The 144,179-nt window shown below is 39.5% G+C and overlaps 1 long non-coding RNA gene and 2 pseudogenes across 1 annotated transcript; 1 reads left to right on the forward strand and 2 right to left on the reverse strand.

Moving 5' to 3' along the window:
* Positions 1–45,007: 45,007 nt before the first annotated feature.
* Positions 45,008–56,492, reverse strand: Mapk3-ps3 (mitogen activated protein kinase 3, pseudogene 3; annotated as a pseudogene).
* Positions 56,493–66,665: 10,173 nt separating this feature from the next.
* On the reverse strand, positions 66,666–67,028 carry Ptma-ps7 (prothymosin alpha, pseudogene 7; annotated as a pseudogene).
* Positions 67,029–74,545: 7,517 nt separating this feature from the next.
* On the forward strand, positions 74,546–86,454 carry LOC134480986 (uncharacterized). The gene is made up of 2 exons (XR_010056111.1): positions 74,546–74,821; positions 81,736–86,454. It is a non-coding gene; the product is annotated as an uncharacterized LOC134480986 (long non-coding RNA).
* Positions 86,455–144,179: the final 57,725 nt, after the last annotated feature.

Below are 144,179 nucleotides of genomic sequence, written 5' to 3' on the forward strand. Positions count from 1 at the left end.
CCAGTGTCTTAAATATTGTTAACGTCCATGGGCATAAATTCATTGCTTCCGAAACTAAATTACAGATTCCTTGAAAGCTGGGATGACTAATGCCAGTCCTCTGTTGAAGACACCTTCTGTACTCTTGCTACATTTCTAAAGATAGGACTTGGCAACATAGTAAGCGATGTGTTTGATGCATTGGTAAGATACATGTCAGGTTCTGAGAAGCAATGCAGAAGAGTGGCTGAGTCATATTCCGTGGTGTGTAGACTTGAGGTGTAAATCCACCGCTGCACTCATTATTTTCATTAATCTCATTCAGATGGTCCATTTGATGTCAACAACCTACTCAGGAGACGTTTCTCTAATGCTGCAGATTTTGAAGAAAAATGATCATGACTTCCTGAAGTTATTCTTGTCACTGATTGGTTAGCCATCTTGCAAACCATCGCATATTATGTAATGGGCAAACTAGAGGGGTAGTTGTTCACGGGCCTCTTGCTGATGGCCCAACTCACAACAGTGACACCCGTCACCCAATCATTGCAAAAGGCAAGAGTCAAGCAAAGTTTAATGAGGAGTTGGACGAACAACCTGGCCCCAGTGCCTGGCTTCAAGGTCAGTTGACCCTATTGCATGTAGATTCCATTAATAATTCCTAGACCACAAATATTCACAGTCCCAAACTTCCATTAAGTCAATTAAGTCATAAGAAACCTGGAGGAGTGCCTCTAATGAACATGAAGTTCACCATGCTATATAGTTCACTTCTAAAGTTCTTTGTAACTAGATTAGAGAGCTTTGAGGGAGGAATATCTTTAACTTAGTGGATATATTTGTATGTACTTATATTTCCATACCAGAGGGCCATCATAACTGCTTCAGCATTTTAGACCAGGAGAATGAAACAAGTATACGCTTTGGGGCAAAAGTAATTTTTTTCCCCACCAGAAAGCATGTTTTTCATTTTAATTTTAGAAATAGAAGTGGTAACAGAAGATAGAGATACTTAACTGGTCCATAAGGGCTAGAGGGAGCACTTTGCAGGTATAGGTACCTGCTTCCATGTCTAGAAATCTGAGTTCGACTCATAGGACCCTCATGGCAGAAGGAGAAAACTGACTCCTATATACTGTCTTTTGTCTTAACAGGAATAAAGTTGTGTGAATAGAATTCTGAGCGCTTGTGAGAACACTGCAAGAAAATAAAATAAGAACCTTGTGTCCTCAGTTCCCTCAAAACGTGCAGTTGTTCTTGGAATGTGTTTTCATGCTCCTTTCAGGTGTAGTAGATAGGAGTACATTTACTTCTGATTACCCAGTGCTGCTTGCAATTGTTATGAGCCACCATGTGATTGCTGGGAATTGAACTCAGGACCTCTGGAAGAGCAGTCAGTGCTCTTAACCACTGAACCATCTCTCCAGTGCTGCCCGATTGTTATCCAGAATGTTTATAGCCTGAACTCATGTGACTTGTAGTCATGTGACCTTTTTTCTTAATCATCAAAGTGTAAATTGTCTGATGTTCTGAATAAAGTTGGCTATTGCATGAAACTTCAGTCCACCTCATTTATCAGCTCTTCTCCCGGATCCCACTGCCTCCAGTGCAATGATAGTGTTCTGACACCCACATATTCATCATGGCACATACACAAGATTAATAAATTTGATTAAAAATTAAATTTTATTTAGTCAATGATACAAACCAGTTCATCCCTAAGGTCGAATGATCATCTTTAAGACTGTATCCTGTTCTTAAGTTATTCATCATGATGGTCCCTCGAGGTAATCTTCCTTCTCACTATCTTCCTTTGTGTCTGTTGTATGCTAGGGCTTGCGTGCTAGGGCCTTCTTTATTACTGAAGAAAAAGGGTGGGGCGCATTAGTGTCTAGTCTCCGTTCCCATGATAAAACCATATAACCTTAAAGATTATTTTGTTCTAGCCCAGGGATTCAAATTAATGCTGACTATATGCACATGACTGTGGGAACTTGCCCAGGGGCACAACTCAGTAGTCACCCTCCTAAATAAAAATGTCTCTTTGTTCCTAAGCATTTGCCAATAGCTGTTCAGCTAGAAAGTGGAGCCTTTAGCTCCTTAGTCCCTTGCATTCATACTGGATTTTAACTGGCTTGGTTTTGTTAGTCTTGTGTAGGTAACCACAGCTGCCATGACATTCATGTATGCAACAGCCATGTCATAACCATGGTGAGGACAGTATGTCACCCTACTCCTCCCCGTCATCCAACTCGTGCATACTTTGTTCTCCCCATTCCATGATGTTCCTGAGTCTCAGGACCGGAGTATAGTGGTTGATGTATCCATGACCAACCGTTTCCAGTTGCTTATTCTCAGCACTTTGAATAGTAAGTAACATGTCTCTCGATTAACCACTACCCACAGCAATAAGAAGTTTCTCTGACCCAGATTAGAAGCTGTACAAAGCAATAAATGTAAATATATAGAAGGCAGTTTGACAAGATGACCGTTTAGTAAAACAATGTCAATCCATCCTCCTTGGGGCCTGTGACATCCCTAGCAGTGAGTTTTAATCATAAAACCTTGTTACACTCCATTTATTTTTTGAAGTTCATAAGGGTTTATTCTCATCAAATCTAGCAGCAGCTAAAGTATAATATCATAGCTACTCTCTAAGCCCATGTCTATTGTCTCCACACGATTGGTTTGGTTAATAGTGTTTACAATCAGAACTTCTATGTGTTTGCTGGTGGTACCACAGCACCAGCTCTGAGAGGGCAGGCCAAGGGTCTATTGAGAAGCAGAGATGTTTCCCTCCTGCTACCACATTTCCCAGGGCGCAGACTTTCAGTGTCTTCTATGGCTAGCTTGGCTGTGTGGCTTCATCACTGTAACCAGAAAGCTTCATAGCCAGTTCAAGAAGCCAGAAGGTAACAAGTACCACAACAACTGTGACTTCACCACACCTTCCCCAACCTCACCCTTCCCATTCCCTATTAACATCCAGATTTACAACAGACGAACCTCTCTGTCTCTGTCTCTCTCTGACTCTGCCTCTCTCTGTTTCTGTCTCTGTCTCTCTCTGTCTCTCTCCCTCTGTCTCTCTTTGTCTCACTCTGTCTCTCTCTTTCACACACACACACACACACACACACACACACACACACACACCACCACCACCACCACCACCACCACTATCCCACCACCAATCAAGGTTCCACCCCCCCCCCACACACACACACACAGGGAGTCCTTACCTTTCCATAGGGTCTCCTGGGAAAAATCTCAGAGTGAAGGAATATTTGCTTCTAATGTCATTTTGAGCGCCCAGCTTTTATGTCAGGAATACAGTTCATGGCTATGAAATTAGTTTTCTTTCTATTCTATCCATCCCATTTTCAGAGGTCTTGAAGTCAATTTAAAGCTTGAGGCCAAAACTTTCTCTTTCTTGATGGCAGACTTCTGTTACATCATGCATCTTCAAAGCTGCCCAGAAGATTTCAGTGGTCAGCTAGCACTAAGAGGTCCTGTTAGAAGCACTTACATGGGAAAATGCTGATTTATTACTGATGTAGGCAATTTTGCTTTTCCTTCTATGTCAGAATTTAGGAATCTCAATCCTAACCTCATCTGGCAGGTATCAGAGCTATTCACTGCAAACTGCTATTGCCTGTGATCTGTGCCAATTCTTCAAAGTTTGGGGCCTACAGAGACAACAAGCTGGAGGTTTTGTTTTGTCAGGCGCAGGGGTTGCTATTCAAGGTCAAGGTTCCCAGGTGGGATTCAAATGAAAAAACTGGGGATTCCTACAGGTGCGGTTAACCAAGGAATTTTTTTCTAATCCTAAAACTAATATAGCTTTTAACTTCAATTAACTTGTCAATTGAATATATGAACATATTCAAAATAAAGCACATTGTCTTAGTCAGGTTTTTACTGCTGTGAATAGACACCATGACCAAGGCAACTCTTATAAGGACCATATTTAATTGGGGCTGGCTTACAGGTTTAGAGGTTCAGTCCATTATCTAATCAAGGCAGGGACATGGCAGCATCCAGGCAGGCATGGTGCAGGAGGAGCTGAGAGTTCTACATGTTCATCTGAAGGCTGCTAGCAGAATAGTGACTTCCAGGCAGCTAGGATAAGAGTCTTATAACCCACACCCTCAGTGACACACCTCCAAATAGTGCCACTCACTGGGCCAACCATATACAAACCATCACATACACACAATATCAGAACAAGAGTGAACTTTTAACAAGTTTAAAAGAAAAAGAAAACAAGGTACAGTTTCATTCTGTGTTCATTAATCATGTTATTATTATAGGTTGCTTAATATAGCAAAGATATTTTTTCTGCTTATGCAAAACTAGCTAACTTGTCTTACTCAAAGTAGGTTATGTGCCAATATCAGATTTCCTTTTTGTAGTTCAAATTTGAAGACTTAGTACAGGTCAAAATTCCTGAAGTCTTTTATCCAGGTTTTAATTCTCCTAACAACCATGTAATACTTTCATAGAAAAGGCAATTGTTCAGTGTTTCAGTTTCTAAGCACTTTGTCCCTATCTGATTTCAGTTGGAGAAAGCAGAAGACCACAGAGAAAAGTTATATAGCTTTTGACCTTAGCATGACTACTCATTGTTTCCCCTCTCATGGAAAACGCTCTTAATTTGAGACCATTTGCTCCTCCTCATCTGGTATTTGCTGTGCACTTGTATGTGTTAGCACTCTTGTCAATCAGAGCTAACCTAGCTACAGGTATACCTGCTGCCTATAACTACAAAAGTTTTGGTTTACCAAGTTGTGTAATGAAACACATGCTCCAAGTCTTGCACAATGTAATACAACTACACAGACTTTTCACAAAGCCCCACAGAAATGGCTACATTTTATTTTATTTTAACAAAGGCACATTATAATAAAATAAATGAAATAAAAATGAAAAAAAAACCAGGATAAAAATGAAATAAACAGCTTATTGTAATGAAAGTTTCCTGATATTCTCACAGGTGGAAAGGTATTTTTCAGGAATCATGATTTGTTTTTATCCCATTCTTTGAATCTCCTTGAAATGTCTAATCATGAATTCGTTGATATAATCTAGAAATTAATTAGATGTGTATAAAAGTTTATTGACAAAAAATACATCAAGAATTTTCTGTGTCAGTATATCATTAAGAATTGGTAAGTGCTCGTATGAGAAATGGAATATTGTTCGGCACCTACATAAGACAAGTGTATCTTTAAAGAATAATAATGTGTCAAGGATTTCATTGTGATTATACATGCCATGAAGTAAAGTATAAAAGTCTTAAAGGGAGAACTTAGTGTTAACTTCATTACTTTTAAACAATAAGCTAAACAGTACTCTTTTATAATTTGTTGTCTTGAGTCATTGATGGTTTTCTTGCATGAGTGATTGTGTAGTACACACAAAACAGTTGTATTATCAAAGTCTCCTTCCTTTTATAGAGAATAATGTTACGGGAAGTGTTGGAAACAATGGGACAGCACACACTCTTCACTGCTAAGCCTCACAGTGGCAGGTGGCTCACAGAGAGTGTGATCTACATTGGCCTGCTCTGATTCTTTGAAATGTTTGTTCTAAGCCCCTATTCTTTCTATCTTATTAATGAGGGAACGGAGATACACAGAAACCAGGGTCACAGAACTAGCTTGAAGCAAAGTTGGGATTTGAGTTCTAGCTCTGCTCCACTGTGACCCCTGTGTACTGCTACCTTCCTGTATGTCAGAAGCTGACACAAGTGAACACTTGGAAGGGACTCATCCAAGGACACCACAGCAGGGCATGTCTGGTCACTTATCCCTGTCCTCCTTCTCTGAGTTGGAGGTAGGACCCTGTCCCTCATCTCCAGTTCTTTGGTGGCACCATTATTGACTTCAAAAAGAGTGCTGGTCAGATGCCAGCAATGTGTGACTGTAGGTAGCCAGTGAGCCCTGAGAATCAGTATGGATTATTTTTTTTTCCTTTTCAAATGTCAGTCTCTTCTTGATGGGAACATTCTGGCTTTGCTCATGTCTTGCCCAGTAATTATTCCTGTGAAGAAGCCTCTACTAAACCAATTCTGTTTCTGTACCCTCTTGGCTCTGCTCTATGTTCATACGTGTTTATGATATACTCCTTTCTCAACTCCAACATTCTAGAGTGTGGCAGCTGTTTTCCTCGAGTTTTCATTATTACCAAGACCCTTGTTCCTCACTGTCCCTCCCACACTTACTCCTTGGAATGTCAGAGAATCCAAAGCTACACATAGATCAAACGTGTTCCATGCGGTCTTGAAAATGTTCACAGTGAATCCTGTTCAAAGTTCTCAAATTTAGCCACCCTCGGTCACCACTCAGAGGGAATGTCTGGGAATTCATGACTTCCAGGGAAGTTGCACTTTGTAAACAACATCTATCAGCAAAGTGTCATTCAGTAGCAATGAAGAGTGGGTTCACAGCTGACTGTATTAGTCGCAAGGCCACACTAACACGCTGTATTCTAGAATCACAGTCAACACAACTATGCATTTTGTGACACAATTCTGGAGGAGATATAAACAAACCGTCACCCACCACAGATGGGTAACCCGTGCCACATCCAAATAAGGGCACCACTAAAATGTAGCTTGGTGAACCAATGTTTTGGAGTTAGTTACAAGAATATGGGTGATGAGTTATTTACCATAGCAGAAATATCTCAACAAGAACTTGAATGATGGCTCATGAAAGTTGGCGCTTACTGTACAAGTTTTAGAATTCTTAATGGGCTGGAGAATCTCTTTTCCTTACAGCTTGGTTTTTCTTGGTCTGTGGGCTGCTTTTATGAGTGTGCCTGTCAGCAGTCCTTACACTTGGAGTGGCCTATTGAATCTGGTATATTTTAGGGACTTCCTGATACTTTTGAATTGTTTTTTACCCCCCTGAACTTAATGAGCCTCTTCACAGAATGGGATTTTTCATTGTGTCTTTAGGAGCAGTTTCAATATAGAATGCTTATCTTAGAGGAGGTTTTTATGTAACAGTGTCCCAGACTAACCTAAAATTGACTGGATTAATTCAAACCAAGGCCATATAAAGACACTGCCAAAGATTCTACTCCAAGAAGAGCACAAATCCTGCTATGGCTTTTCAGTGTTGACAAATGGTAGCTTTTGAACATGATGAGATCATAATGCTTCCCTCAGATACTAAAGATACCTTGGCAAAACTACCAGTGTGTTATTTTATGCATCATCTCTGAAAAATGGAGTGTCACTTTTTGGAACAGCAACTTGCTGGTATAAAGACTATTACTCCTTGAAAGTCGAAGTCCAGGGTTGACAAGCACTTAATTGGCATCAAACAAACACATCAAGTTTCCCTCAGGTTAAAAGTGGTTAATAATGCCTTTAATTCTTACCCACAAAATAGTTGTGCTGTAAAACAGAGTGATTTCATGTAAGAGGTAGGGCAGTGACCCCAGAACTGTTTAATATGTTTTTTTTTTAAATTTATTTAATACTTAATAATAATTCTTTGGTTTCCGGGCAAACATCCCCCTCCCCCTCCCCTTCCTTATGGGTGTCTCCCTCCCAACCCTCCCCCCATTGCCACCCTCCCCCCATAGACTAGTTCACTGGGGGTTCAGTCTTAGCAGGACCCAGGGCTTCCCCTTCCACTGGTGCTCTTACTAGGATATTCATTGCTACCTATGGGGTCAGAGTCCAGGGTCAGTCCATGTATAGTCTTTAGGTAGTGGCTTAGTCCCTGGAAGCTCTGGTTGCTTGGCATTGTTGTACTTTTGGGGTCTCGAGCCCCTTCAAGCTCTTCCAGTTCTTTCTCTGATTCCTTCAATAGGGGACCTATTCTCAGTTCAGTGGTTTGCTGCTGGCATTCGCCTCTGTATTTGCTGTATTCTGGCTGTGTCTCTCAGGAGCGATCTACATCCGGCTCCTGTCGGTCTGCACTTCTTTGCTTCATACATCTTGTCTAATTGGGTGGCTGTATATGTATGGGCCACATGTGGGGCAGGCTCTGAATGGGTGTTCCTTCAGTCTCTGTTTTAATCTTTGCCTCTCCCTTCCCTGCCAAGGGTATTCTTTTTCCTCATTTAAAGAAGGAGTGAAGCATTCACATTTTGATCATCCGTCTTGAGTTTCGTTTGTTCTAGGGATCTAGGGTAATTCAAGCATTTGGGCTAATAGCCACTTATCAATGAGTGCATACCATGTATGTCTTTCTGTGATTGGGTTAGCTCACTCAGGATGATGTTTTCCAGTTCCAACCATTTGCCTACGAATTTCATAAACTCGTTGTTTTTGATAGCTGAGTAATATTCCATTGTGTAGATGTACCACATTTTCTGTATCCATTCCTCTGTTGAAGGGCATCTGGGTTCTTTCCATTTTCTAGCTATTATAAATAAGGCTGCGATGAACATAGTTGAGCACGTGTCTCTTTTATATGTTGAGGCATCTTTTGGGTATATGCCCAAGAGAGGTATAGCTGGATCCTCAGGCAGTTCAATGTCCAATTTTCTGAGGAACCTCCAGACTGATTTCCAGAATGGTTTTACCAGTCTGCAACCCCACCAACAATGGAGGAGTGTTCCTCTTTCTCCACATCCTCGCCAGCATCTGCTGTCACCTGAGTTTTTGATCTTAGCCAATCGCACTGGTGTGAGGTGAAATCTCAGGGTTGTTTTGATTTGCATTTCCCTTATGACTAAAGATATTGAACATTTCTTTAGGTGTTTCTCAGCCATTAGGCATTCCTCAGCTGTGAATTCTTTGTTTAGCTCTGAACCCCATTTTTTAATAGGGTTATTTGTTTCCCTGCGGTCTAACTTCTTGAGTTCTTTGTATATTTTGGATATAAGGCCTCTATCTGTTGTAGGATTGGTAAAGATCTTTTCCCAATCTGTTGGTTGCCGTTTTGCCCTAACCACAGTGTCCTTTGCCTTACAGAAGCTTTGCAGTTTTATGAGATCCCATTTGTCGATTCTTGATCTTAGAGCATAAGCCATTGGTGTTTTGTTCAGGAAATTTTTTCCAGTGCCCATGTGTTCCAGATGCTTCCCTAGTTTTTCTTCTATTAGTTTGAGTGTGTCTGGTTTGATGTGGAGGTCCTTGATCCACTTGGACTTAAGCTTTGTACAGGGTGATAAGCATGGATCGATCTGCATTCTACTACATGTTGCCCTCCAGTTGAACCAGCACCATTTGCTGAAAATGCTATCTTTTTTCCATTGGATGGTTTTGGCTCCTTTGTCAAAAATCAAGTGACCATAGGTGTGTGGGTTCATTTCTGGGTCTTCAATTCTATTCCATTGGTCTATCTGTCTGTCTCTGTACCAATACCATGCAGTTTTTATCACTATTGCTCTGTAATACTGCTTGAGTTCAGGGATAGTGATTCCCCTTGAAGTCCTTTTATTGTTGAGGATAGCTTTAGCTATCCTGGGTTTTTTGTTATTCCAGATGAATTTGCAAATTGTTCTGTCTAACTCTTTGAAGAATTGGATTGGTATTTTGATGGGGATTGCATTGAATCTGTAGATTGCTTTTGGTAAAATGGCCATTTTTACTATATTAATCCTGCCAATCCATGAGCATGGGAGATCTTTCCATCTTCTGAGGTCTTCTTCAATTTCTTTCCTCAGTGTCTTGAAGTTCTTATTGTACAGATCTTTTACTTGCTTGGTTAAAGTCACACCGAGGTACTTTATATTATTTGGGTCTATTATGAAGGGTGTCGTTTCCCTAATTTCTTTCTCGGCTTGTTTCTCTTTTGTATAGAGGAAGGCAACTGATTTATTTGAGTTAATTTTATACCCAGCCACTTTGCTGAAGTTGTTTATCAGCTTTAGTAGTTCTCTGGTGGAACTTTTGGGATCACTTAAATATACTATCATGTCATCTGCAAATAGTGATATTTTGACCTCTTCTTTTCTGATCTGTATCCCTTTGATCTCCTTTTGTTGTCTGATTGCTCTGGCTAGAACTTCAAGAACTATATTGAATAAGTAGGGAGAGAGTGGGCAGCCTTGTCTAGTCCCTGATTTTAGTGGGATTGCTTCAAGTTTCTCTCCATTTAGTTTAATGTTAGCAACTGGTTTGCTGTATATGGCTTTTACTATGTTTAGGTATGGGCCTTGAATTCCCATTCTTTCCAGGACTTTTATCATGAAGGGGTGTTGAATTTTGTCAAATGCTTTCTCAGCATCTAATGAAATGATCATGTGGTTCTGTTCTTTCAATTTGTTTATATAATGGATCACGTTGATGGTTTTCCGTATATTAAACCATCCCTGCATGCCTGGGATGAAGCCTACTTGATCATGGTGGATGATTGTTTTGATGTGCTCTTGAATTCGGTTTGCCAGAATTTTATTGAGTATTTTTGCGTCGATATTCATAAGGGAAATTGGTCTGAAGTTCTCTTTCTTTGTTGTGTCTTTGTGTGGTTTAGGTATAAGAGTAATTGTGGCTTCGTAGAAGGAATTCGGTAGGGCTCCATCTGTTTTAATTTTGTGGAATAGTTTGGATAATATTGGTATGAGGTCTTCTATGAAGGTTTGATAGAATTCTGCACTAAACCCGTCTGGACCTGGGCTCTTTTTGGTTGGGAGACCTTTAATGACTGCTTCTATTTCCTTAGGAGTTATGGGGTTGTTTAACTGGTTTATCTGTTGCTGATTTAACTTCGATACCTGGTATCTGTCTAGGAAATTGTCCATTTCCTGAAGATTTTCAAATTTTGTTGAATATAGGTTTTTATAGTAAGATCTGATGATTTTTTGAATTTCCTCTGAATCTGTAGTTATGTCTCCCTTTTCATTTCTGATTTTGTTAATTTGGACGCACTCTCTGTGTCCTCTCGTTAGTCTGGCTAAGGGTTTGTCTATCTTGTTGATTTTCTCAAAGAACCAACTTTTGGTTCTGTTGATTCTTTCTATGGTCCTTTTTGTTTCTACTTGGTTGATTTCAGCTCTGAGTTTGATTATTTCCTGCCTTCTGCTCCTCCTGGGTGTATTTGCTTCTTTTTGTTCTAGAGCTTTTAGGTGTGCTGTCAAGCTGCTGACATATGCTCTTTCCTGTTTCTTTCTGCAGGTACTCAGCGCTATGAGTTTTCCTCTTAGCACAGCTTTCATTGTGTCCCATAAGTTTGAGTATGTTGTATCTTCATTTTCATTAAATTCTAAAAAGTTTTTAATTTCTTTCTTTATTTCTTCCTTGACCAGGTTATCATTGAGTAGAGCATTGTTCAATTTCCACGTATATGTGGGCATTCTTCCCTTATTGTTATTGAAGACCAGTTTTAGGCCGTGGTGGTCCGATAGCACGCATGGGATTATTTCTATCTTTCTGTACCTGTTGAGGCCCGTTTTTTGACCAATTATATGGTCAATTTTGGAGAAAGTACCATGAGGAGCTGAGAAGAAGGTATATCCTTTTGCTTTAGGATAGAATGTTCTATAAATATCCGTTAAGTCCATTTGGCTCATGACTTCTCTTAGTCTGTCTACATCACTGTTTAATTTCTGTTTCCATGATCTGTCCATTGATGAGAGTGGGGTGTTGAAATCTCCCACTATTATTGTGTGAGGTGTAATGTGTGTTTTGAGCTTTAGTAAGGTTTCTTTTACATATGTAGGTGCCCTTGTATTTGGGGCATAGATATTTAGGATTGAGAGTTCATCTTGGTGGATTTTTCCTTTGATGAATATGAAGTGTCCTTCCTTATCTTTTTTGATGACTTTTAGTTGGAAATTGATTTTATTTGATATTAGAATGGCTACTCCAGCTTGCTTCTTCTGACCATTTGCTTGGAAAGTTGTTTTCCAGCCTTTCACTCTGAGGTAGTGTCTGTCTTTGTCTCTGAGGTGTGTTTCCTGTAGGCAGCAGAATGCAGGGTCCTCGTTGCGTATCCAGTTTGTTAATCTATGTCTTTTTATTGGGGAGTTGAGGCCATTGATATTGAGAGATATTAAGGAATAGTGATTATTGCTTCCCTTTATATTCATATTTGGATGTGAGGTTATGTTTGTGTGCTTTCATTCTCTTTGTTTTGTTGCCAAGACGATTAGTTTCTTGCTTCTTCTAGGGTATAGCTTGCCTCCTTATGTTGGGCTTTACCATTTATTATCCTTTGTTGTGCTGGATTTGTAGAAACATATTGTGTAAATTTGGTTTTGTCATGGAATATCTTGGTTTCTCCATCAATGTTAATTGAGAGTTTTGCTGAATACAGTAACCTGGGCTGGCATTTGTGTTCTCTTAGGGTCTGTATGACATCAGTCCAGGATCTTCTGGCCTTCATAGTTTCTGGCGAGAAGTCTGGTGTGATTCTGATAGGTCTGCCTTTATATGTTACTTGACCTTTTTCCCTTACTGCTTTTAATATTCTTTCTTTATTTTGTGCGTTTGGTGTTTTGACAATTATGTGACGGGAGGTGTTTCTTTTCTGGTCCAATCTATTTGGAGTTCTGTAGGCTTCTTGTATGTCTATGGGTATCTCTTTTTTTAGGTTAGGGAAGTTTTCTTCTATGATTTTGTTGAAGATATTTACTGGTCCTTTGAGCTGGGAGTCTTCATTCTCTTCTATACCTATTATCCTTAGGTTTGATCTTCTCATTGAGTCCTGGATTTCCTGTATGTTTTGGACCAGTAGCTTTTTCCGCTTTACATTATCTTTGACAGTTGAGGCAATGATTTCTATGGAATCTTCTGCTCCTGAGATTCTCTCTTCCATCTCTTGTATTCTGTTGGTGAAGCTTGTATCTACAGCTCCTTGTCTCTTCTTTTGGTTTTCTATATCCAGGGTTGTTTCCATGTGTTCTTTCTTGATTGCTTCTATTTCCATTTTTAATTCCTTCAACTGTTTGATTGTGTTTTCCTGGAATTCTTTCAGGGATTTTTGCGATTCCTCTCTGTAGGGTTCTACTTGTTTATTAATGTTTTCCTGTGTTTCCCTAAGTGTGTTCATGTCTTTCTTGAAGTCCTCCAGCATCATGATCAAATATGATTTTGAAACTAGATCTTGCTTTTCTGGTGTGTTTGGATATTCCATGTTTGTTTTGGTGGGAGAATTGGGCTCCGATGATGGCATGTAGTCTTGGTTTCTGTTGCTTGGGTTCCTGCGCTTGCCTCTCGCCATCAGATTATCTCTAGTGTTACTTTGTTCTGCTATTTCTGACAGTGGCTAGACTGTCCTATAAGCCTGTGTGTCAGGAGTGCTGTAGACCTGTTTTCCTCTCTTTCAGTCAGTTATGGGGACAGAGTGTTCTGCTTTCGGGCGTGTAGTTTTTCCTCTCTACAGGTCTTCAGCTGTTCCTGTGGGCCTGTGTCTTGAGTTCACCAGGCAGCTTTCTTGGAGTAGAAAATTTCGTCTTACCTGTGGTCCTGAGGCTCAAGTTCGCTCGTGGGGTGCTGCCCAGGGGCTCTCTGCAGCGGCCGCAACCAGGAAGACCTGTGCCGCCCCTTCCGGGAGCTTCAGTGCACCAGGGTTCCAGATGGTCTTTGGCTTTTTCCTCTGGCGTCCGAGATGTGTGTGCAGGGAGCAGTCTCTTCTGGTTTCCCAGGCTTGTCTGCCTCTCTGAAGGTTTAGCTCTCCCTCCCCCTATTTCCATTTTTAATTCCTTCAACTGTTTGATTTGAATTCTTTCAGGCATTTTTGTGATTCCTCTCTGTAGGCTTCTACTTGTTCTCTAAGGGAGTTCTTCACGTCTTTCTTGAAGTCCTCCAGCATCATGATCAAATATGATTTTGAAACTAGATCTTGCTTTTCTGGTGTGTTTGGATATTACATGTTTATTTTGGTGGGAGAATTGGGCTCTGATGATGCCATGTAGTCTTGGTTTCTGTTGCTTGGGTTCCTGCGCTTGCCTCCCGCCATCAGATTATCTCTAGTGTTACTTTGTTCTGCTATTTCTGACAGTGGCTAGACTGTCCTATAAGCCTGTGTGTCAGGAGTGCTGTAGACCTGTTTTCTGGTTTTCTTTCAGCCAGTTATGGGGACAGAGTGTTCTGCTTTCGGGCGTGTAGTTTTTCCTCTCTACAGGTCTTCAGCTGTTCCTGTGGGCCTGTGTCTTGAGTTCACCAGGCAGGTCACTTGCAGGGGAAAAGTTGGTCCTACTTGAGGTTCCGAGGCTCAAGTGTGCTCGTGGGGTATTGCCTAAGTCCTCTCCTCGGCGGCAACAACCGAGGAGATCTGCACAGCTCTTTCCGGGAGCCTCCGTGCACCAGGGTTCCAGATGGCGTTTGGTGTTTTCCTCTGGCGTCTGGATGTGTGCAGAGTGCAGTCTCTTCTGGTTTCCCAGGCGTGTCTGCCTTTCTGTAGGTTTAGCTCTCCCTCCCACAGGATTTGGGTGCAGAGAACTGTTTATCCGGTCTGTTTCTTTCAGGTTCCGGCGGTGTCTCAGGCGCAGGGGTCCTGCCGCTCCTGGGCCCTCCCCTACGGGAACCCAGAGGCCTTATACAGTTGCCTCTTGGGCCAGGGATGTGGGCAGGGGTGGGCAGTGTTGGTGGTCTCCTCTGCTCTGCATCCTCAGGAGTGCCCACCTGACCAGGCAGTGAGGTCTCTCCTGTTTAATATGTTTAATGACTATTCTTGAAAATGTGAGTGATACACAAGGGTGGTGGTTTTTTTTTTTTTTAATTAACTTGAGTATTTCTTATTTACATTTTGAGTGTTATTCCCTTTCCCGGTTTCCGGGCAAACATCCCCCTCCCCTTCTTTATGGGTGTTCTCCTCCTCACCCTCCCCCCATTGCCTCCCTCCCCCCAACAATCACGTTCACTGGGGGTTCAGTCTTAGCAGGACCGAGGGCTTCCCCTTCCACTGGTGCTCTTACTAGGATATTCATTGCTTCCTATGAGGTCAGAGTATGTGACCTATGAAGACATTTTATTTCTTCACCTGACTTTCACCGGTAAACAGTCTCTTCTCTTTTCATCATTCTTCAGCTTCTCACAGTCTCTCCCTTTACTCTGCAATAACTTTAGTTGCCCTGATTTTTATCTACTCTCACCTGGGAATTCCAGGACCACAGGGAATCCCTAGGCCGCGATCATCTTGTCCTCACACTCAGTCACAGCTCAATGAGCAGCATACTTGGGAATACCAATTCCTCCTCCATGTTATCAGACTATGTTGGAAGACAAGCAGTGACTATTGGGAATGCAACTAGTTTACAAATGTCTACTGATAAAATTTATAGATGTTTGATTTTCAAACTCTTTTCAGAAATGAATTATATATAAAAGTGGGGTTTTCCTATAAAAGAAAATACAATCTCCACACAATTGAGTGAACATGCCTTGTTTAGCAGAACAAGAAAAAAAGATCTTTTTCTTAAGCAGGATTCTGTATATGGATTTGCCTTATTAATAACGAACTCTGAGAATGTCTTAGTATTTTCTATGAAAAGTTAAGGGTGATAGAAGGAACGGGAGTTGGTCAGTCCCTGATATTTTCTTGATTGTCCTAGGGAATCTTATGTGAGGTGGTCCTAACAGTGCAAAATCTTCTGTACTTACTCAGGTAGTCCACAGTGAAGTGAGTTCAGCTTTGAGGTACAGTGCATCTTCTCTACTTTCCAGACCTCTTCAGATATTTGTATGAAATAACACAATACAAAGGTATTCTTATTTGAGAGAAATTTCAATTTTACTAAAAAAAAAAAATCCCTTCCCAAAATCTTGTGGTCTGTGTTTTTGCCTGTGGTACATGCTGGTCTTAAAAGTGGCTCAGTTTTATTATATGTAAAAAACAATCTTCCAAAGAAAATAATAAATATATTTCTAATTTTGTACTTGTGGAATCATACCACTGGAAAAATTATACAAAACCCAGGGACAGGTATCCAAAACCAGATGCAAGTTCAAAACAGTGGGGGTGGCACTTGGCCTGCATGTTTGTCTGTAGAATCTGAACTCTGTTAAATTTATTCCTTCTAAATTTTGCTAGAGACATCCTTGTTTTTGCCAACCTTTCTCTTGGAGAGATTCGTTTAATTTCTTTCTTTCTCTCTTTTTCTTTCCTTCTTTTTTTTGTTCAGGATTGTTTTTGTAGGCCTGCTCTAGAGAATCTGAAGTAATTGATACATAAAAGTGCTTTTTATTCATTTATCTATATATCTTATCTAATTGTCTATTCAGATTTCTCTTAGTCTTATGCCTGAAAATATGAAGAAAGTTGTGAACTACAAGTCTAAGATTTAATACACACACACACACACACACACACACACACACACACACAGAGAGAGAGAGAGAGAGACAGAGACAGAGACAGAGACAGGGAGAGACAGAGACAGAGAGACAGAGCGAGACAGAGACAGAGAGACAGAGACAGAGACAGGGAGAGACAGAGAGACAGAGAGAGACAGAGACAGGGAGAGACAGAGAGAGAAACACAGAGGAGAAGGGAGGGGGAGAGAGATGTGGGCTATTTAAGGATGTTGCTGTCTTTTATTTCTTCATGGAGGTCAGAGCAGACAAATGAGCTGGGAAAACCACACCTTTGGGGCCTCTCAGCTTTATTGTCATTCCTATGTATGCTGACATATCCTGTGTTTCTTAGCTCAAATCTAGTCTTTTCTCTTTGTTCTTTGATAGCTATACTCTACAGAATTTTCCTTCTTTGGCTTGTATTGTATTAAGATTTATAGATAGGGAAGCTGGGGAGGGGAGCTGGAAAGGAAAGCTGAGGGGAGCAGGAGAGGGGAGCAGAGAGGGTGGCTGGAAGGAGAAGCTATGGGGGATCTGGAGAGGGAACCTGGAAGGATGAGTTAGAGGGGAGCTTGAGGGAGGTGTCTGGAGGTGAAACTGGATGGGGAGTTAGAGAGGAGACTTGGAGGGGGAGAGCTGGAAGTGGGAGCTGGAGAAAGAACTACAAGAGGGAGCTGGAAGGGTGCTTTAATGTATAGCAGGACTTCCTGTTCTGTTTCTGGTGTGATGGGTATTTTTCTTCCATGGTGTGGCTATTTTTCAGAGGAGCAGTAACATTTATTTTGTAAGGAATTTTATGTCCCCCTCTAGATACCCTCAGGAGGAATAGCTGATGTCTGCTGGTACCCCAGCAGACATCTTCAGGCCACACTATAACATCTTCAACAAATCCCTCTGCAGACTTGTTGGGGGTGTCTTCCCTTGGGTTACTGTTTTGTTGTTTAGATCTTGTCTCTATGAAGTAGTAGCTGTGATGTGGTCTTCCCACATTCCTTAAAGTCCATGTTTTTTTCCCACTAATCAGCTTTTATTCATTAATTCATTGCATTAAGTTTTCTCTACTCAAGTTACTGGTGCAGTTTCCATCTTCTGACTAACACTGACATTTAACTTTAATTTCAATAACATTTCCATTTTAAAATAACATCATTTAGGCAATTAGTATTTAAAAATCTTCCTCTTTTAAAAATAAATGTTGGCCGTAGTTTTTGACAGATGCTGATATCTAATCTGCTTCCACATCAGGGTATCTGCAGGCAGGCCTTTGAAGTTAAGCACGGCCAGAGGTAGCTCATGCCATTTCTCCTGGACACATCCAATGGCTGAAGCTCAAAAATTTTGCCTTTTCTCCAAACACCTATATTTTTTCTGATTATCTGTTAACTGATCTTTGCTAAGTTAATAACCATTTTCAAAAGCATTGGCAATGATTCCCAAGGACAGTAGGAGTAAGAAGTGTTAGACAAAGAAGACTGAGCTTGTTAACTGATTCACATCTTGTTGAATGGACTTTCTTACCCTTTAAATTTCCCTCTTCAGAGTTTCAGAATATGTGTAAGAGTCAGACATGTAAGGCTTTCTCTATGAAGAGGACATTTTAAAGTTTTCATAGACATAATTGCTGGGGCAAGGAAGAAAGAGGCGGAAGCTGAGTCCTGTCAATTGAATGCTTCTATTGGAAAATGCCATTGGTCAAGTCCATTCACACTGAGGGAATTCTTATGAATACTTTGAGAGAGGAACTAATTATCTGTGAAAACTTTCCCAGGGAACAGTCTGCCACAAGTTACTATCAAATGTTCTAAAACAATGACAATAACTCACCCATTCCCTCTCCACTGGGGTCAGCTCTACAGTGGTGCCCAAGCTAGGTGCTGGTCATTCTTCAAAGTGCTGGAGATGGTGAGAAGTCGAGCCAGCAATCCCATCAGCTGCAGGAGTGAGGAGATGAAAAGCAAAGAGGCCTCTTTTTCAAACCTATGTCACTGCTTGGCAGTGAAAGGTGGGGTATCTTTCCTGAGGTCATGCCTTGGGTCTTGTTTCTTAAACTTATAAAAATATCAAAGTTGAAGAAAGTTGGTCCTTATTATCATAACATTTCAATAAGTCTAATTTGGAATTTCGATTCTATGTTATTTATGAGAATAACCTGGTAATTGTGATAATTCACATTTTATGTGACTTATTTATTACTCAAACACTTAGTAAGCAATTATGTTGTTTTGCCAACTACGGAGGTGTAGAGACACAATGGCTAGGTCAAACTAGGTCTATGCATTAACAAACATAGAGAGCCAGCACTAAACTTCAAGACACTCATCGAATTAAATGCGTTATAGTGAGACTCCCAATGAACTAAAGAAGTTTCTTTGCTGTTAAGATTTGATAGGGTTGACTACAATGGAATACCTTCAAAAATATCTGGGGAGACTCTGTATAGGATGACTGGTTGAAGAAGTTGCATGAAAGGCTTCTGTTAATAGTTAAACAGAGGGAAGTCTGTGTCTTTAACTGGAAGCAATTTACCAGAAGAAACAATCAATTTTTCCAGCCAAAAAAAAAAAAATGAAAGCAATAGGTCAAAATCCACAATTGAAAAGTATGTCTAAGGATACAATTCTAACACTTATGATGGAAAGATAGTTGTTTGCATCAATCATTTCGAATATATAATTATGTATCTCCTCATTTGAATGTTTGGAGTTGGGAGCTGAAGCAGGTGATCCCCAGGGAAGCCATTGTCAAATGCTTGGCTTTGTTCCTAGTCAGGATGTGCTTTTATTTCAGGGGGGAGCACCAGCATGCGCAGAAGATGGATTGATGACATTGTTTACTTCAGGTCCTATCTGTTTCAATTATCCTAGGTAAGAGTGCTAGTAATTGGCGTTTACAAAGCATTATCTGGGAAAAGAGTCTCATCTACTTCACAGCTATCTTGGATCACGTAAGAAGAGTCTCCAGAGAAGCCTTGGAAGTGCCTTTTTAATTTTATGGTTTTTGACACAAGGGTGAGGAATAAGGCACATCTACAAGCATTAAACTTGGTAGGGAATGGTAGAGACAGATCAGTGAACCAAATTCCCAAAACGAAATAGAGTTGTTTCTACTTCTGCATGAAGAACAACTCTCCTTAGTGATCCGAGCATTATCCTTCCTCCTCTACTTCTATGAACTCGTTATAGGTCATCTAGCTGTGTATGTAAAGGATTCTTTGCAAACGATGGGCTTCACAGCTGCTGCATACAGCAAAACAGAATTAGTCCCATCTCTCTTCCCAATTTACTAATTGAACAGCTACTTATTGGTCACCTAGTATTACTAGCAAGTGGGATACACTTTGAAGGTGATGACAGATGAATAGGACACTCAGACAAGGAGATGGCAACAAATCAATAGTTGAAATAAGATCGATTACAGAAACACATGAGATGCTGAGAAGCAATGGGGAAGTAGAACTGTCAGGAAGTGACACTTGAGTTGAGACAGTGTGTTAGTTAAACCAGCAGGAATAAGATAGAGATAACCATGTGAACACTGAGTGTAATACTGGGTCAGGAAGAGGTTCAGATACATACAAAACTCAAAACAACAACAACAACAACAACAACAACAACAACAGCAACAACAGCAACAACAGCAACAACAATCCTTCTTTCAAGCTAGTGAAGTCTTTGGACCTGAGTCAGGCCAGTGTCATGGAGCGTTTATCATGAACATGGGAAGAGTGGCAGAAACAGTTGAGTCTGTTGCTCACATTGCTGACAAATTCTTGAAGGGTTTTCCTGTCTCCTTTATTTGAATGTAAAGAAAGCCTTCTGGGCTTTTTAAGACAGAGTACATTTGTATTTAAAAATAATATTTATTTCCATGTGAGATATGAATTGAAAGGACAGCAGAAAAGGGGGGATGAAGTGTCAGAGAGGTGTTGGTCATTTAGGTCAGAGATGATATTGGTGCCATGGGAGAGAAGAAAGTTGAAAGGAAAAGACATGGATATACAATGTTTAGATGTAAAGGCTATCTTGTACATCTTGCCCATACATATGAAGAAAGATATCAGGAAAACAATCCCATTAGCAGCATTCTCAAAAATCTAAACAAACATAGCTAAGGAGTAAAGAGCTTTACAATGCAAACAGCGAAACACTGAACAAACAATTTGAAGTGAGCCAGAGTACGGAAAGACATGTAATGTTCATGGATTGACAGAATTAATACTTTGAAAATGGCAATCCTACTGTAAGTGTCCTAAAAAGTCTGATTCATTCCCCAACAATATTACTCACAGAAGTCAAGAAAGCAATCCTGTGTGTAGTATTGAAGCACCAAAGATTCTGAAGTACAAAAGCCATCCTGAGCAAAAGAATGATACTAAGATGTTACATGTGTGATTTCAGGTGACGATACAGAGGCATTTTAGTAGAAACTGGCACAGAAATGAGCAGTAGTAAATACAACAGAAGACACAGCGATGAGCTGGGTTAAAAACACACATTGGCCGCAAAAAGAAGTCTGTTCAACAAATGCTACTGGCCAAACTGGATATCCATAGGCAAAAGAATGAAACCAGTTCTTATCCTGTACAAAATGCCCAATTCTAACTGAGTCCAAAGGCCTCAACTTAAGATTCTAAACTCAGAAATTGGAGAAAACATAGGGAAAACACTGCAGGCTATAGGCATGAGGATAGTTCAAGAACTAGTTCCAAGAACTGACAAGTGGGATTGCCTGGAATTTCAAAGCTTCTGCAGAGTGAAGGAAAGAACACAACGAAGAGACAGTCTATGGAATAGTAGGAAATCGTGCCAGCTGCACATCTGGTAGGGGATTAATAGAAAAAGTAAAAATAAAAAAGCTCTCTAAACACAAAAATTCTAGTCAATAATTGGGCAATTGAAATGTATAGATTCAGGTACAAAAGATTGGTACAGATGAAACCCAGATGACCAAGAGGTTCCTCAAGAATTAATCTGTCTTCCATATTGGATAGCTATGGCTTTCCTGCCAATATGCAACCCCCCAAAATTAATAGTACTCCATAGAGACACTTGCAGTTTAATGTCTATTGTGAGATTATCCCCAGTAGTCATTATGACATCCGCCAAGGTGTCAATCACTAGATAACTAGATAAAGAAAATAAAGAATGTATACTATATGTGTGTTCTATGTGTGTGCTTGTTCATGTGTGCACATTTGTATGGAGCACATCATGTGTCTTTCTTGACTATTTCCACCTCATTTATTACTATTGACTTTGTTGTTATTGTTATTATGTGTATATAATGTGTATATGTGGGCATGCTGTGCCAAAGCATGTGCATGTATCAATTTGTGCAGTTGGTTCTTTCTTTCCACCTACATATGAACTCTGATGGTTGAGCTCATGTCCAAAACAGCTTGCTGACCCCACCATTTTTTATTTGTCTTTTTTTTTCTTCCAGCAAATTGAACATGCTCTGTAATTTGATTGCACTGATTGGCCAGTGAATCTCAGAGTACTTTTGTCTCTATCTTTCCAGAACTGGGTTTACAACTATGCACTACAACATGTAGTTTTTAACATGTCTGCTGGGGATGGAGAGCAAGAAGTTTACTGAGTGAGGCACCTATCCAGCCCCTACAATGTAGTTTTGCTTGGACCTATAGAAGATGATCTCACTTGCAGAAAATGGGGGAAGGAGATCTTTAATATCAAACAAAATAACCTACACTCAGAAAGACAAATAAATGTTTTCTTTCATGTATGATACCTATATTATATACATATATGTATATACTTCTCTCTCTCATACATCTCTCTCTCTCTCTCTCTCACACACACACACACACACACACACACACACACACGAGAGACAGAGACAGAGAGACAGAGACAGAGAGACAGAGAGGGGGAACTATCTATTTGGGAAGGAGAAGAGAAGGAGCAAAAGGCACAAGAGATAATGGTGATTTTAATATAATATGGTCAAGTTGAGTTATAGACAAGCAAAATTATGGTAATAAAATCTACCATTTTGTACAATAAATGCAAACTAATAAAGTTAAAAAAATATATTATACGTCTGAAAAGAGACACAAAATTGTATAAGCACACAACTGTTTTATGTCAAATAATAATAAAAATACATAAATCTTGTGGTCTAGTATTTTCATTTAAAGATAAAACTGGAAAAAAAATAGCCTAGCCTGTGGAATAACCAGTATCATCACTGACTTTCTTTTGGTGTTTCTCCTTATAGAATGTGACAAAATAGAAGAACAAAATCTTGGGATGTTTGTTGATTTTCATTAGCCAAGCTTGAAATTCTAAAATTAGATGTGGTTGTAAAACCAGGTAAAAATCTAATGAGATCTATCTGTCCTGGATACTTTCTTCATCGCTAATGCATGGAAATAGAAAAAGAGTAATTTTAGAGGTAACACCAAATGCAGAAGTATTTGGATAGTTTGGAACAGCATGGTGTGATGTAGAAAGCACACCTTTTGCAGTTTTTGCACCATAGTAGGCAGAGAGAAGCTGAGGTAGTTAGAAAAGACTACCTTCTCTCTGGGGACTCTAAATGTCTTTGACTTCTCCCTCCTGATAAGTAAATTTAGATGGGAATAATTGGCCATTAGTTAATTATAATAGCAAATTAAGTAGGGGAGGTGGGCAGAAAGAGTGCAGTGGATTCCTAGAGGCAACGCTAGTGTTTTTCTTGAGACAACTAATTTAAAAAGTGTGATTTGTAGCCTGTTCTCATTCTCCAAATATACTCATTTACCTCACCGACTGGAAACCTTGGCTTAAACGTTCAAAGCCACACATCTCTATAATTATTCTTTCTAATTACTTCTTCCTTCTCCTTGCCAACATAATACAGCTTTCCATAGCTTTTGAGTCAAATAAGCCTACCTCTTCTTTTAATTCACAGTGTGAATGTACTCTGTAAGTCACAAATTACTTTTATCATTAAAGCATTAAGTTTTATGAGCCAATAGGACACCACCACAGTGAAAAAAATAGCAGACAAATGAAACTTCGACCCCAAATCTCCTAAAATCCTGCCACTGTGACTCTGTTGTCACCCGATACTATATTTTCACTAACCATCTGTTAATGAATGTTACACGTTCAGGAACTGGAGATCTACGCTTAGCTGCTTTGTACCCTTGGAGAAAACTAATGTAAATATCTTGTCATGATTACAGAGGAAAATGGATATTAAATTTGAAAAAATGCAAATTCCCAGGCACTTAGCCTCTTAACTTCTCTCAGTTTCCTTTTATTATTCTTGTCATGGATTAAAAATACAAGTAGGGCTATGCTCAGTACAGGAAAATACCAAACAAACAAACAAACAAACAAACAACCCAAATCCTATCCCATTACAACCTTCAAGTGTCCTTTCATAAGTCAGTCTCCATGGGTCATGTAAGTTCACTAGGTTTGGGTAACATCTCTTTGCCTATCAGTTAGATGCACTGGTAAAGTAAGCACAGTCACATCACATCTAGACGCTCCTGGTTTTATTATTTCAGTGTATGTGTTGATGAAGCAAGCAGCAAAGTTTACTTTTGTTAAAATATTTTGTTATTGAAAACTTTAAGGGTGTGATTGTTGCTACTGTCTTTTCTTTGTGCTTTACAGGTGCTTGCTAAAACACGATGAAAGAAACTGTATGATAGCCGGGCACCCTTTAAAGTGTTGCAGCATTAATTAGAAAACAAACAATTTTGCACATATTATAGTAGTTAATTTTCTGCCATATATATAGCTAGAAACTTTTAGTCTCTCTTTGCATGGACCGTCTTTCGCTTTGATTTCTCAGCGGTACAGGAATTGTTAAATTTGATGTTGACTCATGTTAATTTTTACTATTAAATCCTCTTTAGGAAGTATTTACCTATATTTGTATCTTGAAATATCTTCCTTACATTTTTTCTACAGCAATTTCAAAGCTTTACATCCTAGATTTAGGTCTTTGGTATATTTTAAATAGAGAGGAGGTTACGGACAGTGAATATGGTCCGGGTACAGGATATATCCGTGAGAATGCCATAACAGAACTTATTATTTTATACAGTGAATATATACCAAAGTTTAAGAAACTAAAACTTAAAAAGAAAATAAAACCATTAAAATGGTTAAGTGAAGAGTTTACATATGTTGAATCCACATGATAAATTAATAATCATGTAAATGTTTTCAAGTCAGAGAGAAAATATTCTGTTAAAGCTGTTGGGTCAAATTCTTAGGTAAAAACAAAGTGGAATTAATCATAGACTAATTAAGGAGATTAATCAACATACTAGTTCATATTTCTTTGGCTTTCTAAGAACTGCAATTTATCTTGATTATATCAAAAGCTTAGAAAGTTTAGTTGGTCTGTTTTTCTCTTTTTACTTTCCTTAACAAAAAAATTATTGGAGAATTTTATATAGTATATGTTGATCATATTTATCCCTTTCAGATCTACCCTATTCCTACTTCCTGGCCATCTAATTTTGTGTCCTTATTTTTTTCAAATCAAACCTGTGTCACATATGCTTGCATGGTTGGCCATCCACTGAGTGGGTTGACCTACCGGGAGCCACACTTTTAATAAAAATGGATTCTCCCCTTGCCAGCAGCAATTACGTGCCAATAGTCCATTCCTTTTTTCTTTTTATTGAAAATGGATTTTTCATATTCTATATTTTGATTATGTTTTTTCCTCCTCTCAGATCCTTCCCACATCATCACTCACCCAAATCTATACCTTTGATTTTTTTTTGTTGCCTCTGATTTGAAAACAAATAGGCCTCTGAAAAAACAAAACAAAACAAAACAAAACAAAAAACCCACCTGCTTTCTCCCTTTTAAATGAAAGTAGGGAGAAGTGACATTCGTGCAAAATTTCAGCTTTTTCCTTGAACAATCTCGAGTGGCTTGCTCTGCAATCCTCAATAATGACTTCTGCCATGAGGATCACCTTAAATCTACTTTATAAGGCCACAAGTGAAAGGGACAGTAAAGGGGTTAAATAAACAGTATTCTGAGACACACATCTGAAATCCTAGGAGCTGTGATTAGCAGGTAGCTCAAATATATTCATCAGAGCTCTCCAAATATCCATTTATTTTTCATTTATGTGCTATTTCCTCTTGTAAACAGGTATCATGTAGAAATCACCATAATAAGTTGCTAGTTTAGTTCTTGGAGATTTTGTTAAGAAAATATTTGCACAGAAAATGAATGACCCTGTTATTTAGAAATTAGCACACATCTTTTATCCTGCCTCAAAGGCAGAATAAAACCTTTATTGTGTTTCCTTAAGTTTCCCTATGTCCTGTATGTTTTGGACCTGACATGCAATTCACATGTCCTGGGATGGTGTTTCTGTTTTGGTTGAAGAGGCTATGCTTAGGAGTCAGGGTTTTGAATTTATCACAATGCATGTTAAACCAGATATGGAACTAACTTAATTCCGTAGTACATGGGGTAGAAGCAAAAGCGTTTCTACTAAAGGCTTCACTAAAGCTGTTGCATTCAATTAAATACTTCTGTTTTCAGGACTAGAGGTTTAGATTCCAAATCAAAGCTCAGTTTTCCTTTGCTCTTCTGTTTTACCCACACATATACCCTACCACTGAGGCTATGTGTCCTCACCATGTTGACTCTCCCTTAAAGGCACGGTGCTTTGCAGTGCTCCTTCTGACAACATTACTGCATTCGCTAGTTGCATTTGGAAGAGTTTTGATGACTTGGTGGTGGTGGGGTTCTGTTGGTTGCTACAGGAGGGATTTGAGTTTTAGGTTTTATTTTCATACCAGGGTTGGGTTGCCGAGCCGGAAATCAAATTAAAACTGGCACGTCTCTGTGGTTTCATGTGCTTTCCTTTCCGCCATGGGACAAGCTGGCACAAAAGTCTTGTTTGGAAACCCTGAAATCCAAGCCTGAGAAAGTCAGTGCCAATAGTGAGTTGAAAATGCTTGCTTTGAATTTCCATAGGATTGTGTGCACCCAAGAAAGCAAGGTTGAGTTAGAGTTTGGTTCAGGCACCAGTGCTGTCCTCGTGCAGGTTAGAGGGACATAGACGTTGTCTCATAAACTCTTTAAGGTTTATCTAGCACTCCTGCTTCCTGTGTCATGTGATCTGTCCTGCTTATAAGGGAGGTACACTTGTAAAGAAAGCATGCATGCCTCTGTTTTGAAGAAGGAAGGGTGAGAATTTGTGAGGTCGAATTTGTTCAGTGTGGGCATTAAGGAGAAAAATGAATTTTTGGATGCATTTCCTCTGTGTTGTGAATAGAATTCTCATAACTAGATCTGTAAAAGTCAAATATTTTGTTTACCTTTAAATCTCTACTTAAGGAAAGGACATATTGCATTACAGAAGACATGCTGTTGTCTATTGTGGGTGAAACTGACATCAGTTGGGACTTATCCTTCTTCTAAGCTGTACGGTATCCAGGTTTCATTCACAGAACGTTTTAAATATTCATTCGTTTTTCTTTAATATTAGATTTTGAATGGGAAACAGCTCCAATTCCTGTTGATGTGACAGGAGATTTAATTATCTCTTTATTGCTTTTCATCTAATATTAAATTTTGTAATTATAAGTATTTTCAACTTCAGGCAGTATGGTATATTTATAAATATAGAATACTGAGTATTTCATATGCACTGTATTGACAACCCAGTAGATTAGTTATGTACAAATGTAGAAAGGGACTCGATAACTTGCAGACTTTACTTTTGTCATACCTGGCTCCACTTTTTTTCTTAGAAGAAACATTTAAATCGTGTCATAGACTGTGAAAAGCAAAGTCAAGAAGTAAAATGCAAGGAATAATAATGTATCTGTGGTGTAGAAAATGATAATTGCCATTTGTCCTATGGGTTGCAAACCCCTTCAGTTTCTTCAGTCATTGCCCTAACTTCTCCACTGGGGACCCTGTTCTCAGTTCGACGGTTGACTGTGAGCATCCGCCTCTGTATTTGTCAGGCTCTGGCAGAGTTTCTCAGGAGACAGCTATTTCAGGCTCCTGTCAGCAAGCACTTCTCGGCATCAGCAATAGTATCTGGGTTTGGTGGCTGCATATGGGATGGATCCCTAGGTGGGGCATTCTCTGGATGGCCTTTCCTTCAGTCTCTGCTCCATTCTTTGATCCTATATTTCCTTTTGACAGGTGCAATGCTGGGTTAAAATTTTGGAGATTGTTGGGTGGCCCCGTCTCTCAACTGGGGGCTGTGCCTGTCCACTGGATGTGGTCTCTACAGGTTCTCTCTCCCCTTTGTTGGGTATTTTGGCTAATGTCCCTCCTGTTGGGTCCTGGAAGAACAATATCAACCAAACAGATCCCCCACACCCACCCCGAGCTCCCAAAGACTAAGTAACCAATCAAAGAGTACACATGAAGGGATCCATGGCTCCAGCTGCATATGTCGCAGAGGATGGCCTTATCTGACATCATTGGAAGGGGAGGTCCCTGGTCCTGTGAAGGTTTGATACCCCTTTGAAGGGGAATGTTAGGGGAGTGAGGCCCGAGTGGGGAGGTGGGGGAGCACCCTCATAGAAGCAGGGCGGGAAGAGAATGGGATGTGGAGTTTGTGGAGGGGAAACTGGGAAGGGGGATAACATTTGAAATGCAAATAAATAAAATTAAACCAAATAAAAAATGAAGGAAAATGAAAATTGTCTATATTCTCTGAAATGCTTTTGTCAAGATCAACTGGAAGAATAAATAAGGAAGCAGTTAATGTACCTTTAAAGATGACTTTCACCGTAAATCACCTCTGGCTGTATCAGTTTGGTTTGAATTTGAGAGGTAGTAGACTTATTTTGATGTGGATCACTGGGGTCCTGTATAGACTTAGTCTCCACAGAATCACAGATGTTACAACTTAGAGGCGTGGTAAAGGCCCATTTCTTTTTCTTTAAAGAATAAACATCTCAATTTACTTATTATACATTAAAACCAAATAAAAGCTTTTCATGAAAGGTGGTCTGGTATGAAATGTGTGGAGTCTATTGCTCTTCAACCCATAAACAATTTATTGTTATCTCTTACGATGTATTAAAGAAAGACCAGTCAACAGGGACAAGTATAGAAGTGTAAGAGTTGGATGAATGATATCTAACATGATTTAACAATGGCGGACACCAGCAAAATCTCTCAATTTAGGGAAAATGAAGGAAACACACCATAGCACCTCAGGTTTGATGAGTAGGCTGTTTGTAATCACACATCTGAACCTAATTTCATTAAATCTCTCTGATTATTCAAGTCTGACTCAGTGTACGTTCTAATTCTACCTCCTGCAAAACAGAGCTGTTCACTCCAGGCTGGCTGTTTGGTTAGTAGGTTTTGGATGAAAAAAGCTTAACCAAGAATTGGAGAATGTTATTGTTTTATTTGGGAAAAAGTTAAAGACATCACTTTAAGTATGATTAAAATATGCTTTTAATCAATACGTTATAAAAACTACAATGTTTAAAAGTGGAACAAAAGACGAAAGTTTCTGTTTTCTTAGGCTTCGGTGTAAGCTTGCTCTCCACATCAGTCCTCCGAGAGGAAGTGGGAAAGGAGTGGAAGTCACATTAATCAGGCCTGAGCGAGAGGCCCTGGCTAGGCCTAATTTAAATTTTGTGCTTCATAGATAATATTGTGGCCAAACTAGGTACTTTTAGGTGAATTTGGACTTTAGTGAATTTCAGAATCAAAGGATTTCTGAGAAGTATTAATGGCTGAAAATAAAACCATGTTATTAATCTGAATGAACTCAAACCAAAGAATCCTAATTTCCAAGGATAAACAAAGCAAAACAAAACCCAGCCACCCTTCAGAGTAAGATGGCCCTGCAGCTCTAATTCCAGAAAGGTTTTTGCTTTGACTCTCACCTGCAGATAAGAGTGTGTGTGTGTGTGTGTGTGTGTGTGTGTGTGTGTGTGTGTGTGTTCAAATATAAAAAATATCATGAGGGGATAATTCTGTTTTGCTTTTCAGTGAAAATAATGCTACCATAGAGTTTTCCCCTTTTAGACCTGTGTCCTTCTGACTTCAGCAGAGTTCACAGACATCTGTCAATCGATTCAATGTCTCACTGAGTCAAAATACAAGAACCTAGGCCTTCTGGACATGCTCTCAGAGGACTGATGGGTAGAACTGAGAAATAACATTGCTCATGTTTTGCACTCTATCTCTTCAGCAGCATATTTTCCTTGAAGAAGTGTGAGAAATGCAAGCAATTACCCATTGATTAATTTCTGCCACCATGCCTTTAGAGTTGAAGACTGAAGAAATGACTATGTAGGGGGATACGGCTTAATGACCCAAGAGTTTTATTTGAACAGCAGATGATTTCAGTGGCTCTGCCCCTAAGCAGCCTCATCTCAGGACTTTTTTCAGAAAACAAGGAGGTTGGATTCAAGGGCATCTCCCCCACTACCCTTTGGCCACATATAGCCAAAGGTAACCATGAATAGATGTTATCAACAACAGCAGCCCATAAAAGTACTTAAGACACCATGAAGAAAGTTGGTTGGTTGCTGACTAAACTGCATGATTCTCAAGCATGAAGGCTGTTGGTGACAGCCTCTGGTTGCAATGACAAAAGGTTGGGCATACTTGGGAAATTGATCCTTATTCTAACTTTGTACATTTTCAAGATGTTTCCATTGTAGTTGATTCAAATCTCTTCTTAAAAACAAATAGACAAAACCCCCAAATAATCATCCTGGAGTCAGAAAGCTGACTCAGCAGTTGAGTCATGTGATTTTTCTTCCACAGGATCAGAGTTTGGTTCCTAGTGTCTTCATTAAAAGGCCCAACTCTCTATAGCTCCAGTTCCAGGGCATCTGGTATCTCTAGCCTTGTGGGTACCTACACGCATATGAATATGCATGCATGCATGCAGGAATGTGTGCACGTACGCTTGCACATGCACGCAATTAAATCTAAAATAATTGTAAAAAGTCATCTCAAGTTTCATCTTGAAGTCATGGGTTTTAGATATTCATTTGTTGTTGTTGTTAGCAGGTCTTTCTTTAGAAAAATTATTCATCTTTTCCTCTTACATGAGTGCTTTAGGGTAAATTTTAGGAGCATTGAATCCCTTCCTGTATGTAAAGAAGAACAAACATTTTAGAAGAACCAAGGTTTAGTTATACACCAAATAGAATCAGAAGGATATGGCAGAATATGGTGCCCACTGTAGTCATGAGTTTCACGTTCCTATGGATTTGGGAGATAAATGTTTTCTAAGTATGTTCCAACATCTTATTCCTTTTAATGGAATCCTGAAGGCTTCTTTTGGTGCTTCATTTCTTCCCTCACTAAATCTGGAAAGCATGAAGGAAGGCCCTTGAGTTAGCAGGAACAGTGGACTGTTAGGATCCTTTATTTTAAGTTACCTCAGATTTTTCCCTAATAGTTTTGCTTAGGCAAAGAGAGACCATCTCCTGCTGTGGGACAGATGCACAGGCAAGATTTTCCAAGATAGATACTGCTGGTGAGTGTGATTTAAAATAAACCTCTCAACGGCTGCCAGGGGATGCGGTTTTGGGAACAGGTTCGTACATTCACATCTAGCCTTTCCTATTTGAATCATTTCCCTCTAGAGTGTGAAAGGGGTTGGCGAATGTAATGAATGAATGCAGTGGGGGAATGTAATGAAATAATGACCAAGAGTATAGTATTGGCCTCTTGAAAATAAATTCATGAATGTTACAAGTAAATGGTTGAAAGTCCCTCAAAAGTAAAGTGATACCACAGTTTTAGGTCACTGTCTCATGAGGACGGATGTGGCTTTTTAAAACAGTCACCAGTTTGCAGGATGATGAGCAAGGTCGGTTTGCATATTGATAATAGTCATGGGTAGAACATGGAGGAGGTCAAGTTGAATTACTGGCTAATATTAAGCATATCCTAGGATATCATGAAGAATAAAGGAACCTATGACTTTCTGTTGGCATGCACAGTCTATGATATCTGTTTGCATGCATTAAAAACTCCAGACAGACAGAACCACTTATTGGTCCTGTGATGAGAGAAGCTGAGAAGCCTTATTCAACATAGACTTGAAAAGACAGCGGTAGAGTTGGAAGGCCAGAGAGCAAGAGGTCCGGTAGTATAGATTCCAGTCTGAGTCTACAGACTTAAGAATCATAACTGCCAACAAGAGCAGAGGATTGAGATTCTAGCTCACGTAGTCAGGAGGGAAAGTCAGTGAATCCCCCCTTTTCCACCTTTGTGTTCCATTCACATTGCATGGTGTCCCTGAGTGGGGTTTATTTGATGTAGTCAATCTACTGATTTGGATGCTTATCTCTTCCAGAAATGCTCTGGTAGACACACTCTGAAGTAATGTTTAATCAGATATCACCATCTATGATCCAGTTACAATGCTGTATAAAATGATACATCACACTGCCTAAATGTCATTAAGAATATTACCCCTGGGCTTGAGACATGGCTTAGAGGTAAAGAGCACTGGCTGAGGTCCTAAGTTCAATTACCAGCAACCCATGGTGGCTCACAACCATCTATAATGAACACTTGTGCCTTCTTTTGACCTGCAGGTATGTATGCAGGCAAAATGCTATATTACATAATAAATAAATAAATAAATAAATAAATAAATCCTTTTAAAAAAGAATATTACCCCTAACAAATGATAAAATGTCAATAAAGTATAAGACAGAATCAGGACTTTCTGGGTTTTCTAGTGCAATTAAGTTAGTCTGCATTTTCTTGATGACATTACTATGGCCATATGTGGCATCCACTTATGTGGCAAAAATGTTGGTATGTACAGCCTTTGGGCATATACTTGCAGATTCTACTCTTTGGGTCTTGGATTTATGAGACTCAGCACCTACATGTAATCACTTGGAAACATCCCTTTCCCTGCTAGAGCTCTCAGGGCTAGTTTTTCTAGCTGACAGCCCCATAAGGAGGTGACCATAGTCTCCCACTGTGCCCCACCCCAAAGGTTTTCTATCACATGGAACTCTTACTGAAATTAGCAAGGACGTGCTTAATTTGCTCTGCAGCTCCGGTCATGAAAGGTTTTACTCTTTCTAGTTTCTGTTCTTCAAGTTTGCCTTTTGAGTGATTTCATGTAGTCTTTGATGTACTTTTTGTAGGCCTCTTTTGTGAAGCTAGTTTACTGTAATTGATGGTTCATGACAATGTCAACACTGGTGACTACTGTGCTATTGGTATCTTTGCCCTCTGGACCTTCAGCGGAAACATTTCCACCAATGAGCAAGTCATCGATGGCACCCTCTTTTCTACTGACCATCATGCCCTCCACCTCTAGGCTGTCCTGGCCAGCACTTGCTTAATCAGTGTACAGCGCTTGCTGTGAGCTCCCTGAGGGAGAATGATGTAGGGACTTCTTTATTAGAAAAGCTAGGGGAAACACACTCAAAAGGTTTCCAATGCTCAAAAGAAGAGAAAGCCTTTTCTATGGAGACTTTACTTTGCCCACCTGGTGTATGTGGGCTTCTACCCAGCACTAGGTTTCTAGTCACATTTGTTCACGCTAATCAAATGAAAATCATGTATGCAAGGAGATGCCTTTCGAGGGCTGGTCCATGGCAACTTTGTTGACCTAAGTGTTTGGAAACGGTGAACAGCACTGGCAGGCAAGAGCGGTTAACAGGCTCTAGCTTGCAGTGTTATGTTAATGTTACAGTTCTAGTTTGGGCTTTCTGTATTAGGACCCTTAGCCCTACACATTTCATTGCTGTTGCGTAGGCCTAGATGTTAGGATTTCTCAACACTTATGACAGTTCTTGGTAGAACCGGAGACCCTTGCTCCTAAAGACTTGTCAGCCCTTTGGAAATGTTTTGACAGCCATGGCTTACAGATGGTCTTCTCTAGATCCCTACTTAAAAAAAAATGTCATGTTTTTCTTGGCTCTCTGCTCTCACTGCTTCTCCACTTTTGCCACATTCTTCTTCCTGCTCTTGCGGCTCTACAGCTGTTCAGCTGCTGCCACATCCACGGTTGAGCAGCCAACTGCCCTGAGTGGCTTGACCTCTCTGCTGTCCCTGTTGCTTGGGCCCCACGGCTCTAACACCACGGCCACCATTCTCCTCCTGCTGAGTCTCCTTTTTCTGAGTTGTGCGTCTGACTCGGCCCTCACCACCGAAGGTTGTCAGGAAAAGGCCACTCAAGACAATTTCCCCCAACTGGGACTAAGACTACATAAAAGGTCAATTTATAAACTCAGTCTGATCAGCCAGGGTAATTGGACTAAGGGTGGCTAATTGTTTTCCATGGATCACAACACTTATCACCAGTTACAGCGGTGAAGGCTTTGCTTATACGAACTGCAACCTTACTTGTTTGGCACAGTTTGGTAGTTTGGGTACTTTGAATATGTTTGGACCAGGAAGTGGCACTATTTGGAGGTGTGGCCTTGTTGGAGTAGGTGTGGCCATGTTGAAGAAAGTGTGTCACTGTGGGTATGGGCTTTAAGACCCTCCTCCTACCTGCCTGGAAGCCAATGGTCTCCAGTTTGCGCGTGATGGCAGGGTGACGTAGAGCAAAGCTTCTGAAACTGTGGCTTGCAGCAGTATGGGGTCAGATAACTGAGTATGGAGGTCAGACTCTTTTTGTTTTCATCAGTAAATGGCTTGTGGATGTGCAGGAGCACACATTTATCTAAGGTAATGAACTCAAGATGTCCCTGTCAGCTTTCGCCTGTGCACAGCCTCACTGCAGCCTTGGTTCTGAAAATCCGACACGTGCCACTCTGCACTGTGCCCGCCTTCACACTTGGCAGAGTCAATGAACACTGCCTGAAACACCTCAACCTATGTTCAAGACTACTGGATGCTCTGCATGGTAGTGTTTTTAGGTTATTTACAAAGATTCTGCTCTTAAAGCATAATTGTCTAGCTACTGAAAAATGAAGGCTTTTCATAGCTTTCTGCCATTATTCCTTAGACGTGAAAAACAGATTAGTATCTCTGGACAAACAAACACGTTCATTGGGTAAGCATGCAAATTTAGCTTCCTCTGTAAGAAAGGACAAGATTACACACACACACACACACACACACACACACACACACACACACACACACACAGACAATTACTTTAAGGTAATTTTCTCTCTGTATGCTTTACTATCAGTAAAGGTTTTTCGATTTGTATACTTATACACCTATGTACCTGGGGGTCACGTAAAATTTCTTGGCTGGGAAGAAGATCACAATAGAAAAGTTTAAAGAGGTCCCAGGCTAGCATTCTTTGGGGCTTGTGAAATGGGAAGTCTGCTGTAAACTGTTGATATACAGCCTTGGGTGGGAATGTTCTTTTAAGAGCTTCAGTAGCTAAGATGATCAGTGTGATCACATGATCAGTGCACGGTTATGCTAAGTGTTTATAGTATGTTCATGGCTTGTGCCCGCATAAAGATAGCTGGGCATGCAACTGACACTGCTTTTGCTTAAGGCAACCATGGCACAAGGGAGCATTCAACATCCGCTAATTAGAGTAAAGCTGCTCCATTCTCCTAGGTCTTTTATTTATAGAAAAATGAGCAACGAAAGAAGTACTCAGAACATGAACTTAAATATCTTATCGTTAAGAGCAATGACAATTTTAAACAGACTTTAACAGTGTTTGGCACCTGTCCAGTGACCCTGGGAGAGGTAGTTCCCACTTCTCTGTCTCAGTGACAGTTAGGTTAATTAAACTTTCCTTTCCCTTAACCCGGAGCCTTGCCAGGTTACCATGTTATTTATACTCAGCACTGGAATGTTCTTTCTCTCCCTCTGTTCCACTCTCTAAAACCTCTGGTGTTCTTTTCTGGATTCTTCCTAGCTGAAGCTTCAGTGTCTTCCCATGATCAAGGGTAGCTTTTGTCCAGTTAGCTCGCTTTTGTCCTCTGAGAAGTTGCAGGGGTCCATCTGGATAATTTGACAATTAGCTCAATACAAACATTTTTTTTTATTTCACTGATTGTTGAACTTATAACTGGAAATTAATACCACATGGATCTCCAAAGATTATCTCAAATATTCAAATGAAACATGTAAGTATTAAGGGTAAAAATTAAAAAGTGTGTATTTCTTTTACATAATTTGTTGAGGTGATATTTTGAATACTAACAGGAGAGCTGAGGATCTGTGTAACCCATCAAGTGTTAAAGGACACCCTTCGGGCTTCTCTGGCGGTTCATTCCCTCTGACAACCACAAAGAAGGATGCCCGTGTGCTTGGTAAACAGTGGGCATTAACACTTCCATCTCATCAGGCTTAAGGGTCCTTGATACTTATTTCTTTTGCATGGGCATTCCCCTGCTTCAGATATTTCTCATCTTCCTGTCTCTTAAAACAACAATTTTTACCTTTGGGTAGAAACAAAAGTGGCATGCCCTTTTCCTGACTCAGTGGTGACGCATGTGTAAATCGCGGATATCGCCATTGGGGTGACTTATTAGCCAGTCAAAATATTATTTGAACGTTCGCATTTGCTTTCAACTCGAAAGGAACTGCTTTGTGTTGTCTTTGGTTTTCATTATCTGCCTGCTTACAGGGCCAACTTCCTGTGTAAGAGTAATGGGCAGTAGTGGTGTCTCACGGTGAGCCCTCAGACCTTCTCTGCTGTATTGCTTCTCCTTCTCCCTTGATCGTCATTTCTAAACAGTTGTTCTTCTTCTTTGAAACATTTTCCACACAGTGGCTCTCCTCCAGCCCAGGCTAGCCTTGAACCATTGATTTAGTTGAGGTGAACTTGAACTTCTAATCTCTCTGTCTCCATCTCCTGCATCCTAGGATTATGGGTATGTGCCACCATGATTGTTTTATGTAGTGCTTAGGATTCATCAAACCTGAACCTTTGTTCAGGCTAGGAAAAAATTCTACCAACAGAGCAACGACCCTAGCCCTACAGCTTGTCAAGTATCACAGCGCAAGCTTAATGGAATGATTCCTTACTTCTTTGGGTTAGAACGCTCCAATATCTCTCTAGAATTTGCTAAATAAACTTCTAATTAAACTGCATGTGTTTCTTTAAAATGGTGTGTGTGTGTGTGTGTGTGTGTGTGTGTGTGTGTGTGTGTTTACATGCATGCCACAGTGCACATGTGGAGGTTAGAGGACAACCTCCACGAGCTGATTCTCTTTTTCCACTCAGGAAACCATCTGTCACAGTCAGACTTGGTTCTAGTCATTAAGCCACTTCACCAGCCTCTCTTGAATGAAGTCTTTGGGGGTATATGGGTGTGTATGGAGGGATGAAAGGTAAGGGAGAAATGTTAGTATATTATAATCTCAAAAGAAATTTAATAAAAAGAAAATAAGAGTGGAGGAGAAACCTTCCTTTGATGGCAAATGCATCCAGGAGAAGTAGCAGCATGACAGTCCCTGTGCTGCTAATTGCAAGCATTCCACTGTCCCAGTCTATTTCACTTGTTATTTAGAGACAGGGTCTCACTAACTAGATCAGGGTGGCTGTGAACTCATTATGTAGCCTTAGAAGACCCTAGACCTTTCTATTTTCCTGTCCCAGAGTAGCTAGGACAGGAAGTAGTAGTAGTAGTAGTAGTAGTAGTAGTAGTAGTAGTAGTAGTAGTAGTTGTTGTTGTTGTAGTTGTGCACCACTGAGCCTGATTCATGTGGTGCTAGTACCAAACCCAAGGCCTCCTGTATTCTCAGCAGCACTCTGGCAACTGGCAACATTTAGAGCCCAGAAGCATCATTTTCACATTTTCACTTTCTCTTCTGTATCTCCCTGCATACAGTGAAAACCTAATGATACCTTCAGACTTTTGTAGCCTTTGTGTTAGAATATTTGTCAGCTCACATCTTTTCTCTGCTATACCTGGCAAGCTTAAGGAATTTTTAAAGTTGTCCTAAGGAGTGTCTGCGGCCAAAATTCCCAAATGAATAAAGATAAGAACTAAATTGTGGTGAAATGATACATGAAGTTTAAGGATTTAACTGCCAAGAAGATTAGACTAAGTGATTGCTTACAGGTTTAAAGGTTCTAGATTTCTGTCCACCCAGATATTCATAAAGAATGAGTGGCTGCTACTGACAGTGTCTTTTAAAAAAAATCTCAGAAATTTTATATTCAGAAAAGGACAATTAAAATGACAAGTTCCTTTGCTTTGTGTCATTATTAACTTACTAGCATGTGAGTTCTTTCTAAATGGTTGATTAGAAATTTGTTCATGTGCAAAATACAAGATAGTTATTAGTGTGTGGTTGTTGTGTGGTAAACACTTTCCTGATGTCCATCACCACCTGTGACTACAGACAGCGTTCCTCCAAAGATCAGTCCATTGTTATCCCAGAGTCCAACATGCCTTAACTCAGTAATCTAATCCAATACTAGATAGCTTGTTGCTTTAAACTACTAGTGTTTCTTTTATTCCCCTTTCCTTCATTTGATTTCCCTGTGGTCATTGACTCACTTCTCTATTTGCATCTCCCAAGCAATACGCCATGGAATAACCTTCTCTTCATTTTCTTCTCCCCCTGCTTCAAATGTATTCATTTAATTCTGTCACATAATTTTATTTCTGAAATATCTCTCATTTGTACCTTCCTTTGTAAATGTTCATGGTCACAGATTTCATCTAGGCCCTCAATTAATAGTTGGTAGTAATGTAACACCTTCAAGTCTCTTCACTCTAAAATGTGATGCACTCATGGCAACAACACACAAAATCATGCCATTTCTACATTTAAAATCTGCTCTATACTATCAAAGAATGAATCTGAGGCCTTAGGTGAATAGAAGACCTTTTAATTCATGGTTTTAATGTAAGAAGTGGCCTTATTTTCTAATAGTTTTTTAATCTATATCTTACATTTACTGAGGTTTATTTATTTTTATTTTATGCATTTGGGTGTTTTGTCAGAATATATGTTTGTAAACCATGTGCATGCAGTACCTTTGATCCAGGAGGGAGTGTCTGATGCCCTGGAACTAGTGTTCTAAGTGGTTATCAGCTTTCATGTGGGTGCCAGGAATCAAAACCAGGTATCCCGGAAGAGCAGTCACAGCTCTTAATGCTGAACCATCTCTCCAGTCCCCAAACATTTAATTTCATACTCATTCTAAAAGTTAAACTTTATAATTACTCTGTCGTTCTTTTTCTTTTTTTTAAATATATTTTTACATCATTTATCCTTTATGTTCCCTCAAACCCCTCCCATGTCCACACTGTCCCCACTCCCTTTCAAATCCATGGCCTATTTCTCTTTGTTATTGTGATATATTATATATATATAATATAAATTATATAAATTAATATACATATAAATTCAGCATATTCGGTTTATTTAATGTTACTTGTATGTACACTGAACAGGGTCCATTATAGAAAACTACAACCTGTCAAATGTAAAGGTTTTTCCTAGTGGTGAAGCACTGTGAGATTTCTGTGTTTGATGATTAGCCAGTGTTGGGTGACTGCAATGTCACCAAAGTCATGGAAGGGATGGTGCAACCTGGTTCCCACCTGTGGAACAGAGCCAGCAGGGTGTGGGCCTCCATGAGTATTGATGTTTGCTGAGTATAAGGCTCGTTTTGTTAATATATATGCTTTATATATTATTGTTGTTATATATGTATTATATATAATATATAATATATACTATTTATTTGTTTACTTCATGTTCCTCCTTTAGGAAATATTCTCTCTGTCAAGGTTATTGGGGAATGTCTACTTTGCCAAGGTTAACAACTCCATATTAATCAGAGACAACACAAGATTAGGAGGCAAGGGTGTGTCTAATGTCAGCAAAATGGTTGAGTGCTGTGACTTCCAGGACAGCCCTTAAGGCTGTGGGAAGAAACTCTGAAGACATAAGTTCAAAAATCTATAGACAGGATTTATCAACTATGCAAAATATAAGGATGTAATATGATTATATGGCAATCTTCACAGACCTAAAAGAACAGAGGCAGCTGCACTATAAGCCAGCTTGTCAGAAAGATACTAAGGGAGGATATAAAGAGATTTGGGGAGTGGTGATTGCAGGGCAGATCCTGCCCAGCTAAGTTTATTGTTTGTGCTTACGAAGGCTGTCATATTCCTGAGTTGAAGGTGGTTTTAGGACAGAACTAGTTTTGGTCCAGGTCCAGGTGTGGTGGGAATGGTAATTTCAGGACAGGATCCCACCCAGCTAAACTTATTATCTGTGCTTACAAAAGCAGGCAGATCTCTGAGTTCATCTGCAATGTTAAAAAAAAAAATAGTGTGCTTGCTCTCTTTTTCCAAGAATCAGGGGGCTGGGGTCATGGAATGCTGATTTATCGAATAAATCAAAAGGGAATCTGGAGTAAATATGTAAATAAAAGACTAACCTTAGTCTTTGAGAACTGTCTGGATGAGTGGTCTGGAGATCTGCAGAAAAAGTTAGTTTAAGCAGAACACAGGGCTGTCAGCTTGCACACCCCATGATTGTGTTCAAGTAGTTTTTTTCACTGCTTTCAAACACCCGTTCTCTCAGGAACCCCTCTCCAGGCTGAGTCTGGTTCTTGACAGGTGCCCAGCCCCAGCAGAAATCTTCAACACAACTTGTGCCCCTAAGGCACAAGCATCACTGTGGAATGATAAGAACCAGAGGAACAGAACATCTGTGGTGAGATTGTGCCTCTTATAAACATCAGGAAACTTCCCCTATGATAGGGCAATGAGATGGCTGCTGAAACAAAATGCAAAGAAGAATGACAACAGTAGATGCTATGTTAGTCAGGGTTCTCTAAATAAACGGGATTTGTAGGACACACACACACACACACACACACACACACACACACACACAATTTGTTTGACTGACTTATAGGATGTAGTCCAGCTAGTCCAATAATGGCTTTCCCACAGTAGAAGAACTGAGACTTCAGGGGTTCTTTAGTTCTTGAAGGTGGATGTTCAGCTGGTTCTGGAGTCCTAGAGGTATGTAGAGCTGAGATCTCCAGTCTTTGTTGGGATCTCGAGGAAGTTAGTTCCAGGGTAGGTCAAGGAATGCCTCAGCAGGGGAACAGATGAACTAGTTGTGAGAGTGAGGGCAAGCAGCAAAAAGCAAGTTTCCTTCCACACTCCTCCATGTGGGCAGCCACTAGCAGGTGCAGCTCACCTTAAGGCTGAGTCTTCCTTCCTATGTCAAAGAATCCAGTTAAGGAAATCCCTCACTGGCATGCCATCAGATTGAGGTTTAGTTGATTCCAGTGGTAGATAGATAAGAACCAAGAAACAGCTCTCACATGTTGCTAACAAATCTTATGGGGCCTCAACCCTAGACAAAGAACTCTAGGCAATTAAGGAATGCTGAGAATGAAAGAACATTCTTTCCCAGGAACCACAACCACCCCTCCCAGCCATTGGTTATACAACACTAGTTAGTCAGCTAGGTTTTTGTGTTTTCGTTTGTTTTACTTAAAATGTTTTCATACGATATGTTTTAATTGTAGTTTTTCCCTTCACCCAACTCTTCCTCTCTAGAACCTCCTTACCTTCTTGCCTACCCAATATCATGGTCCTCACCCCTCTCTCCAAAAGAAAACGACAAAAATCAAAGAACAAAACTGGCTCTGCTTATCTCTATCTTCTCCGTCACACTTATTTCTCCTCAATATTTTAAGGCTTAATTACTTATCTATTTTTCACTGTATATTTTGTTCTTGCATTTATCCATTTAGTCTTGCATCCATTCATCTACATACTTGTTCTGTTTCTACAACGTAGACTATTAAATTATAATATAGTAAAGAATAGTGCAAAGCTCTTGGCGAGTCTTTTTGAAAAATACATTTTAGTACAAAATACATAAAAAACAGATAAATGTAGTGATAATATGACTCCAGACAATGAAAAATGTCTTTGGATAACAACAAAAGCAACAGTTTGTAATGCTGTAAGTTGTCAGAGCCAAAAAGTTCCTTAGTGCAATGGCTACTATAAGAAAACAACACAGACACTAATTCATACAGAAAAAAAGGTTATTTCAGATAGTTCTAGAGGATGTGATGTCCAAGCTCAAGATGCGGGTAGGTTTCAGCATCTGGTGGGGGCTGCTCTTTGTTTTCTACATGGTACCACATTAATGTATGCTCTGAGAGGAAAAGGTCTTAATGGAAGGGGGCCCAGCTTGCCTAACATTAGGTAAAACCTCTTTTATAAGAGTGTTCATCTCACTCACAAAGAAAGCGCACCAGGTGTTAGATCAACTTCTTAAACATGCCACCTCTTACTGGCAACTGAATGTTGGAGAGGACACAATGAGCGCATTACAGGAAGACCCAAATTAACTGTAGTAGCCATGATGACATTCCTCAAATGGACTTGATGTGGTTTATGTGAGAAATAGACAAGAATAAAATGTGAATACAAATGAGACTTGACACCACTTTCTGGGATGAAGCAGATTAAAAAGACACAAGTTAAAGAGAGGATACACTATTTATTTACAGATTAATGTCTCTCATTAGGGAGAAGCATGGTGGAACAAAGCTCACTGAGGGGCCCTTGCGGTGGGACAACTATGAAAGACAATGTTTTGGAATCATTTTTAGCTCTACTGTGCATCCTTGAACCTTAATTTTTTAAATGACATAAAATAATAGCATATTCTTATGGAATACAATATGATGATTTGGTATATGTATATAATGTATAACGATCTGTATCTTGGAACATGCATTTTTTTGTATTACCTGTAAAATCTTCAGCTAAGTTTCTCACAGTTTGCATATTGAAGTGTTTTCTTCTCGCTATTACTATGAAACAGAACACTATCAGTTCTTCCTCTCACCTAATCTATTTTTTTCCGGTTTCCTTCTATCTTCCACTTCCACCCTCTGTCATCATCCTGAATCCCTGATTCCACTCTCCCATTCTGTAAAATAAACTTTTTAAACTTCTACAAATGAATGGGACGTATGGTGTTTGTCTTTCTCTGCCTGGCTTATTTCACTTAGCATAATGTTGACTCTTAAAACTTTAAGATGGGCAATTTCACAGTAGTTTAAAATCAAATGTTTATTACCCAAAGACATTCACGGCACTCATTACTAAACTCTTCAGAAGTTTTCAACTTAAAACACTGTCTTCAACGTGGGTCACAATAAAACCTAAAAGTGTGTGTGTGTGGGGAGGACAAGTTAGTAAAAAACAAACAAGCAAGCAAACAAAAACAAACAACAATAAAAACAAAACCCAAAAGAACAAAACAAATAGCGAAAAGAAACTGAAAACCAAAACTTAGCAAATATATAGTTAATAAAAGAGAAATCTTGAAGTAAAACTTGTTTATTTTTATTCTATCTGTTCACATGGCATTCACATGTTTTGTTCTTTATAACACTGAACACTTATTACCTAGAAGGAAGGGAACCGCCTATGGTCATAGGAAGAACACGGAGCATTGGAAGGCCAAGGCCAACTCTGGTTTGTTTACATCCAGGAGTAGACATAAACTTCCCAAAGCTCACTTCCATTAACTGTGAAGTAGGATAATTTTGTAGACGCTGCCTATCTCATAGTGTTTTGGTGGCCTTTTGCCAAATAACTATAAATGGAAGGTTTCTGTCCTGCCCCCTCCATAAATCATGAAGCTTTATAGCTGACAAGGCAAACCCCTTGATTTCAAATTTCTCTTTTACCAGGGCTATTATAAAGATCTCAAAGATCATGTATGTATGTTGAGAATGCTCCTGTAGCCGGACAGGCAATTATTGTGCCCAAGCCATTGCAAACCGAGGCCTAAGTGAGACGCAAGGCAAGTTCAAGGACGTACTATTCAAGTCATTCTGCATTGTAGTTACTGGTGTATTCAATTTATTTCCCAAAGAGACGATAAATTCCTGACTGTTAGAAACCATGTCTTGTATAATATTCTCATATTCCCACTATTGGCAGCAGTTATGAGCTCAATAAAGATTAGTTATATGAATCAGTGCGAGTGGAGAGGTAGGCTGTGGAGCTGGTATCACTACATATATAAACACTCCATAAATCTTCCAGTCCATATATACAGTTCCCTTGCTTCTCCACGTCTCTGTTTTTGGAATGTCCATATTATGAAACTAGATTAGTTTTCTTGGGCCACGTCCCTTATTCCCTTGTGTCGTGCTTGCCCTCCCATAAATATTTCCAAAGACATTCCAGAAGGATATGCACACCTCAATTTTCCTAAGAAAAGTATACTTGCTGTAAATGTTTTGGCAAAGTTCGTTCCATTCCTTGAAGCCTGTAGAAGACATGGTATAACGATATAGCTCCTTTTACTCCTTTATCTTACGAACGCTGCAATGGCGTCTGCTAGGTATTTATGTAAGGGCAAACAGTAAAATTTCCCAGAACCCTCGAAAACTCATCACAGACGTGTACTCCCAGGTTATTTCCTGACCGCATTCTGAGAGTGGTTAAGCCCTGATGAGGTCATTACAGACACAGGAAACAGCTGCAGAGGAACACACTGCCCGGAAATCTGCCTCCTGTTGTCTTAAGCCAAACTTGCTATCTCTTCTGAATGTAAGCTTTTTGATCAATGTCACTGTCAAGTACATTCCAAACACACTGTGTTAATTTCAAAACAGGCCTAGATAAGAATATTGAGTGCTCAGAACACCTGGCCTGTTTCACAACTCGACATAAAACACAAATGGGACTATTTGATCATAACCTAATCTAGTTTTGTCTCTTTACCTGTGTGGTGCCCTGTAGACAAAACATCAAATAAGCTTCCAGTTCACGTGAGTATTGTTTTGTGGTTTCGTTGATTTGTACTTGAGAGACATTATAACATATTGGGTCAAGTTCATAACTCAGAAGTTAGGAGGTCATCATAGTCGACTATCAGCTATGATATTGGTCAGTAATAAACGCATATGTTGGACAAACCATTTCACTCTTTAAGATTAATATTCTTACCAGTTTGCGAAGATGGTTGAACTGAATTTGGGATATTTCCCAGCTATCACACTCTTTAGCGCTAATCACTTGTAGCACAAAATAACACAGTGCAAACTTAACTCCTTCATCTAGTAAAGTTGAAGATGGGCCAAGAAGTACTGAATGCTGGATGCAGAAAACTTGATTCCTTACATAAAGAAAGAACAGGTTTTTTTTTTGGTTTTTTTTGTTTTTTATGAATTAAAGCAAAGTTCCAGGCTAGAGACTACAAATCAATGAATAATTATCTTTAGGTATTGGGTGAGACTTCTCTATTATTCCAGAACTGGACACAAATGTCCAAGTTAAAATTAAAAGGACACTTGGGATGTCCATGTTTATAAGGCTGGTTAATGGACATGATTGTAGCCAGATGTATTTTATCATCCATATACACATCTCTATATTTATATATTAGATATATATTAGGCACAGGGAGGTGGGGAGGGGCACGGACTCTCCATGGGCCCCACCTCCACATACAATCACACACACACAGAAGCAGCAAGGGTGTTACATGTGGCAGCTTGAGAGGGAGAGGGTTAGGCCTAGGCCTGGCTCCTCAGGGAAACTAGCCCTTGAGACTTAGGAATCTTCTGTCAGGGAAAATGTGGTGGGGCTCCAACAGGATGAGTAGGGCACAGCTTAGCCTACTCAATGCCCTCCACCCCTTGGTAGCACAGGTCCTAGGGTGGTCATAGCCCTTCCATTCCAGAACAGGATACCAGAGCTGGGGCTAGCAGGGATAGATAAAGACACAGCAGCAGAGATCAGCTCTGGGGCCACCTCATCACTCAGGCCAAGGGGAGATGGGGCAGGGGACTGGAGTGGGAGAAGCCTGCTTGAAGCAGGAGACACCAGCAGAGTGAGAGAAGGTGGCCAGGCCCACCCTTGGTCCAGCCTGGGCTGCTGGGGTCCGGGTTGAGCAAAGTTCATTTTCTAACAATCTGCAGAGAAGGAGCAGGTAGGAGCAGGACAAGATCCAAAAGGATAGGGGTGTCTGTTCTTGTTAGGGGGCCTCTGGTGCCCCTGGCTGGAAGTGGCTCCTCAGCCACTGGTTCATCTGTCGGATCATAGTACTGTTCCAGGTAAGGGTGAGTCAGTGCTTCCTCTACTGTGATGCGCTTGTTTGGGTTAAAGGTTAACATCTGGTCCAGCAGGTCAAGAGCTTTGGAGTCAGATTTGGGAAAAAGCTTGGCCCAAGCCACCTTGGTTTTAGAGGGCAGAGACTATAATTAGTTTCGGGCCTTCATGTTAATGACACAATTTAGGTCCTCCTGGGATGGGGAACCCAGTATACCTAGAATGTGGTTGAGCTGGTCCAGGTAGTGCTTGCCGAGGAAGATAGGCCGGTTGGAGAGCATCTCAGCCAGAATGCAGCCCACAGACCAGACATCAATGGATTTGGTGTAGCCCTTGGAGTTAAGCATGATCTCTGGGGCTCGGTACCAGCGTGTGGCCACATACTCGGTCAGAAAGCCAGTGTGGTCGTGCTCAGGGTCAGCAATCCGGGCCAGGCCAAAATCACAGATCTTAAGGTCTCAGGTGGTGTTGATAAGCAGATTGGAGGGCTTCAGGTCCCGGTGCAGCACATTGGCCGAGTGTATGTACTTGAGGCCCCGGAGGATCTGGTAGAGGAAGAAGCAGATGTGGTCATTGCTCAGCTGTTGGCTCTTAAGCAGCTTGTACAGGTCTGTATCCATGAGGTCCTGAACAATGTAAACATCTCTCATAGCTTCCAGGGTGGGTGCTCTGAGGATGTCTCGGATGCCTATGACATTCTCATGGCGGAATCGCAGCAAGATCTGGGTTTCTCTCAACGTGGGCTGACAGTAGGTTTGATGCTCGAAGGGGCTAATCTTCTTGATAGCCACTCTGGTCTTGCGCACGTGGTCATAAGCTGAGCTGACCATGTCCGCATCTTCGCCGATGTACTGCAGCTGTGTGTAACATGGGCCCACGTCGAATGGCTGCCCCTCCACCTCCCGGGGGACCACCAGGACGACCCCAGCAGTTCCCCTGGGCTCCCCGCCCCCATCCCCCGGAGCCGTCGCCGCCGCCTCCCCGCCCCCCCGCTGCCCCGCCCGCCCAGACTATTTTATTTACTTATATTTTTTGCTTTTTATTTATTTATCAAAAATTATTTATATATGTGTGTATGTGCCTGCTTGTCTATATGTTCACAGTTTGTGTGCTGGTTTCTATAGAGGTCAGAAGAAGGCATAGGGTCAGTGGAAGTACAGTGATAAATAGTAGTAAACCTCCCAGTATGGGTGCTGGGAACTGAACCTGAGTCCTTTGCAGGAGCTATGTCCTTCTCATTGCTGAGCCATTTCTCCAGTCTGGTATTTTAAAACATAACAAAATAGCCAGTTTACTTAAACAGGACTATGTTTGTCTGTAATGAGAGTAGAAAATTAAACCAACACCACGTCTAAGCAGAAAGAGCTAGAGCCTTGTTTTCCTGGTGGGGAGTTTCCTTGGGGAAATCCTTTCCTTGAGTCAAGGGATCCAAACCCAGTATTCCTAGAGTAGCCCCATAGAGAGAGCCTGACATATCTGTGTGACAAACTCCAAGGCAGAGGATCAGAGGACGCGCAGAACTCTGTGCTGAACTGACAGGCAAAAGGAAGTGGAAAGTAGAAGGTCTCTGTAAGAAAGCGGGAGTGGAGCAAGGTTCATTCTGAACGTTGTCACGTGAGGATGCCCCCAAAGTTCTTGTAGTCAAGGACAACCTAGAAGCAAGAGGCTGTGGGCACATGATTATAGGGAAGCACATATGGGGCTTGATAATTTCAAGTTTGGATAAGTCTCCTGGGACTGAAACTGTGTAGTTAAAAGACTATGAAAGTGCCGTTGAACAATTTGCTTCTGGGTTCCCTACAGAGGCACACAGCAGACATCATCTCACAGAGAAGGCTACTCATCTTGCCACTTCTTTCTGTGTCCTAAGAGGAAGGGATTCAGAAAAGGGATGAGGAACAATGAATGGAGAACTCCAGGATCTTCTCCATCCATGTACTTCAGGATAAAGCTAATGGACTAGGGGGAACAGGACAACCTAGTATGTGGAGTTAAAGTTCAGAGAAATGAATCGGTTTTATCCATTTATGAATTTGACTTCATGGTAGCCTAGAGTAGCTTAAAACCCATGGGAAATGTGGGCAGTTTCAGAAAGAGGTAGTGAGGGGACAGCCCAGATTGCAGAGGGAAAGGACTGTTCAAATTAAAACAGGGTTGGAGAGATGATTTAAGAGCTGGTAAGGCTTACAGCTCTTGCAGGGGACCTAGGTTCACTTCCCAGCATTCACAATCAGGTGGCTTCCAGCTGCCTGAAACTCTAGTTCCAGGGAATCTGTCCCTCTCTGGCTTTCTGGGGTGCTTGAATGAAAGTTGTACACATAAAACTCTCTCTCTCTCTCTCTCTCTCTCTCTCTCTCTCTCTCTCTCTCACACACACACACACACACACACACTCACACACACACACACTGTCATAAACACTTGTATACTCTCATTCAAATGGATAAAGATAAAGTGAATCTCTTCTAAGAAAATGAGAGACATTTTATTTATTTACTTTTAACACATAATTTGCCCTGTAGATCAGGTTAGCCTCAAACTTGTGATTACTTTGCGTAGATCTTCAGTACACTAAGATTCTAGAGTTATATCCTAGACCTAATGTAAACAACACAAGACATTTTATTTTACTGTTTATCCTTCTCTATCTAGAATTTTTAACAAATTGGTAGCCAAATAATAGAATTTTCTAATACCTTCATCCGAATTGTGATTTGAGCCTAGAATATGCCCCATAGGCCCATATTTTTATTTATTTATTTTTCTTTTTTTAATTCGATTTTTTTATTTATATTTCAAATGTTATCCCCTTTCCCAGTTTCCCACCCGTAACCCCCCATCCCATATCCCCTCCTCCTGCTTCTATGAGGGTGCTCCCCCATCCACTCACCCACTCCTCCCTGCATTCTTCACCTGACATTCCCCTACACTGGGGCATCGAGTCTTGGCAGGACCAAGGGCTTTTCCTCCCATTGGTGCCCAGCAAGGCCATCCTCTGCTACATATACAGCCAGAGCTCTAAGCAGCCTTGGGATAGTGGTTTAGTCCCTGGGAGCTCTGGTTGGTTGGCATCCTTGTTCTTATGGGGTTGCAAACCCCTTCAGTTCCTTCAATCCTTTCTCTAACTCCTCCATTGGGGATGCCATTCTCAGTCCAATGGTTGGCTATGAGCATCCGTCTCTGTATTTGTCAGGCTCTGGCAGAACCTCTCAAGAGACAGCTATATCAGGTTCCTGTCAGCATGCACTTCTTGGCATCAGCAATATTGTCTGGGTTTGGTAATTGTAGGTATATGGACTGGATCCCCAGGTGGGGTAGTCTCTGGATGGCCTTTCCTTCAGTCTCTGCTCCAAACTTCATCTCCATATTTCCTCCTTTGAATAATTTTGTTCCCCCTTCTAAGAAGGACTGAAGCATTCTCACTTTGGTGGTCCTTCTTGAGTTTCATGTGGTCTGTGGATTGTATCTTGGGTAATTCGAACTTTTGTGGCTAATATCCACTTACCAGTGAGTACATGCCATGCATGTCTTTTTGTGATTGGGTTACCTCACTCAGGATGGTATTTTCTAGTTCAATCCATTTGCCTATGAATTTCATAAAGCCATTGTTTTTGATAGCTGAGTAGTACTCCATTGTGTATATGTACCACATTTTCTGTAGCCATTCCTTTGTTGAGGGACATCTGGGACATTTGTTCTTTCCAGCTTCTGACTATTATAAATAAGGCTGCTTTGAACATAGTAGAGCATGTGTCCTTATTATATGTTGGAGCATCTTTTGGGTATATGTCCAGGAGTGGTATAGCTGGTTCCTCAGGTAGTACTATGTCCACTTTTCTGAGGAACCTGCAGACTGATTTCCAGAGTGGTTTTACCAGTCTGCAATCCCACCAACAATGGAGGAGTGTTCCTCTTTCTCCGCATCCTCGCCAGCATCTGCTGTCACCTGAGTTTTTGATCTTAGCCATTCTGACTGGTGAGGTGAAATCTCAGGGTTGTTTTGATTTGCATTTCCCTTATGACTAAAGATGTTGAACATTTCTTTAGGTGTTTCTCAGCCTTTCAATATTCCTCAGTTGAGAATTCTTTGTTTAGCTCTGTACTCCATTTTTAATAGGATTCTCTGGAGTCTAACTTCTTGAGTTCTTTGTATACATTTGGATATTAGCCTTCTATCACATATAGGACAGGTAAAGATCTTTTCCCAATCTTTTGGTTGCCGTTTTGTCCTAATGACAGTGTCTTTTGCCTTACAGAAGCTTTGCAATTTTATGAAGTCCCATTTGTTGATTGTTGATCTTAGAGCATAAGACATTGGTGTTCTGTTCAGGAAATTTTTCCCAGTGCCCATGTGTTTGAGGCTCTTCCCCACTTAGGCCCATTGTTTTAAACACTTGGACCCTGATTTGTGTAACTATTTTTGAAAACTAGGCCCTTAACATTGTAGGGCCTGGCTAGCCAGAGTAGGTTTCCCTGGGTGAGCCTTTGAATGTTTTTAGTTTGCCGCCTGGTCTGGTCTGTGTTCTGCTTTCTATCTTCTACTATGTAAACACTCTTGGTCTTATGCTCCCTCACCAAGCCTGCTCCACAAGGAAGACTGAAATCTTTCTGAAGCTGAGAGCTAAAGTCCACCTTGTTTCTGTCAGATTTGGCTAATTGTACTAATGCAGTCCACAGTGGGAAATGACGTTGCTCCTGCCATTATTACATAGACAGGTCACCATGTCTGATGCTACTTCAAGAGTTTGTGGAAAATCATGAAATACTAGCTTCTGTAGAAAAGAAAGATGCTGTTCCAGGTTATCCACAGAAACGTTTCTACCTGTTTTTATAGGCAAGTGATTCTTTCCAAAAAATTTCATATTATTTCATGGTCCAGTATATAAAATCCAGTAACAAACATGCCCTGGGAGGTAGATGTTCAAGTTCCCAGAGGTTTATCTACCAGAAGCCCTTGCTTACATTCCATTGATCAAAAAAAATAATTTTTTGTTTACATTTACAGTGAAAGTTTCCCCCTTTCCTTCTGCTCTTAAAAGGAGGGAAACGGGTATCTGCTGATATTTATGCTTGAGTAATACTTTTAGTATTGTCTCACGATATGAATCCTGCTGCAAGTGAAGGTTAAGAACTAGACTCATTTTGGTTGCAGGTAAGTGGCACTAAAATGCTGTACAACAATAATAGCTCACATTTCTGTAGGTATATGTGACATAATCTATAGATATATATTTATACAGAAATATATATAATACACTTATGGTCATATAAAACATACTATACTTAGTATATAGATATACATTTCAATAAAAAAACTATTCAGTATTTTGAGGGTCAATAATTGTATCCTTCTGTTTAAAAAATTACATACTAACCAAATGAGCAGTTTTAATGCATTTTATGTTACTCTTATAATGTAATTTAAGAGACAATGATATTTTAATTTTTCTGTAAAATAAAATAACTCGATTTCCTATTTCTTAGTCTGAAAATATTTGAATCCTAATAATATTAGAAGCATATATTGCAATGATCTATTACTAAGACAGAAATATTTTAACTCTTCAGAGGAATGTATGTATTTCACAATACAGGTGCAGGAAGAAAAGCCACATATTAGTGAAAAATCTACATATGAACAAGTATGTTTTGTAATCAGGTTGAAGTTTATTTAACAACTTTTGAGCTCTCTTTGGGCATGAGGCACTTACATACAAACAATGATATATTCTCAACTTTGGAGGAGGGTAGTGAAAAACAAGAGCATCTCAGGGAGACATCCTGAGTACAGGGACAAAACAGAGAAGACTTAAACTGTGCTAGGGTCTGAGGCAAATGCAAAGCAGAAATGCGTGGGAATTAATTTTCAACCTCGACTGCACAGTAGGATCTTCCTGCTAACTTCAAAACAAAATGCTTCCTCAAGATGAAGAATTTTGAGATGGTACCCTTGTGAATCCTTGCTGATACTCATTGCATTTCAATGGAAACCCACTGTCAGGGTCCTGGAGAGTGAAATGGGACTTAATGAGAAATGAACAAATTCCCCCATCCATAAACTACCAAGACTGATTCATTAGCTTAGATAGTTAGAAGGTGGGCCCATTCCTGAACGAAGGGCAGATGATTTGCAGCCCCTAACCTACAGTACTCCATTGTGAGGATGAGTTTTAAACTGTATTTAAGCTTCAAAGCCCTTTGGAATGCACAGTAATACTCACTGCCCCATAGGCTAAGAACTCTTGGAACATAAAGCCCAGGCCTTATTTATCTATCTTTGTATTTCTACAAGTTCTAACATAAGGTTTGTCACTCAGTTGGCATCCAATAAACTTTTGCCAAAAGAGTAAATGAATGAATAAAAGAACAGCACAAATAAACACACATCAAGCTCTTCAAATAGCGCGCGCACACACACACACACACTTGCACGCACGCACTCACATACAAGATTAAAGAGAAATAGTATCCTTATGGTTTACATTCAAGTGAAGGTTTATAAGGATATGCAAGCTTATGGAATGAATCAAATTAAGTTGATTTATCGCAGCTTTCAAACAAAATGTGAAGAAACTGGAAAAATATGCATAGGAACATGTCTCTTATGCTAAATGCTTAAGCTGAGAACAAAGCTTCATGCACAGACAATTTAAACAACAGGAGATTTCCAGGGAAAAAAAAAGGTCAATATTTAAATGAACAGTGGAATTCTTGGAAAGCAACCACATTTTCTTTGGAGTCTCCCCTGATCCCCACTCCCTGCCCCTGCCTTATAAAAGATGGTCTGACTTTGAAAATGAGTATGAAACTCCAGTCTGTTTCTGTCTTGTGTCTCTGTCTCTATCTCTCTGTATCTCTCTCTCTCTCTGTCTGTCTCTGTCTCTCTCTCTCTCTCTCTTTCTCTCTCTCTCTCTCTGCATCTTCCTCTCTCTGTGTAAATAATGCTTGGATTCAGACATTATGAAGATATTCAGAAAAAATAAATCTGCCACCCACCAGAATTCTGTCTCTTAACTGAATTGCAAATCCCGTATCATAGAAAGAAGAAGTCAACTGTGGTATTTAGGTGCTTGGGCTCTGGAATATGAACATCAGGCCCAGAGTATTACTAGGTCTGAAATGTTACAGAAACCTTCAGTGAGTATGAAGAATAAACAACAGACAGAGACAGCATCTTGGTGGAAACACCATTATTAACTTAAGGATTAACAGGAGGAAGCCAGGGCTGTGGAAGGTTCTAAGAAGGAAGAATGTGAACAATGCAGCACAATTACACAGTGGAAGAGTAGAAAAGTTAGTCTCTAGATAAACAATACAGTTGATCTGAGGAATGATGAGAATTAATGGCGGGCCTGACCCACTTGATGAGTGGCCCACATATGCTCAAATGTTTTAATGCCCTGGCAGTTTAGTGGAACTGTCTGGGAAGCATTGAGGGTAGCCTAGTTGGGGTCGGTGTGACACTGTGGGTACCCAACAGCTCCCACCCACATCTGCCTGTTGCTTGTGGATCAGATGTGAGGTCTAAGCTACAACTCCAACATTATGTCACCACGGTGATCACGGACTAACCCTCTGACCCTGTAAGGAAGCCCCCAGTTGAAACTGAATTTTATGAGTTGCCTTGGCCATGGTGTTTAGCACCTACTCACAGTAATGAAACAATAACCAAGACGGTAGAGGAACTTAGAATACAGCTTTTCACTTTTCACTCCGGCCCAGAAGTATTGGAAAACCCCACTTCTGGGTTCTGCCCATTAAGTTACCTTGACAGGTGAACATTCTTAGCAACCAGCAGTTCCTCACTGAGGCTGAAATCAAGGGAGAAAAGTGGCTGAAGAAGACTGCAGTTACTGTTAATGGAATTGAGTGCTGGAGCAGGGTAAGGATATGCATCTGTCCATTTGGTGCAGAAATAAGGGTATATTCCAAGTGCTGGTGGTTATGGTGATTTATGTGGTACTTGGGAAAATAAAACTGAATGAATATGGCTATTCGGAAGAGAAAAGGGGAAGAAACAAAGGGGATAGAATTGGGAAGAGGTAAAGTTCTTTTACAAAAAATTAAATTTAAGGGATATTTGTTTGGACCAAGGAATCTTTTTCTAGAAAATTGAATTTTTTTATTTACATTTCAAATGTTATTCCCTTTCCCGTTTTCCCTGACATAAGCTCCCTAGCCCATCCCCCCCTCTTCTTCTATAAGGGTGTTCCCCCTCCCCAACCACTCCCCCTTCATACCTCCCCACCCTGACATTCCCCTACACTGGGGGGTCCAGCCTTGGCAGGACCAAGGGCTTCTCCTCCCATTGGTGCCCAACCAGGCCATCCTCTGCTACATATGCAGCTGGAGCCATAGGTCAGTCCATGTATAGTCTTTGGGTAGTGGTTTAGTCCCTGGGAGCTCTGGTTGGTTGGCATTGTTGTTCTTATGGGGTTGCAAGCCTCTTCAGCTCCTTCAACCAAGGACTTTTTCTTGAAATAATGGTGTCTGTAGTAGAAGTCTGGAGGCACTGTGCATTTGACAAAGCTAAAAGGATTCACTAGGGTGAATTCTTCTTGTTTCCTGGTAAATCATAGAATACTATTCAGCATTAAATCTGGACTCCAGAGATGGCCTAGAAGTTAAGAGTGCATACTGATCTTGAGGGGATAAGTCGGAGGGCCCAGTGCCTACACTGGATAGATCACAACTGTCAGCTTCAGGGTACCTAGTGCCCTCCTCTGGCCTTCGTAGGTGCCTGCATTGATGTGCATGCCCCCATATACATATGATCAAAACTTGAAACAGGGTCCTTAAAATTCTCATATTTTTATAATAAACATAATATAAAAGCATAATTCTTATGCTATAAATGAATAAATGTGCACCTTAGGTATGTGCTCAATTTTATTGATAAGTGTGTATGTGTGATTAAAGAGGACTGAGGCCATAGTATCCAAGAAGCAAAATACTCATTCTCTCAAAAGTCAATATTAAATAAGGAATCATCGAGTCAGGGATGTGAAAAAAATATTTTGGCAAAGTAAAAAATTAAAAAGTGGAAAACAGGTGTGGCAGTTCTATTTTAAAAAACAAATCTTTTTCTTCCTTTTTTTTTTTTTTTTTGTGCTTTCTTGAAGCCTCTGCTTATATCTTAATGAGGTGAGCTTTCTGAAGCTGGGAACTGAGTAGAACTTAATAATATTTTTATTTTATTACTTTTCCAGAACAAAGACTTTGGTCATCAATGACTGATCCTGGAATACCAAAAATATCAGGTATGAAATAAATATTTCTGAGAAGAAGGTGCCAGGAGACTCCGCTTTGATTCTTTTCTTAACTCAATGGTCTTTGGATGTCCTAATGTCTCGTTTCTAATCAGACAGAATGAAAAAAAAATAGGTGTCCCGATTGCCAAAACTGAGGCAATCATGCCTTCTTTTTATAACGGAGGTAGTAAAACAATGTCAAAGACAGAAAACATCTTGTTCCAAACACTGAAAAATTCTGGGTGTTAATGTAGCTTGACTAGCATGATGGCAATAGCAATCAGCTGAAAAAGTAAAAGATTTATCTTTATATACTGTCTGCTTTTAGGCCCCAGATGACAGAATTTATAGTTCATATGAAAGGCAAAAGTTTTCTCTCTCTTCAGTTGAAGGGACAATGCGATTGTTTACTATATTTAGGGTTTTTATAATGGTTGTGTGTGTGAGAGGCAGATCCTGCCGGAAGTTCTTTATTATGCAAAAAGACACATTTTAGTCTGAACTAGTCAGTGGCAGGACATTTCTTTAGACCCAGCTTCATTTCTTTGGGTTTCCCTTTGCCATTGAGGGCTGGGTGACCTTCACCCCTGCAGTGTCCTTTTTTTTAGTAGAATAATCTAATAGAACGATTTTTTGGGCAGGCGAGAAAGGACAAACATTTATATATGAAGGCTTGTAATGGGACGAAGGCTTGACAGGACAAAACCAAATGTTCTGCCAGCATTTAGATCTGATGACACGGCAATGAACTACTGAAAATACAGGAACACACCTTCATACAATGTGGGGCTGTCGGTCATCCCAGCAAATAACTGTGTACCACAGAATTCCTTCTGGCCAGAAACATTCTAGATGTTCTTTTGAAACTAAAAGTCTATGTAAACATGAAAATTTCCATCACATTGCAATTTTTTTCATCATTAATATTCAGGGCTCAATTTGCCAGTGCTGTTCAGCTTTAGTTGAATATTAGTTCTTTACTTCTTTATCACACTATTAAGAACTATACTTTTAGTGTCGATTTGAATTCCAAGTAACTTTGTCCAGTTTGGTAAGTCTGTAAGTTTAAACTGTGGGTGCTCTGTCACCCCAGGGTAACCTTGATAAGGACCAAACGTCAACTAGAACTGTAAACCTGGAACCCTATGTAGCAAGGCTACATCCATACTCTATATCTTTGTAGGTTTCTGGCTTTCCACAATCCAATCTGAACATCTTAAACTGGTAAGAAAATGATTTGTTCTCAGGATAGAAATATAGGAAAAGCAGAGTGCTATCATGTCCTCATGCATTGCATAGTTATGGCTGAGCTTCTATAACAAATGACAAGGACAGAAAGCCATGACACATGAAATGGTTACCTAATCAAGTATTATTTAGATTTATTTTCATGCTATGTGTAGGAATGCTTATCTGAAATATATATCTACACCACATGACCAGCGGGTGGTGGAGAAGGCCAGAAGGGAGAATGGGATCCTCAGGAATTGAAGTTACAAACAGTTGTGAGTCACCATGTCAGCACCGGAAACCAAACCCAGGTCTTCTGTAAGAGCTTCAAGTGCTCTCAACCGTTGAGCCATCTCTCTATTTCCTTTGTAACCTTGTAACATACATTCATGGGAGGTTGGTTGGAGTGAGTGAGTGAGTGAGTGAGTGAGTGAGTGAGTCAGTCAGTCAGTCAATCAGTCAGTAAGTAAGTTAGAGTAAGAAAGCCAAAGGAAGGTCAGAAAATATGACCTTGTTTCAGGGGAAAGCATCCTGCATCCTATAAGCATCTATATGTATCATGTGACTAAGATATGGAGTTCACTTGCTGTATTAAGCTGGAGTTTAGGATACTACAGTGAAGATATATTTTAGATGAGCTTAACAATGAAGTCAGTAGGCATACTTTGAGTATTAGATTATGCCATAACATGAGGGTGTAACAGCCAATCAGTTGAAAGTCTAAAGGGATTAGTCAAAAGAGAAGCAATTCTGCCTGCAGATTGCCACCGAATCAATAATGCACCTTCATCTTCTGCCAGAGTTTTGACATTTCCGTGCTGCTGATCTGACTTGCATTTTTCCGACGTGCCATAATCTCTTTCCTCACATAAGTGTTTGAGGGTATATGTGTACACTCAATAAATTCCGTTTCTCTGGAGGAACTCTAATATGGATAAATTGAGATTCCTTTCCCAAATTACTTCAATAAATTGTATTGGCATTGCTTTTGAGAAAAATACAGTCTTGCAATTGTTCATTCACATGTCCTTTCTTTATTTAACCAAGCCTTGAAGCATGTGTGCGCTGCTCTATCAGGGGCTGCACATGGTACTGGACACACCAGTAGTAAGACTAAAGTACCGTTGACTTTATACTTAAATGTCCTGCTGATCTTTGCCCACTTGGTTCTGCTGTTAGTCCCAACACCTGCTGGTTTGCAGAAGAAACATTTCCATCCTGAAGTAAAGCCTTGACAACAAGGTCCTTACTCAGAACTGCCTTTGTGGAATTACAATTCAAATGTTTCCATAGCTGAGGTAAATTCACTGCTATTAAAATTGCTCCAAAATCGCCAATTATTAGAAAATTTCCAACTACTGAATGTAAACATTCTCTATCTGAAGATTAGTCTGCTTTTATTTTGTTTTGTCTGGTGTTCAAAGCAAACAATTGGAAGAGGTTTCCTGTCACATTTGTCCTTGATAGACTGATATTTAATAATTTAGAAATAACTGTTTCTCATCAGGAGCAGGGGCTCTCTCTGACTCTGTTGCCTGCCTTTGGGTCCCTTTTCTCTAACTGAGTTGACTTGTCTTGCCTCAACAAAAGAAGATGCTCTTAGTACTACTGCAGCTTTATTTGCCAAGACTAATTGGGATTCATGGGAGACCTCCTCTCCTCTGAGGAGAAAAAGGGGTGGATAGGAGAGAGGGAATGTGAGAGGGATGGACTGGGAAGAAAGGAAGGAGGAGAAGTTTCAATCTGGATTTAAAGTAAATGAATAAATAAACTAATGAGAAAAATTAACTATTTCTTACCCAACATGTTTTCGTACCTCATTTTTTAATGTTGAGGACTTTTACATTTGATTCTGGATTAAGAGAATAGAGAGAATAAGTACAATGACTTTCTTTGTATCTTTGCTCTCCTGTGTTGATGAACTGAAAATCAATTTTAGCCCCATAAGACTAGTCTTTTCTGATGCTCTATGACTGTCATGCATATTCTTGCTCTCTCTGTCTCTCTGTCTCTCTCTCTACTTCTCTCTCTGTCTCTCTCTCTCTGTCTCTGTCTCTCTCTCTGCCTCTCTCTCTCTCTCTCTCTCTCTCTCTGTGTGTGTGTGTGTGTGTGTGTGTGTGTGTGTGTGTACATGGATATCTGGGTATGGGAAGAGCAGCGGTTGACACCACTTGTCTCCCTCAAGCCCTCGTACCTGGTTTGCTCCTTGAGACAGAGTATGCTCACCATCATGCTTGGGTTTTAAATGGATCCTAGGCTCTGAACTCAGATCCATGTTGTTTTGTAGAAGTGCTTAAAAAACATTACTGTCCTGAGTTTAGAATTTATTTTTATCTTGCCCAGTGCTGGAACAAATAACCTGAATTCTAAGAAAAAAATCACCCAGAGAAATTGGAATAGGTCAGGAAAATCCTCAAAACAAGTATAGCTGTTTCTTCCTCTTTCAGTCCCTGTAGACACAGTCACCTCCTCTTGCTTAGGGACTGTAGTTGAGGCGGCTATGGTTTAAGTGATCAAGGATCAAGGATAGTTAATAAAGCAGCCTGGTCTATTACATTGCTTAGCCCAGTCATGTCTCGTGCAGTGCATTTTGAATGAATTGCTTCCTCCCTACCAGGTACCATCATTCTACCAAGTTCAGTGGTGCTAGGTTAATGTCAACATCCTTTCATCTTTACATCAAAAAAAAAAAGCTTTCCTTTCTTCAAGGCCAAGAAAGAAAAATGGTCTATACTTCATTTTGTCAGGGACAAAGCTGGTCCAACAAACCTGGGAGGGGGGAGCTTAAGTTGTTCAAAGAAAGAGACCAAGATAAAAAATACCTCAGACTAAACATTTACTGTCTATCTGGAGCTGACTTTGACCAGTCTGTAAAATCTGGCAGTATGTGTTAGAGGCAGTCGGTGGTCCTGAGGCTTGCCAGTTTCTCATCCAGAGACTGAGGTGGCCACAGGCATCTAATTATTATTGTCAGGATTCAAAAAGTCTAAATAAACATCAACATTTTCATAAGGAAATGTAGGAATTCCAGATGCGCCAACCCGGGGAGAGAAAGGTTCTAGAAAGGAAGTGGAGGCAGACACTCCCACACCTCTTGGACAGACATTCATATTTCCTACTCTGGGCATCCGTTTGCCTCTTAACACGAGAACTGAGCAAACATCACTTTCACAGACTGGCCCAGGACAGTTCAGCCCAGCCCAGCAAAGGCACATTTTGATTCCAGAAATTCTCCACGTTGACTAAAGGAATCTACCTATGAACATTCCTGGCTGTTTTTCTCCACGCTGAAACAAGAATGTCAAGTCATTTCCCCACTCTTTCCTCAGGGGAAAGAACACCATTGAGATGGAAACTCTTCATTCTAGACAGGTCTGGTTTCTAGAAGACCATAGTCACTATAAAAAGCTGTGTGCAGTAAGGTCAAACATAGGGACACACCAGGAATGCCATGCACAGTGTTCTGTGATGTTTTGGAAAGGCTGGTTTTGTTCTTAATAAGGAAGAGACACTGGCATGTTCTTTAAGTACGCTGTCTTCTAGGCTGAGCTTTGCTCCTATATAAATTCACCATAGCCAGAACTCTTAATTAAATGTGTTAGAAGAGAATTTGCCTCAAAAATAGCAACACAAGAAATGAAAGCCATTCTTTTTGGATGTGGTGGTTTGTTTTTTTGTTTGTCTGTTTGTTTGTTTGTCTGATTGATTGATTGATTGATTTGTTGGTTCTCAGGTGTACATCAGAATCAAATTTCCTTAAGTTCTGCTGTAGCAGGGGCCTCATGTGCCGAGGAAGGAAGGAATGAAGGTTCCTCATGCTTGTCTTCTCACTTGACACTTATAAGGCTCCAATCACTGTCCCTGAAAAGCAGCACTGAAAATGTGGACAATATAGCCTTTCAAATATTTTGATTTTTTTCAGATTCTAATATAACTATATAATTTCCCATTCCCTTTCCTTTCTCCAAAGCCCTTCAGTGTAACCTCCACCATTGCTTGTTCCCATTTCATGGTTTCATGTTCTTTAATTTTTGTCACATGTATCTCTATATATGTACATGCACACATAAATACATATATACATATACCTAAATGTAGAAGTACAACCAGCTCACTCTGCATTACTTTACTTTTATGTTTATATTTTCAGGGTTAGCCATTTGGTATTATACAACCTAATAAGTATGCTTTTCCTTGGGGAAGAGTTTTATCTCATTCACAGAATTCCTTGGTCGTCTGTAGTTCTTTGACTTACATTAAGGCCTCCCACACAAACGTTTCCTCTTCCATGTCGGCACGAATATTGATGTCACCCTTGCCGAAGTCATGTTTAGGCAACCGTGTTGGTGGGACCCCATGGGTGTAGCTTCTCTGACTTTTCTGCTTCTCTACATTCTCAACGTAAACTTCCTGCTCAGATATTCAGATGGTTGTGTTTGAGGTCACAGTAGAATGGTTTTAGCAAATAAGTCACAAGTCATCTGAATGACAAGTATTTCCCTTAGAGGTGCCATTTGCTTGGCATATACTAAATGGCCCACCGCGCTCAGGCACATTTATCTTTAATCTCTGTTTATGAAAAGGGTAGTTTTTGTTCCTTCAAGACTTTTGAGGCATTCAAGAATGGAAAAATATGAAAATGAAGACATAGAAAGAAGGCACTTCTTAAAGAACATAAGCCGACTGCCATCAATGCTTTTCTTGCCAGGTTTGGGGGAGAAAGAAGCTGTGGCTGGTAAAGTTTGAATTTAAAACTCCAAATGGATCTTTGATTTTAAAGTAGGACCCCATTGTCTAAATGATAGAAATGCTGATTTGATTATGGTCTAGCCTAAACAACCACGCAGGATTTGATTTTTCTTCTTCCTTTGGATGCTTGTATTTTCGCAAGGCTATCAATGAATCCCTTACAACTTAATTGAAGCTGACTTGTGGTTGAAGAAAAATTAGCATAAAAAGGTTAACAAAGCTCCAGGAATGGTTCTTCAGATGCAAAATTTATGACCTGATTTAGAGTCATCTGAAGAAACAGTACTTTATGAGTCAGTATATACTGGGTGTTGGTTTTCCCTGTTCCTTTCTAAGCTGAGAGGGGTATGATCTCTTAATGTCAGGGCAATGCTTGATAGCGCTATTCAGTAGCGCTGAGACAGCCCGTATCCTGAGAGTGGGGCCCACATACACTTGAGCAAAATAGACTCAAGCTTGCCCATCACTGTCAGCTAAATTAGATGGACCTTAGCACTCAAGGATTGAAACATATTTACTTTAAATCATACCGAGTCATAGGACAAGGCCAAGTGTGTATTTGGCACAGGCTTATCTACTATATTCATTTGTATATTTTAATGGAATCTGTTAGTATATATAAGCTTCTCTACATAAATACAATCCAGAAATCCCTGGAGGGAAGCAACTCAGTAAAATCATTTTCCGATCTATACTAGAGTTATGATACTGAAACATGTAAAGGGTCAGGAGTTAGCCCAATCTGTAGAATTATGACATAATATGAATTTCATGTATTCCCCATATGAATTATCATCACAAAATCTATTAAAAGCAAGGCAAATTCATGCTAAAAATATAATAGAATATTTCTTGTGATTACAGTCTAATGCTCTTGGATTAAAGCAGAATTAGGAATTGGGGAAATTTGTCCCAGCTCAGTTCTACAAACTCACTGTGTGACTGTAGGTTGATGTCGTTATGCAGGTGAAGGGAGTCAAGATAAAACGAAGCTTGTCATTTGATGAGAAGGAAGGGAGGTGGGAACAGAGGTTTTAGAAGGGAGGGAGAAGACAAGAGAGAGGCCAGAGAGATAGAGAAGGACCTGAGAGACCATGGCGGCAGATATTAAGATTCTTCTCTTCACATAGATACAGATTGTTATGACTATTTTAAAAGGATGGGTGTGTACAGGACTTTGTGCTATCTAGATGGGCAAATTATATCTTATCAGTTGGATCAGAGGTTATTGTGTAGTGTGTTCTTTCCTGTGGTGACTTAATTGAGTTCAAGAGGGTATATGGTGGCAGGACGCACTGAGCCTGCCACAGAATTGGGATGTGTATGCATGGTGGGGTAACAATCTGCCCTGGGAACTAGGTGGGTAGAGAGATTGCCACAGGTTCAGAAAATAGCCATTGACAGTGTGAGATGAGATGGAGCTGTGAATGAGGGCAGGGTGTCATGACTTGTCAACTGCCTGGGTCAGAGGGAGCTTGGGAGAGAAAGTGCAGAGGGGTAAGCTTGGGAACTGGTCCTATGCACCTAAAAGATGTAAACAAACTAAGCCTCAGTGTCTTGTTTTGATAACTAAAAGGAGTTTGACTCTTTGATGTATTTTACATTATAGTTATTAATTTGCACAGTTGATAAGTGGAAAATGGAAGGAAAGAAATGCAATAATGAGATTACCCTTTATATATTCTTTTCAGAAGCCTTCTCTGTGGGGATGCTTTTAGGCCACCAGCAGCCCTCTCTTGTTCCCGTTTAGCATAGTCAGGACAGGAGCCATGACAAATAGTACAAACTAGATGTGGAAACTCCAAATAAGCAAACTTTTGATACTAAGGATAGTCTAGAGCCAGAGACTCAGATTCAAGTCAAGGACTTGAATCTCTCCTTGGTGTCTGAAGAGACAAAGGGTCAACTTTATAACTGTGGCGTATTTAATGCTTGCTCTCAGCTCCCATTTATAAATCAGATGCTGTTTAAAGTCATTTACTAATCTGCTACTCTGTTAGCCATCCAAAGGGAGTATATTTGGGACCTAGGATAGAATGAAGCAATAAATTTCTCTTTAAATATATTCTAATATGTATCAATCATATCTGTTGATTGTCATGGTACACAAAAAGGTGATCACTAATTTTACTAACACTTATCACAGAATATATTTGGACTCTTCCCTTTCTTTTGAGCCAGCTTACTTGACTTAGGCAATTCCTTGAGGATAATGTTCTTTCCAGATTTACTAGGCATATCTTTCACCTACAAAAAATATCTTAAATATTCTTGGGGTTCTTTTGGTGATGTCAAAATATATCCTTTCACAGAAAGAAGTTCTCTGTAGCAAGTGGCAATGCTAATTAGAAACAGGATATTTCTCAATAAAGTTTTATTTACAGTGATTTATTACAGCTACAATAACCAAGTACTATTAAAATCCTAGGCAAGAGAAATTTATACATTGCCTCAATGTTTGGATAACAAGAAGTCTTCAACTAAGGCGACACCTACAATACCTTATTCTTTCATTTGCAAATTAAAAAGTTAGGTTTTTCAGATGGTTTTTAATCATGACTTGAATTTAAAATGTTTTTAAAATGTTTAGCCCACATTTTGTAGTTCTCTTCATACTTTTATTATGTTGAGATATATTTTCACTTCTAGTTACCAGCAAATGGTATATAGAATGGCAACTAGAGAAAAGCACATTAATTCCATGACATTTGGAAATGCAAATTCCCAGGTTTTGGCTAATCTATATACTTTAGAAATGTGTGGGTGTGTGTGTGCAGCATGTGTACAGGAATGTAAGTGTGTATATGTATGCGTGTTTAATATGCATAATCCGACCTGATCTAATCTGTGTATTCTGGTCCCACATTGTTGCACACATGCTCAGTGTTTAGCTATCTTAACTTTAAAGTTGCTTGGCAGTACATGATAGCTTTATTGATATCCTTCACCTCTCTCTCTTTCTCCCTCTCACATTTACTTTTGAAATTGTATTTTAATTATAAGATTGTCCTCTTCCCTTTCCTCCATCTAGATCCTTTCATATATCCCTCCCTGCTCTCCTTCTATTATATGGCCTCTTTTATTCAGCAATTATTATTCTATATATGCAGAATGTGTATGCGTGTATGTATATTATAATATATATAAATATAGACATATATGTAGACATATGTATCTGAATACATATATATGTAAATATATATAAATACACACACACATATATATATTTCTAAATGTAACCTATTGAGTCCATATAATGTTATTTGTATGCATGTGTTCAGGGCTGACAGTCTTGCAATGGATGACCTAGTGGAGTGCTTTTCCCTGCTTTACTCCCTGTTTTACTCAGTTGCCTATAATTCCTCGTGTGGGTTGAAGATGCATGTGCTTTTCCCCAGGCATATTGGCATGTTAATTGCTGTCCTTGTTCAACTCGTGTTTGGACAGTTGTGTTAGTCAAACTTGACAGATATAGCTTCAGATGCCACCAGAAGACATAATCTCATGGTAATCCTCCTAATCCTCCGGCTCTTACAATCTCTCTGGCCCTCTCCTGCAATGTTACCTAAGCCCTAGGTATGGGTGTGTTTCACAGGTCTATCTACTGGGACTGGGCTACCACAACTCTTCGTTTTGATTGCCTGATATCATTCTCTGTAGTGGTTTCTGTCTGTTGCAAAAACTTTTCTTGATAAGAGGGGAAGGCTACATTTATCTGCGAGTATAAAAACAAATGTTCATGAATTGTTGTTAGGGATTATGCTGGTTTAGTAAATTAGTTGTAGATTCTCTTCTACTAGATCACTAGAACTGATTAGTTGCCTAGGTTTCTAGTATCAGGTACAGTTTCCCTCTTATTGAGCCAAGTCTTAAATCCAAACCATTGGTTATCACTAAGCTATGTGTGCCACTACTGAAACTGGTAGGGTTTTTGTGCCATGATGGTCATTGGTGTGGTTCCTAGGTATTACAGCTGGGTGGAACTGTGGCTTCTCTCTCTCCTTCAGAAGCTTGAATGGCACCGTCTGGTACCACAAAGATAGTCTTCAAAAACAGGACATCTAGGTCAATTCTAGACCAGGAGCCTCTGGTCCCTGTTTCTGAAGTGTCTTCAACAATACGGACTTACCGTTCATTTCTAGGGGGCAACCAAAGACAACATTAATAGGCAATATGTTTGGAGAAACTCTTACAAAGCCTTGGCAAATCAGAAGAGGGCTTCTGTAGTGTTCTAGATGAGAAGGCTGAGGATAGATGCTTCAACATTATAAAAACTGTTGGGAACTGTCCAAGCAGTCAGCTGTCTCTGGCATTTTATTTTTTCTTTCTTTCTTTTTTCTTTTTTTTAATTTTTGGAAGCTGTGTTCCTGCAGTTCATGCATATGCAAGAAATATATTTTCCTTCTCAGATCTCTGATGGGGTTGAAGATTAGATAATTATAGTGTCACGATTAAACTTAAATGTTTAGCATTAAATATGTTCTAGATTTAAAAAAATGTTTTTAGGATGGTGATACAAGTTAAAATAGAAGATTTAGCTACAGAATTGTAAACTCATTAAGATAGGATAGATGGCAAAGTACCTCATCTAGTCACAAAATAGAAACAGACTGGACTGTAATGTAATTCACATAGTTTCTATTATGTAACGTTTGTTACCATAAAAGAGCCATTTTAATTGGACACAAAGGAGGAAATATAATGGGTTGGCCTATTGTAATGCTAATGTTGGCTCATCCAGAGGAGTTGCCCCCAGCAAGCAGACCAGCAAGTATTCTGGTGATGCCTTGTGAAACTTCTCCCCATTTTAACTGGTCAGTGAAAGACTAGAGCCTGTGACTGGGCAATGGAGGGGAAAGGTGGGATTGGAGGGTGGCAGGTAGAGAGAGGAGAGAGGATGGAGAAAGAGCAGAAGGAAGCTGTGATGGACCAGGACCACGTGGCCGGGAGAAAGTGCAAGTAACAAGGGGTCTTGTAACTAGGGAATAAGTTAATATAGTACTAGGTCTGCTCAGTTTAGATGTATGGCTTATAACTAAAATATCTAGGTTGTATTTTTTTTTTATACAGGCTCATTAGGGTTGGAAATTCCACCACCAGGCTTCTCATGTTTGGTATTGGGATTTTTGTTACATGATCTTTAGCTTTCAGAGGGAGAGTCATCAGCCTTATTATTCTCTTAACAACTTCTAGACCTTAAAGAGATGTTAGTGCTTTATGGGCACTGTAATTAAAGGCTGCTTGGCTATAGCATATTACTGTGTGTTGGAGATCCAAACCTCTTTAGTTCTTGTTTAGATCTATTTGTTGCTAAGTTTGATTCAGGGATCAGCGTCTTTCTAGGGTGCATAAGGAAGCTATTGTCTATTACTCTATAGAGTGATTATAAGGGTTAATAGAGAATATATAATCACCTCACTTTAGAGATAAGGAAACTGAGAACGATAAGCCTCCTAACTTGTTCAAAGACACATGACAAATCTAGCATGTGGATCTGTGATTCAAATCAGATTGTCTGATTCCAAAGCTAAGGTGTTCTTTGTCCGAACACAGAAAATCAGAATAACTCCCACTCTATTTTTTAAAGTAGCAAACCATTTTTTTCAGCAAAATAAAATTCTGGTTTATTGTTGGACATTGTGTCACATGTATATCAAACAGGCCAAAAAATAAAAAATAAAAAAATAAAGAGCAGCAACTTCATAGACAAAAAAAATGGAAAAAAAACCTTTTTATCTTTGGCCTTTTTAAACCATCTCATACAAACGAACTACTTATAGTACAGCTAGGTACATACGCAAAAAAAGTTACTGGAATGCTGAGAATAAGATTTTTTGTTGTTGTTTTTGCTTTTTTTTTTTTTACAAGGTTTTTCTCCTCCTTTGAGAGTATATGAACATGGTCACACCACAAGTAAAGTCTGAAGTAGGACAGAAAACTCTTTGAAGGCTGGGTCAGTCACCTGTTATCATTAAAAATGGCTGACCCCCTAACAATATGTATAAAAATATAAAATGTAAATAAAAAATACAAACAAATTTTCCTTTTAAAGTATTTTTAAGAAAAAAACCAGGACCTGGGAAGTTCTGGTTCTCTTCTCCTCCCATGTTGCCAGTTCATGTTGTGGTTTTGGTGGGGTGGTGGAGAGCGCATGTCATCTGTGGGTGGCACTGCCCACAGTGGGTGGGCGGGGCCTGCTTCTCCAGTCGAAGGTGACCACGTTTAAATTCTGAGACGGAAAGTGGAGGGTGAATAGGTCACGGTGCGTAAGGTTAGCTTTTCCTTTTGCTATCTAGTCATCCTCATCATCTTCTGCTTCTTGGTGTCAACATCATCATCCTGGTCATCCTCAGCTACCCGCTTGCCCGTAGGAGCCTCAGCTTCCTCATCTTCATCTCCATCCTCTCTGCACCATCACCTTCTTCCTTCTCCTCTTCTTCCTCCCCACCTTCTTCCTCTTCTTCATCTACCTCATTGTCAGCCTCCTGCTCCCCCTTTTCCTCATTTTGAGCGTTCCCATTGGCCGGTGCATCTCTTCCATTCTCTGCCTCCTCCACAACTTCCTTCTTCTCCTTCATGTCCTTGGTGGTGATCTCGGAGCTGGTGTCCACTGCCGTGTCTGACATAGTGGGTCACGCTGGTGGTCCGACGCTGCGAGTAAGGAATTAACCGAGTTTCGAGGACTCTGGAGAGAAAGCTGCCAGAGTCCGCATTGGAAGAGGCGGTGGGCGGCGAAGGTGGCTGCAGTGAGCACGGAGCACGACCCGGGAACAAGGCAAAGATGGCTTTTCGGAGCAGCCAGTCAGGAAACCATTTTTTTTCTCCATCTTTATTAAATTGGGTATTTCTTATTTACATTTCGATTGTTATTCCCTTTCCCGGTTTCCTGGCCAATATCCCTTTAACCCTCCCCCTCCCCTTCTATATGGTTGTTCCCCTCCCCATCCTCCCCTATTACCGCCCTCCCCCCAACAGTCACGTTCACTGGGGGTTCAGTCTTAGCAGGACCAGGGCTTCCCCTTCCACTGGTGATCTTACTAGGCTATTCATTGCTACCTATGGGGTCAGAGTCCAGGGTCAGTCCATGTATAGTCTTTAGGTAGTGGCTTAGTCCCTGGAAGCTCTGGTTGCTTGGCATTGTTGTTCATATGAGGTCTCGAGCCCCTTCAACTCTTCCAGTACTTTCTCTGATTCCTTCAACAGGGATTCCGTTCTCAGTTCAGTGGTTTGCTGCTGGCATTCGCCTCTGTATTTGCTGTATTCTGGCTGTGTCTCTCAGGAGAGATCTACATCCGGCTCCTGTCGGCCTGCACTTCTTTGCTTCATCCATCTTGTCTAATTGGGTGGCTGTGTATGTATGGGCCACATGTGGGGCAGGCTCTGAATGGGCGAGGAAACCATTTTTATGGAGACAGTTGAATTGCCTTACTTTAACTAACAATGAATGTCGCGGGAATCCAGAGTTGATAGTGTCAGCTTTCACCCTCTTATCCCAGCTTGTGTCACATCACCTCCAGTGAGTTCTCAGGTGTGACCTTGTCCTTTCTCATAGAAAAAACCTTACCTAATTTAGAGTGTTTTAAGTCCAGTTCTTTCATCAACATCTTCAGGTAGAAAGATTCTTAAACAATTTTTCTGTGCCTTAAGTTTTAATGCATAAAATTTAAGCTGCAAAAGGAAACTTTAACCAATATTTCTGACTCTCCTATCCATCGCTGTCAGTGTGAGACTTTGAGCTCAGTGAGAGCCATTCTCATCTGAATGAGTTCAGTCAGATTGTTACTGAGTGTCAGAACAGTTATCTGGAAATTAAGGCATTCCGAGTATATGTTCACTCCAGGAATAGCCCTAAATCAAAATGAATGGATTCCTGATGAGACAGTGCTGCCTTTTGAACTGGTATGAATTATTGACGCAAACAACAAATATACAGCTAATAATAGAAAATTGATAACACCAATGTATTGGCCTTCTTGATACTTTTAGATCCAGCTGAAAGGATAGAAAATCTATAAACACATTTCAGATTTCATTTTCTTTTCTTTATTTACTCTTTTTTCCTCTTTTATTGGATATTTTTTTATTTACATTTCAAATGTTATTTCCTTTCCCAGTTTCCTGGACATAAGCCCCCTATCCCATCCCCATCCCCTTCTTCTATAAGGATGTTCACCTCCCCATCCACCCCCATTCCTGCCCTACACTGGGGGTCCAACCTTGGCAGGACCAAGGGCTTCTCCTTCCATTGGTGCCCAACAAGGCCATTCCCTGCTACACATGTAACTGGAGTCAAGGGTCAGTCCATGTATAGTCTGGGTAGTGGATTAATCCCTGAGAGCTCTGGTTGGTTGGCATTGTTTTTCTTATGGGGTTGCAAGCTCCTTCAGCTCTTTCAGTCCTTTCTCTAATTCCTCCAACGGGGGTCCCATTCTTAGTTCAATGGTTTGCTGCTAGCATTCGCCTCTGTATTTAACATGCTCTGGCTGTTTCTCTCAGGAGAGATCTATATCCAGTTTCTGTCAACATGCACAATCTTATCTAATCTTGGTGGCTGTATATATAAGGGCCACATTTCATTTTCAAATGTCACATAAGGACTATTTTGTGAACTATTTGTGTATAACCTTTATTAATTCTTCTGCTGGATAGCTTTTTAAAAAATTATTCTCTGTGTGTTTCAGATAGCAATTCATAGCTGGTTGTGGTCATTTAGAACTGCTAACCTTTACTTTGGCATTTTTTAATGTATCATCAGATAATTAGATACGGCAGTCAAATGCATCAATAATAATGTTCCATGGTTTTGCTTCACGCTTCTTGACTTGTTTACTACCTTATGTCAGATACTTCCCCAAATCTCTTCATCTAAAAAAAAATTGTCACATTTACATTGTACATCACCCAGCTTCAATCTGGTGGTTGTTACTTTTCTGTCACTCCATCAAATACATGAGACGTGTGACTTACAAAGAGAAAGGGGTTATTTTGACTTATGTTTCATTGCATGGTTGGTTAGCTTCATTGCAATGAGAGAAGTGACATCATATCAAATGTGTATGAAATAGCAAGCCAGTTTACCCAGTGACTTGTAAGCAAAAGAGATTATAAGCCCCAGGTTCCACAGTCACCATTGAAGGTGTACCTTCAGAGTAAATTAGTTTCACCTATTGAAATGTCTACCTGCTTCCCTAATGGTGCTCTCAGACCATGATTTCAAGCCTGTCACACATGAATCATTAGGAAACATTCTAGACTCAAACTATAACAATATTATAATTTAACATGGAGATGTAATTTTGTCTTGCTGTGCTTAACACCACACCACACTTATACTGAACTTTTCTCTAACAATTTGTAAAGGCCCTATCATTTCCCAAGTGCCCCACCTTCTCTTAGACTCTATCAGGGCCTTGTTCTTTTTACCATTTCTCCTATTAGTATTACATTGCTTTAGTTATGGTAAACATAAAAAATTAGATTTCTTTATTATTTGAGTGTTTTAACTGTATTACATACAATCTGTGCCTGGTGCATAACAGAGATCAGGAGAGGGCACCGGATCCCTTGGGCTGGAGTTGGAGATGGTTGTGAGCCACATGTCAGCGCTTGGAATCAATCCTGGTCCACTGCAAGAGCAACGCGTGCTCTCAACAACTGAGCGGCCTCTCCAGCCCTAACTACGGCACATCTTGATGTTGTACTAGTGCTTGGTTTTCAAACGGTTCTTTGCTGTACCTGGTTCTTTTTGTTTCATGTGCATTTTATTATCGCCTTCTGCATCAGTTGCTTTTCTTGTCCCTAGACAAAACAACTTAGGAAAAGGAAGATCTATTTTGTTTCCTGATTCCGGAAGGTTTGGGATTTGGTCATTTCATCCTATGCATTTGGGTGGAGCAAGCAGTACACAGGGAAACTGTTCCTTTCACGCCAGCCCAGCAACAGAGAGAAGAGAAAGACATGTGTCAAACTGGTCTTCCTCTTCTCATTTTATTTTTGCTGTCTTTGAAGCTCTTGGGATGGTACCACTCATATTAAGGAAGGTATTTCCCTTTCAATAAGTTGTTTCTGGAAATGCTTTTACAGAAACATCTAGAAGTATGCCTGCCTCTCTATCTTCTAGATGATTCTAAATCAAGATCAGTCGATAATAACAATTAGAGGTCACAGTTCCTCACACTAAAAGTCTGTCTTGGAATTTGATTAGAAGTATTTGAAACTTTAAATATATATTTAATCTATACACATCACATATAACTATATACATATTACAATATACCTATATGCATTATTCATGTATATATATATAAATACTATATATAGTTATATATACATATACGTGCATTATATATGTACATATTTGCACACACACTATGAGAACATTTCATACTTATGATATTGACTCTTTCAACTAAGTTAAGATAGCTTTCAATTGGTTTGAGTGCCTTTATGAGGCAGAATTTGATATTTTAATTTTAATTTTTAATTGATCTTTTATTATTTATAAGTTTGTTAAATTTGTTGCAAATGTTTGTTTCAGGGCTGCAGATATGGCTCAGGGGTGAAGAATGATTGACCTGCAATCACAAGGAGTAGAGCACAGATTTGAACACTGTATAATAAGCCACGCACCCCTGAGATATCCAGCCTCAGCACTGGGGTGGCAGAGACAGAAAGATTATTAGCACTTACTGGTTTCTAACTTCATTCAGGTTCAAACAGAGAATCTGTCTTTATTCAGGAGCAGACAGAGAGTGGTGGAGAATACCCAATGCCCTCATCAGGCCTTCATGCATAGGCACAGGTATACACACCTGTACATAGTTGTGTGCACTCACATAGACACATACACAGACTCACATTCATGCACATGAGTAAAGAGATAGATGGATACTTAGATAAACAATTTTATTTTAAGATGTTTATTTCATCTTCCTAGGAATCCATTTGAATTTTGCATATTTTTGTACACTAATGTTATAGTTATATCTAGCTATCTCTTATTGATTTTAATAGTATTATTAATGTTGCATTAGCAGAATTATTTCATGCAGATAATAAAAATCACAGGAAACCACTCCAGTGTCTAAAAGTAATAATACTATTAATTTTAGAGTTCCAAGGAAGTCTACTAGGTTTTACTTTTATTATTAATAAGGTTTTGGTCAACTACTAAGTATCAGAAACTGTTTCTTTAAAGTAAGCCATTCTCTGATGCTCAAGGGATCATCAGAGACATGTGTAGATGACTTAGTGAAAGAGATGGCTGGGATTTATCTCTACGACATGTGATTAGTAGGTGAGAAAGAAAGTACCCTCAAATTAGCATTCCTAATATTTTTCCTGAGATGGTGCTGCTGGTGGTTAGGGCACCACAGGGTCATATCTCTGTCATGGTTCCGGGTTAAACTTCTGTTTTATTAACTGAGCATTATGCTACAATGAGCTAGATTTTGTTTGCACATAAACATTTTTATACCAGTTTTACATGGAAACTTTCCCTGTCCTCAAAGAAATTACTCAAGTAAATATGAGGCTCACCTCATGACTTCTTTTGTCAAGTAGTTTGTGGCTACTTGCTGATGGCTAGGAGATGCCTGAAGACATTTGGGACAGTGCTGCTGTCCAGGTTTTATACTTGTTTTCCTCCTGGACCTTTCATTCCTTCATTTTTGAAAATATAATATAATCACATTATTTCTCCCTTCCTTTTGTCCTTCCAACCCTCTCCATGTTACTGCTCTCTCAAATTGTGGCATCTATTTCTTTAATTGCTAATTCACACACACACACACACACACACACACATATGCACACACACAACTAATATATAAATGCACATATATGTATATATAGTCCTAATATAGATACACACATATATTACTAAATATTTAAGTAGAGCTTTCTTAGATCTATAATACTACTTCTGTGTATATGATTTCAGGGATGACAATTTGATATTAGATAGACAATTGGAGGGCTCTCTGTAGGAAAAATTATTTCTTCTACTAGTAGACCTTCTCAGGTCCCTTATCCTTTCTCTAGGACTGAGGGCCCATGGGCATTCCTTCTTCCAAGTTAGCATGTTGATTGGCGTCAGCCTTGCTCAAGTATGTTTAGGCAGTCATATTGGTGATGTCATGGGTGTAGCTTCTCTGACATTTCTCAGAAACACAGTCTCACAGCAAGCTTCTTTTTTAGCATCTAGCTATTCTAATTTAATTGATCTTATTACGGTATTTTGTTAAATCATTTTCAAATGCATAAAAGCCAGAGGAATGCTATGCTAATTGTCTACGTGTTTCCATAACTACTTTACTCTAGCTGGTAAACAAAGCATATAACTCTCTAACTATTAGTACATTTCATTTTCCGTGCATTTATATCATTTTTCCTTGTGTCTGTAAGTTTCCTTTTCTTCTTAATCACCTTAACCATATTTACTTTAGATCTCTTTTATGTTTTCCTATTTCCTGTCATTACTGGGAATAGAAATCTTTGTTATGAGTTCTGCCTCATTCATGATGCACTATTTCCTCTTATTTTATAATTGCATTGGAAACACATTTTCATTTTTTATGGGAATCCTGTGCAGCTGAAGTTGAAAATACTCCTATCAGACAATTTTTTTTTGTTTTCATATTCCATGACTCAGGAGTATAACTGTTACAAGAACAATTTTTATGGTCATTTCTCTTCCAAATCAGACAATGTTTGGTCGAGACCCAACATAGAGATTATTAGTATTTTAGTCATTTAAAATCTAGGCTAGAGAAAACTTCCTTTATTTTCCATATGCTGGTGGACTTTCTCTCCTCTTTTTAGTCTTTTTACTTAGTGTGGACTTTGAGGTCCCAACTTTACACTAATAACATTGTCTCCAGTCAGCATTTTCTTTCATGTACATTCAATATTTTCATGAATTCTTAAAGAATTCCAGAAAATGTGTATTTTGATCATGTTTACTCCACATTTCTCCCCAAATTCACTCTTGTTCAGAAAATATGCAGGATAAGGAATCCTGCCCAAGAATTAAGGTTATGAACTGGCAGATGTGAGCTCATAAAACTTAGCTTCAGTACAGCCCAGGAAACAATCAGTTAAGTCGAGAGAAAGTCCCCAGAGTGGCCTTTTTCATCCTACTTTTAATGGAATATTGATTTCCAGAATACATAAAGAACTAAAAAAAGAAAAAAGAAAGAAAAAAGGAAAGAAAAAAATCAGAATCAAGAAAACAATCACAACCCCATTAAAAATGGCCAGAAGCTGGAAAGAACGCAGATGCCCTTCAACAGAGGAATGGATACAGAAAATGTGGTCATCTACACAATGGAGTACTACTCAGCTATCAAAAACAATGACTCCATGAAATTCATAGGCAAATGGAATGAACTAGAAAATATCATCCTGAGTGAGGTTACTCAATCACAGAAAAACACACTTGGTATGCAATCATTGATAAGTGGATATTAGCCAAAAAGCTCCAATTACCCAAGATGCAATCTACAGACCACAGGAAGCTCAAGAAGAAGGATGACCAAAATGCAAATGCTCCCATTCCTTCTTAAAAGGGGGGAAAATATACATAGGAAGGGATGTGGAAGCAAAGTTTAGAGCAGTGACTCAAGGAATGGCCATTCAGAGCCTGACACACATGTGGCCCATATATATACAGCCACCAAAACCAGATAAGATTGATGAAGTTAAAAAAGTGCATGTGGAAAGGGACTGGATATAGATCTCTCCTGAGAGACACATTCAGAACATGTCCAATACAGAGGTCAATGCTGGCAGCAAACCACTGAACTGAGAATAGGACCCCCTTGGGGGGAATTAGAGGAAGTTTTGAAAGAGCTGAAGGAGCTTGCAACCCTATAAAAACAACAATGCCAGCCAACCAGAGCTCCCAGGGACTAAACCACTATCAAAAGACTATACATGGTCTGACCCAGGGCTCCAACTGCATATGTAGCAGAGAATAGCCTTGTTGGGGCACCAGTGGAAGGGAAAGCCAGTGGGGGAAGGTTGGCCCCCAATGCAGGGGAATATGGGGGAGGGCAATAAGGAGGCTGTATAGGGGGAATACTCATATGGGGGAGGGGTAGGGGTAGGGGAGGGAATGGGGGCTTATGGACAGGAAACTGGGAAGGGGAATGAAATGTAAGTAAAGAAATATATAATAAAAAATTAAAAAAAGAAAGAAAATAAATGGCTTATCCATCTGAACAGAATTTTCAAAAGGAGAAATAAAAATGGCTAAGAAATATCTCAACAAGTGTCCAGCACCAGTAGCCATTAGTTTAATGTCATTCTCTGCTCTTGTTTCAGTGTGTACCAATCCCCAGGCCCAGATGCAGCCTCAGCTCAAAAGCCATCTGCTGCTCCATTTTGTTCCCAGATGTGCCTGGTTTCCTGATTCATTTAACGGAATCTCTTGTAAGACTCATTCACGTTTTTGGTTCTTATATGGTTGGAGAAAACAGGTTTTCCTCGATATCATTCAGTTGGAATTTAGTTTTGTGTGTACTCTGAGAGGTGCCTATATCCACGTCTTGTCTATTTACCCATATTTCCAGTCTCACACTATGTTATCTTAGATTTTTCCCAACTGAAACTACCCTTTCTTAATATTCACCAGTGTGACTTTTCTCTCTTTAAATCACATTGACTGTGGCTTGTATGAATCAAATGCTTATAATATGCTTTATTATGCTTTATTCTCCATTGATTATTCTGTTCATGTTGGTTATGATATAAACTTAGTTTTTTTGTTACTTTATATTATTGTTATTTTATTATTGTAATTTTAGACTTCGTCTAAAATTGTTCCATCAATTGAAGTACAGTTTAATGAAAAATATATCTAAAATATAATTATTTCCATTAGAGTTAAAGTTTAATGAGGAAACAATATTTCTAAATTAAGTTTTCTTTTTAAAACAGGTGTCCATAATAACATAAAGGACTGAAGGAGTAGTCTCAAATTTCAAGGTTTATGTAGCAATATTAACATGATGGTGTATTCAAATTCTCACTTTAAGGAAGCCAAAATTAGATATATTAGATATCGTACAGGAATAGCATCACACAACATAGATCTTACAGGTCCTTGGTAGGGATGTATACGTAAGTTGGAAAGTGGAAAAAGCTGCAGGACTTTCCCAGTTCACTTGGAATCATCTTTGATTTTGTTACCTTGTTTTTATCACATGATTCCTTCTACCCCCAGCAACCTTTGGGAAGCTGACTGAATAAAGGCCGTGTTGGGAGACATACCAAACACGGGCAACATGCTTACAAAGGCGGTGGGACCAGCAGCGGCCTGCCATTAACACTAGCATGCTCAAAGGCTCCCCTTACAAGAAAGTAAATGAAAAAAAAATGTAGCACACAAAAATAAACCAAACACTCAAGAGTGTCAATAAGTGGCTTTGATAAGTGAAAGGGATGAGATAGACAAGAAGCTTATAAACATGGGTCAACTAGAGAGCAGGAAGGATGGGATGGTTGGAGTCACCAGCTGTGGAGATGAGTATCTCCACGGCCTTTCACAAACAGGCTCTCTCACTCCCCACTCTCGTTACCTTGAAACCACAGTGCCACTTGCCCTAGTCTCCCTGGGGCTCTTTCGAGCTCATGCTTTGTTGTCTCAATTATGAATCTACTCCTCACATGAACTCTAAACATGTGTGCTTTTTTGCATGCAGAATCAGACTAATGCAAATAGAAAAGGAACTGATTTACAATTCCACTTTTTTAAAAAAAAATAACAGCTAGCAGTCTTGAAAGCAGGGAACATATGTCTTCTGCATCCTGGCATACTAATAATTGGGCGACAGAATAAAAACATCCTTGCTGAGTTTGTCTGCACCAGTTTGCTCATTTAGAACTGTATCTTAGCAGAGGAGTACCCCAAAGCTTATCTATCATCTTTGCATAGGTGTCCTATGAATTGAAGGCTGTGAATCATTGGCTTGAGACATGGGAAACCTAGATCACAGTCAGAAGTCAGTCATCACAAGGAGAGGATGGTTTGGGGAAACCGTCCAAACTCTTTAGCCTCGCCTTCCTCCCTTTTGGATCTCAGGCGACCTATTCGGAGGAGACTCTGCAACACCGCAGATCCATTTATTACCTGGTTTATTTATTGGTATAGCAATATCCAATTATACCTGGTGATTGTTACGGTCATCAAAGAGGGGGTTAATGACAGCCAACCGAAGGGGTATGTGGCATTTCAAAATGACTTTCAATGCTTTTAGTCATTTAGTTTTTGTTTCTCATTCCCATTCATGCTTGATTTAAACGTAGATGGCAGTTTCATGTATCTTATTCAGTTAAATGTCTCCATATTCCTAAACCAACATATAACAAAGGCTAGGTTTAATTTGTTGTCTTGTGTTCACTATTAAGTACAGAGCAAGAGAAAACTACTTCACGCTCAAGCTTGGGAAATACAAAGTTTTTCGCAGCCTTAACAAAGAAAAGGAAATGAGCTGAGGCCTTTTGTATAAAATTGCACTGGCCAAAGGCATGAGCTGGGACCTGAACTCCTAGGTTATCCTAGGAACCAGTGTTCTTTCCTCCCACCCTCATACTCTCAAAGTCTTGCTCCCTGTACTCTACCCAAAGCAATCAGAGTTAACAAAGAAGAAAATGTCTGCTAAGGGCAAAATATATTGTTCACTTAGAACAACATTGGCATTCTCAAACCTTGTCACAGTAGCATTGAACACCTAGAAATGCAGGGACTTTCTGTTGGCTTTGTGTGTGTGTGTGTGTGTGTGTGTGTGTGTGTGTGTGTGTGTTTTAAATAAACTGTTCTATTGGTTCTTTGATATTTCATTTAATGGATTTTGATGTTATTTACTCTCCTCTCCCAAACTCTTCCCACCTCCCACCTCCCATTCCTTTTTTCTTTCTTTTAAAACTTTCAAGTCCAACTAGTATTGCCCATCTACCCTTGGGTAAGTGGCTATCTACTAGAGAGTGGTCCACATACCAGGGGTCACACCCTTAACAACAACTGACTCTCCTGCTCTGAGTAGCCATTATGCGTAGTAATTGTCAATAGCCCCTCAGCTAGGGGTGAAATTTCACACCCCTTTCCTCTCTCCATGCTACTGTTTTATTGAGCTTGAGCGAGCATAAGTCATGTGTAAACTGTTTTACCTCTGTGAATTCATATGTGGAACTGTGTTGTTGTGTCTGGAAGACACTATTATAGTCATCCACCACCTCTGACTCTTACAATCATTTGGTACCTTCTTTCATAGTTAACCTGAGCCTCAGGAGGGTAGAGTGTGATACGGATGTTCCAATTCGGGTTGAACATCAGTATCCTACTATATATGAGTGAAGCACAAGAAGCAGGCTAATTCTCTATGCAAAAGACTCTCTCTGTCTCTCTGTCTCTGTCTCTCTGTCTCTGTCTCTCTGTCTCTCTGTCTCTCTGTCTCTCTGTCTCTTCTCTCTCTCTCTGTCTCTCTCTCTTCCCTTTCCTTCATTCCTCCTTCCCTTTCCATTCCCCCTCTCTGTGTTTCTTCCCAGACTCAGCGTGAGACTGTGTAGGCACACACATGCACGCACACAATCGTGTATATTGCCTTGGAAGAGAAATTCCAGCTACAAATTGTTTTTTTTTTCCTTCTATCTCATCTGTAAGATAACCCATGAATGTAACTGTTCTCTAAAGTGATTTCATCTGCTCTATTTGGGGGACACTGTTAGCCAATAGGTGTCAGGGAATGATTTTCCTTATCACTGACAGCCCTTTATTGACTCAGCCAGCAATAGCCAGGTTGGAAAACATTGTTTATGCAAGGTCCAAATGTGTGCTGGTATCTCGTAAGGCACAGATGTCCGTATTCTAGATACAATCTTCACACCAGCGCCCAAACCAACATTGTGCTAGGAGACTGAATTCCATAAAATTTCAGCCCTTATTATCTGAACTCTTTTGGGGAACCGTGCATCTTGTTCCTCTCCCAGCCTCTATCCCTTCAGAGCACTAAGGGAACAGTTTAAAAACAGTGAAATTCAGCAGGAATGTATTTGCAACTGTTGGATGTTGGCCTTGACTAAGACTCTCTCAAAATTCTATCATAAGAATCTCTGCCTGAGAGACTGAAGGAAAGGCCATCCAGAGAATGCCCCACCTGAGGATCCAGGCCATATACATACAGCCACCAAACCCAGACAATATTGCTGATGCCAAGAAGTGCATGCTGACAGGAACCTGATATAGCTGTCTCCTGAGAGTCTCTCCCAGAGCGTGTCAAATACTGAGGTGAATGCTAGCAGCCAACCATTGGACTGAGAATGGGGTCCCCATTGGAAGAGTTAGAGAAAGGATTGAAGGAGTTGAAGGAGCTTCCAACCCCATAAGAACAATATCAACCAACCAGAGCTCCCAGGGACTAAACCACCATCCAAAGAGTATGCATGGACAGACCCATGGCTCTAGCTGCATATGTAGCAGAGGATGGCCTTGTTGGGCACCAAAGGGAGGAGAAGCCCTTGGTTCTGCCAAGGTACCATGCCCCATTGTCAGGGTAGGGAGGTGGAAAGGGGTGGGTGGGTTGGTGGGGGAACACCTCATAGAAGCAGGGAGGGGGGGATGGGATAGAAGACTTACAGATGGGAAACCAGGAAAGGGGATAACATTTGAGATGTAAATAAAAAAATATCCAATAAAGAAAATCCTGTTAGGAAAAGAAAAGAATCTCTGTAGCTGAGTCAAAACAAAATATTTCTGAGAAAAATACAGAGAATTAACAGTGAGAATGATTAATGGGGTGAAGACTAGGTTAGCTAAATAAAGGTTACCAGACAAGTTGTTGTTATTATCATCATCATTAATTATTAATAATAACTTATTAAAATGAGTTATAGAGAAAAATGTGAGCTAAGCCATGGACTGATTGTCAATTATGGACAAGATTTAATTCAGAATGACCAGGCAAAGGTTCTGTTCACCTCAAGCCTGTTCTGCCTCAAGCAGCAAAACTATTTTAAATGAGATTTTGATTTGCTGTATAGTGTTAAAACCCCCAGGTTAGCAAGTAAGCTTGTACTACGGATAGCAAATTTGGTTAGATTTCAGGAAGACGTGCTTGATTCTAGCGATATCACCAATAAAAAAATAAATAGAGAGTTGATTGGTGCTAATTCAGGGCAGAAGAAAAGGGATGGTGGGAAACCCGTCCCTGAAGTATATTCAAGTGGCACTGCATTGGATTTTATACGTCTGTACGTGCTGACGGCAGAGTCAGTACAGAAATAATTTTTAGGCTGCTGTAGCTTATTACACAATTATGAATTCCTGGTGAAATAATTTTACCTCAGTGATTTAAGCAGAAAATGAAATAGTGAATGATTGTACTATTATATGTAAAATAATGCTTTTAATATAATAGGAATCATTATAATATTTTTGAAAAGGAAATATGTATGATTGGACCTTGAAACGGCTCAACAGGTAAAGGGCTTTGCTGCCAAACCTTATGAAATCTGAGTTCAACCCTGTGGACCCACGTGACAGGAGAGTAAATTCCTCTAATTTGCCTCTCACCTCCACATGTAGACCCTGGCACATTACCCCCCCCAAAAATGAATGAATGAATGAATGAATGGCATAATATCATTGTACATTTCCTATTGGACTGCTTTTATGTTGGTATATTAAAAAAATTTAAAACCCTGTTCTTTATAGATGGCAGTTTTACTAGCCTGGCAGGAGAGCAGGCATTTTAAAGAAACAGTCGTGCCCCTTCCTTTTGCTACCAGACTGTTGAAATGAAGGATCCAGGAAAATGAAAATTTCACAAAACATTAAAGACTGGAACCCTGCTGCCAGCCAGGAAGGAAATTGCCTCCCAGGAAGAGATTTCACACACTTCTGGCATCTTATGGCGTTCCCAGGCAGGAGATGCTGGAGCCAGCCACTGTGGTTGGGTACTGTACAGTGCATGATGCATATCAACTCTTACTATTTTGTATTTCTATTGATTTTGAATCTATTCTTAACCATTCTCTTTCTCTGTCTCTGTCTCTCTCTGTCTCTCTCTGTCTCTGTCTCTGTCTCTCTCTGTCTCTCTGTCTCTCTCTGTCTCTGTCTCTGTCTGTGTGTGTGTGTGTGTGTGTGTGTGTGTGTGTGTGTGTGTCTTTGTCTTTCTACATGTGGGCCCCAGCACAGTGAATGTTTCTGTCTCTCTTTTCTCTCTGTCTCTCTGTCTCTGTCTGTCTCTGTCTCTGTGTCTGTCTGTCTGTCTGTCTGTCTCTTTCTCTCTGTGCCTCCCCTTCCTACTAGTTCTTTGAGAATTTTGTGTAATATATATTTGTCATAGTTACCCAGACTCCTTCCAGATCAAGCCTTGCTTCCCTACTAAACATATCTAGTCCACTGTGTGTCGCCCAAACCTCTTGGATGTGGGTCCTGCCCCGGAGAGTGGTAGGCTTGTCAGGTGTCACACACTTTACAAAATGATTGCTATCAATTGACAACAGTTGTTCTACTAGACGTGGGACGTTGTTCATAAACTCCCTCCTTCTTGTTGGAACTTTGTCTGGCTTGACCTTGTGTGGATATTATGCCCATCCTTTTGTTTTGGAAAATATTGTTTCCTTGCAGCTATCCACTACAGTAACAGGTGTTCTTATGGCATTTTCCTAATACTTTTTTGTGTTACCTATACCTTTTATCCAATTCTTTTCCTTGTTGCTTTGTCCCACACACCCAGCCAGCCCCTCCATCATATGTATCCTAGGATTGTCACAACCATTCATTCTTTAGATGTTATTTCTCTCCACCATGGTCCCCTTTCTAGTTTCATGACCTATTCCCACGTTCCCTCTCACTTGATTACACACACATAAAAATCAGAGGATAAGATCTGCATGTGAGAGAGAACATGTGGTGTTTGTCTTACTGAGTCTGAGTTACCTCACTTAATATAATATTTTCCAGTTCCATTAATTTTCCTGAAAATTTCTTAATGCCGTGAAAAAAAGCACATGATGTTTTAAATGGAGCATTCACTTAAGTTCTAAGTCAAGTCAGATTGTTTTTTTCATTTTTGTAAGAAGAGATGAGATAGAATAAAATTTGTGGATTTTCTTTAACACTTATTTTATAAAGCTATTCACTCAGTCCATTTCCTGAGTCTTAGAAAAAGCCACTTAATGTACCTACATTTTTTGTATAATTCAGAATTACACAGAACTGGATCATATTCTAATGTTCAAAGTATATGACCTACAAAAACTTACCAAAGATGACTTATCATAAGAAAATATGCTACAGTATAAATATCAATAATAATATTTTATGCTTATTATCTTATATACAGAGAACTACTTTGATGGGCTGGATGATCTAAAGGCAAATCTCATCTACATCATTGGCAAGCCCTCTATGTCATTGTAAGCTTTCCACTGTGATAACACAATCTTACACAGATGCAAAATATCTAATAATAACTTGAAGATAGGGCAAACGAAAACCACCAAGGGAAGTAAAATTTGCCTCAAAGGTTACCCTCATCTCTCAAGGGTCTGTAAGTACAGAACTGTGAGAAGAATTCCCTGAGACTTACCATTAGGCCAGGCCCATCAGCTTCATATTGAACTCCATAAATATGGAAGAGATTCATCTTTTGCAGAAAGGAAATTAATTTTGTATTTATTTCAAACAAAATTATAGCCCTACTAATATGGTTTAAGTCAAATAATCTATGCATCTCCAAATTTGGAAACAGCTGGTGTCCAATCATTGAATCAAGTCCCTTTGATTACTTAAAGAGTGCACAATAGGACTTTTGGGTCTTCATTTCTCAGGTTGGGTAGTTTCTCCCCTCCCAGCTTGCCTTAGCTTCCAGTTCTTTAATCATCTTCTGGATCATCTCTAAAGTGCTCCAGTCTTTCATGAGTCAGTCTACTCGAGAAAGCGCTCCAGCTGCTAAGAAACGCATCGGCCTCTGTCTTTATGTGTCAGGTTTTTCAGCCTCGTGATATATATTTCTTTGTAGCCTCTGGGCACATGGACAGATGATGCTATCACAGGAGTATTTCTGCCTTCTTCTTACTTTTAAAATGTTTGTATGATAGCGTGCTTTACCAGTGAGTCAGATTCCTTAGCTAAGAGTACGAACTAGACACAGGGATGACAGTTTAGTTCCATTCAAGTTTAGAGATTTGACATTGCCAGTTTTCACTCAGCTTTAACAATCTTGACTTTACAGGAAATGAGTAAAGTGGAGGAAATTTACTAAGATAGAAGAAATTCCTTCTCAGCATAAGCAAACAGGTTGGCCTAAATTCTAAAAAGGACTATAAACTTAAAGTTTCAGTTTATTTTACACAGAATTTAAATATAGTGGCCAAACCCATGAAATCAGGAGATATATGCATAACTTGTATAAATTATCTTATATATAATCTATGTATTATATATTGATAGATGGTAGATATAGATAGATATATAGATGATAGCTAGCTAGATAGGTAGGTAGATAGATAGATAGATAGATAGATGGATGGATGGATGGATGGATAGATAGATAGATAGATAGATAGATAGATAGATAGATGGATTACAAATGTAGTGTTAGTGACTGGAAATGTGTTTAGTGAGTTTATACATTATATAGATCCTGAGAAATCACTGTCATTTTTAGACCGAGCATGTGATGAACAGGGTAGAATTTCAGTAAGATTGATATGGTATTCATGAATAAAATCCACTCAAATATGAAAATTGTTTGGAAAACAAATAATTTAGGAATAATTCAACAAAAGTTTGAGAAATGAAGAAGGACAGACTGTCTTAGAAAAAATTATACAATTTAATTGATGTGGAGAGTAACATTCAGGGGCAATTCTAATGCTAAGTGTAGGCTGCAAACAGGCAACACATTAAAGAAACAAAAAAACCAAAGGGCAAGAGACTCCCTAGGATCATAATAGGCAACCAGATTTTACATAAATGGTAAGTCAAGGTCAAAAAAAGAATATGTAAATATTTTTCTAAAATTGGGCAACACTGAGAAAGATAAAGAAAGGTTGTTAACTTGAGACATGGACTATGAAATTGATTTGGAACTATGGAGATTTTGTCTGTGGAAAGCGATGTTCATAGAGTACAAGGGAGGAGACAACATGGAGGTGTTAGCCAATGGAATAAATGGCAGGCTCTGAGCCGCAGATGGCTGGAGTAGCAAAACTCACAACCAAGGACTTCAAAGTTGCTGTCCCAGCTACATTAAAGACTTTCAGGAAAAGGAGACAAAAAGAAGTGAACAACAGAAAATCTCAGCCAAGGAATGAAACTAACTCTTCACCAACTCACGTTAGAATTGAAACATTTTAAGAAATTAAAATATATATTATTAATAAGGATATTAATACTTAGCATTACATAAAAATGATGAATAACAAAAGAGGCTCCGTGAACTCGAGTAAACACTGAAGAGAAAGGAGGGAACACTGAAGGGGAAAAACCATTTAAGCCTTAGGATGGATTAAAAACTTTCAAGTCCAAGAAGCTCAGCAAACCTCAAGAAAGAGAAAAGAAAAGATGCCAAATGTGGTGTATTAGAGTTACATAGCATAGAACAGTTAGTAGTTATGGAATTGTCGATTTACTTAGTGCTTTACTGAGAGCACTGCCTGTTTTCCTGACGATGACTTCACCTGCTATTGGGAACAGAATGACCTGGAGGAAGAACTGAAACAATAGGCCATTCTGCTTACTGCTGTGTAGGCGTCTGTAAAATCTTGCTTGCCCACCCAACCCGCCTGTGGTTTTAGAATATAAAATGAGAACATAGGCTGGACCTGACCTCGAAGGCTTTCAGAAGCTGTCCTGACTTCGGCCCTTTGGTGACAGGAGCTCATTCCATGGAGATTCCTGTAACACAAGGAAGTGTGGGGAGCAGAGCTATAGAAATGACCCTAACATAACCAAAGGAAAAAATTCCCATGCTATGAGAGTAACCGTGGCAGCACCAATATTCTTCTCTCAAGAAAAACATTCTTACCCAGAGCTCAACGCACTGAGATAGTTTTAATCAGGAACAAAGAAAAAAAATAACTATCAAGAATGTTTTAAATCAGCAATAAATATGTCCTTTGGAAACGAAGGTGAAATAAAGACATTTCAGAAAGTGCTCTCAAGTCCTAGAATTGGTTACAGAGCTTAATTTGAGAGACTTTTTCTTTTAGTGTGCTTCTATTGTTAAAAAAAATAAAAAGCATTTGATTAAAGCAACATGAATTGCACTGTATAACGAGATACCTAAAACATAAAACAGCAAAATACTTGAAATCATATGATAAATTAACCAACCATAATGGCAGACAGCTTAAAGAAGGCATATGGAATTGTGTGTTCATAGCCCTCCCATATTCTACATAGTTTAATAATAATACAGAGTAGGCAGGTTATACATACAAATACAGCAATGAAGTAATACAAGAAGTTACATGCAGAATCCCAAGTGAAGCAGATAAGACAAGAATGCTCAATCCATGCGCTCTGAGGGGATGTTTAAAAGGACAAAGGGCAGTGACAACTGCAATAGCTTTAGTGACTGTAAGTGGGATAACAAAGGGGACAGGGCGAGACTGTTTTAATAGTCCCAACTGTGTCTATTGTAGGAAACAAAATGCAAAGTTGAAATAAAGGATGAAACATGACACACAGTACAAAACAATGTAATTTGCAGTTTTGCACCTATGACGAGTGTGTTAGAGAAACACATTAGAGGAAGAAGGATTTACTCTGCTCATAATTCCAGAGGTTTCAGTACATGATGACTTTGCTCTGATGTTTTGATCATGGTATCAGGTAGAATGTCATGGTGGCAGGAATGTGGGACAGAGGTTGCTTGCCTCATGGTGAACAGGGAGCAGAAACAGAAAGACATAGCTCCAGGGACTTACTTTCTCCCTAAACTTTAGGTCTAAAGTTTTCTACCCCTTGCAAGGTCACAATATTCGAATTCATCACTGGGTTAATCCATTAGTTTAGTCTAAGGCTTCATGACTCAACTGGTTCTCAATGATCAGATCTACCAAATCTGTTTTTTTGAATGACTATTGCAGAACATATAAAGAGGTGATATGATTCTACTACTGTGAGTAAATGTAGTTAACAATAGAAGTAAATTTACTATAGGCACAGAAGGACATAACACAACTTGGGAGGGTTGATCATTCATTAAGACATAGTGATCTATTTTGGTTCTTTTCTTTTTTTTTCCCAGACCTGGGGACCGAACCCAGGGCCTTGCGCTTCCTAGGCAAGAGCTCTACCACTGAGCTAAATCCCCAACCCAAGACATAGTGATCTTAATCTGCTACACACTTACCGATGTAGGGCAGGGTGCTGCGGCTACATGGGTGAGGGAATTAGAGTGATGGGGTGTCCGGCATGGGGGCATGCGATGACTAGTGACTCCTAGAAAGAACACACAGGCAATGTGTGGGGCTCAGGATGGTGCTCCACAGCAGGCACGTGGGTCCTGAGAGAAGCGACCTGACATGCGCTCCTGTTTAGAGCAAAGCAACTGTGTACGCAGCGCATAGCCTTGACTCAGGAACTGTGAGGATTCAGGATTCAAAGATTCTAGGTCTCTGCAGTTTTAATAGAGACCATTTGGTTGCCTTCCACTTATTTTTTCCTTTCAGGAGACGTCCGTCTTGGTTCCAAGGACTTTGTAATGGAAGAGTTGGCGCTGCGGCGGCAGAGGATTTTGTTTCCTTCTCTCCGTAGCCATTCTGAGTTTCCAGGATCCAGAGCGGCTTGGTCACCTTCACTGGCCCCTGCATGCTCCCTTGGATGCTCCAGTGGGAGAACAAGTGTGCATTCACTATTTCGATCTTTTCTATGAGGAGAATGGGCATCTTGCATTTCTTGGGAGACATCTTGCTCTTCTGCCCAGCGAGTGACATTTCTGTAATGCTTAGGAAAAGAGAAAGCATGCTAGTCAAGCCTTTACGGTTTAGACAAAGTTTAAAGCTTTAAGGGACACACCAAAAACAAATAAAAGTCATACGTTCTTAATTAATAGAAGAGAGGCAACAGAATACCCTAATACAAAAAGCCAGGAACAGACATTTCAAAACACATTCTTTAAACAAAACAAAATCATGGAAGAAAGAAAAAACTATAGAATAAAATGCAGTGCTGTAGACAGTGTCGCCTCTGACATAGAAGACAGTGAAAGGGTTCATTTGCTAAGCTACAGACTTTACCTTCACAACACCAAGTTTAGGATTATTTATCCTAGATGATACAATTGTTTAAAGATTGATTATAATTATTAGGAGTGGTCTAAAATAGCATTATTTTTAATGCAAAATAATCATTATAACGTTTTTAAGTATATACACAAATCTTTCAGTTATATAATGTGGTTGTTGTTGTTGTTTTGCATTGGCCACCAACTATTTTAGGCAATTATTTCAGCTAAAAATGTTTCATTCGCTATTTTCAAACATATACAATCTTTTTACTATCTACTCATTTATGCATTTTAGCATTATACTGTTTATGCACAATGAATTGCATATAGCCGGTAACATTCTATAAATTTCTTACAAATCCTCTCTTCCTTTAAATTATTACCAAGATATCAGCTTCATTATTGAATGAGAGTTATCGATAGGTAAGTAAATTTCAATAGAGTAGCAAAGAACTTTTAAGCCCCTTTAATATTTATTTAATAGGATTGAGAAAGGAAAACACAAACAGGCACATAAACTAAAAACCAAGCAAACGGACAAAGATACCCCAAACCAAAAACTCAGCTTTCAAAAAGGAGAACTTGTTTGTACAGAAAGGGGAGGAATTTTAGTGTAGTTTATCCAGGCTTCTGAGCATCAGCTTCCTTCTTAAGATTGTTGGTTTTCAGCCCAATGTGATTTTTATTTGATTCGAAAGAACCTGGAGAACATCCTTGTTGAAGAGCAAAGTGCATGAAACATGGATCAACTTTTTTTTTTTTCAAATAAACATTTACCCCGTCACTAATACTGCCTACTGGTTTGGTTTAGGTAAACATTTAAAATTACCAATACGATCCTATTTATCTTGAAAAATTTTTATTTCTTTCCAAGAATATGAATGAAATGCACTATGGGGGAAAAAAGCACATTCCTAAAATAAAGCTGCACCTCGTCAGCTGAGTGAGGGAAAGCTTGAGCTGACAATTGTGGATTCGCCTTACCAAACGATGCTCGCTCGCATAGATAACACTTAGTAGACAATGTTTAATTTAATTCATCGCTGGCCATACTCTAGGTCATAAAAGAACAGCTGGGTGCATGATGGAGCTGCTCTCTGTTCTTTCCAGAAACATTTATCTTATGTCATGAGGCATGGGAAATGTATTTATATTCCTTGGAGAAGCTGATTCCAATCAAAGTCAAAGGAAATTGCAATCTCTGATCTAAACACATGGTTAGAACTATGTCATATCAAGTTTGGGGGCTTAAGAAGAAGCCTAGGCGATTGGAAACATGATTAAAGATTAAAGGAATTGGGATTATTTGGTTTGGAGAGAGCACGGTTGGGAATTGACAGACCATGAGTCTTTAAACATGACATTCTTATTTTGGAGACTGCCGAGCAGCTGTTCCTAGCCCTAGTACATTCTGCCTATAAGGCGATTGTTTGAAATAGCAGCAAGAGAAATACAGAACAGATCTAATAAAAAAAAACCTTTCCAATTCTAATACAAAAATATTGAGGTTTAGAAAAAGAGGAATGTGTGTGTGGTGCGTGTGTGTGTGTGTGCTAGTGTGTGTGCATATATATTATGTATGTATATATATGTATATATTCTATTATAAGTGTTACTGGTTGAAGAAACTCACATTCATCCATGTGAATCTCATAACGCAGAGATGCACAAATATTATTGGTAAGGTATTCATGGCATCCATCCATTTGGATTGAGAGGAAATGTTTATTATCATAATAATATAAATCACAAGGTGATTTTCATATGACCTAAAGAAAAATGTGACAGCAAGAAATAATGGCCGCCAGAGTGTCTATTTTCCTTAGAAACCATCACACTTTCCCTCAAATTAAGCTGGCAATGGAATCTTGGCAATATGTGCTATGATTCTCTTATTCCATGGCCATAATAAAAAGGTATTCAACAGAATGAGAAAAAGCCTTTACAATGTTCTCCTGATGTTCCCACGTTTTTCTCTGTGACTGCGACTAGCTGAAATAGCTATGAGTCAATGGAATCTCTGTGGTTGAGATGTTCCTGTGCTCCACTAACCAGGAGAAACAAGGCTAGCTCGAAAACACAGATGAGGCAACTCAGAGACAACCTACATTCATTAATAAAAGCCTAGTGTGAAACAAAAGGAGGATTCAGATTAACCCCATTCCCCCAGCCTGCTAATGATGTTATAACAGTACGTAACTGGAAGAGTCTCCGACATTTTAGTGTGGAAACGTTCTATACTTTTGAATGTATATGTTCAAAATGTAACACAAATGAGTTTAAGCCAATTTTAATGAGCTATGTTTTATATAAGACAAAATAGGTCCGTTTATATGTACCTTTCAATGAGTTTTAACAAGCGTACACATTGACGTAGCCATTCTCATAATAAAGATACAGAATTTTTTATCTGTGTGTGTGTGTGTGTGTGTGTGTGTGTGTGTGTGTGTGTGTGCGCGCGCATGTGTTGAGTGAAGGTATGCAAAGCATAAAGTGCGCATGTGGAGGTTGGAGAACACCCTTGGGCATTCGTCCTTTGTTTTTCACCTTGCTTCACTGCACCAGGCTAGCTGGCTCCTGAACTTCCCGGCATCCCAGCATATATCGACCATCTTGCAGTAGGAGCACTGAAAAACAGACATGGGTTGCACAGCTTTTTGTAGATTCTGAGAATCCAAATTCAGTGGATTGAACTTGCATGGAAAGCATTTTACGTACCGAGCCATTTCCAAGTCCAGGAAACAGTACGCTTTTTCATCATAACTAATTCTGTTGTCTTTCTCTGAGAATAGTCTAAGGTAACAACGATCTATTGTCTGTCAAGATAATATAGATAATTTTTCCCATATATGGGGTTGGTTATACAGTGCAGAGTCTGTTGTTTTACTCTCCCTTAATGGTTTTGAGATTAGCTTATGTTGTTACTTTAACCTCTAAGTTCCCAAAATGTCCCCAAATCCTTGATGTCACTTGCTTTCGGTCTGATTTCACCCATTGTCATGCATAATGTGACTTAATTTACCTTCTTCCTGATGACCAGTTATGCTAATTGTATTTTCATGCATTTGTTGATGATTTGCACATCTTTTTCTTGTATCTAGAGAAAAATTACCTGCTTTTTCTCCGAGAGCTTGTGTTCACATATATTTATTCTCAATTTTAGTGATAGAGTCTTGAGTTCCTCACTATTAAGTATACAAATACAATGCTAGCTGTGAATTTACAAATTTTTTACCAGCGGGAGAAATCCTCCAAGATCCTCTGACACAAAAGTACTAATTGCTTAAATGAATTATGAAGGCATTATTTCTCTAAATAATTATTATACCCAATATTTTAGTGTACCACCATGGTATGCATACACACTATTCATCTATATTCATCTATATGTCTATGTATGGCATTGATACATCATGCCAACACTCTTATGCTTCCTCCTAATCCCCACAGCTGTAATTTAACTCTTCTTCACAATACATTTCAAATCCAAGAAGCTTTTAATACAATGAACCCAATTTATCACATGCTTCTTTTGTAAAAGCCTGTCCTTATTTAGAAATCTTTAATACTTTCATGTGAAGATTTTCATCTGGTTTCTTCTAGAAGTTATACAGATTTAACTTCTATAATTGTGTTCATATTGCATTTCTCAGTTAATATTTTACCAAGGGTCAGGAAAAGATCAAAGGTCACCGTTTTCTACTTTCCTAAGATTTCCAATAGAATTTGTTGAATAGATTATCTCTTGTCTCCCTTACCTGCTCCTTCCTTCCCTTTCTCTCTCCCTTCTTCCTCCTTCCCTCTCTACTTTGATCCATACATTTAATTTATGCAAGTACTATCTTGAATATGTCACTTACGGTTCTGAAATAGTTTCAAGTGTTTAAACTCCTTTTTCGTTTGATGCAAACATTTGTAGCTATGCTCTGCATGAGAAAGCACATGACGTCTGAAATGTTCATAACAACTGTGGTCCTGCTGCACTTCTGCCAGTGTTGAAATTATTGAGGATAATTTATCTATCTCTCTTTAATTTTATTAGCTTTTTCTTTGAGTATTTTGAACTTTCATTATAGGGCTCTTACATATTTTTGATGAATTTACCTCTTTATAATTTTATTATTTATATTTTCCAGTCTTTCTATTTATAACTCATCTTTTCCCGTTTTCTTTTTTTTAATTTATTTTTTGGATATTTTCTATTTACATTTCAAATGTTATTCCCTTTCCTGATTTCCCGGCCATAAGCCCTCTATCCCATCCCTCTCCCCTTCTTCAATAAGGTTGTTTCCCCTCCCCAACCACCCCCCTCTTTCTACTCCTCCTGACATTCCCCTGCCCTGGGATGGGGAGGGGCCCAGCCTTGGCAGGACCAAGGGCTTCTCCTCCCTTTGGTGCTCAACAAGGCCATCCTCTGCTACATATGCAGCTGGAGCTGTGGGTCAGTCCATGTATAGTCTTTGGGTAGTGGTTTAGTCCCTGGGAGCTCTGGTTGGTTGGCATTGTTGTTCTTATGGGGTTGCAAGCCTCTTCAGCTCCGTCAATCCTTTCTCTAATTCCTCCAACAGGGACCCCGTTCTCAGTTCAAGGATTTGCTGCTAGCATTTGCCCTTGTACTTGACATGCTCTGGCTGAGCCTCTCAAGAGATAGCTAGATCAGGCTCCTGTCAGCATGCCTTTCTTTGCTTCATCAATATTATCTAGTTTTGGTGGCTGTATATAAATGGGCTGTATACCCAGGTGGGGCAGGCTCTTAATGCCATTCCTTTGGTCTCTGCTCCAAACTTTGTCTCCACATTCTCTCCTATGAAGATTTTTATTCCTCCTTTTAAGAAGGACTGAAGCATCCACACTTTGGTCATCCTTCTTGAGCTTCATGCAGTCTGTGGATTGTATCTTGGGTAATTCAAGCTTTTGGGCTAATATTATTTATCAGTTGGTACATACCATGTGTGTTTTTTTTATGAGTGGGTTACCTCACTCAGGATGATATTTTCTAGTTCCATCCATTTGCCTATGAATTCCATGAAGTCATTGTTTTTGATAGCTGAGTAGTACTCCACTGTGTAGATGTACCATTTTCTGTATCCATTCCTTTGTTGAAGGGCATCTGGGGTTTTTGTAGCTTCTGGCTATTATAAATAAGGCTGCCATGAACATAGTGAACATGGTGTCCTTGTTGTATGTTAGAGCATCATTAGGGTATATACCCAGGGGAGGTATAGCTGGGTCCTCAGGTAGTACAATGTCTAATTTTCTGAGGAACCTCCAAACTGATTTCCAAGTGGTTGTACCAGTTTGCAATCCCACCAACAATGGAGAAATGTTCCTCTTTCTCCACATCCTCCATTCTGACTGGTGTGAGGTGGAATCTCAGGGTTGTTTTGATTTGCATTTCACTGATGACTAAAGACGTTGAACATTTCTTTAGGTGCTTTTCAGCCATTCCACATTCCTCAGCTGAGAATTCTTTGTTTAGCTCTGTACCCCATTTTTAATAGGGTTATTTGGCTCTCTGGAGTCTAACTTCTTGAGTTCTTTGTATATTTTGGACATTAGTCCTCTATTGGATGTAGCATTGGTAAAGATCTTTTCCCAAACTGTTGGTTGCCATATTTCCTAATGGCAGTGTCCTTTGCCTTATAGAAGCTTTGCAGTTTTATGAGGTCCCATTTGTCGATTGTTGATCTTAAAGCATAAGCCATTGGTGTTTTGTTCAAGAAATTTTCCACAGTGCCTATGTGTTTGAGGCTCTTCCCTACTTTTTCTTCTATTAGTTTGAGTGTATCTGGTTTTATGTGGAGGTCCTTGATCCGCTTGGACTTAACCTTTGTACAAGGCCATAAGAATGGGTCGATTTCAATGGGGGGAGGGTGGGGAGGGGAACACCGATAAGAAAGGGGAGGGGGGAGGGGGATGTTTGCCCGGAAACTGGGAAAGGGAATAACACTCGAAATGTATATAAGAAATACTCAAGTTAATAATAATGATAATAAAAATAAGTCAGATGGAGACCAGTGTCTTCACACTCCCAGACATCGCCTTTAAAAACGGCTTGTTTTTACCAGTCAACAGGTGTCCGGGTGGCCTCAGGCACAGTCAGAACTCGTTTCTCTGCCAGGAGGGAGAGCTACGTTGAGAATAGACAAGACCTCCCTGAAGCCCTTGGCAAGTAGCCTGAAAGTGTCCCTAGCAAGAGGACTGTAAGAGCTGGCCACTGGGAGTAACCCAGGAGTTGAACAGCCTTGTGATTGATTTCAGCTATCTCCCGCCTCCCCGACACCCCCTCCTTCCTCTCCTTTCTCACCCAGATCCCAGCAGTGCATCAATTACTGTGCACACAGATCACAGTCACAGGATAGATATTACCTCCTGCACGCGCCCCTGCCAGATCCAGGCACAGATGGAGGACAGGGTGTGGGGTTAATTGATCAAACCACACGGGCCCCTGCACGCGGGTTGGCAGAAAATGGCTCGTTTCACAGATGCACAGGCTGCTTCCTGGCCAGTCTCCTGTGATTAAACGAGGTCACTGCTGTGCTTTTGAGCAAACACACCCATATTTCCACATTAGGGTCCATCTATGTCACCACCAATGTGCCCACTGTGGTATTATCCTCCCACCTCTCTGCAGAACACCCGTCCAACACAAAACGCAGCTCTGTGATCACGTGGTGTGGGTATTGTTCTGTGCAACTTGGTTCACTTTGACCATGGAGAGCCTTGGTAGAGTTAGGAGGCTTAGAAGACAAGAGTAGAGAGGAGAACATGATAAAGGGACTGGCCACAATACAAGATCCTCAAAAAAAAAAAAAAAAAAAAAAAAAAAAAAGAATGGGTCAATTTGCATTCATCTACAGGCTGACCTCCAGTTGAACCAGCACCATTTGCTGAAAATGCTATCTTTCCCCCCCTATTTTCTATACTTAAAGATTTCTTGTATAGAACATAAAAGATAAGGCAATAGCTTTTAATTGGCATTGTGATCTTTATATTTAGCTCATTTATTAACATGACTGTACTTAGCAATCAGGTTTTGCTTTTTACCCAGTTTTTACTATATCCACTGTGTTTCCATTATTGCCTTCCTATATTAAACATTTTTTAGAATAACTTATCTTTCATGCTGTAGGTCACAATTATCTGGCTATTGGCATATCTAGCCATTCCTGTCTTTCTTTCTCTCTCTCTTTCTTTCTTTCCTTCCCTCTTTCTTTCTTTCTTTCTTGGCTGCTAGACAGCATGAATATTGTAAACCTGGCAATGCATTGGTTTTGTTGTCTTATTATCTAACTATCTGTAACATTTTCAGATAAGGCTTACAGTAACCATCCACAGAGGTTCTAGGCCATTCCACTTCTATGTCCTATGTTATCTCAAGAATCACTCTTATGCTGGCTGGTTGGTTGTATCAGAGACAATTGCGATGCTACTTCATACAGTTTTAATCTGCTTACAGTAGAAACATAACTTTGAAGCAAGTTGTGGCAAAAGGCAAACATTTTCCACGCCTTCCCCAAATACCATAAACAATCTATTATGCTTCCAAGCACATTTTCAGAGTTTCTGATACTGCCCAGCATCCCCATCATAACATGAACAGCGCACTGAGACTCAAACTCAGAAATATGAAAAAAAAGTTTCACTGAAATTAGGGATTTTCTAGTTCAAATGCATAGCAAAACCCCTTTCCTGAATGTGTATAGAAGAAACATTGTGTTTATTTAACATTTTCTTCCACGTTTGGTTGCTATATTTATGGTAGTCCTCAAATATATTTTTCATAAAAGCACATCGTCAGTGAGGCATCTCCAGTGTGAGTTCAATTATCGTTTAAAAAATGAAATACACTGTGCTATTCATTGTTTCCACATGTAAATGGGGAGTTTGGCTTGGGGGTCTTGGCAAAATATTTTATTTGTTTTTAATTTGACTCATCTCCCATTCAACTTGAAAAATTTTCTATGTCATTGGCATTTCCAAAGACATTTCATCAAACTTTCAAAATTTCCCTTCATCAGCTCTCCAAGAAAGCTGGTGGAGAACCCTGAATTTTGTTAGGAGGTTCCAGTAATATCAAAGCTGTGAAAATTTAAGCCAGTGGGGGAAAGATTCATCGAGACGCGTATCCATATTAAAATGTGTTGATACTTAAAATATTAATCCCAAGGTTCCATCAATAATAGTTCTAATGCCCCGTGAGCTATTTTAAGTCATCATCAAGTTTTTATCCATAACATTTTTTATATCATTTATCTGTTTGGGAGGTGGGGTGGGTCAGAGTCTCATACTGTACCCAGGATGGCCTGTGTAATAGTTGCTACATACTAGCCCCAGGGAGTGGCACTAATAGGAGGCATAGCTTTGTTGGAGTAGGTGTGTCACTGTGGGCATGGGCTACCCTCATCCTAGCTGCCTAGAAGCCAGTATTCTGCTAGAAGCTTTCAGATGAAGACACAGAACTCCCAGTTCCTCTTGTACCATGCCTGGCTGGATTCCGCTATACTCCCACCTTGATGATACTGGACTGAACCTCTAAAGTCAGCCCTAATTAAATTTTGTCCTTATAAGAGTTGCCTTGGTCACAGTGTCTGTTCATGGCAGTAAAACTCAACTAAGTCAGCATAAAATGCATTGTGTAACCCAGGCTGCCTCAGAACCCAGACAAGTCTTCTTGCCTCCACCTCCTGAAAGCTGGGATAGCAGGTGTCAGTCATGGCACCCAGTTGTTTCTTTTATGTTATGATGATCAATTCTATGTATTTTAAACCTTTTGTGTTACAGAGGATTGATTTACTTTACTCATGATGAGGAAAACCATTTACTTTATACAGTATTTAAAATACTACATAGCACATGGCAGCATCTTGGTTAATAAATCCTAGAAGACCTGTGAGATGGCAAGCACATATCCTTGAAGAAAAGGTATCATCACTAGCATAAGTATTTTTAAAAACTATCATCAGCCTATTAGAAAGTATGATTCAGTTTCTTTCAAAGGGAATCAATTCCTAAATTAGTTTTTAAAAGCTCCTGCTTTTAGGTAAGTGCAAATAAAATAATTTGCCTGAAGACAAGCAAAGGAATGCAAAGATTAAATGCGATTTGAAACTGTTTCTGTGACAGAGGTAAAGAAACTGCACACACATCTCTAGCATGAGATGATAATAGACTCAATAAGACTATACTTAAAAATTCACAACAAACAAGTCATGAGTTTGACAAAGAACAAAGCTTCAAGACCAGTATAGATTGGAATGCTGACACTGTAGGAAATCATTACCCCTCTACCCCTGCAGAAAAATTTATAATAAGGGAGTTATGACAAGGTCAGCTAATAAACACTGGAATAATGTTTGGCTAATGATGGAAGTCGTGTTGCTAGAGGAAGTGAGATAGAAGCGGAGAGGTGACATAGAGTCATGACATTACAGGGTCCTCTCTAGCTCTGTCTTCACCTCATTGAGCATTCATGTTTGCCTGAGAGAATATTGGAGGCAGGATAAATCCTGCCATGTTTCCAATGACTGTGCCTAACTGAACTCAAAGGTCTTTAATATTCTCTTTCCTCATCATGTAGTAAGCAAAGAGAGAAGAAAGTGCCCTCCAGGAAGTGTGCTGCTAGGCATTTTGGCCTGAACTTCTGAATGCCTGCAAAAACACACAGACATGGCAAGGGCTCTAGGTGGTAGAAGGGTTTCATTTTAACAGGAATCATATGAGAGACGGGCTGTCACAAGCGTGAGCACCACCCTCATAGTTGGCATATCAATTTATTGTGCGGAAATAAATGTCTCAAGTGCTTTCCAAAGGAATGGAAATGAAAAAGCCAGTAAAGGGGGTAGGATTACATAAGATCCAGATGAGCGGGGTAAGATTCCTATGTTGCTCATGTGAATTCCTCCACTATCACCGTGCCATGGAAAAAAAACAGTGTGGACAAAGTTCACAGGCGAAATTTTAAGGCCAATTTTTGTTGAAACATGGGCACTGCTAATTCTCGGCCTAAATATTAAAATTTCTCAGGATGGTTGCACTCATGTTCTGAGGAGGAGCGACTCTGTTTACTCTCCCCAAGAACTTGTACTGCCAGAGTTCTCTGCATAATTACATTAGCTTTCAAAATATACAACATCATGAACAGTAGACTCATTTTGTTTTTTAAAAAGTTTATTCATTATCTATAAGAGGCACCTGTAACATGACCTGTGTTCTTTAAACCCCATTCGTAATTGGCCTATATAAGATTTCGTTCATGCTACATCCAAGTTACTCAGGAAAGTATAGGACAAGCCTCAAAGGAAGGTTGTTTCAGATCAAAATGTCTTACTTGCAATCCTTAAATTTTTATCCAAAATAAAAAAATTTCTACCAGGGTCCCAGGGTCTTATGGTCCATCCTAACTTCGACTGTTCCCAGAATATTGGAGCCTGATGGTGAATAGAGCAGTTCCAGATGGGTGAATACATGCCTTTTTCTTTTAAATATTGAACTTGGGTGAAAATACTGTGAGATTACGGTTGAGCACTGAAACTATGGGGAGGAACTAACATCATTGGGAGACCTCATGGACCTTTAAGTGCACCGTAATTTGTAGTCTTGATGGGGTTTTCTAGCAGAATATACTTCGTATAATATGTACAAACCATTACTTATATTAAATTAAATCTATGAAATTATAAAATTAAAAAAATTATCCAAAAATATAAGCATAGGATTTGAATATGTATACATACACACCCCTTCAAAACAAAAAAGGGGTAGAGAATTTACTAGGAGATTGACAGATCATTTTAATTGCAAAGTGGTTTTATATCGACATCGAGTGTACGGAGGTTAAGGCAAAAGATTGGAAGATACTAAGATGTTGCTGTCAAGATAAAGAATAGTGATTCTTCAGAGGACTTAGAGTCTTCATTGACTGACTTCCTTCCAGCCTTGATTCTCAGTGTTTATGTATAACTGGTTACCTATCCGTAGATGACAGACTCATTCCAGAATGGAATGAGCCTTCAGGAGGCAGGTCTGAAGGGCTTTAGCAGCATTTGGCCTTGGCCTTTCAATGTAAGGGGAGAAATAAGTGGCTCTCTCAAGTTCTGTTTTCTCTAGAAACCTCAATAAGCAAACAGAAGAGGAGAGTATATACCCTTCTTTCCATGTATTGAAATGGTGTCCAACCTATGAGATTGAAAGTTTACACTGATGGTTTTGTTGCTGGACATCATTCTCATATTTTCACCAAGGCAAAAAGAAGTTTAAATTATATAGTTTATTGACAACCTATCCTGGCCAATGTGACAACTTGGCAGATGGTGAGGTTATAGAGCAAAAGTTGACTTGTGCGCATCTCATAAAAGGATATATTGGAAGACATAGGTGGTAACATGTGAAGTAGATAGACTTCATTTTCCCCACTTAATTCTGCTATCCATGCCTGTGGCTGGGATGTTTTGATAGAGTGGAGTGTCATGCCTGTTGTCCCCAATAATAAATTTATTTATGGCTCTACAGCTCTTAACATGAAAAATAAGCCATGAAGCATCAATCATGACAAAGAAATGTTTCAACACATTCAGAATTTAAAATTTAAGATTAAGGTCCCTAAGGAAGATGACGGAAGACTTGGATCAAACAACTACTTTTCCTTCTAGCCCCAAGGAACAACACTGCCATACTGTGGGGGACAAAGGAGGGATGGAGGTAGCACTCAGTCTTATGGCTGCCTCCCTCTGAGATGGAGCTCTGTGGCAATAGCCTTGGGCTACTGGAAAAATACGATAGATGTATTATGGATATATTAGGAACCTGACCACTTTTCTTAACGGATAAGTTAGGAGCTTAACCATTTCTTTCATTTTTCTGTCAATACAAATGCATTACTGCATGATACTATGTATCACAGCTATATTAGAAAAAAATCATAAAAGAGAAAGACAAATAACAACAGAAAAATGGTCAAGAGGAACCCATGAAGGAACAGAAAGGTTTTACGGAATTGGTTCTTACATGAAAGCTGGGAATTCCCAAACCTGAAAGTCATGACAGCTTGCTGGAAACTTAGGGAAGAGCTGATGTTGCATTTCAAGTCCAAAAGCAGTCTGGGGGCAGAATGAGAGCTAAGGTTGGTGTGGTCTGAATATTCCCCCAAGGCTCATGTATTCCTAGGCTTAGTCTCCTTAGTGGCACAATTGAAGTGAAAGAACCTTTTGGACATTTGGACATGGACCTACTATAAGATCTTGAGGTCACTGAAGGCATAAGGAATACTGTTGCACCCTGCGCCCTTTTTCTTCTTTTGGTTCCTTGCCTGTGAGGTAAGTAGTTTTCACTCTGCCCACATACTCTAGTTGTAGCATGATGCTTTCCTATAGACCTGAAGCAATGAGACCAGCCACAGACTGGAATCCCTAACACTGTGAGCCAAAACTTTCTCTTTAATTAGTTGATCATTAATTCAGACATTTTGTTATAGTGATGGAAACTATCACTATCACTAACATCACCCTCTACTCTGCAGCAAAGAAGTCAAACCTATTGCTTGTTAAGTGTAAGAATTGTGAATATGGGATACAGACTCTGGATGAAGCAAAGAGAAGGTTTTAGATCTCTCCTGTGTAATGGAATTTGAATACTGGCTTACTGTCAAACATGTCTCAGAGTAAAGTAGGTGCTTGTTTGTAAACAACAAAGAGGTCCGGACTTGTATAGAAAGCTACCATTAATCACCCCAGTCATAGATTTAATGTGTGTTGTGAGACGCTTTCTTTATGACTTACATATTGGACAAAAAAAAGAACCCCACAATATTTTCTGTTTTGATTTTAGAGAAAGGTAAATTACTTACAATAAGGATGATATGGGGCCCAAGAGGGATAGATCCCAGCAAAAGGAAAGAGATATTTTTGATTGAAGTAGCTCAAAAGATCTATTTTACTTATCTTTGTTGATTTTGGAAAAGTTATCAGGAGAGAGGAATTGATTGTAATAGAGGGATTGAGTAAGCACAGAGCATTCCGGGTACCCAAGGGGTGAAGTAGAGTGTAGTGCCTGTCACAGTTGTAAGTACAAGCAGGATCCTGACTGTCTCTGCATGAGTCCTGTCTCTGTGTCCATGTCCACCGTAAGCACTTCAGCCTGTTGATTAACCTCTTTCTGCTCCTTGTCCCATCTTTAAAGTGACCCTAGCAATAGTATCCTATTCTTCAAGATGTTATGAGAATAACACAGTATGTATTAGTTGGTGCTCTATTACAAAACCCAAATGCTCCGAGTATGAATAGTCACAATCTCTCACTGCTTCTGTGGGGCTAAGAACCTGGTAGAAGCATTGTTAAGACCTTTGTCTCTAGGTCTGTAGCTGTGACGTAGCCATGATGCTGGGGCCACATTGGTTCATCCATCTGGTAACTGTTTGTTGTTGATTGTTGACCAGAGGCTATGGTTATACTGTGTGTAGACCTCTCCCAAAGATGTAGAAGAGTTTATACAGCAAACTGGCTGGCCACCCAACAACAAACAATGTATGAGGAGAAGTACCAGACACAAGCTATCCTGTCCACAATTGGTTGCAGAGTTACATAGAACCACTTTTGCCCTACTTTCTCCCGTAGACTCAATTTATAATCTGGCACATGTTCGAGGGGAAGGGGATACAGGTGGAAGAGTGTCGGTGAATTTATGGCATATGTAAAAATTTACATATGTAAAGTAAACAGAGCTAAATAATTCATAAGTAGCTTATATGTTTAATCAAATAACAAGCATAGATTGTCAGAGTTTAAGAATGTCTCTTACTTTTGTATTTCTTCAGTATCTTGGGACTTTTTGTTCCTGTATCCCTGATGATACCAATCTCAAGTGCTTAAGCCAACACTATAAAGGATATAGTATTTTCATATAAGCTGTGCATACCCTCTCATGTCTTTTGAATCATGTCTGGATTGCTTGCACTACTCAACAGTGTAGCTGGTTGTTTATTACTTTCTATTATTTAGGGAATGATGACAAGAAAAAAAAACCCTGCATATGCTCAAAACAGACTTGAGTTTTTAAAGAGTCTTTTCAGCTTGTGTTGATTTGATTCCATGTATGTGGAGCACATGAACTCCAATGCTGTCTAGGGTTATCCAATATTGTTAAGAACAATCCTATTAATAATAGTAATTTGTCCATTGACCCCTTGGGGTTATCCATAAATTTCCAATAATAGTTATAATAAACATTCCAATGGAATCTGAATATGTATATATTCCACATCTTTTTCTAGTTTGTTGGATTGATTGGGAAAGAGTGGTGATAAGGACTAGTCTTAGTTTGTCCCTAGCATTTGAGGAAATCCTTTTAAATTATAGGGTTTACAGCAAGCCTTTTACATATGCTTTTGGTCAATGATGAGTATCTGGACTTAGATAAGAATGTTGCCAAAGAATTAATATTTAATACATATTTTCTAAAGCTGCTGAGATGAAAAGATGATCTTTGCCCTTCATGTCTATCTCGTTTTCATTTATGACTTTTCTCAGAGGGAAGAGTCCAGTCCAATCCTGATGCTTCTGAGTGACACTGATCAGGATTCAGAGGCCCATCAACCCTGAAATAAAATGTCTGGCTCTCAGTTCTTTGCAGATTTCTTCTACAAAGTCCGTTTGTAAGTTGTAAGTCTTGGTGAATCAAGGTTTGCACTTATTAACTATTCTTTTCTACAGTTAGGCTTTTTTTTTTCTGCTTTATGTCTCTTATAAATATTCTCTGGAATTTTGAAAATAAATATCATCTATTCAAATATGCCTCCCCAAATACAATATCTATATAAACATATGTAGGCATGTACACACACACACACACACACACACACACACACACACACACCTAATTCTTCCCACCCCTCAAATAAGCCAATAAATTTAAGTATAGAAGTAGATTGGCTTCCTAAATTTACTTTGTGGTAGATTGATTTCACTGTTCTTGTTTTCCTTTGAGTGGGAAGGCGCGCCCACAGAGAGACATGAGTCCTGCTTTTCCTCAGGGCTCATGTGAGCAAAACAACATCACCGGTTGCAGCCAGGTAGTACATTAGTCAATGATGTAGAAACAAAGCCGTTCTTCATAAGCTTTCTTCCTGAGAAATAAAAAAAAAAAAAAAAAAAACGAATGAAACACACTTTTCTCATTTCTTGGAATTGAGCCTCGTTGACCTTAAAGATTTTAGCTCTTCTCCTGGTTTGTCCTCTCACAGGTAAGAATGGCTGGTGGCTAGCCAGCTGGAGAAGTGCTTATGCCCCTTGAAACTCCCTCTCCTTTTTTTTATTTACATTTCAAATGTTATCCCTTTTCCTGATTTCCCCTCCAGAAACTCTTATCCCCTCCTATGCTTCTATGAGGCTGCTCCCCAACCCAGCCACCTACTCCCTCCCTGGCGTTCCCACACACTGGGGCATCCAGTCTTCACAGGACCAAAGGCCTTTCCACTCATTGATGACTCCCTTTTTGTTTTGACCATGTTGAAAGTGGTTTACTCTCAGGCAGCAGTCAGAATCCTCCAAACATCAGGACGACTGTCACATTGAGTTGCAGGTCTCTAATCCTAACAAATGTCAGGTTTGTGCTGACTTGACCCACTGCATCCGTGTCTCTCCTAGGAGACTGACAAGATTGACAGCTTGCTTCATGAAGAGGCTGCATGGGAGAAATTGGCAACTTCTTTGTGTGTGTTGGCAAGGCATAAAGAAAGGCGAAGTTGGCAAGGGATGGAATACTAATTACTACCAGGCTTGGAGAGCCTTGAGTCTGCCAGGCGTTACTAAACATTATTTATTTATTTATTTATTTTTACCTCTCTGGGGAGCAAGCATTGTTATGGCCAGCTTACCTAGGAGAAGCTGGTATTCAGAGAAATTCTACTAATTTTATTTCAGATAGAGATAGAATAAGTAATCTCAGATTATACATTTTCACTTATAATTCCAATGACTTGAACACATTATTTATGTGACAAAGGACAAGTAAGGTTTTCACAGTCAAATTTATCATCACACAAGCTAGAGCAATCCATCCCATTTGTGCGAGTAATATGACATTCAGACCTGTGCTGACACAGTGCTCTACTACTTAAGGAGCTACGGTAAGGCAGTGGCCTGCTGAGTGTTCCAAATTCAACGGGCTATATATTTTAATAAATGTGCTCTGTAGGCAAAGAAGCAGAATAAAAATACTTTTGTAGATCATTAAAGGCAGCATTCCGGTGAAAAGGAGCTTTCAGACTTTACGAGTTTGATTGGCTGTCACTGGTTTTTAATCACAAATTACCCACCCATAACAATCAAGCTAGTTCCAACAACTTTATTGACTTCAAATAATACCATCTGCATAAAACAAAAGAGTTCCGAAGCAACAGAACTCTTTCCTTAGCACATGGACACCTGGCTGCTACATTTCCAAATGGTGTTTCTGAAAAATGTCATTCTGTTTTTATTTCTGCAGGCAATTCCCTTTTTCTCTGACTATCACACAGGCCTTTTTGGAATTAGAAAGAAAAATAAACCTTAAACTTTTGTTTTTATTTAGTGGGATACCTGCATGAAGTGGGATTGCTTAACTCCACAAGCTTCCAGCTTTGTCCTAGAGAATTTATAAGCAGAGAGTAGAATCTAGTAAAATCCAGAGAAACTTGCCTGTCACAATCTATAGATGTAAGTAATCACAGCATTTGTAGTTACATTAAACCAGAAAAATTATGTGAGATTGACCTGAATTGAGAATGTTTATATAGTTAATAAAAGACTACAACTATGACTTTTTATTTTCTCATTTTATTTATTGCTGTAATTGTACTCAGTAGATAAAAAAATTTTCTAGAACTAAATAGGAGGGCTTGGTTGCATTTGCTCTTGCGTTCATACTCATGAAAATGTTGATGAACAAGATTTTGAATATTGAGGAAGGATGCTCTTAAAGTTTTCTGGCCACTTTGGTTATTAATACTCATCCTCCCTTTGTCTGTTTATTATTCAATGGACAACTGCCATGTGGTAAATTGTTGCCTGTGCCCTGGACTACTCGACCCCTGACCCTACCTGCCCTTGAGGGTTGGAGGTGAGGTGGTGCAAAGTTAATTACAGAGACTCCTGGAGCAGGTTAGAAACGCCCCCAACAAGCTCGGTGAACATCGCTGCAAGCTCCTTTAATACTTTCCACTAACGCCCCATTGGTCCCAAGAAAGCATCTCTTCTCAACAGCAGTTCCTGATTGGTTGGTATTGACCGTGCCAGCAATCCTTGGTTTCTCAGGCAGCCCTCAATTAGGTTCTCCTGCAGGAGATGCTTTTGCAGTTGTGTGGCCTCAGACCGTTACATAGAGGTGGCCCTGCCGTTCCTGCTACAGGAAATAGCACACACACACACACACACAAAAACCAACAACAACAAAAAACAACAAAAACAAACAAACAAACAAAAACAAAAACCAACCACCAAGAAGGCAATTGAAATATACGTAAGCACACACACAAAAAAGTGAATGTCCTGTGATCTTGCTTCCCACTCTGACAATTTTAAATGCCTATATATACATTTGGACATTTTCTACAGCAAAAGGACACACAAAGTCATATGACATTTTGAAACAATTCTACGGTGTTATGTATATACTTTCCTGCTGTGCTGCTATCACTCCACCATAGTCCTCTTTTTAACATCAGTGCTTTGAATCCTCCTATGCCGAATCACAGTGTTCTGTAATATGAATAATCCACGGATGGTTTAAACACTGTCCTATTGTTGGATATTTATAGTATGATAGTAGATTTTAGTGAGCTTGTTCCTATAACTTTATGATTACTGTAGCTTTCTTATTTCCACTTTCAAAGTTAATACCAAAGAAACATACATTTAATGAAAAAATTGATTATCTCTATGTGTCGTTACCTAGCGTTTCTTTCCAAAGCAGTTACTATCAAAATGTGCAGGTTAAAAATGAGAACAATAACACGGGAAAAAACCTTAAACCCCTTATACTTGGTGTTTGAAAGGTTTAAGTAATTAATGAGAAAAGTATCTGTTTTTGACAAGTACTCTGGAATTTAGCAATTAACACAAACATTAGAATTTTAACATCTTAGAAATCTGCCAAGTGCCAGAGCTGTTGAAAATGTTAGACGTTTTTGTGTCGTCTCGTTCGCTTTTCAACTGTATATAGCACTTGACCACGGTGACCATAGCTGCAGAATAGCTTTTATACTGTCACAATTAGGATGCTATTGTGGGATAGGCGAGCCTTTCCGAATTGAGACTATAACACCGTCATGAGAATCAGCCTGCATTTAGGTGTGAGAGTCTGAAGGAGTCAAATCACCAGATGTAAAGGGAATATCCTTTACTTACTCTTTTTTTTTTTTTGGAATTCATTAAACAGTATAAATTTTTATTAAATAGGTACAAACCAAATGTTTGTTTTAATTCAGGTTCTTTTTTTTTTTCAGTTTAAGGTGATTGAATTTAATGTTGGTGGAATCTCAGTAGCATCCTAACAATGATTCATATTTACTTACTCTTTTTGTTTAAATTTTTGGTATTTGTGTGTGGAGAGAATATTCAACCCAGTGAGTAAGGATAAAAGCTTGGATTTTCTTAGTCTAGCAAAAACAAATAGAAAACCAACAAGCACAAGAAAGAAATGGCGAGCGGCACAGTTGAGGGCATCGGCACCGGGCTTTTTAAATGGACAAATGCCCGTATTTACTTTCGTATCTGCCTAATCCGCCACCATCTCAAAACGGTTTGCTCATTAGCTGTTTTTCCACCTTCTCTTTTCATCTTCACAGAGCAGCCCACTTATATTTTACAAAGGTGAGGTGGCTACATCTCACTCTGGAGATCCTGCTACTGACCCTTTCTTAACCAGAGAAAGGAAGTCCTGCTCTTTTGCTGGTGCCCGGATGCTCTGCCTCGTGGAGAGTACTATTTTCCACAAACCCCAGCCGCAAAGCCTAGCTTGGGCTTTTGTTTTTCTTTCTGTGTTTAAGTATTTTGCTGCAGGTTACTGCTAAGCCTTCAAGGAGCTGACTTCCGGTCACCTTTCCGATTCACCTTACATTTTTATCTACAGGCTTTTCCAATCCTATGACATCATGTATCTATCTCCTCCTGCTGTATTTCTTATCTAACTTTGTATTTTTCATAGCAATGCTTTACATTTTTTTTTTTTTTGCTCACATATTTCTTTTCTTCAGCCTCGATGTCATTTGACTGTCAGTTTTACCAGGTTGAGGATCAGGTTGGTGCAAGACACAGAGTAGGGGTTCCACAGCACTCATGGCCTGGGTGAGTCATGAACCCTTTTGTAGACTATTTACCAGGCTTGTATGGCATTTGTGTTTAGATCATTGAATGAAGTTTCTTAGAGGAATGTTTCTGTTTCGTCTGCTTTGCGGTTTTAAAGTATCTGGAAGTCTTCTGACTTCTTTGGTCATACCTTTGATTTTTTTTTTTTTTATTAACTTGAGTATTTCTTATATACATTTCGAGTGTTATTCCCTTTCCCGGTTTCCGGGCAAACATGCCCCTCCCCCCTCCCCTTCCTTATGGGTGTTCCCCTCCCAACCCTCCCCCCCATTGCCGCCCTCCCCCCAACACTCTAGTTCACTGGGGGTTCAGTCTTAGCAGGACCCAGGGCTTCCCCTTCCACTGCATACCTTTGATTTTGTATTCAAGCAATAATACTGTGATAGACTCAATACCTGTAAAAATTGATCAGTCAAATCCCAAATCTACACTCCCAAGTAGTTTGTGGGCTTACTTTGTGGAGAACTGATCAGGAATTACTCGGTTTACCACTTAATTATACTCAATTAGATACTGAATGTGGCTCATTACTTTGAAGTCTGACATAGCTTTAACTGTATGGTTGATTATTTATGAGGGCTCAAGAGAATAAAAGTTTAACTTACCTAACACTTTCAGAATTATAGTAAGTAGTACAGTTGTCTCAGTTTTCATAGGAGATTAGTTCTAAGACACCAATGTCTACCAAAATCTGCAACTTCTCAGGTCTCTCAAGTAAAATATATAATATTTGCTTGTAACCTGTACACATCCTCCCATGGGCTTTAAATTGTCTCAGTCAGTACATTTCTTATGATATCTAACAATGCAAATGGTGTATAAATGATTGTTTTATAACATGCTTCGGAGAATAATGACTGAAAACTCTGTACGACAAATGTTCCATACAGACACAATTCTTTGAAAATCTGTTTATTTTTGGTCGGTTGCACTGACAGATATAGAATCAGAGAATGGGGATGCCACACGGGACTTTGGTGAACAGAGGTGAAAAAAAAAACCTGATTCCTACCACGTAAGCTCTCAGCGTCTATTGAACTCGATGACACCCAAACAAATAGCTATAATATAAAACAAATCTTAAAGCATATTCTGATTGAAGGACAAAGACATTAATTTTCGTTTAGAGGTTTGAAAGGTCTTCAAAAAAATGTGATTAACAAAGGAATGAAGTGCTCTTCACTATGATAGTCAAGGGGCATAAACAGAGCCAAGGACAGAGGCCTTTCCCGATTATAGCACGTTTAGATAGTTTCCACTTTTTAGCTATTAAGAGTGTTATACTACATATATCTGTGTAGACGGTTTCTTCAAATGCTCGTCTTTAGCGCTCTTTGGTTCCACCATATGACCCTGTTAGGTCATGCTATTATTCTGCCTTAATTTTAAGAAACTGCAAGGTTGTTTTCCACAATGGCTACATCATTTTACATTTGCAGAAGCAGTGTACGATTATCATACTGTTCTATATTTTCACCAACACTTTTCATAGTCCATATATCACTATTATTAATCTTTGTTGCTATTTCTACTACCACCACCTTCTTAGTGGAGATAAAGTTGCTTTTTTCTCTGTAGCTCTGGTTTGCATTTCTCCAGTGGCTGACATTCATAAGACTTTTTCCCTGTGCTTATTAGCCACTTGCATGTCTCTTTGGAAAAATCGCATTTACACCCTCAGCTCAATTTTAATTGGGTTATTGTTCTTTTCACTATGGAGTGATAAGGATTTTACTTCAGTCTGGATAATAGCCCTTACTGGATAAATGACTTAAAATATATAATTACGTACCTTGTCCTTCTACTCTATCGACAGCATATTTTAATATATAAGATTCTAATTATGAGCAAGGCCGATTTGTATACTTTTTTGTCATTGACGTTTTAGAGAACAAAACTGTGCATAGCTAAATCCAGCGTCTTGAAGACTTAATCTAATATATTCTTCTGAAAATTCCATACTTTAGCTCTTATGCATTTAAGTCTTTGACTCATTTTGAGTTAATTTTAGTATATCATGTGAGTTAAGAATATAAGATCATTCTTCACAAGCGATTACTCCATGCATTACAGTAATTCAATAAAAAACACTATTATTTCCCTTGTTGAATGCCCTTGGCCAAAAGTTAAATGACTAGAAATGTATAATGTTACTTCTGGCCTCTTGTTTTCTTTCATTGCTTAAAGCACCTATGCCATTGCCAGTAAGTCACTCTTTTCACCACTATGTCTCAGTAGTAAGTCTTAACATCAGGAAGTGACTCCTCCACGTTTTGTTCTCTTTTAAAATTGTTTTTGCTGTGTGAGATTTATTCTGCTATGCTACAGATTTTACAACTCACTTTCCATCTCAGCAAAATATGAACTGGATTTTGGGTGGAAATTTAATTGCTTGAGTTCTACAGATCAGTCCAAAAGCTGTTGACCCTTTAATAATACCCAGTCTTCTGATGAACATATACGTCTTTCCATTTATTTAGGGTTTCTTTATTTTTTTCTTCCATGAATTACCTCATTGCTTAGTCTTTTCTGCCAAGTTTTTTTTAGATTGTTTATTATTTTCTCTGTCATCATTCATCCCAGGCAGCAGCTACAAATGAATGTGTCTTAAAATGATTTTGACAAATGCCTACTACAGAGCATTCTCAACCCTGTGTTGTTCTTAATTAGGCTTGAAAAAAACCAAATCTCTTGGGCTGGTTCATCACTCAACCATCAGGCAGGCAACACAATGAACTACAATTCTACAAAAATAAATTCTGCTCTGTAGATATGAATACTAGGAACCATAGCAAGAAATGCTGCCTCTTGACTCTAAGGCGTCTCTGAACTAGGGAGGAGGGAAGGGCACAACTACAGTAAAAAGTCATCCAACCCTCTCTTACTGAAACCTGAATATTATTATTGATTAAGCACTTGCTGTATACACTTGATTGCTTTCCAGGATTGGGATGGTTGATGCTGAGAAATCTTACCAGTTTCTTTACTATGTTGACACATCCTACTCAATTACTTTTCTTTGATACCACTCCTAGCTTAGGTCTTGCTAAGGAAGTACCCCAACCCCAAACTTTAGTAAACCAGCACACAAAGGTTTACTTCTTTCTCTAGACCATGTGTATTATGGGTAGGCTGGAGGCTCTGCTGAATTTCTACTTCCACCTCAAGACTTAGCTCAAAAGAATTGCTACAATTTTGAGCATTGTTAGGAGTTTAAGCTGATGGAAATGGAAATGGTATCCACTAAGTCTTCAACCTTCTTTCTGGAAGGAAGAGATTCAACCAGGTGAGCAGAGAGAGAGGTGAGCATTTGAGGATATAAATATTTATTAAAGAAAGTTGGAAGATTTTCATGTTAAGAGTATATACATGAAATAGCTTTGAGCCTCACAGTAATACAAGTAGTGAGGTAATGCTATGGTATAGAGGTTGACAACTACATAGTAGTCCTGCAGGTGAACCAAGTGGAGCAGTTATCATATGCTCCACTTTACTTTAAAGATGAGAGGAGTTGTTGAGCAGTCTTAAAGGCTCTGCTGAAATTAGCCATGTGTTTGTAAAGTAAATAATCATGTTAGAATATTCTCTGGTAACACTTCACTTTTCCAGACTAACAAAACACACCCACTATTACATTGTGACCAATAATAGACTACTAAGATACAAGTCACGGTCATGTTTGAATTGAAGAAATTGTGCTAACTTAAGATGCATTTTCTTTTCTTCCCACTAGATCAAGTAACATATTGGTCAGTTTACCATCAGTTATTCCACTTTGAATAAATCCAAATGCAATGAGGAGAAGCCTAGGGGGGAAGACTTGCCTGTGACTTGGCAGGATGAGCTTCCTACAAGACGTTATTGACAAGATATAACTTTTGACCTCCGACAAGATTATCTAACATATTTTTATTGTAAAAATATGTATGTAATGGTTCATATTGTTTTATCTTCAAGACTATGAAAATTGAGAAATAAAAAGGAATGGTAAAAATGATTCTTTGTGAGCTGAAAAAAATGTAAGATTAAAAAAGATTGATGCTTGAATATTGTACTTTTACAAGGGTGGAATGAAAGGAGGCAACTGAGTTTTGTGAGACAGTACTTAATTTTAGTATGTGGACTGGGTAGAGGAATCAAGACTGACTTGAATATAGAAAGGGCTTCCCTATTGATTAATTATCTGGGAAGAGATCTTGGAAGGAAGTTGATTATTTGAACCTCATAGTAATGATTATTAAAAGTAGAAGGAACAAACCAATGGCTTGGTGCTAAAAAAACAAAACCAAAGCCGGAAGAACAAGCAGATGGCTGCTTCTCCTTTTCAGTGTTATCTTGATAAGACCTACATCACACATTAAGAAGTACAGAGTGTACCCAAAGACTATACATGGACTGACCCTGGGCTCCAACCTCATAGGTAGCAATGAATAGCCTAGTAAGAGCACCAGTGGAAGGGGAAGCCCTTGGTCCTGCCAAGACTGAACCCCCAGTGAATGTGATTGTTGGGGGGAGGGCGGTAATGGGGGGAGGATGGGGCTGGGAACACCTATAAAGAAGGGGAGGGGGAGGGGTTAAGGGGATGTTGGCCCGGAAACTGGGAAGGGGAATAACAATCGAAATGTAAATAAGAAATACTCAAGTTAATAAAGATAAAAAAAAGAAGTACAGAGTGTGCCAGCTCTAGCATGTCCTCACACTGGCCTGCCTATCTGGAAACTTTAGTTTCAATACCTTTTAATAGGTGAGGCAGGAATACGATAGAGGTCTCAGAATCATCAGTGATCGTAATAAAAGTCCTTTGAAGAAGGCTATTAATGAAGTGTTTGGTCCTTCAGAATATGCTTGAGGTAAAAAGAAGTTGATTTTTATTTGTCCTGCCATTTGTATTTAATCACCTATGTAGCACAATCTTATTGATTCAATGAAACTACATTCAGTCCCATTGGGAATAAGGATCACATTGGCTAAGTTTAGGGAATATGGTTCACATAACTAAACAACAAAAGGCCACTGTCTTTATGGACATACAAAACACATCAAAATGGACATCAGTAGTTATGTATCTATTAAAATAAGTAGAATGCACTCAGGGCCTCAAAAAGGGGGAAACAGTGCCAGGGGTTTTATCTGCATTCCTTTTCATATTAGTTGGGTTGATTTCCAGAGGTCTGATGGAAGAATTAACAGTTAATTGGGGTTCCAAGTTGGTTAGCATCTTACCACATTGAACTTGTGTTATTTCAGACAGAAGAAATAACATAAGTATAAATAAAGGAGGATGAGCTATCATTTGGAGAGTATATCAGGTTAACCAGAGAAGAAACGCTTCCAAATTGAAAGAAATAAGACAGAAATTCCCCTGTCAAGTTAGATTTTCTGAGCCATGAATACTAGGCTGGAGAGAGTTTGCTTATATTTGCTAGTCAGTGGAAGATAAATCTAGGCTTTAAAACTCATCAGAGACTTGAACAAAATGGTGTGTAAGGGAAATACAGTCTGTCTGCCATGCGGAGTAGCCTAGAATAGGTGGACAGCATAAGGCAAGGTGATTAAGTTAGTTAGGGGGCATTTCAATAGCACTGTGTAAGCCATGAACAGTCCAGTTTTAGGACAGATAGAATAACAGCAGCTTCCAGGTGTTTGTCAACAGGCAGACTCACAAGGTGACTGGCTATAGGGAACCTAGATCATCAAATAGGATTTTAATGATTTGAAAAACCATGGAGGAGAACTTTAAAATGTCACTAATAATAACATAGTAAACAAAAGAATGAGGGCTCAGAGAAGAATTCTTGAGTTAAGGAACTCAAGGTACATTGTGCAAATATATCTGAATTCTGAATTCTTTAAGTCATAAATCAAGCAGATCCAAAGAATTTCTGTTATTGAACAATTTCTCAAGATGGGCATCAGCTGTGAATTTGAGGGTGACTGGTTCATTTTGGTGTTTGGAGTGACTGTGGGAATCCACTGTCCTCGCCCAGTGGAGAGCAAGCCTTTCAGTTTTGAATAAAACAAAAACAGAGGTACCGACTACTAGACCATCCAGACTTCATTTTAATTTTTACAAAAAGTTGTGGAACTATAACTTTTTTGGCAGAAATGGGTGTAATGTGGGCTATGCCCAAAATTTTATTTCTTTTGGAAAAAAACCGATGCAAATGTGTTAAAGTATGTTTGGGTTAAAAGCAGGTGAGAAAGTGTCCATTACAATTGTTTAAGGATCTAAAATTACACTTGCAGTGTGGCTTACGGTGAGAGTTTAAAAGTTGAAACTTCACAGGCATCAAGTTATCATGGAGGAATTTATTACTGATTAATAAAGTCAGTTACCATTGGAAGGGGTCTTGTTAGGAAAGCGAGGCCACGTTCAAAGCTCTGCTTCAGCTAGAACAATAAAATAAAAAGCTCAGCTCGTTTGACCCTGTCTGAGGTGACCAGCATCCAATATGGGTGTGAATAACAAAACACGATAAAACTAAGTTTTCCTCCGAACTCCCACCTATGTATATTAAAAAGGAAATTAGACACAACTTGAAATTGCTTCAAGTTTAGGCATCAGATACAAATGCTGAAAGGCCAAAAGTCTTTTGAAAGTAAGTTGTTTTTCCCTAAAAGGTGCACATTCTTTATTAGTTTTTTTTAAAAATAGTATGAAAAACAAAACTAGGAAAAAAGTTTTGTTAGTGTTCACATTTAGAACAGTGATTTGTTGGGATCTTTGGATGAATATGTGGATATAAAGTCAGACTAGAAAGTTCCATCCTTCTACATTTATTCTTCTAGATAGCGCTCTATACCTACTCCATATGCCAATAACTCACATATGCCTGGAGTGCAATTAGTCTATCTGGATGGAGAACACAGTGCTGCGGAGGGATTCATAAAGTCTACTAATGTGTTCCTATAATAAGATGGGGTTATTTATGTCTTTCTTTAATTTCTGTATGGCCGGCAGGCAGGTTCTTAGAAGTTCCCCTAAAGACCTTTCTTCTCAGCATTTATGACTGTAAAATCTCTTTTTGAGAATGATTTAGCTACTATTAATCAGTCTAACAATTAATATAGTAAAACAATTGTGGAAAGAATTGTGTGATATGCTTTGATTTTAGTTGAGTTCATTCTCTTAGAGTTGCCAACTGCATCATGGCAAGCTATTTTATGGGCGAGCCCAGGAGATAAAGAACTTATGTCTCTACCTGACAGTCAATGCGGAGGGTCCAAGGACTTCCAGACACCATGTGAGTGATCCTCTCTTGGTAGAACCATGAAACGACAGCAGCTACTGCCAAAACCTCAACTGTAGCCTTGAGAGAGCCTGGCTCCCTGCCTTGAGCCACAGTCAGCCAGTTCAACAACGCCTAGAGCCCTGGCACACAGCAGATGCAATATAACAAGTGTGTATTGTCTCAAAATACTAAAGTTTAGGAGACTTTTTCAGAAGAATAAAAACAAATACATTTTCTTTTTTGCTAAAAACTGATGAATAGACTAACACTAAATTGGACATAAATTTTTTGGGGGGTGGAAGTCACATGTGCTTTTGAAGTACCACATGGCTCATCTCCAGAAAAACCAAACTTCTAAGCACTGTTAGTGAAGAGCATGCTTAGTGATGTAGGCCTTTATTTGATGAGATGTTCACTAGAGAGTATTCAGAATTAATGGGAATTCACTCCACACTGCTGTCTGTGCCTGTTTGCTTGTTTGCTTTCTTTCTTCCTTCCTTCCTTTCTTTCTTTCTTTCTTTCTTTCTTTCTTTTCTTTTCTTTCTTCCTTTCTTCCTTTCTTTCTTTCCTCCCTCCCTCCCTTCTTTCTTTCTTTCTTTCTTTCTTTCTTTCTTTCTTTCTTCCTTCCTTCCTTCCTTCCTTTCTTTCTTTCTTTCTTCCTTTCTTTCTTTCACTTTCTCCATTACTGCTACAACTACCAACTGACTATATGAATATGAGGCAATACACAGTTTGCTTAAGTTGTGTGCATTAGTTGTGCGTTTCTTTGCTTATGTGAAAAGACTATTATATCCTGGTCCGCTTATCTGTCTGGTATGTTCTATTCAAGTGCACTTCTTCACGTTGCTACAGTAACACCAGACTAAGTCATTAGCTGATGGCACTGAAAGCTCAAAGCTTTGTAAATTTCATTTCTTACTGAAGTATTTAATGACATTTTTACTTTGAATCTCCATCTTAAAATATGTTCTTCAAACTGCTCATCGAATCTGTTTTGTGAACACAGGAAGTATGATGTGATGGACCCAGAAGTCTATGGATCCCATGCGTGAAGTTAACTGAACTGTAGATTTTATGTAGTCAACAACTAATATGATAAAACACATTCATTCCTGGTTGAACAGTGACAAGGTCTCTACAACTAGAGTATACAATGAATATATAGTTAGAAATGGTACTGATTTAATTTGGGTTCTGTATTTTATGACACATAGAATCTTAAATTAAAGATTAGCTAACTAATTACTTTAAACATATTTCTCAATTTAAGAAGAAATGTTTTGGCACTTTACATGTTTTAGTGGATTGGAACTATAAAACACAGTAGTAGTCATGATTCCTTTGTCTGGGAGGCACAACAGTTCTCTGGGCATGATCAGTGTGGTATATTTCCTTTAATACACTTTAATAATACAGAGTTTGGTATGAGGAAGAAAGATAGGGGAGTGTTTTCTAAGCTTGTGTATACTTCTAATAGCCACAGGAACCACTCAAGTTTAGTTTCACTATAAATATTTTTTGCTGTTGTTTCTCTCAAGCAAAACTTTCTGAAGTTCTGGTTCTTGCTGTGCCTGGGCTATTTCTCCTTTGTCGCATTACAGTTTTAGATGACTAACCCTCTCTACCTTCCCTTTTCCACTTACCCTCACCCTACCTCAAACTCTACACTCTCAAAGCAGAAAGTGTACCTTTCTTGCTTCTCATCCAACTCATAGCTTGATCCCAGGCCAGACACAGAGTGAGCATTCTCAACACCTCTGTTAAAAAAATGAACGGGGAAGACATGCCCTTCTTCCTTTTGTGTATCAGGGTCTTCAGAAAGACAGATTTTATGTAAAGTGATTTAATCTAGTTACTAGGCCATCCATTCAATGGTAGAAATATGGAGTATAAGTATGTCCAACACAGTTAGAGGAAATGTAACAGCTACAGAAAACCAGATGATGAATGCCCAGTTCATAAAAATCTTGCCATCTTGCTAGCAACTCTATAGCTAATTGAAAACAGGGTTCCTGTCAAGCATTGCTATGACCAAACAAACAAACACTTATGCTGCCCATTAGTGAGAGAGCCCTCCGCTACCTTCTTAACCAAAGCCTTGCAATGAATTTTCCATTTGCACGCCTTTCATTTTCTTTTGGTATAAAGTTCAGCAAACACACAAAACCTCTTTGGAGCACAAAATAAATAAGTAAATGAAATTTATGTAGAAATTTATTTAATCCTAAATGATGAGAGACAAAAAAGCCTTTCACCTAACTCAAACCACATAAAGGACTTTCAAAAACAGCTGAGCATTCCTGGGCTATGTTTCTTCTACACATCCCACTAGTCAGACAAGAAAGTACCTCTTCCCAAGGGTGAAATCTCTTTTGTTGGACAACTCTTCCATGTCTTGGGAATCTCATTTCCTAAGGTCCTGCCAGTGACCTTCTGTTAAAATAAAATTAGTTCTTGTGAGAGTCTGGCCAGGTAAAGTTTGGTCTGGACGCCTGAGAAGGGTGATCTTGGATTGTCCTGTACCATCTTGGAGTCAGAAGATGTTTGGTCCTCTGGTGACTGGTCTGGGGAGATAAAATCGCTAGATGAAGCTTCACTGCATAAGTCATAATTCTAAGTCACATGTGCATCTAAAAGAGAGTCACATTTTTTCATCTAAAAGAGGGAATTTGGCTTCAGGGAGGCTGGGAACAGTGGTGAACCCTTCCAGGGTGTTTTTATGTCCCATGACAGAGTTATTTATATCCAGTAGGGTGCTTTGAGCTGTGCCCAATTACCAATTCCCCACCTATACACAAGCCCCATCTCAAATGAAGCAACCTCTCATACACACACACACACACACACACACACACACACACACACACACGCACACATGAACACGTATGGGCTAGCCCTCTTAACCCTCTTTCCCTGAACAGTCAGTGTTTTATAAGGCTGCCCAGAGTCTTTTTGGCTTTTCTATTAGAACAGATAAACACTGTTGACTAAAGCTGGCACTTTTCTCCAAGGAAAAGAAAAGGTTAAAGCAAAAGTCATAAAGGTTTTGTAAGTCTTTATTTAAGACATAACACCTGACAACAAGTCTTTCCAAACCCTAGTTCTGAGCAATGTACCTTTACCAGGTCCTGGGCTCCAGCCTTCCCTTCACAGGGAGAATGAAAATTTAAAGGAAGGAGAGAGGGTAACCAAGATAAGAAACAAAGAGAATGAGTTGACTGAACAGACGCTGACTTTTATTATCTCATATGTGTTGGAAGGGAGAATTTTATGTCATCTTTGGATCCTCAAGGCAAAGCAGTGATGCCACATTTGCAGATACTGTATTACACATCCTTGGGCAGTCATCTAGGATTCAGGAAGGATGGTTCAGACTCCCGGGAAACATCAGAGGACAGTAGTCTTGTTTCCTTACAAATGTGTGTCTGGCCTATGGTAAAAACTTTCCAGATGCAGCCCAGTTGCATCTAGAATCACTGTGGTAATAAACAGATCTCCTAAGTAGTTTTTAGCAATTTCTGGAGTAGTGTGAGATACTAGGACATCTTCAATAAGGCTTGTGTCTTCACAAGACTTCTGTCACTCCAGTGGATTTGGTATCAGGCTGTTTTAGGTCTCAGTCTAGAAAGGGCTCCCGGGAAGTCCACTGAAATGTCCTGTTGAAAAACGTTATGATGAAGGAGATCTTACACTGTGGCTTGAGGAGAAATTATTTCTTCTTCTTCTTCTTCTGCTGCTGCTAATACCATCAGTTTTGTCCCAACTTTAAATGAATATGATTTATCCTCACAGCTAAGGTTGGTTTTCTCATCTGTTTTAACGTGTTGGAAAAGTGAGGCCTCGAGGAATTAAAGAGTAACTTGCCAAAAGTATTAACTGACTAGCAAAAGAGTGAATCAAAATTTGAATCCTGCCCTTTCCATGCAGAAAATGAATGTTAATTATTTTTGTAAAGTCACAAATGATTTGCTATGTGAGTTATTAAGCACCAATAGGGTTTGGATAATTAAAAACCCAATTAGAATTTTGAAATTAATCTTTTAAATAAGTGAAAAAGATTAAAAGAAGTAAATATTTTATATGATGCTTATAATACAACTTATTAAAATATTCTTTCATGTACTGCTGGGAAATCAACATTAACTTTAGCTATTAGGCCAGCAGCCTTCTCCTGTGCTAGGTTCGAGCCCCCATCTAACTCTTTTCAGTGTTAGGGCTATCAGGTTATATATATATATTTTTTTTTTATTAACTTGAGTATTTCTTATATACATTTAGAGTGTTATTCCCTTTCCCGGTATCCGGGCAAACATCACCCTCCCCCCTCCCCTTCCTTATGGGTGTTCCCCTCCCAACCCTCCCCCCATTGCCGCCCTCCCCCCAACAGTCTAGTTCACTGGGGGTTCAGTCTTAGCAGGACCCAGGGCTTCCCCTTCCACTGGTGCTCTTACTAGGATATTCATTGCTACCTATGAGGTCAGAGTCCAGGGTCAGTCCATGTATAGTCTTTAGGTAGTGGCTTAGTCCCTGGAAGCTCTGGTTGCTTGGCATTGTTGTACATATGGGGTCTCGAGCCCCTTCAAGCTCTTCCAGTTCTTTCTCTGATACCTTCACCGGGGGTCCTATTCTCAGTTCAGTGGTTTGCTGCTGGCATTCGCCTCTGTATTTGCTGTATTCTGGCTGTGTCTCTCAGGAGCGATCTACATCCGGCTGCTGTCGGTCTGCACTTCTTTGCTTCATCCATCTTGTCTAATTGGGTGGCTGTATATGTATGGGCCACATGTGGGGCAGGCTCTGAATGTGTGTTCCTTCAGTCTCTGTTTTAATCTTTGCCTCTCTCTTCCCTGCCAAGGGTATTCTTGTTCCCCTTTTAAAGAAGGAGTGAAGCATTCACATTTTGATCATCCGTCTTGAGTTTCATTTGTTCTAGGCATCTAGGGTAATTCAAGCATTTGGGCTAATAGCCACTTATCAATGAGTGCATACCATGTATGTCTTTCTGTGATTGGGTTAGCTCACTCAGGATGATATTTTCCAGTTCCAACCATTTGCCTACGAATTTCATAAAGTCGTTGTTTTTGATAGCTGAGTAATATTCCATTGTGTAGATGTACCATATTTTCTGTATCCATTCCTCTGTTGAAGGGCATCTGGGTTCTTTCCAGCTTCTGGCTATTATAAATAAGGCTGCAATGAACAAAGTGGAGCACGTGTCTTTTTTATATGTTGGGGCATCTTTTGGGTATATGCCCAAGAGAGGTATAGCTGGATACTCAGGCAGTTCAATGTCCAATTTTCTGAGGATCCTCCAGACTGATTTCCAGAATGGTTGTACCAGTTTGCAATCCCACCAACAATGGAGGAGTGTTCCTCTTTCTCCACATCCTCGCCAGCATCTGTTGTCCGCTGAGTTTTTGATCTTAGCCATTCTCACTGGTGTGAGGTGAAATCTCAGGGTTGTTTTGATTTGCATTTCCCTTATGACTAAAGATGTTGAACATTTCTTTAGGTGTTTCTCAGCCATTCGGCATTCCTCAGCTGTGAATTCTTTGTTTAGCTCTGAACCCCATTTTTTAATAGGGTTATTTGTTTCCCTGCGGTCTAACTTCTTGAGTTCTTTGTATATTTTGGATATAAGGCCTCTATCTGTTGTAGGATTGGTAAAGATCTTTTCCCAATCTGTTGGTTGCCGTTTTGTCCTAACCACAGTGTCCTTTGCCTTACAGAAGCTTTGCAGTTTTATGAGATCCCATTTGTCGATTCTTGATCTTAGAGCGTAAGCCATTGGTGTTTTGTTCAGGAAATTTTTCCCAGTGCCCATGTGATCCAGATGCTTCCCTAGTTTTTCTTCTATTAGTTTGAGTGTGTCTGGTTTGATGTGGAGGTCCTTGATCCACTTGGACTTAAGCTTTGTACAGGGTGATAAGCATGGATCGATCTGCATTCTTCTACATGTTGACCTCCAGTTGAACCAGCACCATTTGCTGAAAATGCTATCTTTTTTCCATTTGATGGTTTTGGCTCCTTTGTCAAAAATCAAGTGACCATAGGTGGGTGGGTTCATTTCTGGGTCTTCAATTCTATTCCATTGGTCTATCTGCCTGTCTCTGTACCAATACCATGCAGTTTTTATCACTATTGCTCTGTAATACTGCTTGAGTTCAGGGATAGTGATTCCCCCTGAAGTCCTTTTATTGTTGAGGATAGCTTTAGCTATCCTGGGTTTTTTGTTATTTCAGATGAATTTGCAAATTGTTCTGTCTAACTCTTTGAAGAATTGGATTGGTATTTTGTGGGGATTGCATTGAATCTGTAGATCGCTTTTGGTAAAATGGCCATTTTTACTATATTAATCCTGCCAATCCATGAGCATGGGAGATCTTTCCATCTTCTGAGGTCTTCTTCAATTTCCTTCTTCAGTGTCTTGAAGTTCTTATTGTACAGATCTTTTACTTGCTTTGTTAAAGTCACTCCGAGGTACTTTATATTATTTGGGTCTATTATGAAGGGTGTCGTTTCCCTAATTTCTTTCTCGGCTTGTTTCTCTTTTGTATAGAGGAAGGCAACTGATTTATTTGAGTTAATTTTATACCCAGCCACTTTGCTGAGGTTGTTTATCAGCTTTAGTAGTTCTCTGGTGGAACTTTTGGGATCACTTAAATATACTATCATGTCATCTGCAAATAGTGATATTTTGACTTCTTCTTTTCCGATCTGTATCCCCTTGACCTCCTTTTGTTGTCTGATTGCTCTGGCTAGAACTTCAAGAACTATATTGAATAAGTAGGGAGAGAGTGGGCAGCCTTGTCTAGTCCCTGATTTTAGTGGGATTGCTTCAAGTTTCTCTCCATTTAGTTTAATGTTAGCAACTGGTTTGCTGTATATGGCTTTTACTATGTTTAGGTATGGGCCTTGAATTCGTATTCTTTCCAGGGCTTTTATCATGAAGGGGTGTTGAATTTTGTCAAATGCTTTCTCAGCGTCTAATGAAATGATCATGTGGTTTTGTTCTTTCAGTTTGTTTATATAATGGATCACGTTGATGGTTTTCCGTATATTAAACCATCCCTGCATGCCTGGGATGACGCCTACTTTATCATGGTGGATGATTGTTCTGATGTGCTCTTGGATTCGGTTTGCCAGAATTTTGTTGAGTATTTTTGTGTCGATATTCATAAAGGAAATTGGTCTGAAGTTCTCTTTCTTTGTTGTGTCTTTGTGTGGTTTAGGTATAAGAGTAATTGTGGCTTCGTAGAAGGTATTCGGTAGTGATCCATCTGTTTCAATTTTGTGGAATAGTTTGGATAATTTTGGTATGAGGTCTTCTATGAGGGTTTGATAGAATTCTGCACTAAACCCGTCTGGACCTGGGCTCTTTTTGGTTGGGAGACCTTTAATGACTGCTTCTATTTCCTTAGGAGTTATGGGGTTGTTTAACTGGTTTATCTGTTCCTGATTTAACTTCGGTACCTGGTATCTGTCTAGGAAATTGTCCATTTCCTGAAGATTTTCAAGTTTTGTTGAATATAGGTTTTTATAGTAAGATCTGATGATTTTTTGAATTTCCTCTGAATCTGTTGTTATGTCTCCCTTTCATTTCTGATTTTGTTAAATTGGACGCACTCTCTGTGTCCTCTCGTTAGTCTGGCTAAGGGTTTATCTATCTTGTTGATTTTCTCAAAGAACCAACTTTTGGTTCTGTTGATTCTTTCTATGGTCCTTTTTGTTTCTACTTGGTTGATTTCCGCTCTGAGTTTGATTATTTCCTGCCTTCTACTCCTCCTGGGTGTATTTGCTTCTTTTTGTTCTAGATCTTTTAGGTGTGCTGTCAAGCTGCTGACATATGCTCTTTCCTGTTTCTTTCTGCAGGCACTGAGCGCTATGAGTTTTCCTCTTAGCACAGCTTTCATTGTGTCCCATAAGTTTGGGTATGTTGTACCTTCATTTTCATTAAATTCTAAAAAGTTTTTAATTGCTTTCTTTATTTCTTCCTTGACCAGGTTATCATTGAGTAGAGCATTGTTCAATTTCCAAGTGTATGTGGGCATTCTTCCTTGATTGTTATTGAAGATCAGTTTTAGGCCGTGGTGGTCCGATAGCACGCATGGGATTATTTCTATCTTTCTGTACCTGTAGAGGCCCGTTTTTTGACCAATTATATGGTCAATTTTGGAGAAAGTACCATGAGGAGCTGAGAAGAAGGTATATCCTTTTGCTTTAGGATAGAATGTTCTATAAATATCCGTTAAGTCCATTTGGCTCATGACTTCTCTTAGTCTGTCTACGTCTCTGTTTAATTTCTGTTTCCATGATCTGTCCATTGATGAGAGTGGGGTGTTGAAATCTCCCACTATTATTGTGTGAGGTGCAATGTGTGTTTTGAGCTTTAGTAAGGTTTCTTTTACATATGTAGGTGCCCTTGTATTTGGGGCATAGATATTTAGGATTGAGAGTTCATCTTGGTGGATTTTTCCTTTGATGAATATGAAGTGTCCTTCCTTATCTTTTTTGATGACTTTTAGTTGAAAATTGATTTTATTTGACATTAGAATGGCTACTCCAGCTTTCTTCTTCCGACCATTTGCTTGGAAAGTTGTTTTCCAGCCTTTCACTCTGAGGTAGTGTCTGTCTTTGTCTCTGAGGTGTGTTTCCTGTAGGCAGCAGAATGCAGGGTCCTCGTTGCGTATCCAGTTTGTTAATCTATGTCTCTTTATTGGGGAGTTGAGGCCATTGATGTTGAGAGATATTAAGGAATAGTGATTATTGCTTCCTGTCGTATTCATATTTGGATGTGAGGTTATGTTTGTGTGCTTTTCTTCTCTTTGTTTTGTTGCCAAGACGATAGTTTCTTGCTTCTTCTAGGGTATAGCTTGCCTCCTTATGTTGGGCTTTACCATTTATTATCCTTTGTAGTGCTGGATTTGTAGAAAGATATTGTGTAAATTTGGTTTTGTCATGGAATATCTTGGTTCTCCATCTATGTTAATTGAGAGTTTTGCAGGATACAGAAACCTGGGCTGGCATTTGTGTTCTCTTAGGGTCTGTATGACATCAGTCCAGGATCTTCTGGCCTTCATAGTTTCTGGCGAGAAGTCTGGTGTGATTGTGATAGGTCTGCCTTTATATGTTACTTGACCTTTTTCCCTTACTGCTTTTAATATTCTTTCTTTATTTTGTGTGTTTGGTGTTTTGACTATTATGTGATGGGAGGTATTTCTTTTCTGGTCCAATCTATTTGGAGTTCTGTAGGCTTCTTGTATGCGTATGGTATCTCTTTTTTTAGGTTAGGGAAGTTTTCTTCTATGATTTTGTTGAAGATATTTACTGGTCCTTTGAGCTGGGAGTCTTCACTCTCTTCTATACCTATTATCCTTAGGTTTGATCTTCTCATTGAGTCCTGGATTTCCTGTATGTTTTGGACCAGTAGCTTTTTCTGCTTTACATTATCTTTGACAGTTGAGTCAATGATTTCTTTGGAATCTTCTGCTCCTGAGATTCTCTCTTCCATCTCTTGTATTCTGTTGGTGAAGCTCATATCTACAGGTCCTTGTCTCTTCTTTTGGTTTTCTATATCCAGGGTTGTTTCCATGTGTTCTTTCTTGATTGCTTCTATTTCCATTTTTAATTCCTTCAACTGTTTGATCGTGTTTTCCTGGAATTTTTCAGGGATTTTTGTGTCTCCTCTCTATGGGCTTCTACTTGTTTATTTATGTTTTCCTGGAATTCTTTCAGGGATTTTTGCGATTCCTTTCTGTAGGCTTCTACTTGTTTATTAATGTTTTCCTGTGTTTTTTATGATTTTGAAACTAGATCTTGCTTTTCTGGTGTGTTTGGATATTCCATGTTTGCTTTGGTGGGAGAATTGGGCTCCGATGATGCCATGTAGTCTTGGTTTGTGTTGCTTGGGTTCCTGCGCTTGCCTCTCACCATCAGATTATCTCTAGTGTTACTTTGTTCTGCTATTTCTGACAGTGGCTAGACTGTCCTATAAGCCTGTGTGTCAGGCGTGCTGTAGACCTGTTTTCCTGTTTTCTTTCAGCCAGTTATGGGGACAGAGTTTTCTGCTTTTGGGCGTGTAGTTTTTCCTCTCTACAGGTCTTCAGCTGTTCCTGTGGGCCTGTGTCTTGAGTTCACCAGGCAGGTCACTTGCAGCAGAAAAGTTGGTCTTACCTGTGGTTCCAACGCTCAAGTTTGCTTGTGGGGTGTTGCTTATGAGCTCTCTGGCAGCAACCAGGAAGATCTGCACCGCCCTTTCCGGGAGCTTTTGTGCACCAGGGTTCCAGATGGCGTTTGGTGTTTTCCTCTGGCGTCAGAGATGTGTGCAGAGTGCAGTCTCTTCTGGTTTCCCAGGCGTGTCTGCCTCTCTGAAGGTTTAGCTCTCCCTCCTACGGGATTTGGGTGCAGAGAACTGTTTATCCGGTTGGTCCCTTCAGGTTCTGGCGGTGTCTCAGACGCAGCAGACCTGCTGCTCCTGGGCCCTCCTCTATGGGAACCCAGAGGCCGTCTTAATAGATTATTCTTATTAATTCATTAAGAATTTATTTTGTACATTCATGAGATGTATATTTTTATCAAACTTTAATTCTTCCTCCTTCCTCTAACTCCTTCTAGGTCTATTCTTTTCTCCACTCCTTCCCAACTTTAGGTCTATTTTTTGTTTTTCATGATCCACTGGTGCCACACACTTATCTATATAGGGTCACCCACTGCATAGTGGTCAGTATACCAGAGGCCACACCCATACAGTTAGGAACTCTTCTCCCAACAACATCAACCCTCAGTAACCCCTTAACTAGCTGTAAGTGCTCATAAGCCCTTCCCTCCAGGAATGGTGGCTGGCTTGAGCTTGTGCAAGTCTCCAGGGAACCAGAACAGCTGTGAGTATATATAATTAACAGTCCTGTTTCATCTAGAAGACACTGTCTGTCCTGATCCCCTTAGGCTTCTGGTTCATGCAGTCTTTCTTCTCCCTATCCTTGTTCATCCTGAGCCTTCACTTGAGGAGGGGTGTTTGTTATTTTTAATCTTGTGAACAGCTTACCTCCTTGATAAGGTAACATATAAAAGAAGAGATTAAGAGGTGAGTCAAGTGAATATCTGACAGCAAAGTATTCTAGGCAACTGTATATTGTAAAGGTGGTAATGTAGGTCTACTTAGATTTGTTTTAGAAATAGCAAGGAGGAATGGCTGCTTGGGGTAGGTGGAGAACAACTTAAGAGTTGGGAGCAAAAGAAGAGATAGGATGGAAGATTTGATCAGTCATGGGTTAGAGAGATAGCAGAGAGGCAGAAGCTATGGGGCCTGGGTGGTGATGCTTCTGACAAGAGGTTTGAATTTCACAGTTCAGTTTCAAAATGGACTGGAGGACATACTTTCGAACAGAAGAAAGCATGTTCAGAGATAGGTTTTGAAAAGTATCAGTCAGGCATTCTGTGCCAAAGGCAGTATGGCAGCAAGGGCAGAACAAATGAAGCAGCATGGACACCTAGCAGGATGCGGTTGAAATCAAGATTTGAACCAATGTAGAGAACCCACGTGCAGCAAGGACAGAATTTTGCTCACGAGCTGAGAAATGTGAGAGATTGGGAGGAATCAAGATGTCTCTCCACCTTCCCTGCTAACAAGCAAAACAATGAGGTTTGTAAGTGAAGGGGAGAAGGTTGCATGTTACAATGGACTCTAAGAAATCTTAGGTGTTTTCATCGGGCCTGATGAGTTTCAGGCGTATATTAACTCTTCAGGGGCTATGTAAAAAAGTGAAATAGACATTTAAATCTTGAACTCATGTGACAATTCAACAACATAAATATAAATTCAGGGGTATTCGAAACCATGAAACAGGAAGTAAATAAAGCATGTTACAGAGAGGGTTCAAGAACTAGCTGGATTCATTTACGTGACAAGGGAGAAGTACTTAGCCAGCAAGATCAACCTCCACAAGGAGCACCCAATGAAGAACAGAGGAGAGTGGCCCTGATGGCCCAGGAAGGACATGGGAAATAGATGACAGTATCAAGATGGGTTAATAAATCCAGGTCAGGCAGCCTCATCGGTGATACACTGTGGTACCCTCATCAGCCCATCAGAGCATTCCTGTGAGAATTGCTTTCAATAACCAAGCCATTCCAGAAAACTACGCATCTCGGCTTTTCCTTTCTAGTATGCAAAATGAATGTCCACCGAAACAAAAAGGAGAGCGTAAGTGAAAAACAGAGCAAGAACATAAATGTTAAATAATAAAAATTTCAGGTATAAAATAAGGACTATTTATTTTCTGTGACCTCTTCACCTGACTCAGTTTCTCTGTAGGGAGGAGAGGCCTGACGAATTAATCCTGAGGCAGCTCCCTTCTCGATTTCTTGGTGAAACGAAGTGAAGGTGTTGCTAAAATGTAAAGTTCTTGGGGGTTCCTTTTGCTGGTTTTCTTCTAAGTGAACATTGGAGTCACTCATGAACGGCAGCACTGAGGCCCACAGAGAGCATTTCATAAGCATCTAACGCTTTCACTTGCTTAACAAGGACCACCATGGAGCTGAACAAAACTACTTGTTATTTCTCTAAATTTAAAACAGGCATTTCCCCGCTTCTAGTTCAGTAACATTTCTCACAAAGAGTATTTGTAGAAGCACAGGCCAAACACAGAAGTGGCATTGCCTGTGATTCACGCCAAGGGCTTTTAGGAGTCCTACAATAATAGTCACAGCTTTTTATTGTATGTTTTCTCCCTTAAGATTAGAATGTAGTGAGCATGCCATTTTCCAACACCACTGTTAGGCAAAAACGGGATGGGGATGTTTATTTTTGGTAACCCTCTTTCTGTTCAGACATCAGGTACTAATGTGCTGACTTTCCTTTCTTTTCCAAGGTCCCTATGTACTGCCTTGGTTCTAATGACTCTCTCTCTCTCTCTGTCTCTCTGTCTCTCTGTCTCTCTGTCTCTCTGTCTCTCTCTCTCTTTGTCTCTCTCTCTCTCACATACACACACACACACACATACACACACACACACACACCTGGATCTTTTTCAGATTATTTCTACTCTACCTTATAGATCCATCCTCTGTTATTTAATAAGTGTTTCCATAGGGCTCACAGTGTGTTCAGCAGGGTACCAGGCATTGAAACCTCAGTGTCAAATGAGACATTTGCTTCTCTTTTCATAGATTCTGGTGAAAGGAGTTGAATGCAGGAAAGCCATCAGAGATCGGTCAGGCCAGCCATACTATGGGTTACATCTGATCATGTGACACTTTTTGTGAGAACATGGCTTCCTTTATATTGCACACCTCTCCCAAGACTCTATGATTTTAACGTACTGTTTTTTTAAAATCAGTGTACATTCCTATTAAGCCTTTTTTGTCTGCTTTATAATAAATGTACTTGTGAATATTTGCCCTTCATAGGTAAGAGCATCATTCAATGAATAATAATAGATAATTTAAATATCGAAGTCCCAGAATGGAATATTGGGAGCAAGTCAGAGTTTGTCACTCAGGCTGCTCCAGGCCTAGCTCTACTTGGAGCTTCTTTATTTCCTATGTAGAGTTCTCGGTCTAATTCTACCTTTTGGGCTCCTATGTTGTTTTCCATCTCATGGCACAGACAAGGCTGTTGAAGGCTCCCTGATGAGCTGTTTCTCTGTACTCTTTTTGGCCCAGTCTTCATTCAGTCAGGTCCCCCTCTCAGCACTTGTCAGTCATTCCTTTTAGCCCCACCATTCCCCTCCTTTGATGGATCAAGCTTTCTGGATTTTTTTCCCCTTCTGCAGGCTGTGTCTTCCAGTGCACACATGCCTTTTTGAGTTTTGCATTCTTTTTCGTTTTCATTTTTTCTTTTACTGAAAGGTGACACGTTGTCTAGCATTTCAAAGAATGAGAGCCTAAATAAAAGCAATTTCTTGTGTCTTAAAAACTCCCTCTGGCTCTAAGCAACACTGGTTTGCCACTTTTCCAAAGAAAATGTGAGACCTAGATCATTAGTTTACAAACTTTATGAGTCTCAGAAAATTTCTTATGGGCTGCTTTTCATGTCTTGGAATCTAAACCCTCATTGTACGATTGGGACAGTGTTGGCTGCTGGTGAGGCAGACACAGAGCAAACATAGCTCAAATGGCCATATTATTTTTCTTTCAAGGAACCCTTAGGATAGCATTAGTCATAACAGAGAGACAGGAAGGAAGGGTAACACTGATTGCCAGGAAATGCACAAACTTTGACACCTGAGATCCCGTCTTAACTTGCTAGGAGAAAGATAACAAGATGATCTTTAGACAGAGCCTAGGAAAGCAAGCAAATGTGGGAGAAGACATGGTGGGAGTAATCTCTGTCTGTCCCGACTAGCAGCCTTGGGCAGTCTCATGAAGTAAGTCATTAGCACTCTGGGATACGTCTTGCCAATGTGAATTCTCCGGGGCCCTCAGAAATACACACAGCGATAGCATTTGCTTTGGGTTGTCTTTTCAAGTAAATCAGGAGAAAACCTACATGCCTACTATAGGCTCTGGGGAAATATTCAGTCACCCTTGAAAATCAGCTCACTAGCATAAGGATTGTAAGGTACCATTTCATAAAGCCTAATTTGATTAATTTCTTATGTAATATCAAAAACAGGTGACCTGAAAGAATCTGTTTCTATCATCCACGTTAATCTCTTTAATGCACAAATGAGGATATTAAAGCTTACAAAGAGATGAAAACATAATGCCTTTTCCTTTGTCCTCCACAACCCCCATTTTCCAGCCCACAGCTCTACCTGTATTCTAGGAGGCCTGCTGGCACCAGGGACATCCAGGTGAGATTCCTTCTCTCCAACCCCCTACCTCTTTGATCCCCCCTGGGGAATCTCAGCAGCTGTCAGCTGTGCCCTGTCCCATGTACCCTCCATTTAGATGCACAGCTCTGCCTGCATTCCAGGAGGCCTGCTGGAACAGAGACAAACAGGTAAGACTCCTTCTCTCAAGGTCCCCTGCTTGCCCAGTGCCCCTGAGACCTGCTGGCACTAAGGACAGCCAGGCAACACCCCACTACCACCACCAAATTCTGCCTGCCACTTCCTCCTAAAGCACACCCAACAAGTAAACTGCTCCGGTTCCCCTGAACTCCATTTTTAGGCCCACAGCTCTGCCCGAATTCCTGAAAGTCTGCCTGCACTAGGGACTAGCAGATGGCTCAAGGACAGCGTAAGAATAAAATGTACAAGATCCAGGGCAATTGTGGAATTACCAGAGCCTAGCTATCCCACTAGAGCAAGCCTTGGATATCTTAACCTGAGGCACAAGAAGATAACCTTAAATCCAATATTGTGAAAATGATAGAGGTCTTTAAAAAGGAAATGGATGCATCCCATGGCTTTCTCAGTGTACTTTCTTACAGAACCCAGGGCTACTATCCCAGGGTGGTTTACCTATAGCTCAGTCTTAGGGATGCATTTTCTCATTCAAGGTTCCTTCCTTTTTGATGACTCCGGCTTGTGTCAAACTGTCTTAAATTAGCCAAAGCATCATAATACACACAGAGAAGAGTGGTTCTCACCTCACTGAAAAGAGCTACTTTGTACAAAAACTATTAAATAGATACACATTAAGAGAAATTATAGTGAAGAAGTGACTATGTGATGCTGCCCCATTAGCCCAACACCTATACCCAACGTTCAGAAAGCATTATGAAGAGGGGAATGGAAAGATTGTGAGCCAGAGGACTGGGATGACTGCTAGTAGATGTATCTTCTGGACAGGCAGGGATGCTGTACCTGTCAAATCTCAAAAATGTGGTGGTCTAAACCAGACTTGCATAGTGAACATATAAATCAATAGGCCAATGTGGATGGGGCATATTTTACAAGATCATACCTCTAGATAGAGTTCCAATCAATCAATAGCTGCCTAGAGAAGGAGAATCAGTTTTCTCCAAGGTTAAGCCCCCTGAGAGATTATTCAATTCTTAGTGGTCAGCACTAAATACATTCACATAAGAGCCTATTAGGACAACGGTATATATATATATATATATATATATATATATATATATATATATTTACACACACATACACACACACATGTGTATTCTCATGCCTCATTGAAAAATATTCTATTTGCAACAGACAGAGACCATTCCAGAAAACTACAATCTATCAGAATGCAGAGATGCGGAACCTAGTTCCAAATGATACGTCTACAATACAACTCTTGAACTTAAGACTCAGGGAACATTGGGGAAGACTGACTTAGTTAAGGTTTTATGGCTGTGAACATACACTATGATCAAGGCTACTCGTATAAAGACAACATTTAATAGCGGCTGGCTTACAGATTCAGAGAGAGGTTCAGTCCATTATCCTCGAGGCAGGAGCATGGCAGCATTCAGGCAGGCATGGCACCCGGGTTGCTGAGAGTTCTACTTCTTGTTCCGAAGTCAAGCAGGAGATGACTGACTTCCAGATAGCTAGCATAAGGGTCTTAAAGCCCAGGCCCACAGTGACACATTCTTTCAAAAAGGTCATTCTTACTCCAACAAGGCCACACCTCCAAATAGTGACACTCCCTGTAGTCAAGCCACCTCAATGTCTTAGCCATTGTTCTACTGCTGTGAAAAAATGCTGTGGCCACTCTTACAAACCAAAGGCTTGCTTACACTTTCAGAGGTTTAGTCCATTATTTCAATGGCAAGTAGCCTGACAGTGTGCAGATGGACATTATGCGGGAGAAGTTGAGAGTTCTACATCTGGATCTTCAGACAACAGGAAGAGAGAAGAGCCACTTGGCCTGGCTTCGTCTTCTAAACCCCAAAACCCACCCCCACAGGAACACATTTCTTCGAACTAGACCACACCTATTCCAGAGGGGCCACACCTCCTAATTCCTATGAAGTAGATCCACTTCTTCACAACCAGGCATTCAAATATATGAGCCTATAAGGGTCATTCTTATACAAATTATCATATACCACTGCCCTGACCACCATAGGTTTGTAGCCCTATTAAAATGTAAAACTTCAAAATGTAGTCCTATTAAAATGTTGAACTTCAAAAGTCACCATAGTCTATAATAGCTTCAACACTGTTTAAAAGTCCAAAGTTAAAAGTCTCTTCTGAAACTCAAGGTACTGTCTTAACTGTGACCTCTGTAAAGTCAAAGTAAGTACATCACATAGTTCAACATACAATTTTACAGAATATACACTGGCATTCTAAAATGGAGGGAGTGTAATGAGGAAACACGGAACCAAAGCAAGACCTGAAACAGCAGGGCCGACTCCAAACTCTACTTCTTCATGTCTGATGCCAAAATGCTCTTCAGATCTCCAAGTCTTTTCAGCTTTATTGACGGCAATACACTTCTCCCTCTTGGGCTGATCCCATACCCAGTCTGCAGTGTCCCTTAGCAGATATACCATGATTCTGGCATCTCCAACATCTTGGGGTCTTCAAGGCAATCCAGGCTTCACCTTCTCAGTTTCACACAATGGTCCCTCTGGGCCTCCATGTAGGGACACCCCTGACACATGCCTGGCCTCAGTGGCTTCCCTTAGTCACAGAAGGAGATTCCATAACCACTTGTATCCTGGACTCTAAAGCCAGAACCATGTAGTCAAAGGTGCCAAATTCTGCTGCTGGCTGGGACTGGAACTTGGCCTTCCCATTCAAATACATTTTCATCAGCTTCCTGTTTTCAATGGTTTCATTCATTGCTTAAACTTTTCTTTAATTCCTTGTCACAAGTTGGAAGCTTAGCTGGGTGGGGTCTTGCCCTGAGGTCACCACTCCCTTTATTCCACTTAGCATCAAGCTTAAATTTTTTATCTCCTTAAGCTCCTGAAAGTGCTTCTTTACACTTCCTGGTGGTCCTTCTCTCATCAAATTGTACATTTCTGTGTTTTCTCTTGCTCAGCTTATTCCTTTCTCATTATAGATCTGCATAAGGCTGGCGACTGATAACCAAATGACACAGAGATAGACTGCGTTCAATATCCTTGGCCAGTGCTGTTAATCCAAAACTCTTGAATTTAGCCTCAGCAAATTTTACGACAAGGGCAAAATGCAGCGACATTCTTTGTCAAATCTCACAAGAATAGTCTCTAGGCTACATACTAATACTCTTTCCCTCTGAAACTTTGTGAGCTGGGACCCCACCGTTGGTATCACCCTCAACATCTGTGTTTTCCATAGCTCTTCTAGGATGGCCCATTAAGCCCTGCTTAAAGTAGCCCATCACTATGATGGTCCAAAGTCCCAAATGCGTTCCATCGTACTCCAAACATAAGCATGGCCCAGCCTATCACAGCAATACTCCAGTCCCAGCTACCAAATTGTTAGCCATTGTTTTATTCCTGTGAAGAGACACCATGATCACAGCAACTCTTATGGGAAAGCATTTACTTGGGCCTGGCTCACAGTTTCAGAGGTTTAGACCACTATTGTCATAGCAGGCATCATGGCAGCATGCAAGTAGACATGGTGCCGGAGAGGTTGCGACTACATCTGAGTCTGCAGACAGCAGGGAGAGAGAGGAATCAAAGGACCTGGCTGATCTTCTGAAACTCCAAAGTCCACTTCCTCCAACAAGTCCACAGCTACTTCAACTAGGTCACATCTCCTAATCGCTATCAAGTAGAGCCACTCCCTAATGACCAAGCACTCAAGCATATGAGCCTTTAAGGACCATTTCTACTCAAACCACCACAGGAAGAAAGATCATTAGAACCAGAAGATCAGGGACTTTGCTATTATTTCTTAGTAATATTGACAGATACATCCATAAAGTCTTCGCAACATGAGTGACAAAAATTCATGTGTTCACACAGAAACACAAACAAAAGCAACAAGACTATACCATTTAATCATGTTGGCAGAACTTTGAATCGTGAAGAAATAACCAGTATTGGCAATAACCTTGGGAAAGAAGTTCATGAATATTGCTATAATAGCAAGTGTCATAAGATCTTTGGAAATAGATTCAAGTTCTTCAGAGTATTCTGGAGTATTTACTCCAAGTAAAGATGTCCAAGTGAAGGTCCTCATCCTTAGATATATAACCCTAGAGAGCTCTAGATAATATATATATATATATATATATATATATATATATATATATATATGAAGAAATAAGAATGGCTGATATAACATTATTGTAACTGAAATAGCTGAAGTGGCCACAAATGAAGAAATATGAATTCTGTAGGAGCATTCAGTGATTAAAATCCTTACAGAAAAGTCCACATTTCCCCAAATAACAAAAATATCCATGCTTAGGCTTAAACACTTGAAATACATATGCTCGAATCAAAAAAGACCAGGCTTGTCAGGACTGATGACGAGCTGTTACTACAGCCTCTCCATATTTTTGCCCATATTTCTGCTCAACCATCCCCATTGTGGGGTGTTACCTCCAGGCAACTGCCTGTGCCCTTTTCTAGGCGCCCCATTTACATACAATAGATTTCATCAGGACATGGAGCTCTTTCTTTGTATTTTGAGAGGAATTATGTCACGTGGCCCTATATAGTCCACTCACTGAGAAAGTAATAAAGTTATGAAGATTTTAAAAATTATTCCAAACCTTGACATGGAGATAAATCCTCCTGCCTAAGAATGGAACCTTCAACAAAATAGAGTTTCACTAACGAGGAATAGAAAGGAAGCAGTTTATAGCCGGACAACCTGGAGATCAAGGGACAATAAAAATACAAGATATAGAAATGGCATTGTCAGAATGTATCCTTGTGAATAGGTTTAAAGTATCAGATACAATGTTGAAGCATATAGGGCAAAATCCCTGGGATGTAATGGGAGTCCTAAGTTTCTAGCCTGTATTCTTTTGCATTGCTGTGCCCATCTTTGGCCTTAAGATTTTCTTAAGCAAATGTGTAACTAAGGGGGAACAAGACGCAAAAGGAGGCACAAGCAACAACCACAGCTTTGATTTCTTTTAATAAAGCAACAAATAGGGCAATATGTTAACATTTGCTAACTCCAGGAGGCAAATGAAATCCATCATTTTAAACAAAAAAAACAGTTCTGGAGCTGAAGCCCAGAGTACAGTTTGTTGTGTTCGAATTCCTGTGTGTTGATTATCTGGCTTTTTGTAAAAAGGAAAACAGTATTTCAAAGTAGAAAATTGGTACATTTTAACCCAAAGCAAATATATTTACCTTGGCAGAGCTGCCGGTGATTTATGAATGATGATTAAAATGATCAAAATGTTACCATTTCATTGTTACAATTCCAAAAGGGCCATTCCCAGCACGAATTCCCAGACAAATGCGAATGTGGTTTTTGGCTGTTTTTTTTAATTGCTGGTTTGTTTTGTGTTATTCATTCATGTAAATCACTGGGGAACAGGTAAGCTCTGTTTCCTTTGGAAATAAATTCCATTCATGTACACACCCTAAAAGGTTATATGTGGGCAGATCTTCGGTTTCAGCCTTGGGAAACAGATTCTCCAACACAGTTCTTATGTTTTCTTTGTGTGTGTGTGTGTGTGTGTGTGTGTGTGTGTGTGTGTGTGTGTGTATGTATGTATGTATGTATGTATGTATGTATGTATGATTTGTATTTGAATACATTTTGATTTCCCTTGAAAAACTGTCATGGAGAGTAACACTGCCACCCTGATTGAACCCAAGGCCTCAAACATGCTCGACTAAGCACGCGCCTGTTATCTCTTTGTTTTCTTTAGACTAACTCTACAGTGAGAGAGTCTGTATAAATGAAGAGATTAAAATGCCCTTGAACCCCAGTGACCTCTGCTTTTTTTTTTTGACTGATAGGGACCATAATAAGAAAAATAGCTTGTAGGTCTCCAAGTCTCCTTACTGTTTAGAATATGACACATGCCTTCAAAAGTTCACTAGCTGCTTGTTTTCTGTCCTCGATATTCTGAAATCCAAACCAAAGTAGTTTCAAGGAGCCGTAGGCAGTTGGTTACTCCCTGTTTTACATTTCAGAACACTGGCATCTAAGTACCCTTTGCCATTGGAAGCATTGTGGTTGGAGAGAGTGGGAGGAGAGCCCAGTACAGCCTCCCTCAGCCTCCTCCTTTTCCTACTGCCCATCAGTCAAATCCTGAGTTGTTTACTAGAGTGGAAGCCCAGATTTGGTGTGGTCTAAACTAAGAGAGTTTCTTCTTTTCTTTTGGGAGTGGGGATGTTCTTCTTTTTGTTCCTGTTTTTCCCGCTCTTCAGAACCTCTGCCCCAAATAAGGAAAAACTATTCTAGAATACTCCATCTGAATCTATAGGTAGACAAACCTTATCATAAAAATGTGCTGATATCCTTAGTATTGTCTAAACATCAGATTAAGGTGGAAGTTACTTCTGAGTTCTACTGTAAGAGTCTCAATTGCACCCTCTCAAAAGTAACACCATTGTTTTTATCCTCATAATCACAGAGTAAGCGTCACTTCTGCTTGTTGCTGTAAAGTTGTTTGTAAATGTTAAGCAATAGGTTTGCATATGTAACCTCCAGGCAGTACTGTAGTAGAGAGGTTCTCAAAGAGATTTAGGAATGGGTATAATGTAACTGAGAGAGGAGAATAATATTAGGGGTTGTTCAAGAGCCAAGAAGAATAGGATATTCTCCCTTAATTTCACTGTAGACTCACCTTACGTAAACCTGTGTGCCACTAAGTGCTGACTCCTGTTAGCACCAAACTTTTATGCCTATTCGTTCAGCATTTTAGTGAGTATCTACAGCTACATTTCCCTAAATGTGTAGAATCTAATCAACTTCTTTTTTTTCTTTTTGAAGGATTGGTTCTTTTATTTATTTATTTATTTATTTCCATCTTTATTAACTTGAGTATTTCTTATTTACATTTCGATTGTTATTCCCCTTCCCGGTTTCCGGGGCCAACATCCCCCTAACCCCTCCCCCTCCCCATCTATATGGGTGTTCCCCTCCCCCATCCTCCCCTCTCTGGTCAACTTCTAAACAGAATCAGGCTGAGATTTCATTTGAAAGGGTGTATATGCGATTCATCATTTTTTGCTTATGGGAAGATGAAGTGTGAACATATTGTGTCTGGATCCCTCCTCATAAAGGCTCAAAGAACGTTTATATGTAAACTTTTATCTTTATGCAACTCCTATACTAGAAGTCAAGATTGGATTTTAATTATTTCCTCATGTTCCACACAGATGATACACTATTATTTTATGGTAAGTGAAGACTTCAAAGTATTCACTCAAAGTAAAATAGAGAAAATAACTGTTTCTTTTCCTAAAGACACCCATTGCCATCAGGTTTTGGCAGGCCTGTGCCTGACCTTTTGTTCTTTCTATTATCTAAATACTTATTTGGCTCTTAGAACTCAGCCATGTATGCTTGGAATTATTACTAAGTGTAACCATCACAGCCTCACAGCACTTTACAACCCAGAAAAGGGAAAGTGCGGTGCGTCTGCTATTTCCCAAGATGCCTTCTTATTGACAGCGTGGACCAGTGTCTTCAGTCTCAGAAGCATGCAGACCCGCCATGCTGTATGAATGAGTTGGCTAACTGTTATCTCTATTACCGAAGATTATGATAGGTCACAATCCTATGATATGATATCAATATAGTAAAAACAGACCAGAAAGGAAGGTTTTTTTTTCTATCCAGATTATACTGTACTGTCTTTACTCCTCAACTGGAAAAGCCTAGATTTCTAGCAGTTCTCAAAAGAAAAACCAAAAGTCAAGAGGCATTGTTTTTAATAAAATTTGAAGTCATATGAATCATTTTTCCACATTCTTGTTTGAGTTTCTAAGAATATTGGCATACTATAATCTCTAACTGGCTAACTACTTTTAGCTAGCAAGTTTTAATTGGCTATTATTTGTGTCTTTAAGAAAAGGGCAAATTACATATTGTTGAGGTTTGCGACAAATAGAAGGATTCTCAAATCTAGAGTCTGTAGTAGCCTCCAGTGGACTCCTGTCCACAGATAGTTTGGTATCGTTGGGGTCCAGGAATCAGAGTCCTCCACTCCAGAATTCCTGCTTCATTTGGCTTCATCTCTTACCCAGAAATCCCAGAGAAGCTGCCTAAAAAGTTTCATGAATCTCAAAATTGTACATTAAAAACCCAAAAAGTGAGTAAATGCCACACTTACCAGCCACCTGTTTAGAGCTATGTAAAAGCTGTGCCAGGCTCTGTGATGGGCAACCCCACGGCGTTTGTCAGATAGTCATTTATAAATGCAAATAAAATGCCAGGTTAAGAGCTTTCATGAGAAGAGGGTGCATAAAATCATTTACTCAGGGACTTGACCTCGTCAGGGAATCCATTAAATGTTTGTCCAAAGAAGATAAATGTAAGCTAGTCAAGGATGGGGAAAGAGGTTCCATTAATACGTTGGGTTGCTAAGTATTAAGGTCTGAAGAAAGCCACTGGACAGAATGTGGAAAGTGTGGGAAGTCCCTCCATAAAGGGTCCCGCCAGGAGAATTTTTACTTTACCTTTAAGGCACAGCAAAATGAGAATTCATTATGAAAAGGTGAGACAATGTGTATTACATGATTTACTTGTAGGATGTTGAGAGAGAGAGAGAGAGAGAGAGAGAGAGAGAGAGAGAGAGAGTGTATTAATTTGTATCCACATGTATATAAATATATGAAGGATCTATGTGTGTGAAGTTCGACCTTAAGTGACATTTCTCGAAGATATTTTATTTTTTCGGGCAGATTCTCTCACTGGAAGTTGGAGCCTGCAGACTGTGATGGTTTAAAAGAGAACAGTTTCCATAGATTCACACTTTTGAATTCTAGGTCCTCAGTGAGTGCAACTGTTTGGAAGTGTTGGAGGTGTGGCCTTCTTGGAGGAGATTTTCCACTGGGGACAGGCTTTGAGGTTTCAAGAGCCTATGGCATTCCCAGTCTCTCTCTCTCTCTCTCTCTCTCTCTCTCTCTCTCTCTCTCTCTCCTCTCTCTCTCTCTCTCTCTCCTCTCTTCTCTCCTCTCTCTTCTCCCTCCCCCCTCTGTGTCTTTGTCTCTGTATCTCTCTCTCTTTCTCTCTCTCCCTTGTACTTGTGTCTCAAGATATAAGCTCTTGACTACTGCTCTAGAGCCATGCCTGCTTGCCTGCTGCCCTGCTCCCAGATGTGGTAGTTATGGCCTCTAATACTCTGTGACTGTACGTCCTAGATTAAATATTTTATTTCATAAAATTGGTCATGTGTCATGTGTGTTACCATGGAATAGAAAAGTAACTAAGACACTGGCTAGAAAGCCCCAGAAATTTCCTTGTTACTATTTCTTCAGCATGGAGATTACAAGCACACATTGGGGATGGGTAGGTGTTATCTGTGGCTAGAGATTGAACTCATACTGTCACAGCATGCACTTTATTAGTTGAGCTATCTTCATACCCTATCTTGTTGATTTTTAATAAATTACTTGACTGTGAATAGATTAAAAGGAGAGGGGAAAAAAAAGATCAAGTCTACTCCAGAGTCCAAATATCATGGTTAGAATTCCCATAGAGGTTGTGAAACAAGAAGTAAATAGATTCAAGAGATATTTAGGAATCTCCCTTACACTGTGATAAGCTCGGATATCCTGGTCTCTGCATGTCTTCCCATTTCTCTCAGATCATTAAAATTCTCTTGGTTTCTAAGACTCCACCAAAGAACTCCCTCAGACTCATAGTTGGAATCCACGTGACCTGACTTGTCTCTTTTTGTCTATGGTTTGTGCTTTATGTTCTCTAACCGAGCTGCTTTCCAATCTCTTAAAAGAATTCTGCCTGAAGTACAGCGTAAGCATAACCCACGGCCTGCCACACAACCGTTAGTACAATCCTGTCAGGGACAAAATGCAACCTCTTTCCATGACAGCTCCGGGCTCCCTGGCTTAGTACTTAGAGATTAGGAAGCCGCATTTGAAACATGGAGACACAGCGGATGTTGAAGTTTTTGTCATTTCCTGCTTACCAGGGCCACTGAGTGACCCATGTCTTTAGGGTACAGATAAATTAGCTGCATCTCCCAATGTTTTGTGTTACTACTTGTAACCAGTGTTTAGTTCATGTTTATGGCATGAATGAATGAACGAGGCCATCAGAGGTAAGAAGCCACTTCTTACTCAGAGTTAAAAACAAAGCAAAATTGAAGAATAGTTGCACTCCTAAATTCAGGCAAAAATTTATCAGAAAAGAAAAAGTAAATATCTGGTTGAAACTAGAATGGCAGGAACAGAAGGATGCTGGGCGGGTTGTGGGGGGGAGCGAGTGCAAGAGAGATTTCGGTGAGGAGGTAGCATGGGCAGAATGAGCCGATTCTTATTCTGGCGCAGACACCGAGAGTGGATGGAATTGGCCTTTAATCTGATGGAAACAGTGTGACTATGTTCGCCCCAGCTGGGCTTAATCCACCTCCGCAGGCTGCTGGGACTGCCCGGGGTTTCTTGAAGTTTAAGCTTCTGGATTGAAAAATCAGTCTAGACGTTTTATTCTCAGACTTTCCAGAGGAAACTCAGATTGGTAACCCTACCAGCGTGTCAAATTGAAAACCTGCGTTGTTCTCACCCCACGACAGCCATTTAGGCCATGTTCAATAGAATTCAAAGGAATAGGGAAACTCTTTCCACTCTGTGAGAAAGTAAATGTTTCCTTAAACTCCATTATGTGAATCACATAAAAGAGGGAAACTCTTTATCTGCTTGTTTAAATGTTGACATAGAAACAGGGGACACGCAATGTGAGAATTTTCATCTCTGCTTCTTGTCGTTTCTAATCATGGTTTCATATTAAAGCCAAAAATCTTGAGTACTGGAGAAAAACATGGTTAGGAGAGAAAAGCCAAAGATAAACAGATTTGCATTTGAATTATACATATGCGATCAGGAGCAAGCCCCCCAATCTGCATGCTCACTCTATTATGAAAGCAACACTTGTATAAATGATCTATTTCTATGTAGAGTACTCACTGATACCACTTACAATGAACATTTGAAAAATGTAGTACACTTTGTAATGCATTTTTTAAACAAAGAGAGATATTAAAGGCTCTACTTGGATTTTGCACTATCTTGAAAAGTATTTTACAACTCCATGTAAATTATGGTGTAGAGCAGGCTAGCTACCTAAGAGTTATCAGTTGATCAGTTGTCTCTAACTTGTTCTGCTCTCTCTCTCTCTCTCTCTCTCTCTCTCTCTCTCTCTCTCTCTCTCTCTCTCTCTCTCTCTCTCCTCTCCTCTCCTCTCCTCTCCTCTTTTCTCCCCTTCCCCACCTCTCTGTGTGTAAGGAGTAGTGGTAGTGGTGCTAGTTTCGTGGAATTTCTTGTTTATTCTAAACTTTATACAAATGAACAGAACTTAAAAGTCACAAGCAATTTTTAAGATAAATATGAGAAGAAGAGTATATTGAGTTATGTTTAAAGATGCAAAGATGTGATGGTGTAATCTTGTAATCTAAGTGCTTGATTGGTGGGAAGTTTGTGAGTTCAAGGTTAGCCTGCACTACATAGCAAGAGCCTATCGAAACAGGAAGAAGAAAGAGATAAAGAAAGAAAGAAAGAAAGAAGAAAGGAAGATACGATATATAAGATTATAAAAGATATATACTTTATATACCCATACCTCTCTCTCTCTCTCTCTCTCTCTCTCTCTCTCTCTCTCTCTCTCTCTCTGTGTGTGTGTGTGTGTGTGTGTGTGTCTAAGTATGCTACACATAAACTATCTCTTATAAATCCCCAGGAAACAATGAATTTGTTAAAAAATAACATCAGGCATCTAGGTATTAAAGTGAAAAAATAAACATCTGAAACTTCTAAATATAAGAATCAAATTTAAAATGTTAGAAAGGAAGCATAGGTTAAGCTTATGATGTAGAGGCTGAGAAGTAAGTGTGATAAGACCTAAGAATTAAGAATGCATTGAATGAAATTATTTGTGTTCATTAAAACTATGTTTGATAAGATGCTATAAATTTAAAGTAAGTCAAAAAAGTAATTTTATGTATTTCACATATGAAACCAACTTAGATTCTTCTTTTTAGAGTACATCAATTATTGTAAATAAATGAGAAAAAGAATCCAATAAGGAGAGAAGACAATCTATGAGAGCAAGATGCCTAGAAGGAGGGGGGCGGTGCCTGAATGGCCAGCAAAATTGAAGTAGAACACTAACTCCCACAGTTAGTTACTTTGAAAGTTAAAACCATATGTACATTCAAATGACCTATGTATTCAAATGCAGCAACCCAGAAACAGTTAAAGCATGGCAAAACTTAGACTTATAGGGTTAATTAATAATGATGATTGTTTGTATGTTATTAGTTCTTTTACCTTCTGAGATTATAATGTAATTTCACCACTTGCCCCTTCCCTGCTCTCTTTCAAATTCATGGACTATTTTTCATTAATGTTACATACATGTTTATGTATCTAATATACCCATAATAATAACATTATGCAGACTGAGACAAGTCAGTACCATAGTCACTCTGGATGAAATTCAGTTGTAGTTAGTAAATTGCCATTTGACATATCTTCTTTTCTGTTGCTGCTATAAAAAATAACCATAACTTTAAACTGTGACTATAACTACAACTGTAACTATAACTATAATCAGACTTAAAACAGCACATTTGTAAGCTCTCAGCTGTAGAAGTCACAAGCCCACCATGGTCTCTGGTTTATCTACAGGACAGCATTGCCTTCTAGAGATGAGAGAATCTGTTTCCCATGCCCCCAGCTTCACATTCCTTTGTAGAAGGCTCTGCTCTTCTCCTCAAGACAAGTAACAGTGGTAAAGACTTTTCAGATCCTATTGTTCTGACCACCTAGTCTGATTTCAGTTTCTGTTTTAAGGTCTCATAGGATCATATTGGTACTTTGTGAATAAACTGGGATGGTCTCTGCTGTGGAGCTCCTTGATTTTACATCTCCAACGTTCATCTGACTCACCCCAAGAATGGCTTTGGAGAGTTGCTATTCTATTGATTACATATGCAAGCATTTATTACATATGCAAGCTCTCTTTGACTTTGTAACTCCAGTTCTCAGGTCTATAGGAACTATTACAAATGTGGTTGAAGAGACAACCACAGTAGAACCAGTATATATATTATGAAACATACTTCAATTGTTTGTATCCATAGGACAATGAATAACTATTATTGCATTGATACAATGCAGTGGTGGTTAGAATGAAGATAAATATTAAACACAGTTTGGACCAAAATAAAAATGAATAGTTATGTAATGATGTGTAGATGCAAAGTGGTTGGCAGGCACATAAATTTGCAAATGTATACCTCTATAACACAACTATGTGTGCTAACAAAGGATATGTTTGAGAGACTGCTACTATCTTTGTGAAGTAGGGCATAACAGGAGAAAGAAACCCCACTCAAGGCATAATTTCATATTTGCTAAAGTTAGACAGGTTACATAGAGTCTGGTTTTTGGTTTTTCTTTTAATCAACTTGATGCAAGCTATAGTTGTCTCAGAAGAGAAAGTCAATTGGGAAAAACAAACAAACAAAAAAACAAAACAAAACAAAACAAAAAAACAAACCAAACAAAACAAAAAACCTGTATCAGATTACCCCTATAGGTAAATCTGTAGGGTATCTTGATTGATAGATTGATGTGGAAGGCCTATCACACTGGGAATTGTGCCACTCATGGCTAGGTAGTGTATAAGAATTGTGTAAGATAACAGGCTGAGGAACACTAGAGCAGCCAGTAAGCTGTGTACCTGCATGGCTTCTGCTTCAGTTCCCACCTCCAGCTTCGTTCCCTGTTTAAATACTTGTCTTGGTTTCCCTGGGTGATGGACTAATACCTGAAATTACAAACCAAACAAACCATTTCTTCCCTTGGTTGTTTTTGTTTCGGTGTTTCACACCAATAGAAACTCTAAAACAAATGGGTTCTTATGAAAAAGCCTCTGTGGGTTTGTTTGTTTGTTTGTTATCTTAAAGTAGGAATTAGTAGATTTAGGAGTCGGGACATTAGATTGCTTACAGGTATCCTATGACGGTAGCAAAAGCTAAGAAGATAAAAATACAGTAAATTTAGATTAGCTGGGATTTTCAAAAAATGTTTTGTAGACTGAAAACTTTTAGAACCTGGACTCTAATCCTTGCTTTGTCTTTTCCTAGGTCAGAAACTTTGGGCAAATTATTGACATTATCAAATCCTATCCCTCATCTTGTTGCAAGCTTGCTGAATCAAAACATCATTAGCCTACTGGAATGATAAGATTATTTAATGTCATGGGTTTTATTAATGTTATTGTATTTTTATTACTAAAGTATAATGTGTTCAACAAATATTGTCTCCCTGAAAGTGGCAATTGCAACCCAGATACTTGTACACCCACATACTGTAACATTTTACTTAAAATGACAAATACCCAATCCAGGGGGTCTGGAAGCTGGTTCTAGAGCCCAGAGTGGGATGGTAGAAAAAGCAACACGCATCAAGTTTTGCAATGCAATTGAATGTTGAGGTCTTTGTCCCTTTGGTAGCTTCATGGGAAGAGGAATCACGTTGAGATTCTCATCTGTTTGATCTCCTTGGAGAACATGCCCAGTGGTGAGCTGCAACAGTACATTTCCAGAACATGCATTCTCCCCCAAAAGGCCTACTTAATGTGGTAGAGTTACAGTAACTGCCTGTCCTAATTTAGGAACAGTGTTAGACCATGGGGTAAATGTTTCCTGGCAACATGATATGGCCATACAAATCCAAGCTGTGTGGAGCAATCTCATAGCCATGCCAAAGTGGGCCCCAGTTTGCAGAACGTTGAAAGCATTCCCTTCACCAATTCAGTGCCACCTCAAACATGCTTCTCTTGTCCCATGTACAAAATCAACTCAAGGGTTGCCCATGTTTTGTACTTTGTTCATTATTTCAGACACTGCTTGGCCTGCCTTTGAGAGAAATGTCTTCTTCAATAAGAACAAGCCACTTACTTACTTCTGATGACATGAATTCTTGAGTGCTACTTTGACGAGGACATGCATTGCCTAAGGCTGGGTTCCTTGGCCCTCGACTACTCGGCCTTACTTTCATGTTCTAGTTAGTCAACTTCGGAACAGCCAAAAATTGTCTTAAGCCAAGTTCTTCTGAACAAAAAAAGCACTCAGAAAGTCTTGTTTGCTTCAAGTTAGTAGAACACTCCAGTCGGATATTGGACCCATCAAGTAACTTTAATAACTAAAAGGAGGACATATTTGATTCTTGTTTCCATTTCCTGCATTGCTAGAACTACATTTCTTTTAGTCATGCCTTGTGGAATTTTTATATACGTTCCTTAAATGTTATGTTAGTTTTATTTTTGTGTGTGCATATGGTGCAAAAACTTCACGACATTCTTTAGAATCATATTTACACTCCTAATGGTCCATCAAAGTGGATCTGCAATGGATATATCATAATTCTGCATCGAAAAAGACACGATTGTAGATATTAAATGATTCTCTCCACTTCCTTCTTCCTATCTTCACCTGCTCTCTTGCTCATTTCCACATATTCATTTCGATTTTGTCATCAGACCCATGGATTTCTTTACTGAGTCATTATAGGTCCATGCGAGCAATTTATACAATCCCATAGGTATTCGAGTTCTTGTAGTTCTCATGTATAATCAGCACCCAATCAGTTGGCCATTCTCTGTATTATCTATCAAACATTTCCACGCAAACGTCTCTAATCTGGGTTCCTCACTCCTTTCATAGTTTCACATTTTCCCAGTTTACTTATTCATGAACATTTTCCACCCTTTGGGGTTCTCCAGTTTATTAATGTTTCTTTTTTCCTCTTCTCTGTATTACCTCCATTCTCTATTTGTAAACAGGATTAGGTGATCCAAGAAAAATGTGTTTGGTAAAGTTATGAAGCTACAATACTATACCAAATCAATTATCTACTTTGAAAAATCAGTCCCTGTGATATATTTATAATAAGGCAATCATAAATTTTATCTCTTTCTCCAGCCAATTTTTCCTCTTACATTCATCAATGATTATTTAAAAGTTCTTTTTCAATCATTAC

This window comes from Rattus norvegicus, chromosome 11, assembly GCF_036323735.1.
Source record: "Rattus norvegicus strain BN/NHsdMcwi chromosome 11, GRCr8, whole genome shotgun sequence".
Taxonomy (NCBI): Eukaryota; Metazoa; Chordata; class Mammalia; order Rodentia; family Muridae; genus Rattus; species Rattus norvegicus.